This window comes from Callospermophilus lateralis, chromosome X, assembly GCF_048772815.1.
Source record: "Callospermophilus lateralis isolate mCalLat2 chromosome X, mCalLat2.hap1, whole genome shotgun sequence".
Lineage (NCBI taxonomy): Eukaryota > Metazoa > Chordata > Mammalia > Rodentia > Sciuridae > Callospermophilus > Callospermophilus lateralis.
This window is the reverse complement of record NC_135325.1, coordinates 122,792,017-122,913,912: the sequence shown is the minus strand read 5'-3', so window position 1 is coordinate 122,913,912 and position 121,896 is coordinate 122,792,017. Positions and strand designations below refer to the sequence as shown.

At 38.6% G+C, this 121,896-nt stretch overlaps 1 protein-coding gene across 4 annotated transcripts; it reads right to left on the bottom strand.

Moving 5' to 3' along the window:
• Positions 1-2,991: 2,991 nt before the first annotated feature.
• On the bottom strand, positions 2,992-101,475 carry Mtm1 (myotubularin 1). Of its 4 annotated transcripts, none has more exons than XM_077107686.1 (15): positions 101,422-101,475; positions 79,647-79,719; positions 76,720-76,792; positions 74,563-74,657; positions 60,396-60,506; positions 55,642-55,743; positions 37,351-37,434; positions 35,113-35,262; positions 30,518-30,706; positions 26,245-26,430; positions 19,587-19,793; positions 18,003-18,095; positions 17,323-17,436; positions 11,837-12,013; positions 2,992-4,750 (listed from the first exon to the last, which is right to left on the bottom strand). In XM_077107686.1, exons 2-15 carry the CDS (start codon positions 79,707-79,709, stop codon positions 4,583-4,585), a joined length of 1,812 nt encoding a protein of 603 aa, XP_076963801.1. In that variant the 5' UTR covers positions 79,710-79,719; positions 101,422-101,475; the 3' UTR covers positions 2,992-4,582. The 4 variants fall into 4 exon arrangements, with proteins under 4 accessions (XP_076963801.1, XP_076963802.1, XP_076963803.1 ...); XM_077107687.1 differs by having other exon boundaries at positions 2,992-4,747; XM_077107688.1 differs by lacking the exon at positions 55,642-55,743.
• Positions 101,476-121,896: the final 20,421 nt, after the last annotated feature.

Genomic DNA, 121,896 nt, shown 5'->3' with positions numbered 1-121,896 from the left:
AGCATGTTGTCACATGCATGATTACCATCTGTATAGATATTTTTAGTGGGGTGTCTGCTCAAAACTTTTGCATGTTTTAAAATCAGGTTGCTGGGGTTATAGCTCACTTGGTGGAGTGCTTGCCTTGCATGCACAAGGCCCTGGGTTCAATCCCCAGCACCACCAACAAATAAACAAACAAACAAAAAACAACAAGAAAACCCCTTACAATCAGGTTGCTTTCTTTTTATTGAGTTTTAAGAGTTCTTGGTATATTTTGCATAACAGGCTCTCATCAGACATGTTTTGCAAAAATTTTTCTCCCAGTCTGTGGCTCATCTCATCATTCTCTTGAAAGTGTTTCAGAGAAACTTTTCATTTTAGTATGGTCTACCCTACCAATTTTTTCTTCCAAGGATTATACTTTTGGTGTTGTGTCTGAAAATTCTTAGCCAAATCCAAGGTCATCTAGGTTTTATTCTTCAAAGATAATATTCATATTGATTTTATAACCTGTAGCCAGTGATGCTCTAGGGGAACTTTTAATTATCAGCTCTTTGAAGGGAAAAAAACCCAATCTTTGTAGTGCTTTCTGATTTCTGTGGCATAAATCTCTCTACTCTGGATCAAGGTGCCACCTTGATACCAGCAAGCACAGGATTGGGAAGGGATGCTCATAGTTGGCCCATTATTCCAGGTGTGCCATCTCCAGCAAACTGACTACCTGTGCCTGATAATTAATTTGAAGGAAGTCCTGAAGTCTTTTTTCCCCCTTGGCTGTTTTTCTGTGAGCTATTAATTTTCTTCAGAAAACGACTTGTGAGAATTTTTAGAACTCTGGGGAGAAGGTGTGATACTCCAGAAAGCATCTGGGGGCATCATAAGCCTGGTGTCAGAGGACTTTGAACTACTGAGGTAAAGTAAATTTGGACTACATGCCAGAGCTCACTCCCTGGTAAGCACCACTTCTTAGGACATTTTAATCTTCTTCCCTCTCTGTTCTGGGCCAGTGCAAATTTCCTACAGCCTCTGATGTTGGACTGTAGTGGGAGATATGTTAAGAACATTGAGGTCATCAGACCTGGGCCTGTTCACATTCTAAATCCTCCTTCCATTAGTTTCTGTGGATGCTTTAACAAATTGCTGCAAACATAGCAGCTTGGACAACACAGAAGTCAGGAGTTGGAACACAGGTCTCACTGGGCTAAAATGCAGGTATCTTCAGGGCTGCATTTCTCCAGGGGATTGTGGAGGAAAATCTGTCTCCTGTCCTTGATTGGCATCTGGAGGCTGCTGTGCCCTTTGGTCCATGGCCAGGAGAGTCAGCACATGGCAAGACTCTTGACACTGACTGTCCTTCTGCCTCCCTCTGTTATTTCTTTCTCTTCTTCCCAGTTATAAACTCCCACTGATTCTTTTTTTCAATCTACATCTCTACTTGTCTGTTTTCCAGATTCAGTCCCCCTGGTGTCATCAAATACAGTAGCCTCAAACTGGCCTTTCTGTCCCCAGCCTTGCTGCTGTATGACAGGCCCCTTCCTACCTCTAGGTCATCTTTCCCAGGCCTGGACACATTGCAATCCAAGAGTACCAACTTCCTTTGTGTTCTACACACACTGCCTCCCCTTTAATGGATAGATGCTTCTGTTCATATGTTTCTTTCTCTAGTGGTGGTTTCTTTGCTTTTCATTGTTGTTTTGCCATCCATACATCCCTAAATGAGAATGTAGCTCATTTTTGAACTTATAGGAATGCAATACTATTGAATATATTCTTTTTAAAATCTTTTTTTGTTGTTGACATTGGACCTTTATTATTTATTTTTATGTGGTGCTGAGAATTGAACCCAGTGCCTCACACATGCTAGGCAAGTACTCTACCACTGAGCCACAACCCCACCTAAATATATTATTTTGTGCCTTATTTTTTTGAATCAAATGCTTTTATCTGTGTTGTGTATAGCTGTAGTTTAATGATTTTTCCTTGTTGTGCAGTATTCTATTGTCTGAATATGCCACAATTTATCTGTTCCACTGTAGCTAGATATGTGCACTTTGTTGTTACCTATGACAAACATGGTACCATAAATATTTGTGTACATGTCTTTTAGTGCAGAGTTTCTCATTTTTCCAGGCCATCTCTATATTCAAGAGTAGAAATGCTAGATCCTAGGATAGGTATGAACTTCAGTTTTACCACATAATGTCAATTATTCTCCAAAGAACTGTATGAAGTTACTACTGGTGTACAATCTTGCCAATGCTTAGGACTGCCAGACTTTTAAAAGGATAGCATGGGTGTGGGGTCATATCTTACTGTGGGTCCAATGTATATTTCCCTAATTACAGATGTGGCTGAATTCCTATTTCTCCTCTCTATAGAATCTTTATTGTTTTGCTCTATATACTTAAGGCATACATGATATTTTTGGTACACACATAGGGAATGTTATTATACTCAAGCAAATTAGCATATTCCTCATCTCATAGTTACCTGTTTTTAATAATACCTAAAATCTATTCCTTGATCAAAAATACAGAATACAATATTATTAATTATAGTCCTCTAGACATCTCCATCCTATAACTTTTTTGCTCTAATGTAGAGGGACATAAAGCTCCAGAACATCTCTGAGTTTTCACAGTCAGGGGTTTCCTTTACTCACTTGGTTACACAACACATATACACACATGATTAGAAACTTCTTTAAATTGACTAGACTTGAATGATCCTGTCAAAGTAACAAAATGTTTTGTGTCCTGTGGTTCAAGTGTCTGTACTAGGTCAGCTGTCACCAGAGTGCTTTTTCCTGAGGGCCTCTACTTCTAAAATAAAGATATACTGGGTCTGCCAGTGGATAGGAAATTCAGCTGGCCACTTACCAGTCAAAAATTGACACAATGGTTGCTAGTAAAAAGAGTGTATGAAATAGATCAGAAAATAAGATGGGAACCATGCACATTTCAAACACATACACAGTCACATTCCTCAAAATAGAGTGTTAGGTTTTAGTTAATGTATTTATTACAGCAGGTCTTTAGTCATTTTTTTTGCCATGAAAATGTTTTCATCAAATTTCACAAAATCCTTTAAGCCATTAATATTAGCTTTCTTCTTTGAATGGAGTGACACTTTGTTAATTTATGAAATATTTACAGTGTTTACAAAAAGCAAGAGAATGTCTAATAAAAATGCTTATACTTACAAAATTCATACATTATACCACTATATTTGAGATGTCTTATTTGGTAGACCAATTAAGCTATGACATAAAATAATTTACAAAGATATATTTAATCTCTCTTAATTCACTGAAAACAAAACCATATTAGGTATAAATAGTCCTTTATAAATCATTGTAAAACTTATTGTTTTATCTTTAGCTTTAGCTTTTACAAATATACTTACTAAATGAATTAGTTCATATATCAAACAGAACTGTGCATTTAAAATTTTACTTAATATAATAAAACAAAACAAAACAAAACAAAACAAAAAACCTGAAAAAGCAAACTTCCCAGTACTTCAAGTAAAAATTTGTAGAACCAGTTTTTATGCACACTTGCGGGGAGGGAAACCCAACACCATTTAAACCAAAATACATAAACATAATACTTTGAAGAATACGCTCAACAAATGTACATCTGGGGCATTTATCTCAAAGAATGATGCTCTAGTAGTAGCTTATATATCCAAGATGGTGAACCTACATTTTGGCAGATAAGCTGCATTTACTAGAGCCACGTTTGCTGAAATATTCACCTAAAACAGCAGAATGCACCTGGCATCCTTAAATAGAGTTCTATATAGGATTTGCCACAACTTGAAAACCATTTCAGAATTTTAGGCAAGCTCATGAAAGAATTTAGAAAATAGAACTGGCAAAGTAAAGGAAAAATCAAATCATATTTAATGGGCCCCACTAGTTTTTTAAATATAAAAATACACTTCTCTTGAAAATTAGGGGAAAACCTTTAATATTTCAAAATTTCAAAATAAGGAAAAACTCATCTACATAGCTATTTCTTCTTAATTCACCATTTATGATGATACAAAAGTTGGCAATTATTTAAACACCTTACTTTTGAATAATGCGGTGGAAGCTGAGCTCAATTTGGTTTTGGCAGTATACCTATCTTTCATATTTGGATTCATTTTGGATAATCCAAAGCAACTATTCTAAGTAGTCTGAGGAAAATCCATTTCACAAATCTCTCTCTCTCTCTCTCTCTGACTGAAAATAATGTTGTCTCAATTAAGATACATATTCTATATGTATCTTATGTATCAAAAATACATATTGTATATGTAGCATTTCTATAAAGGTAAATTAAATTTAAATTTTATCTTTCAAAAACTGCTTTTTAAAGGTGTCAGCATTTTCCAGATTTTCCTCCTCTTGGCTTTCTTCTGATTTCCATGTAGACACTGTAGTTTCTTGTAATATGTATTCTAGAAGGCACATATTCAAGAATTTAAGATAATGTTAGTTTAAGTTCTACCTGGAGGCAAATATTTAAATCTACTTTGTACAGATGCCCAAAATGAAAGTCAACTAATTCCTTTATTCAGAGCTCAAAGGCAGTGCCAGCAGGGTTCCCCCTCAGAAGTGAGTCTGCACATGGGACATCATTTGTGAAGGACTGGACGGTGATGTGGGGGGATCAGAAAGCTTGGCAGAATTGGCAAGCTGCAATTCCTCAAGCCGCTTTATGTAATCATCACGCAAGGCCAAGAGCTCCATGTAACGCTGCTCCACTGGATTTGGCTGCTGGAGAGAACCACACACATTAGTTATGCATTAGGCTGGCTACAGCACAAAAACTCATCTGCCTATACATCTGCCACAGCCACTGCCTTCTGAAGAAACCCTTATCTCAAGGGTTAACATACATGTGTACTTGACTTAAATGCTGCACCATTCACACATGCCAACAAGTAAACCAGAATCCTAAAAACACCTAGCTATTCACCACTACCACCAAGAAATAACTAATATACGTATCTCCTCACACATGCATTGCCATTTAAAAAAATATCAACTTGGACAAAGCTCTGGTCTTCCATGTTGCTTGTCCCAGACCCACTGTCCTCTTTTGTTCTGAATGATAACTATTCTTCTTCTTGCATGTGGCCTGCCTTCCTGTGCTGGTTTGTGACACTTTTCCTCTAAGTAAGCATCTAGATATAAGATGCAGCAGGCATTACTTTATACTTATCAAAGGTTGCATCACTGGTATTACTGTGTATTTATCAATTAACATTCTGATCCAACATTTTTTTTTCTTCTTTTTTTTTTTTTGGTGCTGGTGTTTGAATCCAGGGGTGCTTAGCCACTAAGCCACATCCCCAACTCTTTTTTTATATTTTACATAGAGACAGGGTCTTGCTGAGTTGATTAGGGCCTCACTAAGTTGCTGAAGCTGGCTTTGAACTCTTGATCCTCCTGCCTCAGCCTCCAGGGCTGCTGAGATTTCAGGTATGTGTCACTGCACCTGGCCAACATTGGTTTTTTTTTTTTTTAATTCAAACTTTATTGAGTCCCTTGGAAGGAATAAACCAGTAGATCTATCCCACTGCTATGCTAAGGATTATCAGTGATTTAGAGGGCTCTTCAGTAGTACACATGATGCACATAAACAATTGTTTTTCTAAGGAATCTTTCTAGGTGTGGGATTGATGAAAAATAGAGTATGGTCTCCTCAACTTCACTGCCCTCAAGGTGGGGATATCACTTCTTCCTTTTGTCAGTGATGCCTGGCAGTTCCTATAGCTCAGTTTCCCCATCAGAACTTGGGAGCATAAGATTATTTTTTTGCTAACATGGGGACCAGAGCATGGTGTATCATGATAGTTGAGTGGGTTTGCCTTGCTCTGCTCTACTATCTTTCCACTTGCTTATTGCCTGTGTTAACACATGGCTGAAAGCAACAGGTCTGATGCTCCCCAGCAAAGCTGTGAATCCTGTTTGTCTCTTACCAGCTGTGTACTTTAACATTCTGTGTGCTGTCAACCTACCTATAAAATGGGGATTAAAAATAGTATGGTCTTCCAGCATTGTTGTGAGAGTGAAGTCAGTTAAATACAGTCTGTTTTGCTACATTTTCTTTAGTGAGCAAATAGGGGATCATGCTCATATAAAGGCAGAAGTCATGCTGAAGCATAATATAATTCTCCCCAGCCTGAGCATTTTTGAAACTTTTGTTCTGAGCTATAAATCACACACAACGCACAAATCTTAAAATGTTCAGCACAATGAATTTCTATACAAGTATATACCTAGGTAATCAGTATCTAGGTCAAGGTATACAACAGAAAAGCTTCCCATAAAGTTAATGTTTTCAAGCAATTGGAAGCAAGCTTTATAGAAGGCTTGAGCAACATAAGAACACATTAAGAAAAAGCCCCCAAAGTCTCTCAAGTACCTTTCTTTAGCATGTGTATTGGCTTCCAGAATTGCCCTACATTCCACTGCATTGAACTATGTGCTGAAGCTGTGAGCACCAATGAGAAATCTGTGAAAGTCATGCAGCGACAAAGAAGGCTGAGGAGAGCAGTCTCTAGGAGCAACGTGCTTGCTCCAGGCCCTGCATACAGAGAAGCAAGCTTGGGCCTTGGGGGCTTAAGACTGCTATTCGTGTCCTGTAGCTGCCCTAACAAATTGATACAAATGTGAGAGCCTTAAAACAACAGAAATTGAGTCTATCATTGTTTTACAGGGCAGAAACCAAAAAATCAAGGTGTCAGCAGGGCTATGTGCCCTCTGGAGGATCTTCGGGGAGAATCCTTCCCTGTCTAATCCAGCTTCTGATAGCTCCAGGGCTCATGAGAGCATCCCTATTGTTTCTGCCTCTGTCTTCTCGTGGCCTTCTCCCCTCTGTGTCTGTGTCTCAAATCTTCCCCTCTTTGTCTTATGAGAACACCATCACTGGATATAGCCCCCATGCTAAATCAAGGATGGATCTCATTTTGAGATTCTAAACTTAGTTATAACTGTAAGTACCCTAGCTCAAATAATTTCACATTCATAGTTTCCTGGTGGATATATCTATTTTAGGGTGAGGCGCCATTCAACTCACTACTGACTGCCAAAGAGTGGATCCACTCAGACTAGGTGCAAACGTAACTGCACCCACATTTCTATTGGGATTTTTACCTCCATTAGTGCTCTGATTACAAAGGTCCAGAGGTTTGCAGAGGTCTCCTCCTCCTAATCCTATTCTTCTCATAATCACTGCTATGTGAGGTTTTTCAGAAATGCATATATGGTCTTAGAGTAGGAATGTTTGGTGTAGCATGCAACACCCAGTAAATGCTGCTCATTAATATCCCTTGCCCACATTACTGTGTCCAATTGAGGTCCAGATGCTGCTCTAGGTACTTGGATCAGTAAACTAAGTTTGTTTCATGGCATTTATCTTCCAGCAGGGGGAGACAGACAAGCAACAAACATAACAATCCTGTGAATTATTAGAGAGAAAATGTTTGATGGTAATCAATACTAGGCATGAGGTGGTAGATAATCAATACTAGGGAAAATTAGAGCAGAATAATAGAGTGGGGAATGGATGGGCCACTAGTTACACGCTAAATTGGGTGTACAGAGTGAGTCACACTGAAGACAAAGGTGACTTTTGGGGAAAGTCTTGGAAGAGATGAAGGAGGGAGTCAAGTATATATTGGAGTGTCTGAGGAAGAGCAGGAGCCAGTGTGGCTGAAGCACAGTGTGAAAGAAAGAGATCTTGTTGAGGAGGCTAGGAGATCAGAGAGGGACATGAGGGTTACATAAGGCCCTAGTGGCCACTGTAAGGACTTTGGCCTTGACTTTAGGTGAGGTAAGCAGCTACTTGACCAGTTTTGAATAGAATAATGGTATAGCCTGAAGTCTGCTTTACAAGGACTGGTTTGGCTGCCACTTTGAGGAGAGTCAAAGGAAACAAGGGTAGCCTCAGGGAGTGCAGCTAGCTGCTAGAAGTCTACTGCCACCGTGTGGCAACACCAGGGTGTTGTTTAGACTCCCAGTGGGCTCTCCTGACAGATTGGACCTGGGGTATGAGAAAGACAAGGAGTCAAGGGTAATCCTAAGGTTTCTGGCTAGAACAACTAGGATGGATGGAGTTGCTCTCAAATGAAATGGGGAAGATAGGAGGAGGAGATCTTAGGGCAGGGCTTCAGGAGCTCTGGATTGTAGTTTTTGCAGTCCCAATACCATTTACTGAAGGAATACTCTGTCCTTTTCCCTGCACGCTATGATGCAACCTTGTTACTATACCAAGTCACGACATCCACATGGGTATGTTTCTGGGCACAATTTTATTCCATATAAATCTTGATGTTCAGTAGGACAAGTTCTTAATTTTCTCCCAAATTGTCTCAGTTATATTATTAAAGCCTCCCCTTTTCATATGAATTTAGAGTCAATTTGAGGATTAGAATTAGTTTGTGACAAGTAATTAGATAAAAAAAGAAATCAGCAGTAACGGTCATTTTTGCAGATGACATGACTGTATAATTAGAAAACCTGAGAGTAAACAGAAAAACTATTGGAAATAAAAAGATAATTCAGTCAAGTAATGGGTACAAAATGTGTGGATGCCATTAGCCTAGAGATAAACAAAAACAACTTAAAGGACATAACAATTTAAAGACAGGTGACTTTAAGTATTACACTTCAATTTTCTTTTTGGTACAAGAGATTGAACCCAGGGGCACTAGACTGATGAACCACATACATCCCCAGCCTTATTTTGTATTTTATTTAGAGACAGGGTCTTGCTGAGTTGCTTAGGGCCTTGGTAAATTCCTGAGGCTGGGGCTATAGCTCAGTGCCAGAGCACTTTGCTTAGCATGTGTGAAGCACTGGGTTCGATCCTTAGCACCACATAAATAAAAACAAATAAAGTAAAATATTCTGTCTATAAAAACAAAAAAAATTAAGGCTGGGGATGTGGCTCAGTGGTTAAGCACCCTTGGGTTATTATTATTATTATTATTATTATTCAATCCCCAGCACCAAAATAATGATAATAAAGTCATTTTAAAAAAAAGAGGGGCTGGGGCTGGGGCTGGGGATGTAGCTCAGTCAGTAGAGTGCTTGCCTCACATGCACATGGTTCTTGGTTCAATCCCCAGCACCACAAAAAAAAAAAAATTGCTGAAGCTGGCTTTGAACTTATGATCCTTCTGCCTCAGCCTCCCAAGCTACTGGGATTATAGGCATGTGCCACCACGCCTGGCTACGCCTCAACTTTTGACCTGGAAAATGAGTTATGAAGCAAAGTGTGCCAACTCAGCATGGTAAAGAAAACAGGCCATCAGCTAGTTATGGAAGTATTTTTAGGCTTCAAATTTTTTTCATTTTTGTTTTGAAGTCCATATGCCTTTTAACTTTCTAACTGAATTATTATTTTAGTATTTTCTAACTGAAAATACTATATAGGTCAGTCTATTAATATCTGACTGCTCCTGTTCTCATCCTTTAGTTACCACTACAAAATTTGAATGCGTCCAATGGAACCCCGATTAACAGCTACATAGAATGCAGTCGTTCCTAAAGTACAGTATGAGGCTCCATTGGAGCTTAAATTCCAGGTTTATGTGACAAATACAAACTTTTACTTTTGCCATGAATAATTTTCTCATATCAAAAGTATCAAATCTTCTTATTGATAGCTCATCAAATGGAAGCACTGGGCTTTCCATAAGCTCTGCTGAGTTGCATGTCACAGCAAGGGTTGGTGGATTTTGCTTTTAAAGACATAATAACCCTGTCTTTGTCAAAGTTAACAGCTAGGGAAGGGCTGTATATTATTTTGTGTCTTTTCAATGCTGATAGTACACCACTGTGCTGTGACTATTTTAGGTGTCCACTAATTATTGGTATACCTTCTGGGTCACACAATCAAATAATGATTTAATTTTCAAGTGCTTAAGTACATTCTTATACGTATATATTTTATAATTTCAAAAGTCATGTAATTTTACTTTGATCTATTTCTGTATGCAATAATGTTCTACATAAGCAGATCTTTAAGAAAATATGATGTTCTTAATTGATACCTCTATTATCAAATTCATCCTTGTGCATTATAATCATCAGCTTATGTTACTGGCTACCCCCGCTAACCTGAGGGGGTTCTTGGGGGCAGGGACCACCTCTTCCTAATCTCTGTATTACCACAGTGCCTGACACATAGGAATATTCAATACTGGGTGGATGAAAATATATATTACGTGCCTGAAGACATCAAGATGTATGTAGGATACTTCACATTCAGAAAATTACATACAGGGGACATTTTCATTTTTGAGTAAATGTCAATGGAACATAATATAAAGCAATGATTGTCTCTAAGTAAAAACCTCTACCAGAACATGAGCAATTCTAGCTGGCCCAGTTCCATTTTATTAAACCCTATGAAATAAAGGGGATGAATATATTATAGAAATTCTTCTAATGATATGCCTTCAAAATTGATCTTTCAGAAAGAGGGAAAAAATAGCACCCAAAAACCAAACTTGACTTGTCACACAATTATCATCATTACCTTTCTGTAGTGAGAAATGAATTGCTCTAAATTTCTTAAATTTCAAGAATATTTCCAAGTACAAATAGATCAAAGAAGACTCTGTACAGAAACTGCCAATACTTTGTAACTGCCAATAATTTAAAAAAAAAAAAGCCATGACAAATATAGAAAAGGCTTATTTTATAGGAAAAACACAGTGCTCATTGATTTAAAAAAGTAATAGGAAAGGAACATGTTCTCTGAACCAGCAGTTAGAACCCTGGAAAAAATTCCCATTTACCCTTTGATATTCTAAACTCCAGAGCTACTGCTAAGTAAATTCCCTCAATGTACTTCTCAAATCCCTGACCAAACAAGCCAATGTTCTCAAGCCCTGGAACCTGTCTCTTTTCAAAAGTATACACATTTCAACCATCACCAAATTGCAAAAGCCTTTCATGCAGTGGCAGAGAACTTGAAACAAGGGTGCGTCTCCCCAGTAAGAAGGGAGAGCACGGGCTGGCATGTGGCTAGTGTTTGAGTGGAATGAGCAACCTGAGAGTCGCTGGCCAGCTCCTAGCAGGGTTAAAGATTGTGCTTGTGCTAGGCTGCACTGGAGAACAGGTAGTGGAACATTCTAACCCCAAGAAAAAGTGCAGACCTTTACCAAGAGCCATCACAAACACTGAGTATTTATAATGCTTAGAACAAATCAGTAAGTGAAGGTATTTCTGAGCCTCTACAAACAGGCTTTTTTTTTCCCCCCTGTGGATTTGGGATGGAGTGGGAGAATGGAAAGCCTAAATAAATGTCTTTAATAAAATACATAGCATTTCCCTTCAAACATCCTTATTTCTATTTTATGATTGACAAATGGCCAGCTGAATTTCCTATCCACTGTCAGACCCAGTATCTTTATTTTAGAAGTAGAGGCCCTCAGGAAAAAGCACTCTGGTGACAGCTGACCTAGCACAGACACTTGAACCACAGGACACAAAACATTTTGTTACTTTGACAGGATCATTCAAGTCTAGTCAATTTAAAGAAGTTTCTAATCTTGTGTGTATGTGTGTTGTGTTAACCACTTCAAGTGAGTAAAGGAAACCCCTGGCTGTGAAAACTCAGGGATGTTCTGGAGCTTTATATTGACTTACATTAGAGCAAAAAAGTTACAACATTCACATTGGCAGAGGAATTTAATTGCAACATCCATGGTTTAGTAATTATATACAAATTAAACTGTATTTAAAAACAAGTGTTTTTTTTCCTTCATAATTATAACATTATTTAATCTCAGAAGTAAACATTTGGTTTCCAAGTCTGTCTTTTAATAGTGCTACTTCACTTACTTGTTGCTTGATTCTGGGGTTCCATCTAATGTAGTAATTTACCCAGAGTTCCAAGTGACGCATGCTGGCAACTGGATATAAAACTCGATTGATTTCTTTTGTGTAGAAGGGGTTTTTGAATTTTTCTTTATTGATGTTGATTAGTGACCATAAAGAAACTGTTCTTTCTGTAACTTTCTAGAAGAGAGAGAAAGCAGACAGCCTAAGTAAACATGCACACAATCACAGAAACCATTTTGTAGCCCATGACAATCCAGTTCAGCATCAACTTGAATCACACATTTACATTATCCCCATAATAGCTCAAAAAGCGTCAAGGGCCAGTGAGTGCTCACAGCCACTTACAGACATTTGCATACATAATGGCCTGGCTTGAGAGCCACTATTTCTGCCAGAAGACAGGGGTGCAGGATGCTGCACCATTAAATGCAATTCACTGACCTAAGAAGACTATTCCTGGCTAGGTAAAACATTTATGAACAGATGGGCAGTACACTCTTTTTAATTCAGTGAAAAGAAAAATAATCCTAAGATCCCACTGACTTTTAAAATTTTTATGTTTGTTAGAACTACAAAATCTTTTTTTATTGGTTGTTCAAAACATTACAAAGTTCTTGACATATCATCTTTCATACATTTGATTCAAGTGGGTTATGAACTCCCATTTTTACCCCAAATACAGATTGCAGAATCACATTGGTTACACATCCATATTTTTACATAATGCCATATTAGTAACTGTTGTATTCTGCTACCTTTCCTATCCTCTACAATCCCCCCTCCCCTCCCCTCCCATCTTCTCTCTCTACCCCATCTACTGTAATTCATTTCTCTCCTTGTTTATTTTCCCATTCCCCTCACAACCTCTTATATGTAATTTTGTATAACAATGAGGGTCTCCTTCCATTTCCATGCAATTTCCCTTCTCTCTCCCTGTCCCTCCCACCACTCATCTCTGTTTAATAGAACTACAAAATCTTAACCTGTGTCTACTTGACAGCAGGCATTTAGACATTAAGTCATTTTATTATAATCAATCATCCAGATGCTTAATCCACATCATATTGACATGCAGACATTTGAAAACATCTGGATAACTGACCACAATGTCTTCACTTTTTAACCTGGTATTCATTATCTTATAAAAATTTTCATATTTTCATTGTTTTTTTTATAGCTTTTTACCAAAATTTGACCATCAGTTTGGGGACACAATGAAGCTGGCAAATTAAAAATTTAAGAATTAAAATTACCAACAGTGAATTTTTAAACAGTTTTTAGTAATGACTTCAAATAAGGGAGAAGAAATAAACTAAACCTAAAAACTAAAAAGAACACACCCCTAAAATAAGTGACTAAAGGTTCCTTGGTATAGGTATTTCATTAATATGAATGATAATAATGATAGCATTATTTTGCCTTCTTCTGAATCTACTTAAAACTTCAATTGCATGTTTCTGGTACCAAAATGTATATTGCTTTGTGTTTATTTGAATTTTGTTTTTATTTTTATATATGCACATAGCTTAAAAAGCCATATATGGGCTGGAGATATAGCTCAGTTGGTAGAATGCTTACCTCCTATGCACAAGGCCCTGGGTTCAATCCCCAGCACCCCCCACACATGTAGTTTGACAGTGTTGATATAAATAAAAGTCTCACATATTTATGTAGAAGCAATTATATTTTTTCTCAGCTTTATTAAGGTATACTTGGCAAATATAAATTGTTTCTACTTAGGTTATGCAATTTATATATGATTTTTAATTTTTTAATATTTAATTTTTTGTCATAGTTGGACACAATACCTTTATTTATTTATTTTTATATGGTGGTGAGGATTGAACCCAGGACCTCGCATGTGCTAGGTGAGCACTGTACTGCTGAGCCACAACCCCAGCCCCTTGATTTTTAATTTTTTAAATTCATATTTTTGAGACAGGATCTCACTATGTTGCCCAGACTGGCCCTGAACTCCTAGACTCAAGTGATGTGCCTGAGCCTCCCAAACTACTGGGACTACAGGTATGCACCAACTTTCCCAGCCAACATAATATTTTGATTTGTGTACATTGTGAAATAATCACCACAATCAAGCTAATTACAACATATAGGTCACCTAACACAGTTACCATTTTTCTGTGGTGAGAACACTTGAGATCTACCTTATTAACCAATTTCAAGTCTATAATATGCCATTATTAACTCTAGTTACCAAGCTGCACATTAGGTCTCTAGTACTACTCATCTCTTAACTGAAGGTTTACACCTTTTGAACAATATCTCCTCTTCTCCCCTACCCACCTTGAGCCCTTGGTAATTATCCTTCCATTCTCTGTTACTATGGGTTCAACATTTGTTTAGATTCCATACAGAAAAAAGATTGTACAGTATTTTTTTTCTGTGCCTGGTTTATTTCACCCCAGCATAATGTCCTCCAGTTTCATTCATGTTATTGCAAATGGTAGGATTTCATTCTGTTTTATGGCTGAATAGTATTCCATTGTGTATATGTACCACATTTTCGTCATCCACTCATCCATTGATGGATACTGAGGTTGTTTCCATTTCTTGGCTATTAGGAATCGTGGTGCCTGAACACGGGAATACAGATGTCTTTGACATATTAATTTAATTTATTTTCAATATATACTTCATAATGGGATTTCTGGATTATACAGTAGTTCTATTTTTATTTTTTTAAAAAATTAATCTTTACATTTTAACTGACACATAAAATTGTACAAATTTATGGGGTTCCATGTGATGTCTTGATATACATGTATAATATATCACCCTTGAGATCCCCTCTGCCTTTTTCTATTTAGGCTTATTGTTATTGTGGAGTGCATACATTTCAGTGGCTTCCAGAGAAATAGTATAGTATGGGAGGCACTCTTGCAGCTGTGTGTATCCAAGAATATTTCTGTTCTACTTTCAAATTTTGTTGACAGTTTGGTAGCTATAGAAAGCTAGGTTTAAGTCACTTTCTTTTAGAATTCTAAATGCAATGCTCTACACGGTTTCTAACTTCCAATACTGCTGTTGAATAATCCAAAGTCTTCCTGATTTCTGTTTCTTTGCAAACACAGGTTGAGTATCACTTATCCAAAATGCCTGGGACTGGATTTATTTTGGATTTTGGATTTTTTCCAGATTTTTGGAATATTTGCGTATACATACTAAGGTACCTTTTAGAGATGGGATCCAAGTCTAAACATGAAATTCATTATGTTTCTTATATACCAAATACACAAAAATTAAAAGTAATTTTATACAATATTTTAATGTGCCCATGTTTTGACTATGGCCAGTTACATGAAAATAGATATGAAATTTTCCATTTGGGTCATGTAAGTGTTCCAAAACTGTTTAGATTTTGAAGCTTTCAGACTTTGGATTAGAGAAGCTCAACCCATAACTCATTCATTTTGTCTGAGAGAAAAGCTGTGGGATCTTTGTCCTTGGTGATCAGAAATGTCACTAAGATGTGCTTTAGTATAGGCCTCTTTTCATCCACCCTGTTTGGCACTTGGTGAGCCTTTAAAATGACTTATCTATTTCAATTCTTTGAAATAGTCTTAAATTATTATTTAAGTTAAACTTTCTTCTCTCTGGATTTCCTATTTTCTCTTTTTCCCCTGTTTTTTCTATTATTTGGATATTGGACCTTCAAGACTAATCTTTTTTTTTTTTCATTTCTTTTCTATTTTTCCTGATTTATTCCCTATTTTCTGAGAGTTTTGTTTTTTCAACTTCCTTTTCTACCTCTTCTTGGTTTTTCATTTCTGTTGATACCATGGCTTTTTTGTTTTGTTTTGTTTTTTTGTGGGGGTGTTAACTAGGGATTGAACCTGGGGTTGCTTAACCATGAGCCACATCCCCAACTCTTTTTATTCTTTATTTTGAGACAGGGTCTCATTAAGTTGCTCAGGGCCTTGCTAAGTTGCTGAGGTTGTTCTTGAATTTGCAGTCCTCCTGCCTCAGCTTCTCAAGTTGCTAGTGTTATAGGCATGCCTCACCATGCCTGGCTGGTATCATGTTTTTAATTTCAAAGTTCTATTCTGATCTCTAAATGTTGTTTCCAGATACTATCTCCTTATTTTCTGATGTTAATGTTTTTCTTATTCTTCTGAGGATATCAGATAGTAGTAGCTTCTTCTCTATCTCCCTTCCTCTGTTATTTTTTCCAAGTTGTTTTTCTGGGAAAACTTAGTTTTCCCAGAGATAATTTTTTAAACTGATGTAAAATTCACATACCATAAAGTAAAACATTTTAAAACTATAGAATTCAATGGCTTTTAGTTCATTCACAATGTCATGCAGCTATCACCTCTATCAATTTCCAAAACATTTTCCCATTACCACAAATGGAAAGCCCATACCCATGAAACAGGCACTCCCTATGCTCCCCTGCCTCTAGCCTCTGGCAACTAATGTGCTTTCTGTCCCTATGGGTTTATCTATTCTGGAAATTCCACACACATGGAATTGTATTTTATGTAATCTTTTGCATCAGGTTTCTTTTTCTTAGAACAATGATTTCAAGGTCCATCCTAATTGTGGTGATTATGGCTGAATATTATTATAATAATATTATCATATGGATAGACCACATTTTGTTTTATTCATTCATCTTTACAGATATTTGGGCTGTTAACATTCTATTGTAAATATATACATGTGTAGTTTTGGTTTCAACCCCTATTTTCAGTTCCTTAGAGTATATACCTAGGAGCGAAATTACTGGGTCAGATGATAATTCTGTATTTCCCTTTTTGAGGAATCACCAGTTTCTCATAACAGCTGTAGCATTTTCCATCCCAATTAGCAATTTAGGAGGGATTCATTGTCTCACCATCCTCACCAACAGAGTTGGCTCTTTGGTGCTCCCATCTGAATGATGAAGATCTGGTTCCAGAACACTGGGAGGGAGTGATGGAAGAGAGGTGGGGCTATCACAGTGCAGCACCTCTTCAAGCACCCTCTCATGGCAGGAAACCTCTGCCAGAGTCCTTAATTCCAGAGAGGAATGGAGGGAATTTGTTTAACTTATTCTAAACGGCTCTTCAAGGTATCTTTCTCCTTCACCCCAGATACTTACCTGGTAGAGTTCAACTTGGAGTTGTCCAGGGTTCATGCTATTCAAAGTGGCTTGGTTCTTGGCTTCTCTACTGTTGGTGTGAGATCTTGGTTTTCTTAAGCTAAATTATTAATCACTTATCTATGGGCTTTCCAGCTTTTAAAAGTTTGTTGCTATGTCTCTTTCTTTCCCCTATTATTACAAGGTTTATGACCTTTATAATACAATTCATTTCACCAACATTATCATGGATTTTGGGAGGGAAAACCTGCATGACTTTAAAGTCATTCCTACTTTTTGTGGGCAAAGTCAGCATCTCACAAACTCTCATATTCTTCTTGATATATGGCAGACTAGATACATCTTGGCAAACCTTTACAGAAAGATTAGCATTTTTACTCACCTGTCTTTCTCGAGCAGATTCACAATTGAATAGGAAAGTACCGAATCGGCAACTGTATAGATGATCCAAAATTGTAATCAAAAACTGTTCATTGAATTCAAAAGCTGTAGGAAACTAGACAAAAACAAATAAGCAAGCAAGGCATGAATGGCTGAGACTAATATTTTATAGAACCAAAAAGACCTATGGTAGGAAGGACCAAATGCTGCCACACTGTAGGGTTCTGAGAAGGACAGCAGGGCCTGCACTTTACACAGAACTGAGAAATTTCAATATGCATCAAGTAAAGGGAGAAGATGAAAAGATGTCAAGAGTTTCATTTTCTGGATTTTACTTGAATTCTTTAAGGCATTACACGTTAGCAGACATGCCTACATCTAAATGCCCATATAGAATGAATATAAAAGACAGTTACATTGATCTTCCACTAGTAGAGATAATGCAGATAAAATTTAAACTTGAAAACTTTATTATGGGGGATTCCAGACATATGAATAGTAGTCACAATAATAAAATGAACCCCTGCATAGGCATCACTTGGATTCAACAATTATTCACACATGGCTAATTTTATTTCATCTTTATCTTGTCCTACATATTTTGGGGGTAAAACCCAGATATTATATAACACAATATTCAATTTAAACATTGACTGTGTTTTAATCTCATATATTCCTTACCTGTTTTGACATCTGCCATACACAATCAATAAACTGAAGAAAAATAGGAGATCGGTCAGCATCAGCATGGTTTTTATCACCATGACCTATTCTCTGAAACGAATTGGTGAAGATGACTTGTTTAATTCATGGGTATAAAACTGAGAAAGCATATAAGCCACAAAATCTGACTATACAATTCAGCAATCTTCCTTCTAAATGCCAAGTTTGTCATAGTTAATAGTATATATTTCTGTGAAAATACAGATAAATAATAGAAGGTTTTGTAATAATGGAAATTAGATATATAAACTATAAAATACCACTAAAATTGGTGAAACATCATAATCCTATGTTATTACTACAATTATTCTATATAACTACAGTTTTGTAGGAGTTGTAGACAGCTATAGATAGAACACAGGACTGGATTATCCTGAGCAGTGTGGTACAAGACATTTAACATAGTTATTTCTGTCATAAAGGGATTAAGTTCAAAGTTTCAAGGCTTGAAATCATATCCCAAAACTGTGATCATTAGAATTAAAACTTCTTTTGCTCTTAAAGATGAAACCAGCAACTTCACAATGCATTCACTTGTTAAATCACAGTGTTTTCTACTTGAAGATGTTATTCATACATTCATACTACTGATAAAATGTGGCTGAAGGTTAGGCATGGTGGCGCATGTCTGAAATCCCAGTGGCTCAGGAGGCTGAGGCAGGGGGATCACGAGTTCAAAGCCAGCCTCAGCAATGGTGAGGCCCTAAGCAACTCAGTGAGACCCTGTCTCTAAATAAAATACAAAATAGGGCTGGGATGCAGCTCAGTGGTCAAGTGCCCCTGAGTTCAATCCACAAGTATCAGGGGGAAAAAAATGGTGATGTCTGGGTTCCCTTCCTGTGAATCAGTGGGAAGCTGGTTAAAACACTTATTCAAAGGACATCTTGAAGCAAGACCTGAGAATATGGATTTTAAGAGATTCTCTTGATGATTTTTAAATGTATATCAGAGAAGAATAATAAAAAGCCTAAACTAAAATCTGGCATTTCTATAAAACATATTTGGTCTTATTAGCTATAATATTAGTTCAGAGTAAACTGTTATCTATCTTCTCTTTTTTTGTGAAATTTCAATTTAAACATTTCTATGCAGACTCTATTACTTTCAAGTGAAACTATAAAGAGTGCAGATGGATAAACATGTCTCCTAAAACAACTTTTATCAACCTATGGCATCACACATTTTGAAACCCATAAAATGTTTCTTTATTTACATTTCTCAGATTTTCATTTTGGAACTGAACACGTGGCTTAGCAACTAGTGTTTCAATCCCAAATGGCAGTGATTTGATTATTTTAAAATATTAGTTTTATTGGCCAGGCATGGTATTGCTTGCCTGTAATTCCAGCAGCTTGGGAGGCTGAGGCAGGAGGGTTGCAAGTTCAAAGACTGTCTCAGCAACTTAGCAAGGCCTTAAGCAAGTTAGTGAGACTCTGTCTCAAAATAAAAAATAAAATGGGCTGGGGATGTGGCTCAGTGATTAAGTGTCCGTGGATTCAATCCCCAGTACCCCTCCCCAAATTAGTTTCATTGTTAACTTACAGATGCAAATTTATGTCCAAAACTTATCCACTCTTTTTGTACCAGTATTTCAAAGCCTTCGATGCTCCTGTAGTAGCTATCCAACATCAGCATGGCCAGGGACGTCAGTTGAGCGGTCCTGTCCCATCCGTCGCTGCAGTGCACGAGCACTGAACTCTTCCCTGAAGAAACTTTGTCTGCAACTTGAATGGCTCCTGTCAGAACAAGCTGTCAGAGAAAAATGTGTGATTCAGAAGGCAATGCTAAGATACTGCTTAAATTTAAAATATGATGTTCTAACTATATACAAAGTCCTGCTTTAAAATATCCATCAGTGTTTAGAAGAGAGTGAAGAAGATGGAACACTGGGAACCAGTGGATCTGTTGATCTTCATATGTCTACAGAGACTGCATTTGGGTGTGTCTAGATGTTAAAAAACAGAGCCATACTGCATTGTGACAGTATTTCCATGAATGTGATTGTTATGTTTATCAAGGCTGCCATTATAGAGTATTAAAACTGGGTGGCTTAAACAATAGAAATTGGTTGTCTTACAGTTATGGAGGCTGGAAGTCTGAGATCAAGGTGTAAACAGGGCCATGTTGCCCTATGCAGGAGCTTGTTGCGTGCCACTCTCCTAGCATCTGTAAGTTCCTGGGCTTGTGGCAGCATAACACAAATCTTCACCTGGCATTATTCCTGTGTGCATGCCTCCATGTCCAAATCATCCCTTTTTATGAGGACACCAATCATGTTGAAGTGGGGACTTACTCCTTAAGTCTCATCTTTTAAATCATCACAAGACTTTATCTCAAATAAGGTTGTCCTTTGAGGTACTGGGGCTCAGGACTAACATACAAATTTCATGGGCACCATTCAACCTATAATAATTATGGGATTAAATTTAATCATTGGCTAAACAGGTCTATTCTAGACTTTAAAGGCCTGATACAATGGAAATAACCTTTTGGCCTTTGAATTGACAAAATATGGACTCTTACTTGGCTCCTAAGCTGCAGAAAGAATACTAGTTCAAAAAATAAATATTTAATTTAAAGGTATGTGTTTTAAAGATAAAAATTGAGACTTAAAAGAACCACTAAATTTTATGAATAATTGCTATGATGTCATTTTTTGATGATGCAGGTATTTAGAGACAGTATGACAAGATTCAGTAAATTAATACAATTGTGCTATCACCACCACAATCCAACTATTGTACTTCATCACCCCAAAAGTTTCCTTGTACCATGTGAGATCAATCCATGCTCCTGTCCTCAGCCCTAGACACCCACTTATTTGCTTCTTGACTCTACAGTTTTGCTTTAATAGAAATTTCATATAAATGGAATCATACACTATGCAGTCTTTGTTGTCAAGGCTCATCCATGTTGTAGCATGGATCAATGCTTCATTCCTTTTTATGGCATCTAATATTCCATGATATGAAGAAACCACATATTACTTTTCCTTCATCAGCTCAGAGACATTTGGTTATTTCTAGTATTTATTTATTACAAATAATGATGCTGTGAACTTTTGCAAACATGTCTATGAAAGGACATAGCATTTTCATTTTTCTTAGGAAAATAGCTAAGAGTGTGATGATTGGAATCTATGGTAGAATATATGTGTCATTATCAAAGAAATTGACAAAGTATTTCTAAAAATAGTTGTACCATCTCACATTCTCATCAGTGTTTGAATGTTTCATCTTTTTATGTGCTTATCAGCCATTTGTATATATTTTGTCATTTTGACTTTTTTTTTCTTCGTTTGTTTGTTTGGTATTTTGTGGTAATGGAGACTGCAGTAGTGGGTATACCAGAGACTATTTCCTGTTAGACAAGCACTCTACCACTGAAGTACATACCTAGCCCTTTTTAAATTTTATTTTGACACAGGGTCTAAGTTGTCCTTGCTGGTCTTGAACTTCTGATTTTCCTGCTTCAGCCTCCTGAATAGCTGGGATTATAGGTGTATACTACCATGACTGGATGAAGTTGAGTTTTTAAGATTTTATGCCACAGAGCTCTCGAAATTCTAACAGCCATGCTTAGATATATATTGCTGTCATTTTAACTAATTTAAGGAAACTGAACTACTAATTTATTTAAACTAATTCAAGGAAAAGTCAGACCATGTAAAAGATCTGACATGCAGAGAATTTTAAAACAAATGTAACTTTATTATTTTTACATAAACAGTAATGAGAGATAAGTAGACAAAGTAGTGCTGAGAAGGAAAGGTTAGAGGACCTAAGTATGAGAAGCCATCAATTACTTGTATAAAACTCATTGCTTATAAAACAACTGGTGCAGTCCATTTGTTTAGGTATATTGTATTCTCCATGCAATCCTATTTACAATTTTAATTTGAGGTAATTCTGAAAAAAGGGCTGTTGAGAAGCATTTTCACAGAGGGCAACTCTCACCCCACATACTTCTCTCACAATAAAAGGGATTCAATCTCAGTTATATATATTATACACATGCCAGAGAAACTGCATTGGATGTTGTTATGCATGTCCAGCTGGACTCCAGAGAATCCTCAGATTTCCTCTTATTTCATCAGAGGACGGTGACAGTTTTTAAATTTTTTTAACCTCCTCACTGTGGAAAAAACTATAAAACCTGACAAAGATCTTTTTTCATTTTCCATATTTCTGAAGTCTTAACTTCCCACCTTTATCTTTTGCAGATGGCCTTCTATCTAATTTCCTCAGGCATCTGTGCTGTTCAATGGTCCCTACTTTGAACCAGTGTAGAGCTTACCCACCTTTCTAATAACTCCTATACCTGGACTTTCTCTTTTTAAAAAGTCTTTCTACAGGGCAGGGTTGTGGCTCAGTGGTAGAGAACTTGCCTAGCATGTGTGAGGAACTGGATTCAATCTGCAGCACCACATAAAAATAAATAAATAAAATAAATGTACTGTGTCCATCTACAACTAAAAAATATTTTTTAAAAAGTCTTTCTACCTTCTTTACTAAAGTGATACGTAATCATGAAAAATGGAGCAAACAAAAGGACAAAGAAAATAAAAACAAACACAATCTTTTAGTCTGAAAAAATACATTTTTATATGTTGGTAGATACCTTTCTAAATTTCTCTATATACAAACATATCCCCTTGCCCCATTTTTGGCATCAGGGATTGAACCCATGGGCACTTAACCACAGAGCCACATTGCCAGCCCGTTTTATTTTTGAGACAGGGTCTAGGGCCTCACTAAATTGCTGAGGCTGGCCTCAAACTTGGGTTCCTCCTGCCTCAGCCTCCCAACCCACTGGGATTACAGGTGTGTAACAACAGGTCCAGCCCTATCTTTGCTTTATTTGGGGTTTATGAAGCATTTTTCACTTTTATATACTGAGCATTTCCTCATGTACTATATACTAGATTATATAATTTTAATGGTTATACAGTATTTAATTATATAGATAGATGTTTTCCTGCTTATTTAAGTACATTTATTTTATTTATTTATTTTTATTCCTATAAACATCCTGGTATAACCATCTTTTCAGATCTGTGTGATTATTTCCTTAAAAAAAAGCCTAAAGTGAATCTTTTCTTTTGTCTACAAAACAGGCTGAAGCTTCCCAAGATTTGAAAAGTCCTTCCTCTAATCACATGATCCTCAACCCCCAACTATCTAGCTTTTTGAAAGAATAGTCTATGTTCACTATCACTATTTTTCAATTCTTGCCCCGCCCCACTGCTGGACACCTGTGCAGGTCTACTTCCAAAGTCATCAAGGATCTCCCTAACAAACTTTGAAGTATCACTGTTTCTTCTTGGGTCCTTTCTTGACATTCCAATATGCTCTCTTCATTCCCTAGTATCTCTCTTTTGCCTCCTACACTGAGATCTACTTCTCACCTCCTGTTCTGAATACAAATGTGATCAAGGCCCTGTTACAAGGATTCTAATCTTCTCATTCATCTTCTTCCTCAGCCTCCATACTAAAGGGCTTGACATGAGTACATTGCCTCACAGCTGATTCCCAAACCAATATGTCAGCCTTAACCTTGGAGTTCCACTTTGCATGAAAACTTGCCTATTAGTTATCACCAGGGGATAACTGCCACTACCCCAAATGCACATATGCCGACCAAGGTCCTGATGAGGACTATCCTTCATCTGCAAATGGTGGCATCATTCTCTCAGCTAGGCTCACACTTTTGACATTGTTCTGCATTTCTTTAGGAGAATCACAAGTCCTTCCTTGGTGTTATGGTTTAGATAACAGGTGTCCCTCAAAAGCTCATGTGTGAGACAGTCCAAGAAAGTTGAAAGGTGAAATGACTGGGTTATGAGAGCTAAACCTAATCAGTGACTTAATCCCCTGATAGGGTTTAACTTGGTGGTAACTGTGGGCAAGTAGGGTATGGCTCAAGGAGGTGGGTCCTTGCAGGCATGCCTTTGGGGTGTGTGTGTGTGTGTGTGTGTGTGTGTGTGTATAGTACTGGCTAAGCAGAACTGTCTCTCTTTCTCTGCCTCCTGGTACCATGTTCTGACCTGCCTTCCTTTGCTACATTCTTCCGCCATGGTGCCCTGCCTTACTTCAGGTCCCAAGGAATAGAATCTGCAATGGACTGAAACTTCTGGAACTGTAAGCTCCCAAATATATCTTTCCTCCTCCAATTGTTCTTTTCAGGTCTTTTTGGTCCCAGTGGGGGAGGGGTAAACTGACTAAAACACTTGGCAACATCTTGTGTCTATCCCTTTTCTAGTCCCCTCATCCCTGCACTGGTCATCATTACCCCTTATCTTTACACTATTTGAGATGGTTCTGTTTTCTCTGTCTTCATGTTCTTCCCTTTCCTGTCTATTCTATAAGTAGCTACCAGAACATTTTCTTAAAGTACACTGCTATTCTCAAACCTCATGAGTCTCCCCACAGTCTATGGTGACAGTCAAGGCCCATGACCAGGTCGCTGCATCCATAAAAATCCTCAATCTTGCTAACTTGAACTCAGCCATTTCTATTTCTGGATTTGGCTGTCTACTTTTTCTAGAATGCAGTCCCCTATTCCTCTTCAAGGACCACATCCAGTCCCACTGAATTCCAAAGGGCCTGTTTCTTCCATTGACTTTGATGTCAAGGCCCATTTGGTGTGGAACACATGGTATACTAGAATAGTAGAATATTATGCTCCTCAACCACACATGAAACTCCCTGGAAGCAAGAAATATATCTTCTCCTTGTACCCATTAACAGGGTCTGAAACAATAAGCACATGATCCCCACCTTCATGTTTTTTTTTTTTTTTTTTGGTACCAGGGATTGAACCCAGGGGCACTCAACCACTGAGCCACATCCCTAGACCCTTTTCATTTTTTAAATTCAGACAGGTCATATCAAGTCACTGAGGGCCTTGCTAAATTACTGAGGCTGGCCTTGAATTGTGACCCTCCTCTCAGTCTCTTGAGTTCCTGGAATTACACATGTGCAACACTGCATCTGGCCATATGAACCCTTTTATAAAATAAACATTTTAATTTTAGAATAGTTTTAGGGCCTGGTGATGTAGCGCAGTGATAGAGACCTTGCCTAGCAGGGTCCTGAGTTTGACCCCTAGTATCTCAAAAAAAAAAAAAAAAAGTAGAATAAATAAATAAATAGTTTTAAATGTATAGAAAACCTAGAAAGTACCATAGAAAGATAGTTTCCATATAGTCAACCCAATTTCCAGTCTTATTGACATAGTACAGTTGTTACAACTACAGTGTATCATATAATATCATATGTTTGTCACAACAACTGAACCAATATCGATACACTATTAACTTATTATTAATAAGTTTATTATTAACTTATTATTTTAAAGGTTCATATTTTATTCAGATCCTCTTAGTTTTGAACCTAATGTCCTTTTTTGTTCCAGAATCCCATCAGTACACCACATTATATTTAGTTGTTACAATTAATTTTTGTGCAATTCATTTTTTAGGAAAAAATTTAAAAAATGAAAATATAAGAGGTAAAATTTTAAAATTTTCTATTAAGTAGGAAAATATAATTTCACTAGAGAACAATTCATCTTAATAATTCACCTCTTTAAAGTAAGCTTTTTTTTAATAAAATTAAATGGCTTCAAGTGTTAGTTCCCTTAGATAGCTTCAAGTACTTTTTAGGAATAGAGAATTTTTAGGGCTGGGGGAGTAGCTTAGTGCTAGAGCACTTGCCTACCATATGTAAGGCCTCAGGTTCAATCCTGGCAATGAAAAAAAAAGAGAAAAGGATCTTTGATGCTGTATCATGATGAAGAATTGGACTTTATAGAAGTATAAAACTAATTCTTTAAAATTATTCAATTTGAGATCATTTTTTTAAAAAAAATTACTTCTTTGAAGGTCCATGGGGGCCATACCCAATAATGGCTAGATAATAAACTGGTTATTCCTAAATAAGCCTGCATGACAGACTGAACTATTTACTATTGACAAGACTGAAAGACACATCTTTCCAAACTCTAAAAATAAGCTAGAGTGATGTTATAAAATCTTTAATTTAGGTAAGCAAACTATAAAGAAACATAAAACTATCAAATGTAAAGTCCTGTACTATGAATAGTTTCACTGTTCAGTTTTTAAATATATAAGGAATGTATCCTGTTCCACTAAACAAATGTTTTATTTTACATATACAAATTTTTAAAATATACTTGCCTTGATATGTTCCAACCAATGAGTAGACTCCAAACTGGACAACCAATGAGATTCTTCTACATTAGGATAAACAATGTCTTTCACTTTTTTTAAAGATTCCCGCATAACATGAATATTATGAATGTCTAAGAAGGAAAGTTCTATGTTATGATATGCATCATCACTTTCATATCCTCCACCTGTTGCCTAAGAAACAAGACATACAAAACAATAAGTTAGGTTTTATATTCTATCAGTAAGTTGCACAACTATTTCAAGAGTTTTTTTCTTTCAAATCTCAACACAAACCCCTCCAATTTAAATAAATAATCGATGTGACTTGACTTCCTAACCAATAGTAAGCCTAAACATTAGTCATACTTTGAGTTAGAAAAAAAAAAGACAGAAGGCAAGAAATTTTCTGGGGATTCATGAGTCAAAATTCTTCAAAGTACACTGTAATTACTGGCTGTTCTTCTAGATCTGGAAAGAAGTTTTGAAAGATCCATCCCCTCTCTTACCCGCTTTGTAGCTATAATATTACTTACTCATCTAAGGAGGTGGAGGCAGTGAAATTGAGGTAGCAGCAGGCACCCCTGGCTGTGTCACAGTACTCACATAGGACAAGATAAGTTAGAGGAAGATGACAGGCTTTGAAGTCAAACAGACCCAGGCCAATAATGAGAAAACAAACTGAGAGATGCTATTTAAAGGTAGTGGAATTTAAGTCTAATGTACCTTCAAAGCTGCATCTTTTCTATTACATCATGACTACCTCTCTGCTATGCAAACATGAAGGACAGAGCACCGCATGTAGTGTGATCTCAATTACTACCTAACATAGCACCTGCAAGTATTAACTTGTCAGGGGAGGCTTTGGTTCACTTCCAAAGCTTGGTGAAGAGTGTCTGTTTTCCACATTGACAGAAAGAACAGTAGTGGTTTTGTTTAGGAACCTGGCTGTACTCTGCTTAAATGTTTTTAAATGCCATAGGACACATGGCCTCAGGCCCTTTAAGAAAAAGTTCTGAGACTTGAAAAGAAAGCAACATTATGCTAAGTTCTGACTGCTTCTAGGAGGAGAGCAGGAAAACACCTGCCTAGGGCCAAAGAGGAAAGAGGAAGTCCCCAGACAAATGTACCTTCACTACAACATGGCTTTTCTTTTTCTTTATGACAATGGAAGGAATATAAGCTTGTATCCAGGTTGGGAAGGGACAAAGTAACCTACAGTTTTGTTTTGGAGTTTGGGTAGTTACAGAGAAGGCTTCCTGCAGTAGAAGGAAGGTTCCCACTTGAACTTCCAACCTGGAGACCTATGTAGCCAGCCAGAGGCCTTTGATCTTTAGACTCTAGGTGAGGAAATATATTCAGGCAAAAATATCTCCTTAGCACTTGCTCTAAGCAGCATCAGTAGTAAGTAGACAATGAACCTTTGCCTTGCTGTTTTTAAAGAGCTATTAGCTAATAAATAAGAAGACAAATGGACCAACTTCCTGGCCTCTTGGTCATCCAGGCCTCAGGGAAGAGTGTCGGGAGAGGCACTCCTGTCCTCCTGGCAGTCACTTTTGTAAAATGCAGGCAGAGAGTGTGGAGGAAGGGGCCGGCCTATGTTTTGATAGCTTTGAAAATGTGAAATGCAATGACACATGTCAGCCTCCCAGCAGAGGACTTGCTTCTTCTGCACGTGTGCCTTTTAAATAATTATGATGGTTTTCAAAGAGATCCTTGACACTAGTGTTCCTTTCATAAATAACTGAAAATGTTATGTAAAAAAAGAAAGAAAGAAAAATACACTTTTTACTCATTGCCAAAGCTTCTGACAAAAGAGACAGTAATATGCTTCCACTTTAATTCATCATGATGTATTGTCACAAAATAGAAGTGGCTTAGTGCTACATCTTAGCAACACCTGAGTTTTGTTTGTTTGATTTAAAATGATGTGATGTTGGGGGCTACATCTTGGATTGTAATTTCTATATATCCATGAGGGAAGAGCAATTAGGGTCAAAGAGAACAGAAGTCAGAAAGGGTAAAAATCAATTAGTCAAGCAGAGACTGAGTTACCCAAAGTTCAAATTCTCCAACTCTGGTTACTTTTGAAACCTTCTCTTTGGTTTTCTTTTCTTTGACAGAAAGAAACAACCTAAATTAACTAGTACAATGGTATGAAGGTTCAAGGGCCTGTTACTATAGATGTACATAATAAGGGGATACATATGGCTTGTGGAGGAGGGGAACCCAAGTGTGGGTTTCTGAAAGAATGATCCAGAGCTCTTTAAGGCTTAGTTTTTTTCCCCCTTAATATTTTGCTTCCATTCATTCCTAGGAGGACTAGAAACAGAGGCTCATTTCCCAAATGTTAAAAGGGCACTCAAGAATTCTGTTGTCATAGAGTTAATATAATGAAAGCATGCATTTCACACATTTTACTATCTTAAAATATTCTTTCTAAATACTCATTTTAATGCTACATAATATGTTTCAGGCCAAATACATGGAAATATTGCATTTATACATGTATTCAGACCTGATTATATATGAAAGTTAATAGAAGCGTAATATATAAAATTAAGGATAATCCAAGAAGGCACTTATATTTAACTTCCTAAATATTTTGTAATTTTATTATAATTTATATTATATTATATTTTATTATAATTCCTAATTGACTTATTTAAACTTCCTGATTGCTTTACATATAAGTTCAAAATAATTTCTAAACAAAAAGCAACTGTGGTAACACTTATCTAAAAGTACATATGGGGTGAAGGGTCTCCCCAGGACTAAATGTATAGGATAGATGATCCATGTGCAAATAATGCAGAGCTAAGCCCCACACTCACCCACAGTCTGGCACACCCTAGTGGAGAAAGATGTCACAGATTCCATTTAGGAATCTATCTGGGCTGAACAAAAACTTGCTTTGCTTTCAAGTTCTTGATGTGTTTTCTGAACAATTGAAGATGCCATATAAATGACCTTGGAATAAGCAAAGTATTAAAGATGATGAAATTTAAGCCTACAGCTGTTGAGAAACAATAAATCTGAAAGACAGAATGAGAGTGGGTAACTCAGGGCAGGCCTACTGTGAGCATTTGTGAGTGACAGCTGGCAATGATAGGAGGAAAAAAACAAAAAGGAGAAATCAAAGGTAAAAGGGCCATTTAGTACAGAAGCAAACAGCCTTCCACCATGCAGCAGCTTCTGAGGCAATAACAGGCAGTTACTGATGTTCAATGATGACCCTAATCAATTTCAAGTACATTTGGCATATTCCACTTAAGCAGGAAAAAAAAAAAAAAAGATTGACAGATTTGTTTGAAAATGTTAAACTTCTATGTATGTGTGACAGGAAAATTCATATGTGTGGATCTATTCATTACTTGAATTATATTAATAAGAATGTACATTTGAGTGTGTGAGTGTATGTGTATGTACAGTTTGGACAAAGCTACAAATTTATGATTTTAATAATTGCAGCTTTCCACAATTTCTTACAGATGCCCCACTAGTACAATGAGAGTGATAGAACACAGCCAAAGAGCTCCAAGGACATTCTAACTTGGCTGAGATTCAAGACAAAACTCAAGTTCATTATAGTTTATAGTTCTAGACATGCCTATTTACCTAAAGTTTATTTTCCTTTGATTACACACACACACACACACACACACACACACACACACACACACACACGGTTGTAGATGGACACAATACCTTTATTTAATTTATTTGTTTTTATGTGGTGCTGAGGATTGAACCCAGTGCCTCACACATGCTAGACAAATGCACTATCACTGAGCTACAACCCCAGCACTTTCATTTGATTTTAATCTAACTTTTAATTAATATTATTTTCTATTTAAGAATACTAGTTTTCTTAACTACTAATTTAAACTCATGTGCTTATAGTCCCAGCTAATTGGTGGCTGAGGCAGCAGGATCATTTGGGCCCAGGAGTCGAAGGCCAGACTGGACAACATAGGAAGACTCCATCTCAAAAAATAAATTAATTAAAAGTAACAGGGCTGGGGATGTGGCTCAAGCAGTAGTGCGCTCGCCTGGCACGCATGCAGCCCGGGTTCAATCCTCAGCACCACATACCAACAAAGATGTAGTGTCCGCCGAGAACTAAAAAATAAATATTAAAAAAATCCTCTCTCTCTCTCTCTCTCTTTAAAAAGAAAAGTAACAATAAACTCATGCGTTGACATACCATTGCAAAACCATTCAAAGAAGACACTGCATTCTATGTGAGCTAAGTTTCCATCATATCATCAAATACACTCACCTTGTTGGCCACTGCATTAACACTGGGTCTTGCATCATAGATTGTGAGTTTAGAAATCTGTCTATTAGTTTCCCTGATCACATCGAGATATTTCTCATCATCTTTATTTCGTTTACCGCTCATACCAACAAGAGGCTGACTGCAACGCACAATGACCGTCTTGTTTTCTGGATGAATCCATGACAGCACCTATGGTTATTTCAAAAAGTTTAAACTATCAAGAAACCGACTCTCAGGAAAATAATTAAAAATGAAAAAAAATAAAATACTAACCATTATGAAGAAGTGAATCTGTTTGCAATTTCACTGTGTAAGTGCCCAGAAACACATGTTGAACACTGAGGACTACTCAGAATCAGACAAACCAATTATCTGACTAGTCCCTTATTAATTAGCACCAAGAAGTTACATGTTTATCTCAAGAAAGTTTTATCACTTAAAGGTAACAGAAAGCTTCTGATATTATTTTAATTCCACAGCTTGCACTAGATTTGTTATCATATGGGAACAACTTCAGCAATAAGTGACAGAGGAAATAGTCTCTGTTATAATATGTTGCTCATGATATTAATGCACATCTACAGGTCATTTCCCCAACAGTTGCAATTGCAGGAAGAAGAAAACTTAAGGAAGCAAAGATCTGGGACTGCCAATAGAGCTGCCAGTCTTTACAATGCAGTTTGGAAGATTTCTCTAACCCTTTTGATGCCCAGCTTCCTAGCTTACAGCACATGAGAAATGAAACACGTGAAAAGAGTTAATAACATAACATCCTGAAAACTACTGAGCTGTACAACTAAGCTTGGGAATGCTCAGAGGGAAATAGATCTCTTGAAAGTGGAAAGGCCTATTTCTAATGTTCTCTAGGACCACAGGATAAATAAAATGGACAATAGTAAAATATTTCAAAATAGCTACTAGAGAAGATATCAAATGTTTCCAGAACAAAGAAATGATAAATTTCTGAGATGCCAGGCCAATTAGCCTGATCTCATCACATTCTACACACATATTGAAATGTCACACTGTATCCTCTAAATATGTACAATTACTATGTGTCAATTAAAAAGGAATTATATGTATAGATATAAATGGATGTGTGTATATACATATTTGTATCTATACATATATACACACATGCATGTGTGTATATATGTATAGATACAAATATGTATTTATATATATGTATATTTATGTATGTATATGTATATATAAAAACAGAGAACTGCAGAAGTATGGCATAGTATAATATTTGGGCTTTGTGGGCTTTGGGGTCATGTGCCAGCTCTAAACTCAGGCACTTAACTCACATCCTCTCTGGTTTCCTTCTCCTCTTTGGTCAAATGGGAAGAAAATCAGTGAACACAGAGGGCTACAGGGAACACTGGAGGAATACCCTTAAGTTATGCAATGTTTAAACACAGACTCAACATTAGCTTCCAGAGGCGGGGCCAGCAGCTAACAATGTCATGTCCAAAAATGAAATGCAGACACAAGAATAAAAGAAGCATAATCATTTGGGCATGCTTAATATAAAATCAAATACCAAGACATTTCTGAAGTTGCCTCCCTATGATGGCAAGTGGCAAACATAAATGTTCATAAAAATTGATGTTTTATTATGACAATGGGCTTCTGAGGAGAGATTATATGATAATAATATTCATTCATTCTCAGAAACAAATAGCTAAGTCCTTCTACGATGCTAGAGGCCATTTACACACCACTGCATCCCCTGCCTAGAAGTGTGCAGAGGCTCAGGACCAGGGATCTTCAAGAAAGGCACTGACCTGCCCTGAACCTTCCCCTCCTAACCTACAGTGTGAACATGAGCCCTGCCCTGCCTACCTCCTATAGCCCATGTAACAAGAGATGTAAAAGACATAAGACCCCCTTTTAAAAAGCAAATTACTACATATTTGAGAGATTTACTATTTGAGAAAATCTCTCACCAAGTTTGAATTTAACTCGGTCAAAGGCAATGGCACTGTCCTATGCCAATGCCTGCTCTTCCCCCCATCACACTTGTCTCTGTGGTGCAATGTTAGGAAATTCCACTCCCCAGAGTTGTTTTGCCTCACAAATTCTTTTGGGGGCATTCTGATTAGATTTTTTTAAAGAACACTTATTATAGAGTTGAATGGGTACAAATAATGCTCATTCCACAGTATCACCTACTATGAGTCATGTTAAAGTGTATGATACTATATTATTCTTATTAAAATTAATATTTTGAATTCACAGATAACTAAGAATGTACACAAAAATTTAGTGACTAAAAGATGTTTACCACAGCATTATGTTTTTTTAAAATTTTAGTTGTAGATAGACACAATACCTTTATTTTCTTTCTTTATTTTTATGTGGTGCTGAGGATTGAACCCAGTGCCTCACACATGCCAGGCAAATGCTCTACAACTGAGCCACAACCCAAGCACGTACCACAGCATTGTTTAAGAAGCAAAAAGTTAAAAAGAATCTAGGTATCTCACAATTGAAAACCAACTAAATAATACATCTACATACTAGAATATGAGCAGATCATATTTATCACTATGTAAAGGTCATTAAGAGATATTGCTGGGAAGAACAAATAGATTGAGATATGAAGCATAGGACAATTCCATTTTTTTGGATAAATAAATAAATGCATGGAAGGAAGCCTGGAAGTATATATAACCAAAATATCATTGCTCTCACTAGGTGGCAGACTCCCTTTTGCTTATCAGTATCCTCTAAAATGTCTGAAATGAACATGTACTACCTATAAAGACTTCCACAAAATCAAGACAAACGTGTTTGAGAACAAAGGAATATGTATTCCTAATGGAAAAACTAATGCATTTCTACAATTTCATTACCCACTGATATTTTATTATACTTTATATCTTATTTATATGCAAAAGAACAAGCTATTTTTCAACCACTTTATATTTTTATATGGGCTTTTAAAAAGAGCTATCAGGGCTGGGGCTATAGCTCAGTGGCAGAGGGCTTGACTAGCATGTGCGAGGGTTTGATCTTTAAAACCTTATAAAAATAAAAAATTAATTAAATAATTATATTAAAAAAGAACTACCAAAAACTAGTGATTTCACACTAAAGACACATAGGTTTTGAGTGAAAGCTCTGAGACTTACATTCAAGAGTCAGATAGTTAGCAAGAATATTGGAAAGGGCATATTACCAGGTAAAATAATACTTAATAGTAGAGCATTATAAATATGTAAAGGTGAGGGGAGCATTGCCTTAATATTTGTTTTTAGGAAAAATAAATGGGTAGCCACTATCCACAAAGTAAGAATAATTAATAAAATGGCTATATAAAAAAGGAGATTTTATTTGTTCTGCAGTGGAGTCCTATTCATTCATTATGATGGGGACCATTGATTGGATCAAGATCACAGAACAGGCACAGTGGCTTGGGCACAGTTGTCTCATTTCCTCTCCTGCCCCATCTCCATGAAATGCACATAGATACATACACACAAATATTTGATATAGTAGATGTGCAATAAATACTGAATGAATAAGTGACAAAACCAATCCACATTACCCTTGCCTGATTGTCCCTATGGGTAAAGCATGTACCAGCAAGACAACAGGCTAGAGCTAGGATGTGGTCTATGGTTCTGGCACAGAAAAACATTTCCAAGCAGAGCATAAGCCTACTGAACCTGTAACCTTAGCTTAATGAGCACTGATTTCTAACAAAATGAACTGAAGAACATACTTTGAAGTATAATATATAACACAAAGATATGAATCGTCAGAGAATCGAGAGAATTTTAAAAGTTACAACTCATTTTAGGTTGACAATATACCAAAGTTTCTCACAAATAATCCTTTTAAGGACAAGAATGTCAAAAATTAATAGTTTAAGGCAAGATGACATTAAATCTTAATTTCTTCAACCTTTGTTTCTAAAAATCTACTATTTTGAAACAAAACCCAATGTATTTATTATGACAGATCCTTACAAATAACTGAGGTAAAAAATCTCTAATTTTTTAGTGAACAAAATGTATGTACAATGGAGTCTGACATATCCATAAATATTTAAGGACTAAAAGGAAACTTTGTGAACAAGGTTCAATAATGTGTTACACAAATAATCTGTACTTGACTGTACCTTTAATAAGGGTACCAAGGCAGCCTGCAAATGTGATAAGTACAAGCTCATCTTAGTAACCACGTAAGAGGTTGAACTTATATACTCTACAACATAAGATAGTGTGTTCTTTCCATCATGATTCATCTGACTTTTATAAAGAGCCTATGACAGGTCAGGTATCGTGCTACAAAGAAGACACCACAAAGAGCCTTTGTGTACATCCTTCCCTCCTTCCACACAGCACTTGGTTCATGTGCCCTCTCCCACATAGAGCTCTTTACCTCAGTTCCTTTTTAACCCTTGATTTACAGGTGTTGTCTTGTATCTTTTTCCTGTTTGACAAGGTGTTTTGCATTCAGAAGGCACTTGATAATTATTAAATGAAATGAAATTTCAAAAAAGTGTTTCTCTGAATTACCTGATTACTGTTCTTACAGAATAAAAGGCATTCATTGAGAGAAATGTTAATCAAAGTACTCACTGGAATTCGATTTCGGGATCTAAAAGTTGCAACCCTCCTGAGGTCTTCATCTGAGGCACGATAGGGAACCACCAAAAGAGCAGGGTAAGTATCACAGAGCTCATAACATTTATTAATAAAAGTTATCCTCCACTGGTGATTGGGCAAGCCCTGGAGGAAAAAAAAAAGCCTCAATCAGCACAGCATGACTTCATCTCTGGATTTGACTTTGTTTCTCCTTTCTAGCATTAGGTGCACATGCCTCTTTGATCACAAGGTGATGATGACCTACCTATTATTGTAACAAGGGTGTCAAATTAATAATCTAGACAATGTAAGAACACAAGACAAAACACTGGTGATTTCCATGATTCTAAACTATCTTTTGTAAATACAGATTGTTTTGAATTTGAGGTCTTCCTTTATTTCATGACAACATATTCATTATTACTTAGAGAACACAGATAAACCCAAGTTCATCCCCCACCCTGCATCCCTGCCCCAAAGAAAATGTCATATGCAATATTAATCTCTGTCTAATTGATGATAGAAAAGAGATCAGGCAACTTCCTCTCCCTGCTCAAAACAGACAGAATGCTTCAGTCTGCTCCCAAGAGAAAAGAGGCTGGGCTCATGAAGAAAATCACAGAGGGGAAGTAAAGGAAAACCCCTCTGGGGAGGCTTATTTCGCCACCTCCAATGAGTTTCTTAAATCAAGTTGTTTGGGATTGATGATTTGCTCTCTTTATATATATAGGTTGTGTGAGAAGCAGAGTCATCTGCATTTTAAGCACACTGCTAATGTGATAGGGAGACTCAGAAGTCACCTCCCATCTATCATCTCCCAACAAAATTGTGTCTACTATGGACAAGATGCAGAGGTGGTGGAATATTCTCTCCCCATACTCACAAATGCACAAATACACACATGAAAGTGAGCTAGGTGGGTGTTTGCTTTGGGGACAGACATTGTACCTTTTCTTTAGGTCTGGCCCTATGTACCACGGACCAAACAGATGTTGAGTCTGATGTTGAGTCCAATTAGAGAGTTTTAAGTCCCATCAGAAAGTTATAAGAAAAAAAGATCGAATATAATGGCAGTCTAGAACAAAATATCTTCAACAGTTCATATATGCATGCAATCTTAAAAACCGGAACTGTTTTTTTCCAAGCTAGAAGATTTGAACTAAAGAAAAGTCTTAATATTGTCAATAATTCTCCAGAAATAAGGTAAATTATTTTAATACTTAATGTTAAAGAGGTCTCCAAAACATGCAAAATGTTTTAATGGTCTTCCTTCTACCTCAGTAGCTGGTCCAGAACAGAGATCATTAAATAAGAGGTATACACAGCTTTCACAAACTCAACAGTCTCAAACTGATCTATGGAAAGAATAGGGCATACTACCTCACCTGAATAAATAAAAAAAATGGAAATCAACCCAGGTTCATGGTGGGATAAGTAGTGGTTAAAGGATCTTCTCAAGCCTATGGCTTTGCAGTTTTGTTTTACATTCACTGCCTTTCAAACAAACCATGGGGGCTTGATCTGATTCTTGAAGTTCATTCAACAAAATTTTCCAATTATGTGAAGAGCTTTGTAGAAGAACTATGAAAAAAATTAATTCATTGTGAAACTCCTAGCTACAGATTTGGTTATACCAGAGGTCAAATTGTTGCTCTTGTTACATAATATATCCCTGATCTTCACAAAAATGCTATGAGAGATCTTTGTCCCTGAACAGCAGCAATGTAATATCATGCCTCTTTATTACAGAAAATAAACATGCATATAGGTGAGGTTTACATAGGAGAGCAGTATGATAATTACAATATCTACTCATCAGTGTTCTCGTGGAAGTTAGCCTTATAGGAAGATAGTACGACTTCATTTGAATCTTTAGTTCAGAATGAATGTGATTTAAATCTAATGGCCAGTAATAGTTAATCTCCCCAAATTAGAAATATGTAGCAACATGAATCCAAGTAAGGTATAGAAGTTTGATTTTTTTACACTCAAAACATACAATTCATTTCATAAACAACACAAAACTGATGTTCTTCATTTAGGGAAGGTAACAGTTGGAATGTGGCAGTGGAACAAGCTTATAAGTTACACAGTGATAGAACGAGCTACATGCCATTAAAAAGATATTTAGCAAGGATGTTATTGGTTCTCAGAAGGCATGACTGATGACATTGTGTCACTATGCATGTTTGAGATGCAAGACATACCAGATAACAGAATCTATCAACTTACCTGCCTTCTGTATTCTTCCACTGGATTATAAACAGTCCACCCATCCACATTAAACTTCTCTTCATTTAAAAATGCAAATAATGGCTAGAAAAGGCAGAAAGCAACAACAATAAAAAGAATTTAATGTTCAGTGTGAAGGAGCAGTGTATTAATAGTACATCCTTTGATTTTTTCACAAAATAAATTTCACCAGATTTGCTGACCATGAAATTACAACCAAAACCGAGATATATAACAAACAACCATGAAAAATTCAGACCAGGCTTACACTATTTCTATCTTGAGTAACAATTACTTTTGAAACCTCAATTTTCTATGGCTGCAAATAGCTCTTTTGTTTTTTAATGCCACTCCAAAAAAAAAAAAAAAAAAAGATTTCCAGACCAAAATGTCCATATTGATTTTAAAGAGTATTAGCAATTGATCAGCAAAAGAAGAAAATGAAATTCAAAGTGAATTTTAAGAATTTTAAACAGTGCAACTGTCTCCAGAGTACACTGACACAGTTAGCTATTTAAAGAGAGATAGGACATTAGGAAAACTCTTAATTAACTGCTGACTGAAATTTGAATCAATGTGCTGGTCTCTGTGAAATGACAGGACACAGACCTCTCATCACTTCTCTCACTATGATCACTCTCAAGGTGCTATTGATGGATTTCCTAGTTTCAAATACCATCTGTACCCTAGTAAACACTGTCTATTGCTCTCCAGCATCCCCTCTGAACTTTGGACATGGCTATCCAAGTGCCAACTTCACAACCTTCCAGACTGCCCTCAGAGGCATCTGGGGAATTCTGAAGCTAACACACCCAAAGCCAAATTCTTGACTCTACCTTACCAATCCTGCTCTTCCCAGTTTCCCCCATTTCAGTCAATGATAGCTCCATCCTTCTAGTTGACTGAGCCAAAAACTGTCGAGTCATCCTTGTTCCTACTCAGCTACCAACCTGGTCTAATCCTAAACCATCTCTCACTCGGGTTATTACAATAATCTCTAACTGTGCCTATCTTTATGCCTCTAAGGTCAGAGTAACAGTGTCATAAGTCAGATCAAGTCATTCCTCTGCCAAAATCCTCCTGTGGCTTTCCATCTGGCTTAGAGTAAAAGTGGAAGTCCTTCCAATGGCTGACGTGGCTGTGTGCCATCTGGCCACCAACCCCCGCAAAGACATGGTTTGTCTTTGCTCATGACCCTATTTACTCACTCAGCTCCAGCCACACTGACTTCCTGTGCCACGCACCAGTCTCAGGGCCTTGGCACCCACTGTTCCATCTGCCTGGAATCCTTTTCCCTCATGGCTTACTCTCTTAATTCTTTCACATGTCTGATCAAGAGTGACCATAATCAATGACCTTCCCTGACATCTTATAGAAAACCAACACACTACCCTTACAAGATCACCCCCTATTATCCTTCCCCTGTTTTACTTTCCCCTATCACTTATGCCATTTGACTTATTATCTAAGTACTTATTTACTATTGGACCCCACTGTCCCCTTATGTGGAACATGGGCTCCACATAAGCAAACACTTGCTTTGTTCATCTCCTCTATGTCCAATAATGAGAACAGTATCTGGTCCCTGGTAGGCAGCACACATATGAATGAATGACAAAATGAAGCCCTTTCTCTAGACATGCCAGGTCTGGGTACTTTTCCTCTAGGTATCTCCTTCCCTTTCCCCTGCTAGCCTATTGTTTTGCCTACCAGTATCCTCTCCCTTACATCACAGGGATTTTCTGGAAAACCATTACCTAGCAGCAAAAGTTTTCTATATTTGAATGACAAGTTTATGGTAAAAACTGATCAAGAACATGCTGGAACCTATTCTCTTCTCAAACACTCCCAAGCATGCAGCATCCTGAGCAGGTCTCAACTTGGGCAGTGCTAGGCCTGAGTGCTGTATGCTCCACTGAGGCCCTCGCCTGATACCAAGTCCACAGCAATGCTCAACTACCCAGTAGCACTGGGGAAAATAAAAGATTCCTGTTAACTGAAGTTTAACTCAGGGACTCTTGGTGAAAACAGCGCTAAAACATTAGGTGTGCTTCTTTATTCATAAACAGAATCTATGGAGCACACCTAATCATTCTCTTGCTGACATATCTTTGCTTTGAACATTTGATAATCTACTGGTAAGTACCTAGAACAGGTAAATGCTCAGAACTGCTGAATGCTATGCTGTTGACATAGTTGTAGATGGCGGATGGTTTGAGATATAAGGATATACAGTCACTCACTTTAGAATACTTCAACATAAATTTTTTGTTCCTATGCTTTTAGTTATTTGCATCTTTGGCATGGAACTCAAGAGAATATTGCAACCTTTTTAAAAAATTCCTGTTCCTAAATCAACAGCCTAGATAAAGGTTTTCTCCAGAAAAATCATCAAATATAGTAATGGTATCACTATTCTTTAACTTGCCAGCTGTATTTTCAAGGTAAAGTACTATTTCTCAATTGCGCATAATAAAATGCTTTTGTATCCTGTAAGACACTTACCAATAAGTTTACAAAACTGTTATCAGAAGATGAAGGCTATATGACCCAAATCAAAATTATCTCCATAATGTCCTTAAAATGCTTAAGAGAACTTAAGCACAAGCAACATTAAATTGTTTTGTCATTAGCATGAGAATGAGACAGTATCCCTATGGTATCTATGTATCAGATGGCCTTTCTCAGGAGATTACTTTTACAATGACACTTCATACTGTGAATGAGGTGGCAATGAACTGGCATCCTTTACCTCTGGAACATGCCTATTACAACTTGCTGACAGAAACAGCTCCCAGTTGACTCTTCATGCTAAGAGCCAGGCTTGAACCTTAATTATTTCGGGAAAATTTATGAGTCACATATCAAATATTTCTCATTATGAAATAATATGACAATACATCTAACATTGCATCATAGCTCAGGATGGAAAAGACCAGATGCATAAACCAATATTTCCACCATCCAAATAAATTCACTTCTAATTACAGAAAACCATTTTAAAAAAGCATTACTGGTTAGGGTTTACATGGTGGTTTTTCCTTTAAAAACTAGGCTTTCCATAAAGTACTTGGCTCAAATGAAGCAAGCATTAACAAAGAAGTAATGCTGAGATTTTCTAAAGTAAAATGTACTAGATATTTTAATTTTCCCTCTTTTTCTTAAAGACTCAGAAAAGAGAACAAAGCAAGAATCTTCAAATACAAGCTGTCAGTGGAGTAACATAAAGGTGGATTATTACAAAAAACAAAACAAACATTAAACGTTAAAGCAAGGCTAACAATATCCATTCATCTGAACCTCATTATTAAACAGTGCAAAGCTCCCTGCAAGTGGTGACTCGTGACAAGCCTAATTAAAGCTCCTGTCTGAAAACTATTCAAACCTTAAATTAATGAGTTATATGTCTTGAGGTTTTTAGCTGTCATTTATTTTCTTTCCAGACAAGACATTTTTAAGGCTTTCGGTTGTTTTTAGTACTTTATGAATGGGTTGACATTCCAACAATTGTTCCTAGATGTAGCCTTGGGTGGGTCTGTTTTGACCCTCAGTTCATGTGGACAGAGCTGGTTCTAGAGCATTTTCCATTCTAGCCACCAAGCAGGAAGTCTTATTTACCAAGTGGGTAATGGTGGGTAATGGTAAAGTCCACCCATGAACCCTCCAAGCACTGATTTCATTTCTCTGCCTACAGAAAACTCAGGAATGATTCATCCCCAACCTAGTAAAATCTTAGAACAGCGAGGGTGTTGGGTTGAGTGTTGGTGATCAGTAGATGGTCAGTGTCCCCTTTGCAACTTCCTTCTAGGGCCTACTCCTTGCCCACGGCTCTGCCTCAGAATTGGACTGGGGTACGCCTGGGCCCTCTTTCAAGATGCCATAGGATGCCTGTGCCTTGCCTCACTCATACTGAATCAGAATCTCTAGGAGGTGACCTACCCATGCCTTGGACCTTGGATACACCAGAACCATTAGGAATCTGTAGTGGAGCTATTAGGGGGTGCTGTTTTACTTATATTTAGAATGATTTTGAAGTAATCATAGATTTGCAGGAAGTTGCAAAAAAAATGTATGAGGAGAACACACACACCCTTCAGCCAGCCTCTCCCAATGTAAACATCTTTTATAACTAGAACACAGTATCAAAACTAGGAAACTGGCATCAGAAAACACATTCTCAAATGCTTAGCCCTTGGCTTCCTTGAGTGAGCAGGTCTTTCTTTATTTTGCTATTAATGTTGGGGTATGTCAACAATTATGATACTGGCTAGTGTAGAGATACCATGCATAGAGATTTTAAAAAAGCAATCATGTGCATTTTTCCCTGATTAAAAATAGCACAATGTAACATTTGAAAAATGTTAAAGGACAAAGTTGAGATGAAAATCTCTGATTTCACACTAGGGATAAAAACAGCTCTGACATAGGGAATATAGCTTGTCATTTCTATTTAGCTACATTTAGCATTGTTGTATCTTATAGGGGAAAAAACTCTGAAATGACAACAGATTTTAGTTTTCACTTAATTAGCTATTATTTTTAAATAGCACCTTTATAAAGATGCACTGATTTGCTTAAACATCTATAGTGGAGTTTTTTTTTTTTTTTGAATTTAGCAGAATCTTTAAATCTCAAACAATTCCTGAGTTGCCTTTGAACAAGGAGAGCTATCTATCAGGATTATCCTGTCAGCTCAGGATTCCTCCATCTCACACAGCTCCTTCCTCAAAGACATGCAGTATGGGGTACAGAACTGGAGGTTTGAGAATTAGATTGGTAAAAAATCAATATAATTTCAAATGGGAGACAGTTCAGAAGAAAATCATTTTTATAGTATTCAGAGGAATAAACTGATCAGCTATGTACATTTAAAAGTATTTTCTTTCAAAGGGATGTTACCACCACATAGTAGCTACTCATCAATGGGCATGATTTTCAAGAGGAATATTACCCATTTTTCATGAACAAACAAACTTGTCTCTAAATACCTAACCTCAAATTTTCAGGGAAATACTCACTACTTCTTTTCTAATCGATCTTTGTTATATCTGAGCAAGAATTTAAGTGAGTTTTTTTCTAACTTAATTTCTCAAATTGGAGACATTCACCTTTTGAAAAGCTTCCATCTACAATTTAAAGGTGCAGCAATGTATAATTACCTCATTTTCATCTTTTAGATTATGCTTAAGAAACAAGAACATTTAATCTAAGAAAAAAATTACTTTCATTGAAGTTGAGGTAGCTAAAATTTTTAAGAACTTGAGGAGATATTGAAATTTGACAAAGTATAATTCTAAGATCTTAATGTAAGCTAATGCCTTCAGTATAAGTATTTCACATGACTTGACATAGCAAGGTCATTTACATTAGTGTGATACACTTATTCCAAAAATCTGACAAAAGTTTCATAGGTCAAAAGAAGCTAGCACATAAATTATCATTTATACTTCCATTTGCATAAATAATTCTCCTGATCCTATTTCTACCACTGACAAAATCTATAATCCTGGGCAAAGTGGTTTAATATTCCTGGTCAGTTACTTTAAAATATGTGTGTGTGTGTGTGTGTGTGTGTGCGTGTGTGCGTGTGCGCATATGTATATATGAAAGGACCACAATCACAAAAGTACATTTGAAATGTCACTTGAAAACATCTACAATCGTAATCATTTAAGGCTGACATTTATCAGGGTCTGCACATTGCACCTCTTCTCACTGTAATTTTCTCTCTTAGTAATTTTGGCTACATTTATGAAAATGCCAATGATTACATCCAATCCTTCCAAGTAATCCTCTCCCCATTCCAGAACCCAAGGTCTATGGAGTCACCTACCTCCTAGATCTGTACACCTGGTTGTCCCATAGATACTTGTGGCTCAGCAAATGTGAAGGGGATATTTCCCATCTTGGTCCCTGGCCCCACCATCAGCTTGGTTATCCAGGCTGGACTCCATCACTCCATTCCCTTTCATAACTATATTCAATTATCAAATTCTACTGATCTTACAATCTAGATCTTTCTGAAATCCAGTCTCTCCTGTTTCTTTTATTGTTCCATTTCATCACAGAGCAAGATGACTAACAAAGATCCCCAGAAATGGTCTCTTTCCTGCCTCCATTCTTGTCCTTTAATAGACTACCCCTGCACACAGCAGCCCATGTAATCTTTTTGAAATAGAAACCTAATCATGTCATATTCTAGCTTAAAATCCTTAAATAGCTAGGAGTGGTCTGTAATAGTAGTAATTCAGGAGGGTGAGGTGAAGGATCTCAAGTTTAAAGTTGCTTCAGCAACTTAGCAAGGCCCTAAGGAACTTAGTGAGACTTAGTCTCTCAATTAATAGGGCTGGGGATGTGGAATGTGGGTTCAACCCCTGGTACTAAAAAGAAATCAACCAATCAAAAAACCCTTAAATGGTTCCCTTCACCTTAAGATAAAAAAGCAACACTTCTTGATAAGGCAGGTTGAGCTCTGAAAACTCTGACAAGATTTCCTAGTTGGCAACATCTCAAACATGTTGTCACAACTTGCTCCTAGAAGAATTAAGTACATCTTGAATGACTCCACTGAAAGGGAATTCTGGAAGCTTAATCCTGATTTCTCCTTGACTTTGCCACATGTACTTTTTACCTTTGCTGGTTTTGTTCTATCATCTTTTGATGTAATAAACCATACCTGTGAGTTCAACTGTATGTTGAATCCTGTGAGTCTTCCCAGTGATTCAATGCACCTAGCGGTGGTCTTTGGGACCCTCAACACTAACAGAATAAATTCTACCAAATAAATATTTCAAAGATTCTTCATAGCAAAACCACCACTGAGTATGGTCAAAAGGCATATGGAAAAATATTTGCAACACACAAGTCAATGTAGCTATTATCATAAAGAATATCTTTAAAACAAGAAAAATTAACCCCCCAAAATACCAAAAACCCTGAAGAAAAACAGGCAGAAGATAGAGAACATAGAAATAGAAATACAAATGGTTTATACCAAAAGATATTCAATTCTATTAAAATAAGATAAAAACAAAATAAAACTATGAATCTACATTTTCACCTATTAGACTGGCAAAGATGAACAAAATTAGAAAACAGCCAGATATGGGGTACATGCCTATATTCTCAGTGATTTGAGAGGCTGATGCAGGGGGGTTGCAATTTTGAGGCCATAAGAAACTTGGTGAGACCCTGGCTCAAAATAAAAAAAAAAAAAATTAAAAGGGCTAGGGATGTGGCTCAGTGACAGAGCACCCCTGGGTTAAATCTCAGTACCAAAAAAGCAAAAGCAAAAACAAAACAAAACAAAACAACAACAACAACAACAACAAACAAACAAACAAAAAACATTAAGTCGATATAGTAGGCAGAATAACAGCCTCCCAAAGATGTCCAGGTCCTAATCCCTGGAACCTGTTATGTTACTTCACATAGCAAAGAAGAATTGAAGTTCCAAGTGGAATTAAGATTGCTATCAGTTTACATTGAAATGAAGAGAGTACCCTGGATTAGCTGGGTGTGCCTCATGTAATCATAAGGTCCTGAAAGTGGAAGACAGAGACAGAAAAGTCATTGTTAGAAAAGAAGTGATGATGGAAGCAAAGAGTGATTCAGTTGAGAAGGCTTAGACCCACTACTGCTGGCTCTGAGGATGGGGCAAGGAACACAAGTGGCCTCTGGAAGCTGGAAAAGGCAAAGGAGAAGATTCTCCCTTGGAGCCTCTGGAATGAATGCAGCCCTGTTGACAACACCTTCATTTTAAACTAGTGAGACCCATTTTGGCTTTCTGACCTACAGAACTGAAAAATGAGACTAAACCACTAAGTCTGTGGTGAGTTGTTAGAGCAGAAATAGGAAATGAATACCTTGGCAAGGCTGTCTGGGAACAGGCACTCTAACTACAACTGCAAACTATGAACAAAATATTAAGTGGAGAAAAAGAAAAGTAAAACATGGCTACCCTCTTTAAGGAGTTAGAAATGCTTCCAAGGAAAGAGACAAAGAGGACAAAACTATGGATCATGTTGAAAGGAAGGCAGTTAAGTGTCACAAGTGAGAGAGGAAAAGCATGTTGGGACTGTGCCAAGGTTTACTTCCTGACAAACAGGCCTAGGGAGACATTGATGACATTTGAGCTACTCTGAAGGATGTCATTAAAAGTAACTAAACAACAAATAAGAGTAGTTTGGGGGGAATAAGAGAGAGTCATTTTAAACAAGCATTTGGTGTCACTTAAAGTTACATAGCAGCTATGGAAAAATATGAAGCTATAGATTTGGAAACCATGTTCAGAAAAGCAATGCTTATAGACATGAGAGTGAGAAGGACTACCGAGGAGATAAGATGGGGCAAGTGGAAGCACGGATTTTTCTAAAAAAAAAAAATCACAATTTGAAGGAAGCAGGGGAACCAAAAAAGAAGTGAGAGGTAGAAGGAACATGAGATTAAGGTCTCAGAGACTATAGGGAAAGATAAGTTTAAAAAAAAAAAGAGGAAGAAGCATCTGGAAATATGATAGTCTAAATGGTATCTGAAGACTTCTGCTGAACACATTCAGAAGTGCTAGATACAACAGAAGTTTTTTTTTTCTTTTTTTAATGCACTAATGGGTCTGTGATGGAGGAATGTAGAGAGCAAGAGAACATACTGGCTTTCCCCTTCAGGGTACTCACAGAACTGGTTTTCATGGCCTCTTGGGGTACTAGACATAGGACATGAAGTCTTGGGCCCCCCAAATATGGAGTCAAATTAGAAGCCTGGCCTCCTAAGTGCTACTACTCAGGAAAGGGATGAAGGGGAAATAACCACCTTGAGGCTCCAAGAGAACTTACCTGTCTAAAATTTTGGGGGTTAAGGGAGGAAACAAATCTCTACCACTGTCTGCCACCAGGAATTTATAGCCACAAATCAGCCTTTAAGTACTTTATAGCCCAAGTCATAAAACCTGGATGAACCCCAAAACATCAAGTGGAGAGTTAATTTATAACCGTCCCAAGTTGGTGGTGCCCCAAGATGTCTGGCAGAGAAAAACACCAATCTTCTTTCAGTAAAACTGCCTTCAATTTCAGCCTGTAAGTATTCTGTAGATAAAGTTCCAAGGAACAGGAGTTTCCAGGTGATAATCAAAAAACACACCAGGAAACTAAGCACCACTTTTTTGTAGGAAAAGGCCATAAAGATATTGGGTATTATATTGATCAGATGCCTACCATAAGCTCTGTTTAATATGCTTGAAGAAATAAAAGGGTCAAGATTAAGAGTTTATAAATAATGGACATACAGATCTAAGAGAATCAAAAACAACTTTTATAACATAAAAACATAATAGGGATTGTCATGTATGTAAGAAATAAAAATAAATAAATAAATAAATAAATAAAAACATAATAGTGGAATGAACAACTCAATAGATATCAGTTAGAGTTGTAGCAGAGGATAAAACCAGAAGAAATTACCTGGCATGCATCACAGGGGTCAAAGGATGTTCCTTTAATCAGAATTCTTCATATTTTACATGTTTTGTAAATGTTTTTTGATGTCTACTCAACATTAATATGATATAACTTTGAGAGGAAGGAGTGGTAAGAGTCAAATAACTGCATGGTTGAAGAGGATAAAACAAAGGGACTAAAAGTTTTATAACTTTCAAGGTATGAATTGACATTCAGAATAGTTCCCCTGGAGCAGGAGCACTAGAGATCTGGTTCCAATGTGTTATGGAGTGGATTCTGTGGGGGTGAAGGTGGGCAGGGACCTGATGCTTCTGTGGACAAATGAGACAAGAGCTCCATGAGACAGGCAGTGAGGAGAAAAACCAATCATGTTCAAAGGCTTAGAGGGACATGGCAGAGGTCAGAGATCAGATAATGGAGGGCCCAGCCTTGAAGGAGGCAGAAGGGAAGACATTCAAAAGCATGATTAGTTCTTCAATTAGCCAAGTTCACTGCTTATTCATGAAAAAAAGTCCTGACCCAAAAGAAAGCAGACAACTAAGACATGCTTTAGTCTTAAGGCCTCATCTGGGTGGAAAGAAGGAAATGTGTGCAGGTACTTCTCATTTCAATCCCCATGTGAAAATGAGTTATTCTCCGTTTACCTATTAATTTGGTAATAAGCCCCAAAAGTAATGGTCCACTCAATTTCAACCTCATTTATTTTTTAAAGATTTTTTCCAGTATTTTATTTACTTATTTATATGTGGTGCTGAGGATCAAACCCAGTGCCTCACATGCTAGGCAAATGCTATACCACTGAGCCACAACTCCAGCCCTTCAGCCTCATTTAATATGCCAGTGCAATCTTTTCTCAGCAAAGCAACCATTTCTCAGCAAAGCAACAAAGACACCGGAGGTGTGGAAGACTTCCCTCCCATCCTTTGGATGTGGGACACAGTGCAAAACCATCAGTCCCTGGAGGGCTACTTGGCACAGCAAAGGCCTTGAAACCCAGTTGCTTCTCTCCTCAAATTCAAGTCAGCAAGAATAAGGTCCCTCATGTAAAGGTTAAATGTACCACCCTCCAAAACAAAACCAAAAACACCACCTTCATCACTATAATCACCTCGTAGAAGATAATGAGCAGGAAATTCTACAACACTAAGGAACTCAATCCAGAATGTCACAGAAAAAGGCAAAGTGCATAAACACAAACTTGACCAAATCATGTTCCCCTGAAAGCACTAAGCCTGAATAGTCAAATATGGAAGGAGAAAAGGGAAAATTATTTGTGAAGAATTTTGTCCATTATATAGCTCTGCTTCCTACATTTCCCATTTCTAATTCAGTTGCTTTCTGGACTTAATACTGTGAAATTGAAGAATTTCAACCAATACTTTCTCAAAGTACAACCTGTGGTTTATTTATAATACTACTAATCTTTATGTAGCATCTTTCCTTTGAAGGGCTTAAAGTGTTCCACATATTATCACAATTACTATATTAATAGTCTTGGGGGAAAGTGTATTGAGGTAATCATCCTTATTCCTTATACCTGCTGGGAAAATGGTGTGCTAATAACAGAACAGCTGACATTTATTGAGCACTTATCACATAGCAGGTAGTGTCATAAGCACTTTACATTTAATCCTTACAAAAACCCTATGGAATAGGGACTGTTATTATCCCCATTACAGATGAGAACACTGAAGTACCTAAATATTATGGGACTTCCAAGGTTGCAAGCAGGGATGTGAATGAATTGGATTCACACATGGGCCATTGGACTCTGTGGTCCGCATTAGTAACCACAAACTGGAAGGGCTCCCAAACAAGTCCCTTCAGGAGTCTCCCAGGCAGTGGCTGCTATAAAACTGGAACTGGGTCTTGGGCTTCATTCTTCTAGCTCTAGACTTCCTGTATGTGAGTGTGCATCCCATGTGTTTATTCACAAACACAATCTTCACTTCAAATTCAAGAAAATCCATGTATGCCTAGAGCTGTGAAGATAGATTTGAGCTTATTAATGCTGATGTTAACTTAAAATTAATGTTATTCTACCATTATCTGAAATAGTGTTTTTCAAACTTTCTTCATTAACAGTAAGCAACGCTCTTTAACACTATGAATATACACACACACACACACACACACACACACACCGCACACACACACATACATATACGTACATACATATACACACACACACACACCTGAAAGAAATGTTTCATGAAACCATACTTACCCATATTAGGTTATGCTCTTTATAGTTTCTATTATATTCATTTTAAAAGTTCTGGTTGCAATCTAGGACACTGATTTTTTTTTCTTTTTTTTTTTTTTTTTTTTTGATGCTGGCAGTTGAACCCATAGGTGCTTTACCACTGAGCCACATCCCCAGCTCTATTCATTTTTTTTTTTATTTTGAGACAGGGTCTCACTAAGTTTCTTATGGCTTCATTAAGCTGCTGAGGCTGGCCTTGAACTTGTAATTCTCCTGTCTCAGCCTCCTGAGTCACTAGTATTATAGGCAGGCATCGCTGGGATTACAGGTGTATTCTGCCACACCTGGCTCTAGGACACTGATTTGATGGGTCACTAATAGGATGGTTTAACAAACTCTCATCTAGAATTTATACTATCTCTGTCCCATCTGAGTACAAAATGAGCAAACTACAATAAATGAAAGCAGTGAAAGAACTTTGCTCCTGAATACATCACCCCAATAAACTCTTTTTTTTTTTTTTTTTTGCAGTGCCATAAGGTCCTGCTCCTGTGTGCACAATTTTGGTTTCTACCTTTATAAAATGCCACAAATCAGGACTTCAAAATTTCTTTTACCTAAAACTCATATTGAGTTACATGTAATCTATGAAAATTCAGTAAAATTTCTAGTGATTGAAAAGCAAAGCAAAGATAATTCGAGAAAAGAAATGCTTTGGTTGAAATAGAAAATGTTATCAAAAAATATGCAACAATCAATTTAATGGTTTGGGGTGGATTCTGTGTTGCTAAACAGCTCAAGTTCAATTTGGAGTTTAAGTTCTGACTCAAACACACTGAGTGGTGAAAATACTAATGGGGAAGGAGGCAGAGAGAGCCAAAGGGGTGGTCTGAAGTAAGAAAGCCCACTCACAATCCATTCATCCAACGGCTGGGTTTGGAGCCCAGCTCTCTTGGCCTCCAGACACCATTTCATGGATACAACAGCAAATTTACTTCTGCCTTCAAATGGCACTGAAAATCACTGCAATAATCTGCAGCTGGTATAACAGTTGCAATAATATTCATGTAGTGATATTTTTCATGCAGGGACTTTTGTATTGTTCACTGCAATCGGGCTTAGAGCATGCTTCCAGGAAATCCCTTTTTGGCACACTCTCACATTCCCCACTGTGGCAGTTTGGAAACTTTTCTTCCCCTCCTGTCTCAGAGGAATAATTGTCCCTTCTCCTTTCCAAAACTGCCCTACAAATGGGGTTTAATCCCATCCCCCTCTGCCTTCTCCAGGATCTTGTTTGAGAAAGGGTCCCTTCTCTCTTGCCTTGAAAAGTGGCAAGATTTCTTTTCCCCTTTCCACAAATACAGTCATTCACTGTTCTCAGATGCTAAAGGAGAAAAACTTCTTCCTTGGCTATGGCTGCTACCCCCACTTTTTATTTCAACCACCTACTCTCCCTTTAAGCCCCTGCAAACCGTTTGGCTTCTGTCCCCTCTCTGAGATCCTTTCCTGGAGTCCTAAAAGTTCAACAAACTTAAAGCAGGCCATGGCCGAGGCACTGGGGATACAAAGATAATGAAAGAACATTTCTCCTCCCTTCCATATGTTTTCCCAATGAAATCCTTTTCTGAACTCCCTACAGTCAACAGCCTCTCATCCTTCCTACCACTCAAGCCCCAAACACAAGCCCCAAGGCAAATTCATCCCTCTTCTCCGACCTCTCTGATGAAACTGCTGCCCAAGTCTGTGAAATCCTTGTCCTACACCTTTCCACCTGCACACTGGTTCAGGCCCTTCAGCCCTCTCATTTGGATCTCTCAGGCATCTCCCCAGCTTCCTTGGCTCTCCCTTCCCACGGGTTCTACATAATGTTGTTTTCAACAGTATCACTATTTCTGAACCTTCAGTAAGTCTCCATTACTTCCTGAGACACAAGCTCCCCACCCTCACATAGCCTTCCATCAGGTGACTCCAAACCTCCCACTGCAGCCAAAAGCCATGTGTTTACCTTCTTAAACCCCTTGCAATGCTGTGAGCTTTCCCTCCACTGTGTGGAGAATCAGCTCTTGTCTCTATTGGAAATTCCACTTCCTCCACCTCCCCTGCCCGCTGGAAATTATATCCATCCTTCAAGGCCCCACATTAACAACTATCAGTTCCAGGCAGGTTTTTCCAGTCTCCTTCCTGTGAGCCCCCAATGAACTTCCTCTGCATTTCTCCCACACAACTGCATGCAGAGTATCCTACATTAGGCCATGCGTATTTGTCATATCACTTTCCCTATACCTCACATCCCCAAATGGAACTAGGTATCATTTGTCCTGTACTACTTTCTCAAATGCCCTCACTGCTTCCTGACACAGCTCAACACAGAATTCCAAAATGGAAATCCATTTCTGAAACAGTTGCACCTGTTGGCTCACTTATCAGGGACTGGCATTCCCAAAACAGTGTCAATACCAATCTGTTTAGATCTGCATCTTGTATTGTTTTGGTGACTGACTGAAACGTTTTTTAAGCATGAATTTTAGTGGTTAAAACTTAAGAGAATGCAATTTCCAAAACTCTGTATGAGCAAATTGGGTCACTCCTTTTCTTTAGTTCATTACTTTATTGACATCTTAAAGGAAGAGACAGGGATTTTCAGCATAGATATGAAAAATATAGCCAAGTGCCATAGCCTGAAGAAAGCAAGCCCTCTGTGGAGGACTGCAGTAACAGCAACAAAGAATCCCAAGCTCTGGTACTAGATCCACAATACTCAGAAACTGTCATCATCCTATTGGTTTCCATATGAAGATTTTCCATCATATTCTACTCAACATGAGTAATTAAAAAGCCATCATTATAAAATTCCCATGCAGTGGCTAGGTGTGACTCAGTGATATATCACCTGCTTAGAGGGTCTGAAGCCCTGGGATTCTATCCTCAGCACTGCAAACCAAAACACCAAAAACAATAGCAAACATTCTTCTCATACAGAAGTCATTATGATAAGGGTGGAAAGACAGATAAAAGGTGATCCCGGACTTGATAAGCTCACAGTATAGTGGCTGTTAGTGACAGCAATTACAACATAATTATTACATAAAGCAAACTGAGGTAAGTGTTCCAACAGAAGGATCTGCAAACTCCAAAATGTGAGAGGTTAAGATGAACCCACCCAGAGGGTACACGCATGGCAAGGGAAAGGCCCCTGGACTGAGCAACATATTGAAAAACTAGTGTGTGGAGGATGGGCATTTAAGAGACAAGGGGGATACAGGTAAAGGTAATAGCAAAATCCAAACTTGGAAAGCACTGTGTGTGCCCGAGGACCACAGGGCAGTCCTGCATGGCTGTAGTGTAGGATACAAGGTATGAAGAGATCACTGAGTTTTTGGAGGTAGTGGGCTGGGGAAGTAGGGACACAGAGACATGATTGTTTAAATTCAAAACAAAACAAACAGAAAAAAAGGGAAACCAGGTGGACAGCATTGCTAGATTAGGAAGCCCAAGGAGAAACGGGAAGAAACAGTTGAATTATTAATGAGCAGAATCTATAGGAGTTGGAATTGATGTGCCTATGGGACATGATGCAGAGCAAGAATTAAAATAAGTGACTTCAGATTATGGAACTTGAGCAATTAAGGATTCTTGAACTTGCAGGACTTAAGAGGACAAAGAGCAGGCTTCCTGAACTGCAAAGAGGTTAGGGCACCAAGGAGCTTACAATTCATATGGACTTCCTAAGAAATATTTTTTAAATTTTTTTAAATTTATTTTTTTATGTGGTACTTAGGATCAAACTCTGTGTCTCACATGTGCTAGGCAAGTGCTCCATCACTGAGCCACAACCCCAGCCCTTTTTATTTTGGGTGGGTGGGGCTACGGAGGCCACTCAACCACTGAGACACATCCCCAGCCCAATTTTGTATTTTATTTAGAGACAGGGTCTCACTGAGTTGCTTAGCCATTGCTAAGGCTAGCTTTGAACTCATGATCCTCCTGCCTCAGCCTCCGGAGCAGCTGGGATTACAGGCTTGCACCACTGCACCTGGCTCTAAGGAAGATGTTTGAAGGTTACACTAGTTACACTCACTCAAGGACTCTAACAGGGCAAGATTTAGAAGTCATCTACACAGCAGTGACAGCTTAAATCATAGGAGTAAATGAAGTCTTTGAGGTGGAAATGGGTAACTCAAGAAGAGGGCTGAGAGTGGAACACTGACAAGATGTTTACATTTAAGGAGAAGGCACAGGCAGTAGACTCTATGAAAAATATTCAAGATGGTGTGGGAACACAGAAGCCAAGATGTTCAGGAGAGTATTCAAATTTGTTGAATGCTAAGGAGAGATGGCAGACAATTAGGATGGAAATGAGCCACTAGATTTGGCCAGTAAGAGGTTTTGAGCTTTAAGAAGGTATCAGCAATACAGATGGATACTGGTGATGAGGACAGGCTAGAATATTCTTCTCAGAATTTTGTCACTAAAGTGAGAGATAGTAGTTTAAAGAAAAAGCTAGCCTAATAGTTGACTTTTTTAGGGGAAAAGATAGAGAACATGCCAGAGAAAGGGAACTGCTGATGATGCATGATTTCATGGAAGGTGGAATAAGATCTCAGTGCCAAACCTGCTATGTGAGCCAGTCCTGCAATTTCTGATAATGTAGGGCCAGGTATACATAAACCAAGACAGAACCTATTTCCTAACTGAACTTTCATAAATCTCATTCTCACTTTCAAAATAATTTAGAAGATTTGTTCACATAAACCATTATATCCTAGTAAAGTTAGAAATGTTTCATATAGAAATATTTTAAATCATGTTAAATCAGAAACTTAGAGAAGGCTGAAAATGGATTCAGTGATAATGCTATCAGTGAATTTGTTTTCAAGCATTACATTTTCATCTACAATCAACATGAGACTCATGGTGAGTACTTCATATCCTTCTAAACTCTACAGCCTCCGTGAATGGTTCCTCCTCTCCACCACACATGAACTTCCTGTGACTGGAACAACTGCAGGTGAAAGTCAGGGAAAAAGAAACCTTATCTCATTAGATTTGATAAACCTCTGACATTTATTGCAAGAAATACAATAATAAAAACTTAAAACAAAAATTCCCAAACATATTAAAAGACAGCTAAAGAGCTACAGGAAGAAAAGCTAGAACACAAAACAGCTCTTCTACATGATCTCTCTCATCACCTTCAGTTTAGTCTGCAGTGTAATTATCCTCTACTTAAAATATAGGTGTATTACATCCTCTACTTAAAATATTTTTTGAAGAATTATATCCTTGCCCTCTACTTAGCAGGCATTCACCTCCAAGTGTGCTTAGCATCAACCAGAGGAGGAGGGGGATAAGAAATGCAAGCAAGGCATGACAGAAAAAAGGAAGCCAAGACTGAGACACAATATAATGAAGAACTGAGGGCAAGACTCATGGAAAGGTTTAGCTCAGTCACATGGTCAACACAAGTGTTCCTGGATTGTTTGGTAAAGAAGTAGGAAATGTTTTAGGTAGACATAACACTGGATTTCTGTTAAAAATTGCATCTAGAATGACCTCCAAAGGCTCAGGTATTGAAGACCTGGTCCCCAGCACAACCATGTTCAGAGGTGGGACTTTTAGAAAGTGACTGGATCATGAGGCCTCTGACTTCATCAGTGGAAGGATAATTTGATGGAAAGTGGTAGAAGCTGTAGGAGGTGGGACCTAGCTGAAAAAGTGGGGCCTTGGGGGAATGTTCTAGGGAACTATATCTTGTCCCTGGTCCCTTCCTCTCTGCTTCCTGGCTGTCATTAGCTGAGAAGCTTTCCTTTACCACACTCTTCCACCACAATGTTCAGTTTTAATCAAGGTTCAGAGCACAGAAGCTAGCCAACCATGGACTAGAACCACTAAAACATGAACTAAAATAAATCTTTCTTTAAGTTGTTCATGTCAGGCATTTTGGTCACAGTGATGAAAAGCTGACTAACACACTATATTTCCTTTTGGACTAAGTCGTAGATAATAACTAATTAAATGTGTAATAAATCCATCCTGCAAATATATACTAAATGTTATGAAATGACATTTGAAATGTCATTATTTTACAAAATAAACCTGCCTGCTTATTCAGGTGCTGGATGTAGTACCTATATAACACATACGTATTTTGAAAGTACATTTGTCTAAATGGCATTTGGGATCAGAGGATATGTTCCCATTTATAAGAGGAGCCACAAAAGCCTGACAAGCATTCTCCATTAGCCCCAAAGTGAGGAACAATGAACTCCAAGAGCAGACCTCATAGTGATACACAGAGCCACCCCATCCTCTATTCCCTACATTTAAAAGGGCATAGTCAGGGCTGGAGAGCACAAGGCATCCTGGGTAAAGCTCCTGTGCTCAGGCAGGACTCCCATTGGCCTCCTGGCACTGAGGTTCAGTCACCTGGGTCAATCCATCTTGCAGACTAGCAGGAGAGAGACTTACTCCACCTGGAAGTGATTAAATCATATTTAATAAAACACCCCCACATACAAATCACACCAGGAAACACAAGGCAGTGAGTGAGTAAAAGAGAATCCCAGCCCGCAGGCAGTTTACACAGAGAAAGCCTGAGAACCTTCTGATGCTTAGGAGAGCCCTAGAATTTACCAGACTGTGGGCCAGAGGAAAAGCGAATCTTGTGAGGATCTCAAACATATCTCTTCTGCTGTGGCCTTCCTGTTTCAAAGCAAACCTCAGGTTTCTCATATCCTAGGGGGGCAAAGGAGAAATTTGACATTTCAGTCTACCAATAAAGTCACATGAATTAGCAAAAAATCTTTCATTCAATTAAGGGATTAGAAGATTCACTTACCTAAAATGACAATGAATCTATACTAGTAAAAAATTACTTTATGTGGTATTTTGAAATAACTTGTTTAAGAACACCTGAAAATATTCTATTATAGACATGAAAGTAAAGACAAGACAAAGGAACAAGCAGTAACAAGAAGACAGAGCTAAGCATCATTTGATTAAAAGAAGGAAAACAACCCCTGCAGATCTTCTACCATGTCTACATTTACTGGTTTCTAAGAGATTTTTAAATTATCAAACGACATTCTATTCATACAAATTTTCAAAAGAGTACCTGCTATCAAAGATAATCTTAACATTGTTAAACATGTCATTAAAATACAGAAGCTCTCTCCCTAAATGATTGGCATTTTAAGCTCTCATATAAGTAATGGAGTAATATAATTTTACTATCCAATACTGTTTTCATACAGTTTCTATATAACCACACTAAAGTATCCCATATTAGTAATAACTTTACTTTCAGGAATTAATGATGATAACCAGATTTTAAAGGTAGCTTCCCACTATCATGTATAATTATAATGCACCAATGAAAATAATTAAAATATCTTCTAATACACATCTTTTTAACAGGCAGGAAAACTTTTTCTGAATCCAAGTGAAATGAGCTACTTTAAATTTCAATTTGTATTATGTATAAAAATATAATACTCTTATTGTCAAGGCTGAATTGTTTTGAGGTTGTCTCTTTAAAACAATCAATCATGGTGCTGGGGATAAAGCTCAGTGGTAGAGCGCTTACCTAGATACATAAGGCCCTGGGTTTAATCCCTAGTACTAAGAAAAACAAACAAGAAAAAAAAGCTTGACAAGCAGTCATGGTGCTGTGACTGAGTGGTAGCTAAGCACTGAAAACATTATACTTTGCAATAAACTCTGAACTGTTATTTCAGAAAAATAAGCACTGTGCTACGCCCTGCAGCTACCTCAGGAGTGAGTCAGCCCCAATCCCTGCCCTATTGGGCATCACAAACTTTATACTGTTCAGAGTGATTTTTTGTTAGTTATCCCCAGGTACTCTTAAAGATTCATAAGTCGTCAGTCTGAAGGACCAGAAAAGGCTTCATCATCTAGAAGACATCCCAAACGGTAAAGGAAGTATGAATGAGACTCTCAGATCTCTAATGAATACCCTGAGATCCATCACTCTCTATACAATAACATCTACTGGGCCTTACCAGCTCCAGGATTCTGTGCTTTTTTTTCTCCTTTCTATCATTTTTGGGATGGAACCTACGGCCTTGCACATGCAAGGCAAGTGGTCTACCACTGAGCCATATCCCAGCCTTTACTTTCATTTTTAACAGCATGTAACTGAATAAAATCCAACAACCAATTTAAATCACGTCCCCAATACACTGGGATGTTATTGTCAGTTCATGACGCAAAGCAATAATCATCTGAAGAGAAAAACCATTTCAATGGGATGAGATATGCTAAAAGGTACAGCAATGGAGACTTGGAAACTCTGGGCTCAAGGACTTGTGAGGAACTTTCTTCCTAATAGCCATGGGTCAATGATAACTCTGCAGCATCATCCTTTTAACTGTTTGGTCAAGAATTAGACTATCTCTAACTTAAATATTTTTTCTGCTCTCTCAGGGATTTAAACAAGTACTTTTCATGTGCCAAAGCACAACTGATTCAAGCAACTTCTTTTTGCCATCTGATTCAGATGCAATTAAAGACACTTTCTTGCCAACAAGAAAATTGAAGTGGAAAAGGCAAATGACTCACAGGCAGTAGATCACCAAATCTGTAACAGAAATAGGAGCATACACTAACTGCTAAGTTCTACCTGGCCTCCTCAGAGTTTGATTCATCAGGGCAACTGGTAAAGATCTCCCAGTCAGACCTTCAATCTATTTAATAACTGGGTCTTATGTTGATATGATTAATTTAATGAGGTGCCAATTTCTAGAAAGTATTTCCAAAGAAACAACACATATCACTACTGTCTTTGAGTCAAGTAGATGAGAATGAGGAAGAGAAAGACAGAGAATGCTCTGTAATAGTATGGTTTTGCTCTATGTTTTTAAAAAAGATTCCAAATATTCCAAGGGGCTGCTATGAGTCTTGCAGGGCAAAAATTCGTATATGCAGAGCTACCTTCTCCCCTGGTACTGGACAAGGTCCCCTAGGACTTATGTTCACCATGTGAACATTGCTATTGGCAAGTATAAACCCTTACATGCATAGTTGGGATAGCTAAAGGTGTAGGGGTTGTTAGACTTGCTTTGGAAGACAAATGCAGTTGTACTATGGTTATTGAGTGCAAGTGCAAGAGAACCTATGAGTGAGTCTTGATACCACTGCAGCAGATTTCTCTGTAACAACATAAGGTCTGTTACTGACAATATGAGGTATAACTCTTGCAACTTTGGTGCATCTGGGAGATAATTTAGCTAAAAACCTATGCTACAACATTGTATACATATGTGTGTATGTTTGTGTGTGTATATGTGTGTATACATATATATTTGTATAAGTAAATGTAAAAATAAATTTTTTATATTTTATAAAAATATACATATATTTTTCTGTACATATGTAAGATTTGAGAATTATGCCTAATGAGTGTTACTAAGCCTTTTGTTCTTATAATAAACAAGGGGTAAGAATGTGCCTTTGTTTTATTAATTTGGGGAAATTCATATTTAAGTAAATTTTCCTATTGATAAGGCAGCAAATAGAATTTTTAAAAATTCCTCCTAAAATTAGTCACTCCAAAGTCTTCAAAATATCAACCATGGACTGGGGCTATGGCTCAGTAGTAGAGCACTTGCCTGGTATGTATGAGGCCCTGGGTTTGATCCTCAGCACCATATAAAAATAAACAAAGTAAAAAATCCATTGGCAACTAAAAAATATTTTTAAAATATTTTAACCACATTTTTCCTTGAGTGCTTTAATGCATCACTCTACTTCCCAAAAATCCTTTTATGCAAAACTCAAAAAAAAGTCCTTCAAAGTAAATCTCCATACTTCTAGATTCCAAAGGGTAGACAGAAACCAGGATAATAGATGAGGCACAAAGGTAGTTCAGATAAAAACAAAAACCAGATAAGGTGGGGGAGTAGTGGAGAATTTCAGTTCAAGCTTGTTTCTGGTAGAGTATACTAGTTTTGATCATTTATAAATAGAAAAATACTGTACTGGATTCAGAGTCCAAACCTAAGGAGAAGAGGCTGGTCTTTAGAAATCACAATGCACAAAGCTTTGGAATAGGAGACTTGGGTTTTCATTCTGGCTCTTCCATTGGCTCCTTGGACAACCCCAGGCAAGTCATGTTTTATCAAAGGCCTCATTCCCCAATTCATGGAATAAAGAACTTAGATTGGTCAGGGGCCAGCAAACTTCAGCCCAGGTCACTTTTTGTATGGGTTCCAAGCTAAGAATGTTATTTTATATTTTAAAAGTGTTGGAAACAAAAGCAAATTTTAAAAATTAAAAAATAAAAGCGTTGGAAACAGAGAACACAAAAAAGAATAGGTGAAAAGAAATCCTATGTTGCCCACAAAGCCAAAAATATTTGCTATCTGGCGGCCATTTAAAGATAAGGCTTGCTGACCTCTGTGCTAGAATGATGGGATGATTCACCTGACACAGTTGGAAGCATTACAACCTTCCAGGTCCCAGCCTTCAGAGATTATCTTAAAGTAGGATCTGGGGTAGAACTCAAAGACCTACATTTTTTTAAAGTTCCCTAGATTGTCCTGATGCATATCTAGGTTTGAGAACTACTGGGACAAATGACTTCCAAATCCCTTCCAACTCTTTCTAGAATTTGACATAGTAGTCTTCTGATACCCAATAGCTGGAAAATGGGTTTCTTTGCCAGAAAATTTGGCCTGCTGTTTACAAAATGATTGATTACCTTACTGTCTTTGGAGTCCAGGTTTGGCATTTTGGGGGAAATTTTAGTAGTCACCAAACTCTTTGAGCCTTGGGTTTGCCATCTGCAATCTACCCACCTCTATGTGCTATGCTGAGGACTGAATGCAAATAACCTTGCCTGTTTTTGGATGGACATAGTTGCTCAATAAACAGTTACTATTTTATCTAAATTTCTCCCACTTACCACCCTAAAACACATTAGACCACTACCTCTGAAAACTAAGGAAAATTAACAAAGTTCATTGGAGGTAAGGGCACATCCCATTTAAAATCTCTTGTATTCCTTTTTCCTTTCATGGTACAAAGATGTCTAAGCTAGTAACACATGACATGAAGGATCATTCAGAACAGACTAGAGCAAAAATCAAAAATGTTTAGATTTCATCTATAAAGTTTTCTTCCTACTCAGTCATGCTAACAAACTGTCCAGTTCTTCCAGTCCTCATGCACGGTGACCACAGAGGGTCTCATATATGAGAATGCACACTCAAGGCATTTCTGGAAATCTCAAATCATAAGGGGAGAACCATTTCTAGAACCTTACATGAACAAGAGATTTTGAAGTTTTAAGCCCACATTAAATTTCTACTATCATTCAACATTTATGTGTCTCTTTCTTTGTTTAAGAAAAGTACTGAATCTCTTACTTTACAAGTAATATCTAGACCATAGGAATTTTCTCCTCTACTTGTTGCGCCTCCCATTTTTTCAATTCTTGAGATCACACCCAGAGGAACGTCAAGTATTAGAGCAGAATCCTGTAATGGACAAAAATACAAAAGTCAGTATTTCTGTTGGTATAATTTAAATATCAAAAACATGTAAAAATAACCATAAGATTTCAAGGTGGGCTTCTTTTTTTTTTTTTTAGAAGCCAGGCCCCTTTTACCACTTTCTGAACAAAAATATGATATAGATCACACAAGAAAGAGCAAGCATTAAGATGGCCATATATACAATCAAAATGCATCCCTAAACATTCTCCATTGCACATTGCCTACTGGACAGAAACTAAACTCCTAGGTACATAATTCCAGGCCATGACATTACTCACAGTCTGTTTCTGTAGCTTCTCTCCCACAACATTCTGCCTCCAGCAAACTGAGCCCCTCACCCATTATTCAGACACTCCATCTATCATCAAAACATATATATGCTTTGCTTAAGGCATTTCTTTTGTCTAGAATGATTTGTCTTCCCCAGCTACCAAAATTCTCCCTATGGGTACAACCCTGGCTTAGCAAGAATCATCTCTAATGAAACCTTGCTTCTCATTTAGATCAGGCACAATTAACTACTTCCTCCTTCAAAGTTTCCACAGCACTTGAGACAGACTCCCATCACATCACTTGCTTCGCTCTGTCTTGTTACCATGACTTTATGTCTTTATTTCCCCATTAGAACCTAGAAACAGCACTTGTCTCAAGCATGATTGCACTTCCCAAAGCAGAAGGGCCCAAATACACAGCAATGCTTCTCTAGCATTTGCTAACCAATGCTGCGTGCAACTGGTCCATAAAACTGCGGGCATGATGGAATCGGGTTAGTGAAGTAATACCACAATCATAACAAGAGCAGCAGCTGCCACAGATGAAAACCTCATCTTGCCAAGTACTGCCATAGGGACTGTTGTATGCATTTTCTCATTTTCTCCTTACAACCATCCCAGGTTGAAGATGGAGGAACCATATTTCTGGCTGTTGCAACCAAAGTTTTAAGAACCCTCAGTAACTTGCTTAGTGAATATGGGGTAGGGTTGAGATTCATCAAAAGAGCCATAACAACAGCGTTACACTTTGACCCAATCGTTTCACTCCTAAGAACTATAGCTATCCTTCAACAGGAGGAGAAAAAGATACATGCATGAAGATGCTCTTTGGAGCCAGAGGTAGCTATCAGGGTAGAAAACGATAATCAACTCAATGGAATGAGTTGTGGTACATGATCAAACAAGTCCAAGTGGAAAAAAGCAGCATATCAGTATATAAAATTCACTATAACAATAACAATATAAAATCTATATTCATATGGTGAAAACATAAAGGCTACATAGTTTTATTTTCAAATCTTCATATGCTACATAGTTTTTAATCCAAAAATTTATTTGATGTTGTGTTAAGATGACTTTGACAAAAAAGAAAAAAAAATTAAAGTTTTAAAATTTTTGTTCCTTAAAAATATTCTTTTGTGGGATATAAAAAGGTATTTCTTTTATTTTAGATGCTTCTCCTTAAAAGATCATATAAACACTAAGTTTCTTCATAAAATATAAATATAGCTCTAGATAATCTGGATTATCTAGAAATTCAAAAAGTATAATAGAAGACTGTGTTGCATCCATACTATGGAATGATACTCAGCAACAAAAATAATTGAATTAGCCAGGTACAATGGTGTACACCTGTAATCCCAGGAACATGTGAGGATGAAACAGTAGGATCACAAATTTGAGGCCACCCTGGGCAACTCAAATTTGCCTGTCTCAAAATGAAAAAAAAAAAAAAGTGAAAAGGGCTGAGGATGTTGCTCCATGGCAAAGCAGCCCTGGGTTCCATCCCTGGTATTGGAAAAAAAAAAAAAAAAAAAGAAGCAGCAGCAGTAATAGTAGAAGAAGAACCAAAGATATATGCTTCTTGGATGAACTTTGGGGGCATCATGCTGAGTTATTAAAGTCAACCTCAAAAGATTACATACATAAAGTGAATACATAAAAAATTAGTAAAATTCAAGTATGGTCAGAGTCTAGTTAACTATATCATGATAAACAACTTCTTGGTTTTGATAAAGCAATATAATTACTGGGGGAGCTGGGTAATAGGTACAGGTAATCTCTCTATACTCTTTTTGCAAGTTCTTGTGAGTTCATAATTATTTAAAAATAAAAAAGTCAAAGAAGTGTAAGTATAGTTATCATGTAGAGAAAAGAGCACAAGTTCTTAACATGGACAAAATTGGAGTTTTGACATTTATTAACTGCACAATTATGGCAAATTACTACTATCTCTAGGCCACATTTACCTGTAAAGTAGGGATGATTAGAGATAATGGATTTAAACTGGCACAGTGCCTGTCAATGATAGCTAGAAAACAGTGGAAGTCATTATTATTATCATCATTATCAATGATGACAAAGAACATCTTAGTATTTGGAAGATGTAACTGTGCTCTGCAAATATAGCAGATTGGTATGCTCTAGCAAGCAACTGACAGACCTCTCTGTAGTTATAAGGAGGCATTTTAGCTATTGTCATGGGGTCAGACACTTCACCACATATCTTAAATCGAAATGCTCAAAAGGAAAAACACTACTTAGTAACAGTGTGCATACACAGCTGCATATGATGCTGTATTTACTTCTCACTACAGTCTAGTTAATAAAAACATTTTGTTATGCTTAGATTATATTAAGATTTATGAGTGTGAACTGTATCTAAGTGTCAAATTTACACACTAAATATATAGACTAGTTGCTAAATAAAAGTTTGATCCTTTAATATCAACATGGAAACAAGAATGTTCAAAAGTGAAAGGAAACCTTGCTCTTCTCTGTCCTTTTGTAGAGAAAATTATATAGCTCAGACTGCTCTGGCCCTATACAAAAGGAGAAAACAAGACCATGAGGAGAACCAGCCAGGTCCTAACCAAAGGCACCTACAGTCTAATGAGGCTACTTGCCACATTTTCCCTGAATGACACATTCAAGATCTGATAACTCAGCAGGCCAAACAGGAAAGTCCAGGAATAGGAAAATTAGCCTGTCTGGAAACCTGAGTCATCACTATCTAAATATCATTCAATATTAAAGAAGACTCAAAGGTCTGCTCTAACTTAAAATTCTGTGCCTCTATAATTCTATCTAAAATAGTTTAGAAACAAGTATAATAAGCAAGCTAAAACAGTACATTGGTTTCCTCCCTCCCTTTCTCATGTACAGTAAGTAACAGGAATTGGGTAATGGGGTTCATGAGGATAAGCTGCACAATGTTATGGTTTGGAAATGTAGTGTTCACCAAAAGCTCATTTATGAGACAATATAAGAATGTTCAGAGGTGACACGATTAAGTTATGAAAGGTATAAACTAATGAGTGGATTAATCCACTGATATGGATTAACTGGGTGGTTAACTGTAGATAGTCAGGGTGTAGCTAGAGGAAGTAGGTCACTGGGAACAAGTCTCTAGGGTTTATATTTTGTCCCTAGTAAGCAGAGCTCTCTGCTTCTTGGTTACCATGTCCTGAGCTAATTCCCTTTGCCACATCCTTCCATCATGATGTTCTGCCTTACTTTGGGCACCAAGCCATGGAGTGTGTCAACCATGGAACCTCTAAAACCGTGAGCCAAAATAAACTTTTCCTCGTCTACATTGTTCTGGTCAGGTCTTTTGGTCACAGAGATGGAAAGGTAACTAAAACACAGAATTGATCTCAAGGAATTCAGGCCCAACCTCTACTTGTCATTTCAACAATGTTACATAAATGGAATCAAACAGCTTGTGACCTTTTGAGATTGGCTGAGCATGATGCCCCTAAAGTTCTATCAGGGAGAGAAGACATGTGTATCCAAATACACGTGATACAGTTTGTATCCACACAAATTCCCTGGGGAGTATGGCAGGGTTAGGCTCACAGTGAGAACAAGGAATGCTTTTTACACCTTTTTTTCCTGGTAGTGTGGATGAACCCAGAGCCTCACATATTGAAAGCATATGTTCTTGCACCAAGCTGTATCCCAGCCCTTACAGAAAGCTTTTTGAAAAGAGGAATGCCAAGATCAAATGGTGTATTATGAAGATAAGATTTATCTTGCAGCACCAAGCATTCTGGACTAGTAGAGAGAAGATGATGCCCACTCCTTGATATCATAGAGGCTCATGCTTTAGTACAAGTGAGAGACTGAGGATCTAAGAGTGGAGGGAAACTGAGGTAGAAAGCAGAGAAGGAGATTAGCCTGGGAAAGAATCAAAATGACTGGAATTAGGCCCAGATCTCTGGGATGGATGAAGATGGTTCCACAAAAGATATGAAGAACATAGGAGAGGGTTTGGCAGAAAGATTGAGATGATCAGATGTAGACACAGAGTTTGAGATTGTGATGAATTAACCAAATACAGATGATTAGAAGGTAGCTGAAACTATAGAACTGGAAGAGATCCCACGGACACCTCATACTCAAAATGTCCAAAACCAAACATACGATTTTCCTTTTTTCAAACAAGGTTTGGAGAAATCTTCTCCAATGTATTCTACCTCGGTAGCTGGCACTACATCCCTTAACCCCACAACCACTGTTTCAAAAGCTACAAACCAGGGAGTCATCCTTGACATTCCTTTCTCCACTAGCTTTGACCTAATCACTATGTTTACCTTGAATCAATCTCCATTCTGTCAAACTCTCTCCAACTCTGCAAGCAACTTCTCTGGACCACTGCAATAACCACAATTGTTCCTGAATCCACCATGGTTCCTATGATTATCTGCCCTGACATAGCAGCCAGGGTGATCTTCTGGAGAAGCACATCTGATGCTATCATTACTCTGTTCATCCCCTTTAAAGCTTCTCATTGCTGAATTCTAAAAACCTAAACCCCAGGATTGGGGGGCTCTTGGTCCAAGGACTCAAAAATTCAATTAGGTAGGAGGAATCAGTTCAAGAAATCTAATGTACAACATAGTGACAACAGTTAATAACATATTGAATTCCTAAAAAAATACTGAGAGAATAGTTTTATGTGTTTTCACCACACAAAAAAAATAAGTGTGTGAGGTAATGTATATGTTAATTAGATTGATTCAGCTGTTTCACAATATATGTTCCAAAACCTATTGTCCATGATAAAGGCAATTTTATCAATTTAAAAATTAATTGAAATAAGGGTTTCTGTTTTAGTTTTTATTTATTTTTAAGATGCTTGGTAAGACCTAGGTCATCTGGCCACCATCTACCTCTCCCATCTCATGCCTCTCGATTCTCCTTCCAGTGCAGCTACAATGTCATATTTCCATTCTTCCTTTGGTCTCAGGTCCTCCCACATGCTGCTCTCTCAGCTTCTTTTCACCTTCCCAGACCCTGCCTTGAATCTAGGTAACTCGCATTCAGTCTTCAGACCACAAGTACAGTACTATTTTCTGCAGAAAATTTCCCAGGCTCCTCAAACTCATGTGTTCCTATATTACTTTCACATGACATGCTCACAGCTAGTTATTAGGCATTGCTGTGATTATATAACACCTATCAATCCCATTGGGACCATAAGCTCTGTGAGGGAGAAGCCACATCTGCTATGCTCCCCACTAGATCCTAGTGCCTGGCACAGTGCTCAACATGCAGCAGGCTCTCAAACTTTCCATGAATAAAAAATAAAAGATTAGGACTGGAGCTACAGGATAGGAAAGCAACTAACAATTGAGGAAAAAGAGGAAAAGGACAGAACTTGGGGGAACCTATAAGTTTAGGAGGTCAGAAGGAAAAAAAAGAAGCTGTATAGAAGGCAGAAGTGGGAGAAGAACCAAGAATGCTTGGAGAAAAGAACAAGAAAAGAGAAGTGAACCCTATGGATCACTGCAGAGAAGTTAAAAAGTCAAGTACTAAACCAAGGCCTTTGGAGCTGAACAGTGAACAAGTAGTTTCAATAGGGAACAGAGAAGCCAGACCAAAAGAAATTCAGGAGTCAACAGTCCCGAAGTGGAAGTGGCATGTGAGGATTATTTTTTTACATTTGGCAAAGAAATGGAAGAAAGAGGATGATCATATCAGGAGTAGCATGGATATAAGAAGTTGATATAAAAAAAAAGACTTGAGTAGACCTGCAGAGTTGGAGGCAGATCAAAAATGATGAAAACAAAAAAATGTAAAACACAGAATAACCACTGGTTACTACAGCTCCAGAGGAGCTAAAAAGAGAAAGGTGGGCTGGAGATACAGCTCAGTAGAGACTGCTTGCCTAGCATGTACAAGGCTCTAGGTTCAATCTCTAGCACTGTGGGGGTTTTGGGGGGAGATTCAAAGAAAGGGATTTACTATGGAAAAGAAGATATCTAGTTCATCCCTCTCAAATTGGAGGGAAGAAAATGTGGGTGCAAACAGACATCATTAGGTGGTGATGAAGGAATTTATGGGAGCTCAGAGACTGATTTGTTCAGTAGTACAAAAGACGCGGTCAGCTACAGAGCAAGGAATATTTGTCACTGAAGTGATGCAGATGGTAGCCCATAAACTCTCCATTGAGCATAGGATAGGAACAAGGGCTAAAGGAATCCAGGGTATTGACAGGAAGTTTTTTAAAAACTTGTTTTAAAACATCATGACAGATTTCAAAGTATTTCAGATATTAGATTTTAGGAATGTTCAATCTGTAACAAGGATCCTATTTTCTCAGAGAAGTGCCCATTTATGGACACATTAGGATGTCTTATTATTATAGTCTATCTAGCATTATTTTACTTCCTTTAAAATGAAAAGAGGTACCAAATCCACTAGACTAAAGAACCTAAAAAAAGAAAATTTTAAAAAAGTTTTCAATGTATTTTCTGAATGAAAATTACTACAGGAATCCTTTTAGTTTATGATGAATGGGCTGGCCTTCTTCTGAGAAAAAATGTAGGTCTGGCTTTTAAATTCCCGCAATGGAAGGTAAACTTTGCCTCCCCTCTTGGTCTTGGTGGTACCCAAGGCTTACAGCTCCAATGGCAGCCACTGAAGGCTATAAAGGAAATGAAGCTCTGCTGTACTTATTTGATATTCTTAAGTAGCATGATACCGAGCACTTGTCTGAAGGCTATTTCGAAACCAGGTATTTTAGAGACAGAGTTTCACATATATACAAGCTGCCCATCTTGATCCTGTAAGTTCTGTCTCTACACTGAAACCCAAGAGAAAAGCAAAATAGTATGCATTGGCCTAGTCCTTCACTGAAGCAACTATAACAAGTAAAAAAAATAATGTTGTAAGCTCTGTTTTTATTGAGGGTATGGTATCACCTTTTCATCACCGTGACACAAATACCTGATGCAAACATCTTGGAGGAGGAAAGGTTTATGTGGGCTCACGGTTTTAGAGGTTTCAGTCCACAGTTGTCTGGCTTTATTGCTCTGGGCCAGATATGAGTTGGAACATCATGGGAGGACAGGGCAGAGTAAAGCTTCTCAGCTCATGACAACTGGGAAACAGAGAGAGGGAGGGGGGAGGACCAGGGACAAGATGTAGTGCTCAATGGCATGCTCCCAGTGACATAGTTCCTCCAACCAGGCCCCACCTGCCCACAGTAGTCCATTTGAATTATTTATCCATCAAACAGATGAATCCACTGATGAGGTTAGAGACCTCATGATCTAGTAATTTCTCCAGTGAACACTCATTAAAGACTTGTCCCCTAATGTGAAATGGGGACCAATAACATGAGTGTTTTGGTGACATTCCAGATTCAAACTGTAACATAGGGTTAATAAAAGAACCACATAATTGAACATGATTTGAAACTCTTTTGGTAATACTCTACCTAAAGAATTGACTCAATGTTATCGTCCTTTAAAGAAAAGTTAAACAACAAATTTCTCCTTGAATTTAGTCCAGGAAGAAAATGCTATTTATGACATTGTCAGAAAATGAAAGCTGTCTACCAAACATGGTTCTTATCTTGCCAGCAATCTTAAACCTAAAGCCAAATTCTAGTGCCCAAGAGTAATAATCTGCTCATCTGGAAGGCCCCCAGTCCTTTCGTTTCCTACACATCTCCTACATTCCATTCTAGCTTCAAGAGATATGTGAAATAAATCCAGAGTGAGAAACACCAACTTTAGGAAGGTGATTACTTCAGGAATAAAGGGGAAGAAGAGGATGGCAGTTCTTCAGCTGCATACTGGATCTTTATAAGGAATGCCATGTAGGTGGGGCAACAGCACCAGAAAGGATGGGGCAAATACAAAGAAGACTGCAAAGAAATAAGGACCAGGAGTCAGATTTAACTCCAGGGTAACAGGATAAAAAGTAACACCATTAAGACAAATAAGAACACCTACTGAAGGAACTATGGGAGGGAGAAAGAGTTGAATAGTTTCCACTTGACCCTGAGTGTGAGATGCCAGGAAGAAAGTCAAGAGAACTCTAGCAGGTGGTAAGAAGTGAGAAATTTGGGTACAAAAGGTTAGCACCAGGAGAAAAAGGAAGCCACAGGAATGAGCCCAGGTAGGACCTGCTTTGCCTGCCAGTTGTCAGGCTCAAATGAAAAAGTGCACAGAAAAGGGCTTGGTAAGCCCTAAGGAGCTTTGTCAACACACAATTTTATATTCAGAGAAGTGACTGAAGCCAAGGGGAGAGATGAAGGGACAAGAATCAATGTAGAGGAACTTGCTGAGGCCTGGAAGCTGCACAAGCTTTACAGCAAGGACAAGGTAGAAAGGAGATCAAGAGAAACCAATTGGACTCCCCTCTGCAGGATCTTTTCCCAGTGGGGCTCCTCAGGGACACCCCCCTTGACCTATTCTCATTCTTTACCTTACTGACCCCTGATCCATTTCTGCTTCCTTCTTTCCTGAGATGCTAATCTCTTCCTGATTTCTACCACAGCCTGTTCTTGGGAGCTTTTCTGTGGCTGTCATGGCTCCTGCTTTGTTTTCTCCATGTGCTCTTCTTTCTTTCCTCACCATGGAAAAAGGTTTCTTTAGGCCAGGGTTTTCAGCTCACCCACGTCCCTTTTCATGCTACATACTCTTACAAAGTGATCTCACAGACTTAGGTCATTTTCTTCATTCCCGATATACTATTAACTTCTGAAGCTTCAGAGTCATGTTTCCAACTGTGACTGAGACATATTCACCTATAGCTATATAGCTGTAAGCCCACATCTTCACAACTATTTCACCACTGGGCTAATATACAACAAACTCCTTTCTCCTGTAATGTCTTTTTTGATAAATGATAGCATGTCAAATCATTCAAGTGAAAAACCAAGGGAGTCATTCTTGATTGGACTCTTTCCTTCAACTTCTACCTTCAAATGGTCACCCACATTTCCCATGGCTATTTCCTCTTTTATATCTCTACTACAACTGCATTAGGCCCTTCTCACTTACTTGGAAAACCAAAACAAATTCCTAGTGGGTCTTCCTGCTTTCAGTCATCCCTGCCACTATTCCGTTATCTATGCTTCAACCAGAATTCTCCTTCTGAAATGTGTATCTGGTATATCATTCTCCATACAAGATATATACTGCTTAACTATGACTTATGCCAGGCATGGTGGTGCACACCTATGATCCCAACACCTTAGGAGGCTGAGACAGGAGGCTTGCAAGTTCAAGGCCAGTTTCTGCAACTTAGCAAGACCCTCAGCAACTTAGTGAGACCCTGTCTCAAATTTTTTAAAAAATGGACTGGAGATGGTGCTCAGTGGCAGAGTGCCCATGAGTATAATCCCCAGTCCCAATGAAAAAAATTGTGACTTATGAGACTCCTGAAGTTGCCTCTTTTTCTAGCCTCATCTCCTGTTGTCCCCCGCTACTCTCTCCTGAGTTTTCAGCTCCCACAGAGCACTCAACCATCCCCATAGTATAGATATCTGTATATCAACATGGAAAAAGCACAACGTGGATACAGAAACCCTCTATCTGCTATGCTCATCCTGTTCAGTTGTTACCATTTTTCCACATCTCAAATTTCACCCCCTCTAAAAACATTCCATGACTCATCACACTGGAGTGACCATACTCTTCCTTGTTTCCTCACAGCATTATGTGTACCACTGTGGGTGGGCTGTGTTATATGTCATGTGTCATCTCTATGTCCCATAAGGCTGTGTGGGCCTGAAGGCATAGCATTATTCACCTGGCACAGTATATGATTCATCATGGTGCTCAGTGAATGCTACTGGTTGAAGACATGAATATGTGAATGAGTACAGGGTTTTCTTTCTCATCCACTGCAGGACCTAAACCCAATGTGTTCCTGTGTAGGAAATCTAGAAGCAATTTTTTCATGCCAGTCTTCCAGATGGGTATTGTGTCCATAGTAGTCCCTTTTAGGGTCACAATATTAACCCAAAGTCAAGTTCCTTGGCATCTTCAAGGTCAAAAAATAGCTATGGGATTTCTGAACTCCAGAGGCAATGTTGGTATGCAAGATGCCACAATTTGGTAGGGTCCACACTGTGGTCAACCCAGTGACTAGTCCTTCACAAATGTTTCAGGAACACCAACAACTAGAGCCTGTTCCCTTTTGGGTTCACTTGAATAAACATTTATTAAGCAACTGCTGTCTACTGAATGCTACACTAGCTAGGCCTGGAGGACCAAAAGGACTAAGCATTTGGTAAGGCCACAGACAGATCAGCAAGCAAATAGAATTCATTTGCTCAACACATACTGACTGAGCACATATGCCAGGCTCTATCCTAAGAGCAGAGAGAACACAGTAAACAAACAGATAAGCATCTTTGTCCTCAGACAGAAAAACAACAAAAAGGAGGAACCAGAGATATAAAATAGGAGGAAGTAACAAGTGCTCAGGAGAAAAAAAACAAAGATGAAAGAGGGTATTAAAAATGTAGCTAAGGTGGCCAGGGAAGGTTTTATAGCAATAAGTATTAACAGAGGCTGCAGGGATGTAAAAAGGAAGTGAGTCCTTCAAGGAAAGCTGGAGAAGGCTCTAGAGAAGACAGGACTTTTGAGGTGGGTTCTCAAGGACAAATAACAGCTTTTGAAAGGGACAGAGAAAGGGACATCTGGGTTTGGTTAGAACAACACATGCATGATGGGGAAAACGAAGGGGCTTTGTAGGGTGGGAGAATAGTGTGTTTGGGGAGGAGGGACATGAGTCAGAGCTACAGAAATGAGGATTTTATACCATATTAAGAGAAGTGATTTTATTCTATAGACAACAGGAAGCCAATGACAGTTTCAGAACTAAGAAACCTGGTTAGCCTGGCATAAAGGAGGATCACTGTGGAGGCAGTGTTCAGGGCAGACTATACAAGGAGAGCCAGGTAGAAAGCAGCCACTGTGGCAATAAAGGATGTACCACCATTCCTTGACTTCCCAGGGAAAAGGGAGGCAGGGAATCTGTCCGTTACGCCTTACAAAATAGGAAAGCTGACATTGAAATCAGACTGCACACATCTGCACTCATCTCTCCCACTATGGTGTTTACATACCTGCAACAAACAGGTGTCCACTTCAAAATGCCAGTGAGATGACAGCTTTTTGTCAAACACACACACACAAAATTTTCACATTTTACAGCAGAATCCACAATTAACGTTCTTGTTTAGGACTTTAAATGAAGAAACACTATGTTGACTCTTTTTAGGCATCGAAATAGCACTCATTATATGATGATTTTCTGCTATTAGCTGCTTTCTTTTGTACTTGCATTAAATGTTACGGCCAATTGCTTATAATGCTCATGTCAAACTTAGTGGAAGAAGAAATATGTTAGCAAACACTGTCACACAGGCATTTGATTTACCCACTAAATGCTAATCCTTATCCTGAAGTGTGCCATATGAAAACAAAATAAACAAAATTTGCTAAGTGATTTCCCAGCTAAAAAAGTGATACATACTCATTCTAGGTATTTTGAAAAATATTGACAAGTAAAAGGAAGAAAACAAATCATGTGCAATTCTACTCTGGATATCCCAAGTGCAGAAACTTTTGGGTTATTTCCTTTTAGATTCTTCTAGACATTACTTTATTTGTTTTATGTAGTTGAGATCACACTATAGTTACGATCCTGTCATAGCACCACAGTTTAAATTAATTTTCTCAGTTTGTCACCAGTGGCAGTATAAAATGGAACTAGATACTGCTCATTTCTCTGTCCCTTCGTTAACCTGGTTCTATTTGTCTGAACTCTATCTAGTAAAGCAATGTCCCTCCTAAAATGTGCCACCTGGACTTGAACCCATCACTTCAGATAGGGTTACCATCTCATTTTGTGCAGGCATTATAATATACTTCTGTTAATTCACCCTCCAGATATATTAACTTTTAATCATTCATATCCCATAACTATTTCAAAATCACTTAGACCCATGTCAAGAAAGAACTTCTTCATCCTTTAATGACACAAATGATTTTTACTAAGTAAATGTTATCTATGCTGATTTTATATTATAAATTTTATATAGTTTTGCTCTAATATGCCAGCTGATTAAGATCAATTCAAATCCCAACTCTGTCATCTACCACCTTGACTAATTTGCTGCTTCTGACATGTTGGCCATGCATTGCATTAGGGGCACTGCAGAGGAAAGGCCTTGCACAGCAAGATGTTAGTGACCATCCTTCTTGGCTGGCATTAAGCCTTTAATACACAGTCTATAACCCCATGTAAAATGCACTGCCACCACTTGGCCCAGGTCTAATAGGGGTTGTTGTATGCCTTGATAATATGTTCATACCACTCCCATTGGTTTCTTTTTCTTCTAGGTACTTAAGTCATCTATTTAAAATGATGAACTGTAGGATTTTTACCAGCTGTTGGCAAAGGTTCACATCTATCTCATTGCTGTGAATTTCCAGAATCTTCTTTCCCATTCTGGAAAACTAAAATATTCACTTATCTCTGGAGTCTTACCTAGAAGTCTGACCCAATTCACAGAAATAAAATGCTCAGTCCTAGGACCCTGTGGCTTGCTCCATGTACCCATCCCTATGACTACCTTGCTCATAGGAGATACAAGAAGACTTTACAAGTAGACTCCCATAGCTAAGGTAATATGGGTAAGAAATAGCACTTTTCAGAATAGAGACATAATAATGAGCATAATAAAAGAATTAAAAGTTACAAACTAATCTAGATATGAATTATCTGAAAGAAAAAGTGGGCTAAGAATAATAAAAACAAAAGCTAGATTTTCTCCACTGATGGACTACTCTCTCAAGTATCCTGAACCTATGTGCCCCAAGTCCATCCCATGGAAGTGTACCTACCCCTTCAGGCTGACATGAGCAATGACAACCTGCCTCATCTGATACCCGTTCTGTGACAGCCACAACAGCTATTCATTATCTCTTCTCCTTCTAGGGCATCTCTGTTCCCCATCATTATTCCATCAGTGGAACATTCCTTGAAGTTTTGTGGCCACAAATTGAAAAGGTGCCAATGGCAGTAAGCCATACCAAAATCACCCTAGTTCTACACTGCTGCCTAGTTGCTTTGTAACTCAACACTTGGAAATCTCCACAGTGGTGGGCCTTCACCAAGGATTCATATTCAGCATACTCCTCTGGGATGTTTTAGAAAATACTACTGTTCCTGGACCATAGGTTTCAACGTTCTGAGGCAGTAAATCTGGGGTATCTTTACTACTTGTAAGCTGCACAAGTGGTTCTCATCTATGCTCCTGGTAAAAATCACTGTTCTACACCAAACTAACTTCTCCAAACTACAAAAGGGTTATAGTTGCCAACCTCTCCCCATTACTATAAGGGAGAAAAAGTTAATTTTTTAGAGACAGAAAAATTTTTGAACACCTAGTATGTGTTGGACATACGTTTAACATTTCTGCATAAATTTTCCTATTTAATCCTCACAGTTACTCAATGAGGTAGGTACTATCTACATGTTAAAGAAGAGGGAATTGAGGCACAGAAGTTAAAAACCTGCCCATAAAATGTATTTTAATATTTATTCTATTCCCTACATAAAAAGATGTTAGTGTGAAATGAGTTTTGCATAAGCAAAAAATTAAGAGTTGAGAAGCAAATCTATCCCCCATGTTAATCTGATCCACAGTCAATCTTGCAAGGTAGAAGAAACACAGTTTAGTATTATCTTTAACAGTTAGGGTCATCTTTATGGTCTTATAGTTTACTTACCATTTCCAAACTTCTTAAATAAAGACGATAATTTGTGATGTAAACTCTTCCCTTAATGGGGCCATTGAAAGGACATATGTAAATAACTTCTTTGTCTAGTAAGATAAAAAAAGTACCCTAAAATAATGGAAATATATACCAAGATACACAATAAATGGTACTAATTTAATATAAACTATTTGGCTAAGAATAACTACAATAAAAATTACTGAAAAGGTTGAAAGCAAGCACTGGCAATGTTTCCACATTACCACGCTAGGTTGTATCAGGGCAATTGGGGAACTAGTGGGGCCACTTCATTTCCAGACACTAGCAGTGCTTCCCTGAGTTTTCCCATAATGCTGTCACTATCTGGGGCAAGGGGACAACAGCTAGTGAAGCAGAAGTAAATCAGGGTATCACTACTGCAACCCTCAAATGATTGTAAAATAATCATGCACACTAATTCAATCAGAGGATGGCAATTTATATAGGATAATCTCATGGAACTACCTCTGACCACATAAATATCATATTTTTAATAAATGAATGCTAATCATAGAAATCTATCTATAGTCTATTTTTATTTTTTAATAGTCCAGAGAAGAGCTTAGCTATATTCTTTTCAAACATTTAAGTCATATAAAACAGATGGACAAAGGAATAGCACATCTTCAGAAGAATCAAACAAGGACAAACTTAATCAAAAGAGTTAATTAATGATAAAGAAATATATCATTCTCTTATACTTCAAGGATGTCCTTGAATGTGTTAATGATCTTTAATTTTTTAATGGGTTTAAAATCCCTTTTCCCTCATGTGCTAAATGAACAATACCCAGTAAGGCTACTTCACACCAATTCAATTGATTACAACCTTGATTTAGGTTTGGGCACTGATATTTAGCACCAAAACTTTATATGGAGACCACTGAAAGTGAAAATATCTTCTTTTCTCTAATCCAAAAATTGAAATGGAGACATCCTGTTGGTTTCTATTTCAAGACTAGAATTATATGTGCAATTCTGTAAACACAGAATAGTTTCTCATGGTGCATGGCTAATTCACAAAAGAATATTTTTTGTCTAGGACCTTCATCTAATTAGTGCCATATTTTAACCATTTAAGTTAAAAACCTTGATCTTAATAAACTGAAATGTTCCTTGAAACAATGGTAACCTATGGGCTCTAAGTACACTGAAATGTGAGAGGCGGATATCAACCCTAACATACATTAGCACTTGGCTCAGAAGATGAGGATGCTTGTGCATTCTTATGTCAGAATGATCTGGCCCTTCCAAAGTAGATTCCCTCCTCTTGATATAAATTTATCTTTAAAATACCCACATACATCAAAATGTTACCTCGATATTACTAACTTCTATTTTCTGACAAATTTAAATGTGTGTAAGAGTGTGTGTGTGTGTGTGTGTTTTGTACCAGAGATTGAACCCAGAGGTGCTTAACCACTGAGATACATCACAACCCCCCCTTTTTTTTTTGAGACAGGATCTTGCTAAGTTGCTAAGGCTGGCTTTGAACTTGCAATCCTCCTGCCTCAGCCTCCCAAGTCACTGGGATTACTGGCATGCACCCCCACACCCAGCTACAAATGAATATTTTTTTAAAAAACTCTTTTTTAAAAAAGATTTTGATGGACCTTTATTTTATTCATTTATCTATATGTGATGCTGAGCATTGAACCCAGTGCCTTGCCCATGCTAGGCAAGCACTCTGCCACTGAGCCACAGCCCAGCCCCTACAATTTAAAACAAAAAGATCTATTATCTCACACAGGAGAATCCATAAGCCTTTAAGTTCATCATTTTGAAGCATATTATCACAGACTATAAACCTTAATAGTATTTTGTTCTTATAAGTTTAAACCATGAGCATGTATAGCTCGGGTAAAAACATTCAAGAAATAATCCATATTTTTTTGACCTAAATCATTCTCAGTCTTTGGTACAGACAGAAGAATATCACTATCTCTGTGAGCACAAAACTTCTGAAAGAACTCTGTTCAAGAAAGGAATGTGGAGCATTCTCTGTGTTAAGGCTTTTAAACAAAGCTAGCCTATTTGTCTCTGACTTGTACAGAGTAAACAGGACTGAAGCCACCTGATCCTGCCGCACTGCTCATCCAGTTATGTAACCCTAGCATCCAAGGGTTCTTACCAGTAATTAGCATTTCTCCTGGGAGTCTAGGAACAGTCTCACTGAGATCCCGATTCACTCCATCTTGAGATGCCTGGAAGGGAAGGAGAGGAATCAGAAATAATAACATGACGTGCACAGGGTCTTAAAACAGCCAGGAATACAGCAACTAAAAATATACTTTTCAAAGAAAAAATTAAGAGATTTAGCATGTGAGAAAATTAGCAGAGAAAATTCAAACTGAAAATTCATACTACAGTCTTGGCTGGGGATATAGCTTATTGGTGGAGCACTAACTGAGCAAGTATGAGGCCCTGGTTTCTATCCCCAGCACTGCCACCAAATAAAACCAATCTGGCATGAACATTTATTAGATGTGCTAACTCTCAGCATATATTTAAATAAAGTTTACATGATTTTGAATAATACTATTTTTCAATTTTTAAAGTCAACATTTTTCAGAAAAATGATAAAATATAAATATGATGTATTAGTTATACATTATATACCATAGCAGCTTTCTTTTTTCATATAAAATATTCAGTCATCTTGGTTATGGGCTTACTCAGTTGGTAGAGACTCATACAATCAGTTATCTTTTGTGAAGGGTAGGAATGAAAATTTTAATTCCAGGGACTTTAACTGAACCACAGGACAGTGATTGGCCAGCATCTTATTACATTGCCAGAAAATAAGTACCATGATCTTTTTGGTTTCTTGTTTTACTAAGACCCTTTCTTACTTTTACTTCCTCACCTTTATTAAAAGCCTTGTCCTAGACAAGAGGAAGAATGTTCTGTCAGAGGATTTTTGTTTATTTGTTTTTGTTTTTTTTTTTTTTTTTTTTTTTTGTGGTGCTGGGATTGAACTCAGAGCCTTGTGTATGCAAGGTAAGCACTCTACCAACTGAGCTATATCCCCAGCCACAGAGAACTTTTGAGCTGATAAGGGCCTTAAGAACCATTTTAATTTTTCAGTGACTTTCCTATTCCTCTAGGCCTCCCATTTTCGAGGTATTCCCTTCCAGGCATGGCCTCATCCACTTCAGAAGCTCTGCCAGGCAGGGAAAGTATTAACCACTAAAATTCACAGGCAACTTCTAGGAGTCTAGTTTACCAAAGATATCGACTGTGACCCGCTTGCCCAGTAAAGGCATCTTTCAAGGAATTCATGCCATCTAGTATAATGATCCAATGATGTGTGGCATGCATTAGTTTTATGATGTATGAGGCACATTGATAACATCTGTTTGGGCAAAAGGCTTTTTCACTACTATTTTTCATTCATTTTTTTCTAGTTGTTCTCTGAAACCAAATGACATTTCATGGGTAAAGTTAGCTGTGCTGCCCTCAGAAGTGTTTTTTGTTTGTTTTTGGCAAATATTAACTGAAACAAAACATAGTAGTGCACATTTATGAACTATTAGGGGTTATGCAAATGGAAAGATTTATTATGAAATAGGAGAAATGTGCATTGTATATTTAGATATAAGCTGTCAAAGTGAGGCATTTGCTGGATTTTTAACGGTTCTATCTTTTCTATTCAGACATAAAATTAAAATTGCTAGCCATTTCTAAACATTTTTACTACTTGTAAGTGTCTTAATTGGAGGGGGGCAGGATAAATTGTTCCCAGCAAGGAATTCCTTCAATGAAAAACAAAACTACACACCTTACATAAATGAGAAAACTGGAAAGAAATTATTATCCTTTAATACTGCCTCTAACTAAAAACAAATTCAAGGGGAAATGTTCTATTCGGTATGCTTTTTAAATACCACAGTTCAGGATCAATAGGAGAAAGCATAATCCAAGCCCAAAATGAGAAAGTGAATGTTTGATTAACACAGAATAACATGGGATTAATACTTTATATTAGAGCAGTATTACCTAAGGACTTATAATTATATTCTTGAAGGTAGTCTTATATTTAGAACTGATTCTTGTATCAAATACCAAAATAAAATATGATAAAAATCTATAATAATCTGGGAGATGAAGAAGGTCCTTATAGATAACAAAATAAAAAAGATAAAGATTGACAGGTGTGATTATATAAAACTTTGAACCCCTATATTTCAAAATCAAAACAAAATACCATAAATTAAAAGGCTAACAATAAATGAGAAAATATGTGTATATTATAAAGAGAGAAATATCATAATATAAATAACACTTATAAATCAATAAAAAAAAATCCTCTCAAAACACCCCAAAGCAAACAGGCAAAAGACACAGTCATGTCATAAAAGAAATGGATGATAAACACAGTTTTCACCCAAAAGATCCATATTGTTAGTAATGAAGGAATACAAATTACAAGACAGCCTTTGGCTCCCTCTGATTGCTTGAGCAGCCTTATACACTGATGGATGGGAGTAGAAATTAACCTTTCTGGTGGATAATCTTAAAGGCTGACAGGGCCATGAATAAAGATGACTTTAAATTTACTCCCTTCTTTTCAATATATGTTCCCAAATCTCCCACTAATTGTACAATTTTCCCCTGGCTATTCTGAACCATTTTTCTGTTAAAGTTGTATTTGTTTTGATTATGCAACTCTTTCTTCATCATAATTAGAAAATAATGCCAATATTTAGGAAGGCTAGGTAGCCTGCTCAGTCGGCCTTGGCCTTCCATTACCTGCTTCAGAAAGCTTTCTGGGACAGAGGATTGCCTGGTACCTGAAATGTAATGTCTGACAGAAATTCATGAAACAGAGGTTCCCAAAATAAAGGTACAACTTATGAACTTAAAAACATAAAAATCACTTAACACATAGAAGGTGTTCTATCTAAAATCTGTCCTTAAATAAGGTGGGACAATAAATAAGACCATATTTACACTATGTGAATGAAGAATGAAATTCATAATTCAATAAACCCCAAATGATTACCTAATATCATGCAGAGAGAGAAAGATACAGGTAAATCTGGAAACTCAACTTACCCTCTTAATGGATTCATTCTCCAAGGAGTGTGAATTATACTTAGAAGTTGATGCAGAGGCCATAATGGAAACTCTACCAAGAAAGACAATGTTCTATATTAATTGAATTTGTATTATAATTTCAAACACAAGTGTCATTAAAGATTTAAATATTTCAACTAAGACCAGTACTACTTTACAGGCTCTATTTCCATACTAGGCCCCAGTAGAACTAACCAGAGCACAGGTAGTATGGGAAAGAGCTCTAATGAGGGTTCAGGAAACTTAGAAGAACAAGAAAAGTGGAACTAAATACCAAAGGGTGAATTCTATGGAAGACATCACATATACTCCAGGAATTTTTGTTCATAGTGTTCACGTAGTTACAAAAAAAAATGATTTTTGGTTTCTTAGTACTAGAACCTAGGGTCTTGCACATGCTCTACCACTGAGCCACAACCCCAGCCTGATCTGATGTTTATCAATGGACAACAGGCCTTAGGTTTCCATACTTCTTAATTTTGAAAGATAATCTAGAGTCAGCCAAGGAGAATGATAAAATGGTGGGCAATTTAACTCATACTATTTTCCCCTTCAAGAATTCTGTCTCCCCAAATTAAAGCAATTTAATGTGGCATGGACTTGATCAAAACCAAATTTACAAGATTTGATTTAATCAGTATTTTCTAGGGAAAGTACATACTTCATTTAAATAATGAATATTTATAACAATTCAGACATAAATGAAAGCATCAAATTCAGAACATACACAAAAGCATTTTAACACAAGTATTTAATTTAGACTTGAAGATTATAGTGACAACAGGAAACTAAATAATGTTTTGGTTATTTATCAAAAAAAGGTTTGTTTGGGCTGGGATTGTAGCTCAGTCATAGAGCACTTGCCTCATATGTGTGAGGCACTGGATTCAATTCTCAGCACCACATATAAATAAGAATAAAATAAAGTTCCATCAACAACTAAAAAAAATATTTTTAAAAAAGGTTTGTTTGTTTTTTGGTACCGGGGGCTGAACCCAGAGGCACCCTACCACTAAGCTACACTCTCAGTTCTTTATATTATTTTGAGACAGGCTCTTACTAAGTTGCTGAGGCTGACCTTGAACTTGAGATCCTCCTGTCTCAGCCTCTGAGATGACAGGCCTGTGCTATCACATTCGGCTTTATTTATCAAAATTAATGGCACATAGATAGATATGAAGTGACTGGGAGGTAATCCATATCCAATTCTAAAAGGTAATTGTGAATATCCTAGGGCTAACTGCATTAAAATGACATCACTCCATAAAAAATAAGTATGGAAAATATCAAAACATTTTGGCACAAATCCTAGTAATCTGATAGCTTTACAGTCCTCAACACTGTCCTTAAGAATGGCCTGCAAGAGGTGACCAAGATGCAGTAAGGAAACCACGAGGATGTGGACTAGTAGCCACCTGACAGCAATCTTATTATTATTAGGACTGTCAGGCTTCCCCCACAATAGAACAACAATACAAATAGAAGACTTTTGTCCATTTAGTTCATGGCCGTACCCTGGCACACAATGGTGCTCATAATTAGTGAATGAATGGGTATGTGGAAAATATACAATATCATGAAACATTATCATAGGGCTGATTTCAATACTGGTTTACCCCATCACAGAAAACTGGACCTAGAGAACTATTATTAAGGCTTAAAATGAACAATTAGCAGGGCACAGCGGCACTTTCCTGTAGACCCAGCTTCTCAGGAGGCTGAGGCAGGAGGATCAATTGAGCCCAGGAATTCAGGGACTGCTTGAGAAACATAGTGAGACCCTGTCTCAAAAAAGGGGGGGAGGGAATGAACAATTGAGGACATACTCAAATTAAAGAACTTGAAATTGCTCAGAGTAGGACAACTTAAAATTAAAATAACTTTAAGAAGAACTGTGAAAAAATCCAAATGAATTAAATTCAGACAAAATAGTGTATGATATTTTGAAAACCCCCTCTAACCTTAATTTCCATGTCCAAGTAAAATAATCCATTCTTCTCAGAGACAGCAGAAATGGATGAGATTAACTAGATAGAGGTTAGATATATATGCCCTGAAATTATTGTATGGAATAAACAAGACTATATGCTAGGTGGGATTCTTCAGTAATGGATATGAAATTAGTTTTTTAGCAAAAAATATACACTAATATCCAATACGTGAATGTTTTAAAACCAAAGTAATCCATCAGGTCAATAGAGAATTTTTAAAATGTCCAGTTATATGGCCCACTCAGTCTTCACCTTCCTTTTCCTATTTGTTCATAAATCATAAAAGAATGATGACTCCTCTTGTTTTCTTCAATTCTCATGAAATAATTCAATTGAAAATGAATATAAAGGAAGAAAGCCCTCATTTCCCTTTCATTTAAAACTGTTTTATTGACATATAACTTACATACCATCTAATTCACCTTTTTAAAATGTACAATTTATAGGATTCCATTTATCCAGAATTGTGCAACTATAACCCAAATCAATTTTATACAATATTTATCACCTCATAGAGACACTGCATACCCATTAATTGTCACTCATCATTCCCTAATGTCCCAGATCCCCAGCAAGCATGGATTTACTTTCTCTCTCTCTCTCTCTCTCTCTCTCTCTCTCTCACACACACACACACACACACACACACACACACACACTTGCCCATTCTGGGCATTTTATATAAATAAAATCATACAATGGGAGGCCTTTCATACTTCTGGAGTCACACCAGACACTCCTACTGTTAAAAGGATGATGATTAAGTATGAGCCTAAGAAATTGAGGGTCCAGGTTACATGTGCCAGTTCCATGATGAGCCATGCTTTCAAATCTCATCAATAAGCCTTTCTGTTGAATGATTTCAACTAATTGCTGAAGTCTGCAGAAGCAGAACTTCCTGATGTGGAGAACTAGACACCAGATCTGGCTCCATTCAAATCTCAACTGCAATGCATGAACCATATGACCCTGGGCAGGTTATTTAACTTCTCTGACTTCTGTTGTTATTATCCCCTATTTTACTTCATCATTGTTTGGCAAAATGAATGAGTTAATACATGTGAAGAGCTTAGAGCCACTCCAACTATCTGTTAACAAAGTATCAGCATTTTTAAATTTAGAAAGGATAATTATTGAATACCTACACCATAACCAATTCTTCTGCAAATTATTCTTGACCTTAGAAATACTAGGGAGAAAGTCCACTATTACAGGGATTTTGCACAGCTGATTGTGACTGCATTATAAAGCTTTTTTAAAAGTAATATAATGGCTGAAATAGGACAAGAGGCAGCAGAGTGGCACTGTGGAAAATGTGCTAGTCAGCTGACTACAGGCCCTGAGATGCTGTAACTTACCAAGCAAGGGAAGTTCATTATTAGTATCTTCATCTATAAAACAACTATGTTGAGCTAAGTGCAGTTTGATAATAATCAGAAACTATAGTGAAGTTTACAAAACACACACACACACACACACACACACACACACACACACACAAAACAGCTTCCCTTTTGGTTTACAGAGCATTTTGTCCCAAACCCCTATTAAGTTTTAATCCATTTTATTTAAAAAAAACATTGATTTTTCGCTATCCTGGCTTTAAAGCAAAAATTGAAACTTAATTCCCTATATATATGCTAATTACAGGAGCCTAAGCAAAGGTAGACTTCTATTATTTTTGATCCTCCCTCAAAAAAACCTTTGTGATGATTTAAGCACAATTCTCTCCTGTGACACAGAAGACAAGGCCCTGATACAAGTTATTGGAAGGGCCAGCTCAGGACCAGGTCTCCTAATGCTGCGGCAACCTTTCCTTCTAGAAAAGTCTTCCAAACATCCTTTTAAAGAAACCAGGTGCAGGTCTGACTGGTCTCAATCCCAGCAGAGGAGTTTTCAACAAAGAAACACGAATAAGAGAATTCAAGTCAACCAGCCAAAAGCAATCTTTGGGGCCTCTTAGCCCCTTCAAATAAGGCTACATAATAAAGCTATAGCAAATAAACCAAATTTTTGAAAAAGACTGAATGTGGGAGCCCCTCTAAACCTGCGCAGTGTCTCCTGCTGAGAGTAAAGGCTGAGGGGCAGCTACCTGACCCTCCAGCAGACTGTTGTCTATCACAGACTAAACAAATCTGCATATGTATGTCCTGCCTTTTGTTTCACTTTGTCACCTGACTCCTCTGAAAGCTTTGCTTTCCCTTCTACCTTCCTTCAAAGGTGGCTTGGAATGAAACCTATTTTCCTAACAATTTCACTGTGAATATTTCTGGAACAGTGAAATCCCTCCTCTCCCACTTGCAGGAATTAGTGCCACCCAACAGCATTTTTAAGTCACAGCATGGCCTTCATTTTCTTTGTTTAAATTCAAGACCATCTCAACCTTGGTGGGCCTTCCCTCCCTCCTTCTAGCACTTAGCACCTTTCAGATAATAACTTGAGTCAGGAATTCAGGCAAGTATATATATATATATATATATATATATATATATGTATATGTATATGTATATGTATATGTATATGTATATGTATATGTATGTATGTATGTATGTACAAGTCCTTGGCTAATCAGGATGTTGTTGTGGATATGGGCTCTGGGTAGCTGAACTGCAACATTCATTTATATCACTTTTAAAACATTTGCGCCAAAAAGAACTAGAACAATACTAGCTTCCACTATAAACTTTTCCCAGGAAGCAGACATTTCAAATGAAGGTACAAGAACACCTTCCCACACACACAAAAACCTGTTTTCCCCTTTCTGTCCTATAAGAAACACAGATTACAAAAAACACCTAGAGTGGACATAATTAGAAACACTTTAAAACAAATGTGGGCCTATTTAGCCTTATTTAAAAAAATCTAAAAGCAGAATTAGAAAGTCATTTTGACCTCTGCCTCACAGGGCCTTTGCTAGCAAACTCTGAACACTCAGGGTAGTTCTATTTTCTACAGTCACCTGATTTGAGATCAATGGGCCTTGCTGAGTGGTTTTGCTGAACTTTCTTGTGTACAGACAAAACAGTAACAAGAGGTATGCAGGCTTTCTCTTTTGATCCTCCTTAATGTGGTTTATTAATTTAAGTCAATTTGAGCATGCTCTTTCTTCTGAGGCTTCCCTGGTGGCTGTGGAAAACTAACCAGTCTTAAAGTCTGACTTCTACAGGCTGCTGGAGAACAAAAAGGTATGAACAAACTGCCTCAAACAAACTGCCTCTGAGTTCAAAGTTATGGTCTTTCACAGATTGTTATCCTTACTCGGAAGTCTATTTTGAAAAAAAAATATGCAAAATACTTAGGGCAGTGATGCTTAATACAATCAGACCTGATACTCCCTTTGTTATAAAATAAATTTCTGTAAAACCTCTTTTGCTATATTGAAATGAGAGTCACAGATACTATCAATCTAAATACAATTTATTTTAAAATCAACATACTGCTTTAATTCCAGTACAAAGGAGAAATAAAATAGTGATTTTTAAAAAATGTATTTTTCAATTCATTACACTAAAACCCAACACCCTTCCATTTCTGATTTGGCCTCTAGGGGGAGCATTATCCCCAATGAGGACCACTCTCAAAGAGTTTCTCTGCTCTGTTCTTAATGTGAACAGAGCAGAGTGCCACTAAATGCAGGATTTACTGGATTCAGCGTATTCTGACTTTGTGCATTAAGGCACTGTTGACTGTAGCCCATATAGGAGGCAAGAAAATGAAAACACAGTGTGCAATGTACACAATCAAACCACTCTCTGGACAAAAAGAGAAATTTCAACATCCCAGCCATGTTGAGATCATGAACACCATCAATTTAGTGTCTACATTTGCATAGTTGAGTGGAGGGGTGCTCAGCCCACATGAAAGTAAAGTATGATTTGCAAAAGTAGGAGTGTATTTCATTTTTTGAAATCCAGTTTTCTCTGAAGCAGGGGTTGGCAAACTTTTACTGTGAAGGGTCAGATGGTAAACACTGTAGGCTTTGTGGGCCCTAGGTCTCTGCTGCAACTACTTAAGTCTGCAAGGTAGCAATGAATCAGGGACAGAGAGTTGAATGAATGTGCTGGAGTCCAATAAAATCATATTTACAAAACAGGCTGTTACCCCCTGCTTTAAAGTATTAAAATAAATTATTTCCAAATGAACTTTCTTCAGCCAAAGCAAATAATAATCATGCTCTCTTAACTTCAAAATAAACAATTAACTTCACCATTCATCGTTTGTCCGGATGCCACTATGCCCAGCTGTAAAATAGTGTGATCAGATCAATTTGAGATTCCAATCCCAATTCTGTCACTTAATAAGAAAGGTCACGCAACTCTGGACCAAGTGCAGTTCCCTGTCTTTGAAATGCACATGACACCATCCAACCTCATACAGTGTTGAGGGAGAACATGAGAAATGATAATACAGCAAAAAGTGTTCAAATACTAGTTCCTCTCCTCATACAATTAAGTGTTTTTGATGTTTTCTGAAGTTACTTGTCAAACTAGTGCTAATGTACAAGGCTGGATGCCCAGAAATGGCAGTCTCTCCAACTGCCCAGTCATTCTGCAGACATGTTTTCTATGATCAATCTAATCTTGATAAGGCCCTGAGCAGCCAGAAAGCACTTTATCTTTAAAGTATGTCTATTTCCACTAACACACACACACACACACACACACACACACACACACACAAACTCCCATCCCACAGAAACTTTCCATGGGATCCCCATCACAGAGATCTCATCTCATTACCTTTTTTCTGGCTCCGGTCATCTAGAAATAGACTTACTTTAAAAATGTCTAGATGGGCGCAGTGGTGCAGGCCTATAATCCAGGTGACTCAGGAGGCTGAGGCAGGAAGATTTTGAGTTCAAAGCCAGCCTCAGCAACAGCGAGGAGCTAAGTAACTGAGTGAGACCCTGTCTCTAAATAAAATACAAACAAGGACTGGGGATGTGGCTCAGTGCTTGAGTGCCCAAGAGTTCCATACCTAGTACCAAAAAAAGAAAAAAACTTCCAGTCTAACTCCTTCAATTCAGTGGTTTACAAATAGACATATATAACCCATATGTATTAGAGTTTCTCTGTTTGTCTTGGACACTTCAAATCTCAAGGTTGAAGGTATTTGGTTTGATGTTTCTTTGGAAATTACAAAATTTTAAATAGTATTTCATTTAGAAACTCATATTTCATATCAACTTGATATTTGTAATTTGTCTCAAAGATACATTGACTTTTACTTCTTTAAATACTGCAAAGACCTGTGACTAAAACCAATATAATCCAGACCCAGTGGAGAATGCATTTTGAATTAGTGATAGTTTGGGATGATCCATTCACCCTATTTCTTGGTCCCCTCATGATAAATGGCACATCTTCAAGACAGCTGATTGGCTTTAGGGCATAAGCTGTGGCCATGGAAAAGGGTAACTTTAGAAATCCTTCATAAATTAAAATTGCTATAGCGAACATATTATTTAAAAAGTCAACTACCATCGGGTATATTATTTAATGTAAAAAGCTACCTAGAGGAATAGCAGACATTTAAACAAATCATTAAATTCACCAATGGATTTTGTAACAGTCAAATACCTGCCAGTAAACAATTTTAAAATAGGAACAAGATCAAATTCCCATCCACCTGTCAATTCCCAAACCCACAAATTCAGCTGATATGCTCCATGACAAAAAGTCTTGTTGATTTTCCCCAGTGAGAAGTATTGCCAAAAGGGGCATCTAAATTTTTAAGAGGTGCCTTCTTAAGCAAAAGTTAAAATGATAATTGTTGAGGAGTAAAAATGTAAAGTTCTAATTATTACAATAATGAATATGGCAGTTCAAAATATCTCCTTATATTCTAAGAGCATTCATCAGCTCTGGACTATGGGCCCCAAAGAAAAACCCAGGGATTGGGCAGTAATGACAAATAACCTTCTGGATTTAGTGGTGGTGGGGGAAGAGATGAGAGAGGAACCCTCAAGTAGATGTGCAGAGTTTTCTAGAAAAATGGGGAAGGGCGAAGTTGCAGAAGGTAACCTACCATTTGAACCACTTCCTCTAGGGTTTAATTCAAAGGTAGAAGCAGGCACTCAAGAATCTTTTTCAGCCTACTCATGCATTCACACACATACACACACACACAGAGTCATAATTCATTTCTCTGGATGCTGCTCACATTTGCAATAGTTCACGTCTCATGCTGTATGATATCTACCCATTGACACTGTATGTGTTGTCTGTCAGAATTCTAGAGCTTCCTAAGGGAGGTAGTTATGTTTTCTGTTATGACATCAGCACTGAGCAGAGTTTGAGCAAGCAGTGCTTCATGAAGAAATGAATCTAGCATTACACCTCATAAACTTCTATGACTGTAGAGAAGTTCATCTTCACCGCATTACAGGTATTCCAACCTACCTCCCTAGGGTGGATTTTTGTGTAACTCCCTTGAATATTTTTATCATTTTCTACATATGTATGTCACTAAATAGTATGATGATTTTACTTGTTTCTTAGCTTTTATGTAAATAGAATCATTCAACATTCTTCTGCCCCTTGCTTTTCTCCAATTGCTGGGTCATAAAAGTCGATGCATATTGTTGAGCTCCTCTTATTTCCACTGCTGCATACTAGTTCATGGCTCCATACTTCTCTTTCTTCTCTTTGTGGTTACCTGAACTGCTTCCAGGTTTTGCTATTATAAATAATGCTGCAATAAGCATTGTTGGAAATGTCTCCATTCCTAGCACATAGGTGTAAGAACTGAAATGGTATTTTAGGGTCAGATTTCCCTATATCTTTGCCTGGTCTAGCAGCAAATATATTTTGAAAATCAGAGTATATGGAGAAGATTGATAATAAAAATGTAGACAAATCCAGGGCTGGGGTTGTGGCTCAATGGTGGAGCGCTTGCCCAGCATGTGTAAGGCACTGGGTTCAATCCTCAGCACCACATATAAATAAATAAATAAATGTCCTTTGACAACTAAAAAAACTTTAAAAAAAAATGTAGACAACTCCACCACTTGAAATAAAAAGAAATCACAGGCTTGTCAACACTCTAATCCAAGTAGTTGGGTAGTGTATTAGTTTCCTAGGACTGCTATAACCAAGTACCACAGTCTGGATGGCTTAGAACAACAATCACAGATTTTCTCATGAATGTGGAGTCCAGAAATCTAAAAGCAAGGTGTCAGCCAGGCCAAGCACCCTCTGGAGTCTCTAGGGGAAGAAACTTTCTAACTCTTCCAAGTCTTGGTGGTTGGCACTCCTTGGCTTGTTGTTGTGTCACTCCAGTTTCTGTCAGTGCTGTCACATGGACTTCTCCTTATGTCTCTGTTTGCTCCTTCTATCTTCTTCGGACAACACCTGTCATGTTAGATTAAAGAACCCACCTTCTCCACCATGACCTCAGCTTACTAACTACATTGTAATAACATTATTTTCAAATAACATCACATTGTGCAATACTGGGGGTTAGAACTTCAATAGAGCTCTTTGGGGAACACAATTCACCCTCTAACAGGGCAGAAGGTTAGCTACAGAAATAAACAAACTACAAATAATCATATCAATATATGATTACATTCAGAACAATTCAGTTTGTCTATCTATAAGCATTCAGTGAACACATTAAATTTAAATAGTACCAAAATATTAATATGGCTTCTTAGAATAATGAAATTACACCAGGACAATAATTTCTTAATTAAGCATATGTAATTATTTAATCCTGTTTCCAAAACAGTTCAAAAATCAGCCAATAGACGTATCCTAGAAAACCACTCTGGACCACAATGGCAGATTCCCAAAAAGTTGAGAGAGGTTTTCAAAGAGCCAACAACAGTGTTGGGGAGATAATGAACAAATACAAGTTAGATGGCAATAAAGATAACTCATAGGCATAAAAAAATAGGAACAAAGATGATAACAGAGGTGATATAATATGATTGAAGCAAAACTAAGCTGGGTGCAGTGGCACATGCCTGTAATCCCAGCGGCTTGGGAGGCTGAGGCAGGAGGATCGTGAGTTCAAAGCCAGCCTCAGCAAAAAGCAAGACATTAAGCAACTCAGTGAGACCCTGTCTCTAAGTAAAATACATAATAGTCTTGGGTATGTGGCTCAGTGGTCAAGTGCCCCTGAGTTCAATTCCCAGTAACCCCCCTCCAAAAAAATAGCATTTGATTATGGATCCTGATCATAGTTTCCATTTGCTGAATATCTGGGGAGTGGTGGTATAGATATGGATGTGGTAATATAATATAATACAATCAACTGGGCTATTAATACCATCTTCCTGAAGACTGCATCTGAGACATAATTTCTATAAACATAATTCAACATCCAATCATGACAACAAAAAAAGCTTCTAGAAAATTAGAAATAACAATATGAAAACTTATAGCTGACATCACACTTAATGGTAAAAATGAAATGTCTTCTCACTGAGATGTAAATAAGGCAAGGATGGTCACTTTTACACTTGTATTTAACATTTTAGACAACCTAGCAAGTTCAATAAGTCAAGAAAAAAGAAATTAAAAGCATAATATACTGTAAGGAAGGAATAAAACTTTTTATAAACAACATGAGTATGCATATGATAAATCATAACAATACTACAGGAAAGCTACTAAAATAAGTAAATTTAATAAGGTCACATGCTACACAAGATCAAAAGAATTATACACTTACTGTCAACAGTGAACAAACAGACATGAAAATATTAAAATGCCACTTGTGATAACGGAAAAAATTAGGTATTTGGGGATATAGTTAACAAAATATAATCAAAAAATCATACACTTAAAATTATACAATACTGCTGAGAGAAATCAAACAAGACCTAAATACATGGAGAGATATGCCATGCTCAAAGATCAGAAGATTCACCATTGTCATATCAATATTGATCTACAAAGTCAATGCAGTCCCTGTCAAAATCCCAGTGGATTTTGATTGTAGGAACTGATAAAATGATTCTAAAATTTGTTTGGAATGACAAAGGAATAAGAATAGTTAAAAACAATCTTGGGGGGCTGGGGATATGCCTCAAGTGGTAGCGCGCTCGCCTGGCATGCGTGCGGCCCAGGTTAGATCCTCAGCACCACATACAAACAAAGATGTTGTGTCTGCCAAGAACTTAAATAAATAAATAAATAAATAAATAAATAACAATCTTGGGGGGAAAAGGAGGACAAAGTTGGAGAGTACTTCCAATATCTGATTTCCAGAGTTATATAATACCTTAATAACCAAGACAATATAGTATGGGTATGAGAATAAATCAATGAAACGGAACAAGACCATAATTAAGCACACTTTTTGGAGGTCCTAGCAATGATCACTTAGCTTTCAACAAAAGTACCAAGGTGATTGATTGAGTAGGGAAAATGATAGTGTTTTCTATAAATGATGTGGGGACAATTTAATGTCCATTTGGAAGAATAAATGAACTTTGATCTTACTTCACATAATACAAAAAAATTAAGCTGAAATGGAACACAGGTATATTAGTTGAAGGTTGCTGCATGACAAACTTAGTAACCGTAAACACACATTTATTATCTTACAGTTTCCATGGGTCAGGAGTTGGGGCCCAACTTAGCTGGGCTCCCTGTTCAGGGTCTCATAAGACTGCAGCTGAGGTGGTGGTAAGGCTTCATTCTCATAAGGAGGCTAAAGTGGAGAAAAGTCTGTTTCTAAGCTCATTCATATGGTTGGCAGAACTCATTTCTCCGAGGCTGTGTGGTTGAGGGCCTTGGCATTTTGCTAATTGGAGGCTGCTGGCAGTTCTTAGACACCATAGCCAGGTCACTTTCTCAACACGGCTGCTCATATCAACAAGCCTTTGAGGAGAATCTTTCATGTCAGAGAGAACCAATTCACTCAAACCCAACTGCTTCTTAATTACAGCTGTAGAATCCTTTCCATGTTCTATTGGTAGAAACAAGCCCTAGGACCCACCCATATCAAGGCAAAAAGATGGAAATCAGGGGGACCACCGTAGGATCAGTCTGTCACAGTAGATCCAAACATAAGACCTAAAACTAAAAAAAAAAAAAAAAAAAAAAAGTTCTGGAGGGGAATACAGGGGAAAATTTTTTTGTGAATTTAGGTTAGATGAAGATTCCCAGAAGACAAAAAGCACACAAACTATAATATCACAGAGAATAAATAGGCCTTCATCAAAAGTAAAAATCTTTGGCACAGTTAAGAAAATAAAACAGCAAACCATAGTTGGAGGGGAAAAGTATTTACAAATCACATATATGATAAAAAAAAAACTCGTGAACTCTCACAACTTAATAAAACAGACAATTCAATTTAACCAGAAACAGGCAAACGAACCTGATAGACACTTCACCAAATAAGATAAGCATAATGGCCAATAAGCAAATGAAGATATGGTCCCTATAATTAATCATTAGGAATATGCAAATTAAATCACAAGGAGATACCATTTCCACAACTACCCAAATGGCTAAAACTTAAAAAAGACAATGCACAGGGTATGACAGTGGTAGAGCAGTTGCCTAGCATGCATAAGGCTCTGGATGCCATTCCCAGTACTGAAAAAAAAAATCAGACCTTCAAAAACAAGCCACAACACAACAACAGGTATTTATTAGGATGTTCCAGAGGAACCCTCTTACTTTACCAGTGAGAATGCAAAATGGCACAATGGTGGGACCACTCTGGAGAAGAGTTTGATGATGTCCAGTAAAGTTAAACATACACTACACATATGACCCAACAATGTTTTGCCTAAGTACAGTATTTACACAAGGTAAATGAAAAACCTGAGTCTATACAAAGATGTAAATGAATGTTCATATTAGCTTTACTCTTTTTTTCCTTTTTTTAATTGGTTGTTCAAAACATTACAAAGCTCTTGACATATCATATTTCATACATTTGATTCAAGTGGGTTATGAACTCCCATTTTTACCCCAAATACAGATTGCAGAATCACATCAGTTACACATCCACATTTTTACATAATGCCATATTAGTAACTGTTGTATTCTGCTACCTTTCCTATCCTCTACTATCCCCCGTCCCCTCCCCTCCCATCTTCTCTCTCTACCCCATCTGTTGTAATTCATTTCTCTCCTTGTTTTTTTTCCCATTCCCCTCACAACCTCTTATATGTAATTTTGTATAACAATGAGGGTCTCCTTCCATTTCCATGTAATTTCCCTTTTCTCTCCCTTTCCCTCCCACCTCATGTCTCTGTTTAATGTTAATCTTTTCCTCCTGCTCTTCCTCCCTGCTCTGTTCTTAGTTGCTCTCATTATATCAAAGAAGACATTTGGCATTTGTTTTTTAGGGATTGGCTAGCTTCACTTAGCATAATCTGCTCTAATGCCATCCATTTCCCTGCAAATTCCATGATTTTGTCATTTTTTAGTGCAGAGTAATACTCCATTGTGTATAAATGCCACATTTTTTTTATCCATTCATCTATTGAAGGGCATCTGGGTTGGTTCCACAGTCTAGGTATTATGAATTGTGCTGCTGAGTTCATAGTAGCTTTACTCTTAATGGCTCAAAACTGAATCAACTCAAACGTTCATCAACTAGTGAACATTATCACCATACTAGACTACTATTCAGCAATAGAAGGTAAAGAACAATTGATATCGGCTGGGGTTGTGGCTTAGCAGTAGAGCATTCGTCTTGCATGCGCGGGACCCTGGGTTTGATCCTCAGCACCACGTAAAAAAAAATGGGTTAAATAAAGACATTGTGTCGAACTATAAAACAAATATTTAAAAAAGAACAATTGATACATGCAACAATATAAAAAAGAATACAAAAAAATTATGCTCAATGAAAGAAGCCAGCCATGAAACACCACAGAAACCTATCGGTGACAAATTTGAAAGAATGGCTATAACTGACCCTATATTCTCTGGCCATGATGAAGTTAAGTGAGGAATCAGTTTTGAAAATTCATAGAAAATATACTTGCAAATTGAAAGTATACTTCTAACAGCTCACAGTTGAATGAATTAATTACAATGGGGATTAGAATATAGTTGATAATAAAAATAAAAATGAAAATATTATGTTTTGAGACATCCAAACAGTGGAATAAGTCCAAAGAGACAAGAAGCAAATGAAGAAAAGTGATTTCTGGGAGATATATATATATAAAATATTTATTTTTTATTTATTTGTAGTTGGACACAATACCTTTACTTTATTTATTTTTAAGTGGTGCTGAGGATCAAACCCAGGGCCTCACACATGCTAGGTGAGTGCTCTATTGCTGAGCCACAACCCCAACTCCATCTGGGAAATATTTTAAGTGAAAAAAATCAAGAATCTGAATAGTATGTGAAATTCAATTTTCTGTATATAAGAAAAGGGGGGAATGCAAATACATGTGTTTTTATGCCTGCTCAAATTTGCAAAAGAACCCACAGAAGAATGAACTAATAAACTGATTATGCCAGCGAATAGTATGTCTGGCTAGATAAGGAAGCAAGACTTTTCTGAATATATCTTACTCTAAATTTGACTTTAAAATCATATGAAGTTTAAGCTCATTAAATTTTTACTTAAAAACTGTAAAATACATGGAAACAAATGAACAATCATTATCAAGTTGATCCCATAATCACAAATGATAAACTTCTGGTAAGAGTAATTAAAAAGAACAAATGAAAAAAAGAAAAAGAAAAAGGCACAAATAAACCATAGTAAGATGCAGGAATTAAGACATCACTACAGATATGGCAGACATCAACTAGTAGTTTTAACTCTTCCAGGCCCAGATGGATCTATGAGCAAGTTGTATTAACATTCAAATAACAGATAACTCCAATCCTACAAAAACTTTTGGAGAGCACTTACTTTATAAGGGTAGCATAATCATGATACTCAACTAGACAGTGACAATACAAGAGATTTAAGGCCGAATCTCACTATCAAATATAGATATGAAAACCCTGAAGAAAACTGTATGAATCAAATCCGGCAGTTAAGAAAGATCATGGCCACAGTGGGTTCATTATAGTGATACAAATTTAGTTAAAGCTACAAAGTTGTATTCAAAATTCCTTAAAATGGCCCACATCAACCATCTCCTGCATCAGAAACTTGAGGCATGATGCCAGGGAACTTGTAGTGCTGCAGAAGCACCTCATGTGGTTCTGATATGGCTTGCCACTCAAAGTGGCACTCAGAGCAGCCACCTGGGCATCATCTGGGAGCCTGCTGGAACTCAGACAAGAGCACTCTCCTACCTCATCCCAGACCCACTGTCAAGCTGGTTCATACTTAACACAGAGAAGTGCTCTTAGAGCAGCTGCTCTCAACCTTGAGTTGCAGGCCATCATCACCAGGAAGCCTTTTTAAAAAAAATTCCCATGTCAGTGTCATCCCAGATTAATTAAACACAAATGTCTGTTGGTGGGGCTCAGGTGGCAGGTATTTTAAAAGTCCCCAGGTGGTTCCAATGAGCAGAAAGCATGGCAAACCACGGCTCTGTAGTATTCCCAAGAAGAGGAAACTTCTATTCAGAGACTCTGCACCCTCTCTGAAGAGCCAAGAAAGACAGATACACTCCTCAAGCCCTATGGCTTTACCCCCAGAAGAAAGCACGTGTTTGTCACACATGCCATGCCAACAGGGCTGTCTTCATGCAGCTTACAAAACTGACACAGAAAGAGAACTTGTAGTTCTGAACTCTGCAGAAGCTGTAGCCCAGACTATGAACCCAGAAGTCAGACTCACCTGGGTTTCCATCCTCTCGCAGCTGCTTCAAAGTGCATCACCTAGACCTAACTTCTCTGGAAGAAATTCCATAGTGATGTTAATACTTTCTACCTCAAAGCAGTGTTTAAGGACATTCTGTAGAAGCAGAGGGCTAAGGGCTTGGCAAAGATTACGTCTAATGTTAATGTACATTACTACTGAGGCAGCTGGTCACGTATTGGCAGCAACTCTAAATGAAATCATCAACAAATCCAGGCCAAAAGATAACTCTCCACACCATGCTAACATGATAGCAACTAGTCTGTGCAACTCCTGAACACATGTGATATGACTACTCTAGATGAAGATGTGAGGCAATAATAAAATACATTCAGGATTTGGACAACCTATTACAAAATGGGGTCATCTTATTAATTATGTTCACTACTGTTAAAATGACAGTATTTTGCACCAATTAAAACTGACTTCACCTGTTCACTTTTTTTTTATTGTGGCTAAAAAAAACTTTCAAACTTCACATGACTTACATTACCTTTCTTTTGGCTAGTACTGTCTCAAAGGCTTAGGAAGCCAGGGTGTGAACTAGTACTCTCAGATTAGATTGGCGTTTTATAACTTTAATTTACATATGGCCACCTGGTGGGGGTCTCATTAAAATGCAGATTCTGATGGAATATTCTGCAGTGGTTCTAACTGAATGTGGGACCAGGCCTGAGATTCTACATTTGTCACAAGCCCCCAAGAGTGGCTACTGAGGAGTGAGGGCACCCGGACAGTATCAACAACAAAAAAATATTTTATGACAGAAGTGATGGGGGCCTCTGGGGAAAATTAGAGCTGATAACAGGAAGAAAGTAAATGTGCTGTAGGATCAGACTGAGCCTCTCACAGTGAGGAATACAAAGAAGTGGGGGCCCATCTTGAACAGGTTGCCCTTAGAAGCCGGCAGCAGAGAAGGGGAGATGCATGCTTTCCTCTCCCAGATCAACCCAAAATGGAACACTGGCTGGGGTTACATCCAATGTCACACAACCAGTGTCAATGGCAGCGCCCTTCTAAGATCTTACTGAAATCAAGAGCAAACTTTCCTTCTTGCTGATACCCACCAATAGTAGTGACCACCTCTGCACCGTAGCCTGGGTCACTGCCATACAGGTATATTTATTATCTCAGTTAAACAGCTAGGGCCAATTCCAGGCCTGCTAAAAGTAAGGGCAGTCCCCATTCTCCTGCATCCTCACCCGAGTAATCTCAGAGCCATAAAGGAATTTGAAGCACCACCACCCGATGCTAAGAATGTCCTTTAAAACCTACCTCTGCCTCAGTAGCTCCCATGGAGGGGAAAGGATGACACTGACCTGATGTTGCAGCCTATTCCATGTTAACAGGCTCAGCAAAATGGATTGATTTCTTCTCACAGAAAGTCCAAGGACGTGATATCAAAATATAACAATTACCACATGCTACAGAAAAGGCACCACTGTGTATTGTCAAGATTTGTACAGCTGAAGAGCTGAATGTGTTACAAAAAAGTTCATTTTGTTCTTCCTTTCAATTCTTAATCTTTGACTTCCTCCTCTACCCCCCCCCATCCCAAACATAACAGCAAGCAAAGCAAAAACCTATACTCAAAGCGTTCATGATGACACAGTGCAAAGATTAAGAAGCTGGGAGGAAAGGGGTGTTAAGCCAATGTGAGAGATCTGTCCCATCACTGGATTCTAAGAACTTTCTTATCCATTTTTTATTTGCCCATGGAGAGAAAGGCTAAGTACAAGCTCCATTTCATCTCACAGACAAGGAGCACAATCTTCAGAAGGATTAAAGTGAACATGTCTAAACAATGCTGTGCCCCCCCTCCATCCAGTGCAAGTCAATGAATGTTTACTGTTTACTGTGTGCACTGGGCCATGTTCGGTTTCACACACCCAGAAAAAATGTCTCTGACCTCAGACCTCTTTATTACAAGTTTGGAAGATGAAAAAAATTAATACTGAAATATGTAGGAGTTGCCTATAAAGAAAAAGAATCAAGGACCGATCATATAAAACTAGTGTAAGTATGTGGAATTGCAAAGTTAGGAGTCCTTTCAAGATACTGAGAAATGAATTCAAGGGCATTCAGGCCCAGGCCTGAGGTACTGATCTAATGAGCAATCAAGTCTCTGGATCTCTTCTCCAGAGCCCGGATCACTTTTCATCCTAACCTAGGAGCACAAGCATCCAGTCTATTATGGACTGAGGAATGCACAGGGCCTGAAGCTGACTGAAGAGCCAAGGCTGGGTCTTGATCAGAAAAAGGTAAATCGACTTCCATTCTGAGACACTTGGGAAAGGGGCAGGTAAAATTCCCTAATGCAGGAATCACCTCACTATCACCCTGTAATTGTTGGTTATACAGTACTAACTTTTAGGAAAAAAATAAAATGAAAACTCATAAGGTAAACAAATGGCTTCAGGCCATTTTCACTAGGCACTAAAATATTTGCATATTTTAATGCTGACAGCTGTGAGAGACTGAGGCAGAGAGGCCACACCTACGGTTAAGGAGAAGATGAGCCAAGAACAGGAATGATGGTTGCCCTTACAACCAGTTCTCCAAACAACTATGACTTGTATAACACTATAGTGCAATCATGATAATGGTGTACAAATTACAGAAAGCTCTGATGCACATCTGATTCTCTGAAGAACTCTGAAAGCTTGGGTGTTATTAGCTCTGTCTAACAAATGTAAAAGCCACCAACAGTGAGCTAAAATGACTTGTCCAGTGTCACAGAGTTAAAGCAGAGAAATGAGACTTGAAACCAGCTTCTGGAATCCAAATGCAGGAAGTTTCCTATCACATCACATGGACAACATGTTCGTTTACCACTTGTTCCTCTGTTAGAAATAGGAAGAAAGCACTTGTACATGATGCCAATTTTCTAAAGAGATGCTTCAAATTCATAAAAAGAATAATTGTCAAGGTACTGGCTATGAAAAAACACACAGCAAACATTTCCAATGAAAGCTCGTCCTCCAGCTACAAGAGAAGGATCACAAGGAGGCATTCTTTCTCTATGGCTGTTGTTTGTGGTAACGAAGAAAACAAAACAACAACAACAAAAAAATTTGGCCGCAAGTAAGCAAGTAATTTTTAAATCCAAGTAGTAAAGGAAATTAAGCTATGCAATAACAGAGGACACTGCTAAGAATGTCATCTGAAATTAAAATCTCACACCAACAATGAAATGCAAAAGAAATGTCTAGAATATCCAGCTTACTGGATTTCTAAAATTTTATTAGGACATGGCTAGGAACATTTTTTTTTCTTGAAAATAAGAGGTCCAAATAGTTCAATTTAATAACAGCTAAATTTTCTTCAGTGCCTCTATGTACAAAACTGTCCTAAACATTACACACACACACACACACACACACACACACACACACAATATCTACTCAGTCCTCCCAACATCCCTTTGAGAAGGTACTATCATTATTTTCATTTTACATATAAGGAACCCCAGGGACAGAGGCAAGTCCCTTGCCCAGGGTCACATAAGTAATAATAAAGCCAGGATTCAAATGCATGGAGACCACCCAATCCAGAGCAATAATGCCCCTCCATCTGCCAAAAAAAGGAATAAATGAACTGAGAAACTAGAAAATAAAGAAAGCAGAACTCTGAAGAGGTCAGAAAGAGGGAAGGGAAATTACTAAATGATGAAAACAACCTATTATTCTGTTATAAAATTGAATAAAGTTTAGAACTAAATAGAAACTCAAATCTTTGTAATCCTCTGGCCACTGGTTAAGAATGTCACCTACTGAGCTTTGCAGAGTCTCTGCTTTTCTCTTTATTTTGGAACCTTCAATAAGACCAAGAGCTGTGTGTTTTCAGTGGTTTCTAAAGTAAGTACATTTTGTTAATTCTTTTCTCATTTTGGAGGAAGACTACTGGAGTATTTTTTGTAACTTTATTCATTTTTAGAATATGTAAATTTAAAAAATTTGCTTTGAAGACACTGAACATACAGAATTTGGGAGGACTGAGTGGTACCAAACAGATGAATTTTTACAGTGAGTTCTCACTAATGCAATTTTATTAGTGAGTGCTCTTGTTACTAAGAACTTGAGTGCTTCTTTTACTCTGGAGTTAGTTCAAAATGAACTGTTTTGTCTTTACAAATCACACAATACAAAGACTGACAATTATTTCAGATAACAGGTTCACAGTACAAACCAGCATGCAGGAAGAGGAACTATGGTATAAGGTGGCCTGAGAATCCAGCAGAGCCTTCTATCTACAGAAATGGGGATTTGAAAACCACCTTCCCAGGTGTATGGAAACACTGTTGCATGTAAAGAGGAAAAAAGCAAGGTTGTGATAAAGTTATCTAAGAGGCACTCATGGGAAAAATGATGACTCCACAGAATCTGTTGGATTCAGACAGATTTGCTTTTGGATTTGTTTGCTTTAATAGTGCAGCAGCTGACAATCTAAAACTAGCAGTTCAAAGTGATGTCCAAGTCACTCTCGATCATGCCTGTTTGTTTTACTGTCATTGTAGAGATTTAGAGTTCATTTTTTCAACATTCAGCTCTGCTGGAAAATATCATTGCTTATTTTTTTTAATTGTCTGAATCCCCACACATAAATTCCAGAAGGCCTCCTCAGTAGTGCGCTCTCCTTAGGACACTGTGGGAATTGTATTTAATGAATGAAACCACTAACAATTTAATAAATATAAGTTAGAAGTTTAAGGTAAGGAGACAAGTCATTTAATAACCATAGTAGCTTCTATAAGTCCGAATGAAGCTATTCACCTTCAAGCACATCAGGAGCACCACCACTTTGAATTATTCTCCATGGTGTGGAATCTCTTTAGAGTTTGATTTTATTAAATAGTCAGAAGTCATTCAGTCAAACGTGATGAATACCTGATTTGCCCAATAGATACCCTGGATGAAAGCAAAAGGTGTCTAAAGTAACAAGCCCGATCATCTCAGCTAGCTAATAAACTGGTTTTGAAGGAAATCCAAAATGGTCTGAACCACAGTAAAACTTCTGGCTGAGTCTCACGACTATAAGATAGAGACTTCTATCTTAATAACACGGAGATGTAGTACAAAGAACCCAGATTAGACATATAATATACTCCCCAATACCTAGCTTGTGATACTAGGTTTGCTATATTAGTTAGCCTCTCTGGGACTCAGTTCTCCCATCCAGGAAACAAATTATGTGAACTTCGAGGTCTCCGTCAATTGTAAAATGCTACAATTCCGCTCTTGCAAAGATCTGTCTTAAAAACTAGTCACAACCCACTTCGTCTGATATGTTGTATCCATCCATAAAGTTCATAATATAATTCTGTGCAACAGATTCACTTTATAATACTAATTTTTTCACTTCCTGAGCGCAGCAAAAGGCACCCCGACCGAGGGCGCTTGCTCCTGCCTGTGCATACTTCCGACTGCGTATCAGGGAACTAACCGTTCCTTCTCAGACCTTCCCTCAACTGTTGCAAAAGCAGATAAACCTCCCGTGCATACACAGAAACACTGGACCAGAGCGACGATTATGGTTTCTCATCCAGTGCCAGGCTGAGTCCACTCCGCAGAGCCCACGGGGGATGCGGCGGGTGCCCACCCCACGCAGAAGGCTAGGGCGAGAACCAGCCGCAGCGCGTCGCCGAGGAGGCAGGGCAGCCGCCCGGCCCGCTCGCCTCCCCGGGACAGGGAAGCAAAGTACAGACAGCACCTACGACATCTGCTCCCCGCCTACCGGCGTTGCAGCCCCAATTCCCGTCCCGACCTTCGCCCGCCGTGAGCCGAAGAACCGGGGGAAAACAGAAGCACCTGTCTTCTGCTCCCCGGCCTCAGCCCTGCCCCGCGGGGACAGCGAAGAAGCTCGGGTGAACCCCACCCCCACCCCAGCGGGTGCGCTGACGCCCCGCGCGACGCGGCGGCCCGTGGAGTCCCAACTTCCCGCTGCCAGTCTCCCCATCACAGGTCCCCGCAGCGGCCGGCTCACAGCCAGGCCAGCCGTGAGCGCGCACCCACCTTGGGCTCCCGGCGCCACCGCCGTTGCCAGGCTGCTCAGCTCCAGGGCCCTGCTCCGCCCCCTCCGGCACCCGCCCCGCCCCCGTGGCCTCCCCGCCCCCGGCCACCGCCTGCCGCCCTCCTCCGCGCACGGGTTGGCGGGTATGAATCACGTGACAGAGGCGGAGGCGGAAGGAAGGCTCCGCGCAGACCTGAGGAGCCGCTCTGAGGGGCGGAGCTCTTCACCCCGAGGCTGCTGGGAAGCCTTCTATGAAGGGTCCAGCCTGTAAAGGCAGCTGGGAGTCGTAGTTCGCGACTTTGTGCCGGGAATGGGCAGGGCCAAGATGCCAGGGGACACCCTAGTAAGGGAAGTTGGAGTCAGCGCCCAGCGGAGGCAGCTGGGAAGCGTAGTCACAGGACTCTTGGCTGGGTCTCACTGTTTTCCTAAAATAAGAGGGAAAGCTTCTCTAGAAAAAACTTTTGCAGATGTCACCAAGGTAAGTCATTACCCAGTACATCGGATTGGCTGAATGAAGTTAAGACACCATAAGGGAAAAAGGAAATTTTCACTGCTGCAAGATCTGCAGTTCACAAACTCAGCTAATATAAATATTTCAGGTAAAATTTTCTTCTAATTTTTGAGATTTTGGACAGTAAATGGAGACAGAAAAAAGTTAAGGGAGACAGAATTCAAGAAGAAAATTCAGAGTGTAATCAAATAAAACAGTCTTGTCACATAGAATAATGGATATAATGTTCCTTGTGTGGTATAATAAAAAGAATACATATGAGCACTTCGATTAAATTAAATTACTATATTTTGATCTTTTCCTCTTATATTTGTTAGTTCTCCAGTGTGTAAAAACAGCCTGTTTTGCCCTGTACCAATCTGAGACACACATAAATACTCACATATCCTAATACAGCAGTCCCACCCTTATCCTCAGTTTCACTTCCTGTAGTTTTTAGTTATCCATGTTCAATATGGTAAAAATATTAAATAGAAGTTTCCAGAAATACACAATTCATGTTTTAAATTTCACAGCATTTTGAGTTAATGAAATTTCTCAATGTCCAGCTCTTCTATTCCACCTGAGACATGAATCATCCCTTTGTCCAACATCTCCACACTGTGTAAACTTCCTGCCTGTTAATCACTTAGTAGCTGTCTCTCTTTTGTCCAGTGCTGGGGATTGAACCCAGGGATGCTACGTCTCCAGCCCTTTTAATTTTTTTATTTTGAGACAGAGTCTCACTAAGTTGCCAAGCCTGGCTGTCAACTTGTGATCTTCCTACCTAAGCTAAGTTGTAGGGATTACAGGTGTGTGCCACTGCGGATGGCTAGTAGCTATCTTGATATCAGATCAACTGAAATGGTATTGCAGTACTGTGTACAAGAAACCCTTGTATTACTTAATGTCCTCAAAGCCCAAGATTAGCGATACTTTTCATTATAATTGTCCTATTTTATTTTTCACTATTACTGTTAATATTTTACTGTGCCTAATTTATTAAGCAAACTTGATCATAGCTATGTAAGTATAGGGAAAAAACCTATTATGTGTAAGGTTTGGTACCATCCAGAGTTTCAGGCATTCATTGGGAATGTTAGACTGTGTCCCCCAATGATAAGGGGGTCTTTTGGATATATACATATATACTCTACTAAGGATCTCAGACTTCTAAGGAACAAAAACGCCCTTATGAATCCAACCAAACCCATGCATCTCCCAGTACACCTCTTCTCTTTCTTCACCCCAAGTTCTGGTCTAGTCACAAGGAACTTCTTTCTATTCTCTGGATATTCCTGGTCCTTTCTACTTGTTATTTTCCCCCAGAATAACAGTACTCCTGAAAAGACAGCAGAATAGCACTTGCTCCTGGGCCTTAGTTTTAGAAGCTCCTCCCAGAGCCCTTCTCATTGTACTAATGTTATCATTTGCTTGCATGTCTGCCCTGCCAGCTCCCCTCCCCAGACTATGCACTTATTTGAATAACATTCACAATTGTGCTGGATTTCAAAGCATTCTCATTAAATCTGCATGTCAGAGAACCTCCCTGGTGGGCTGCTGAATAAATGGATTCCCAATATCTGTGAATTTGGGGGCAGAGGAATAGAGAAAAATGTGGATGGGTACAGGAAAGATAGCAGCTGGATGGGAGACATTCTATACAGTAGGCATGAGTTAAGTGTTCAAGGATGAAGCTGAAGCCCTTTGCTTGGGTTGAGCATTAGGGACTGGGGGAGGTACAGAGTAGAGAAGGTTCTTTTCCTAAGAAAATATGTGTTAGTCAGTTTTTCATCACTGTGACAAAATACCTGAGAAAAATGGCTGAGAGGAAAGTTTTATTTTGGTTCATGATTTCAGAGGCATCTATCCATTGTCACTTGTCTCATCACTTAGGACATTTGGCAAAGCATAACATCATGGCAGTGAGTACGTGGTGAAGCAAAACTGCTTACCTTGTGTAGCCAGGAAGCAGAAAGAGAAAGGGGCCAGTAAAAACTATAGTCCCTAAGTACCCACTCCCTCCAACTAGACCTCACCTCATAGGTTTCCATCACTACCCAATAGTCCATTAAATTATGAATCCATTGATAAAACCCTCTTGATCCAATTACCTCCCCAGAGGCCCTACCTTTGAACCCTGTTACCTTGGGACCAAGCCTAAAATGTGGGAAAAATTTAAAATCTAAACCATAACAAGGTAGTTGCTAGAGAAGATTTCTGCAGGGTCCACCTGGTTCCAGCCCCCACCCAGCTCCATATGTGGAAGAATGGAATCTAAGAAAGGGGCAGTAGAGAAGACTGGCTTCTCGTCTGTGGTAGTGACCCCACCTGTGCCTTACAGTATAGGTGGGGAGATCAAATGACCTGAAGAGGTGTGGAAACTCTTTAAAAATTATAAGGGTTATGTTTTCTAGAGGAATAACCCCCGTGCCCTTTGCAAAATCACTGTACCAAATCCTACCCTCCTTCAGGTTAGGACTGCATCTTAGAGTTCATTGTGTGTGTGTGTGTGTGTGTGTGTGTGTGTGTGTGTGTGTGTTTTTTGAGGGGTTCTTTAGGCTTCCCTGCACTTTACATACAGTCCTCAAGATGCAGGCACCTGTGGGGAGATAGTTGGCCTCCTAACTTGGAGCTTATGGACAATAGGGTGAGGTAGTAATGGATGTGACATGAGGCTGATTCTTCAACAACCTTTCTGGGCTGCACATCTTACACCTAGTGCCCCCCTCCATAAGTTTTTCTGCTTCTGCTAAGACACATTGAAAGAAACTCTTGCCCTCCTTAGCTTTATTCTTTTCTCTGAAAATGGAGGAGTAGAGATCAGGAGGAGCCTGCACAATAATTATGGCCAGGCATACCCTTCCTTCAAGAAGCTGACCGGAGAGAGATAATGCCAGCTTCCTGTTCCCTGCCTTATCATGCCTAACACCTCAGCTCCTGAGCTCTAGGGCTTTCATCTCTCAGTTCCCACACTATGCCTTGGAAGGGATCCAGGGGTAGGGGAAAGTAGAGGAAAGGGAATAGTATCTTTATGCCGGAAGGAGAAGACTGAAGAAACAAGTATTTGGGAATAAAGACAAGAATGTAGCTGCAAAGCACCATTCTGTAGAAGGCTGCACTTGGATTTGGGAAACCCAATTCAGGTCCCAGAAATTCTACTGACAAGCTGCTGGACATGGGAAAACCACTTCACTTCTCTGATCATTAGCTGCTTCCTTATGCCATTTCTCAGGGGTGTTATGTCTTTGTATAGTGAAGATAAATGTGTCAAGTTGGCAACATTTCAATGCTACCATAATGATCACTGGGCAGAGAGTGGGAGAATACAGGGGATAAGTTTCTGGGCACTGGCATGAAAGCCCCAGAATTCATATCCTAGCTCTTCTATTTGCAAGGTGAGTGACTCTAGGAAATTCTGTTTCCCCAAGTCCTCAATTTTTTTCAACTACGAAATAAAGATATTAGTATCTACTTCATAAGTTTTCGATAAAGAATGAAGAACAGTGAATTCCAGGAGTAGCTTTTGCCTTAAGGAGAACAGTAAGAGGTCTCACGCTTCCTCATTTCAAAACTTACAACAAAGATATGGTAATAAAAATTTTATGCCAGAGGCTGTAGCTGTGGCTCAGTGGTAGAGCACTTGCCTAGCATGTGCGAGGCACTGGGTTCGATCCTTAGTACTCACATATAAATAAATAAAATAAAAGTATGGGTCCATCTACAACTAAAAAATATTTAAAGAAAGAAAAACTTTATGCCAGACCAGTAAAATGGAATAAACCCTCAAATTATATAATGCAATGATTTTAGACAAGGGTACTAAGACCATTCAATGGGGAAAGGAGACATCATTTCAACAAATGGTGATGTGGAAACTAGATAGCCACATGCAAAAGAAGGAAATTGAACTCTTATACCATATATGAAAATTAATTCAGTATTAGAGTGCTTACCTAGAACGTACCTAGTCCTGTGTTTGATCCCCAGCAACAACAACACACACACACACACACACACACACACACACACACAAACTCAAAATGGATAAAAGATCCAATACAGGAGAAAATCTTACTTTCTTTTCTTTTTGTAGTACTGGGGATTCAACCCAGGGTGCCCTACCAATATTCTGAGCCCTTTTATTTAATTATTTATTTTTAAATTTTGACAGAGGGTCTCAAAAAGTAAATAGATCAAATTTCCATCACGAGGGAATGGCTAAACAACGGTGGTATATGCATAAAATGGATTATTACATATCAATATAAAGGAAGAATTACAGATTTTTGCTACAGCATGAGTAAATCTCAAAAAAAATCTAAAAAGTATAAAACTGTTGCTATAAACTAAAAATAAACTATACATAAAATATTACAGACTATATGATTCCACTAATGTTATATTTTGTTTTTGCAATGCTGGGAATTAAACCCAGGGCCTCAACATGCTAGGCAGGTATTCTACAACTGAAGTACACCCCAGTCGCTTATTACATTTTGAAAAAGACAAAATGATCATGGTCAAGAAAGCAGATTTGTGCTTGAGTTGGGTCAGAAACCAAGATAGAGGTGTGGGAGAGAATTGTCCCCAAAGGGGCAAGAACAATGTTTTGGGAGTGATGGAAATATTCTATATTTTGATTGTGATGGTAGTTATGCAACTGTATACAATTGCCCAAGCTCATTAACCATAAACATGATGTGAGTGAAGTTTATTATAAATAAGCTTTACTTCAATAAAGTTGAGGTTAAAGTGTGTTTTGAGAGGACCTCAGTTAAGGTTCTGAAGCTACCCAGAGAGTGCCAGTTTCTTTTTGTTTGTTTTCTAAGAGTCTTGGGACCTTGAAGAAGAAAGGATGGTGAAGCTTGCCCCATACATTTCCAAGGATGTGCTACACCAAGAGTTTGAATGGGGCTAGGGAAAAGCACCCACCAGGAGAAGAGGAAGCCCAGCCACATAGCAGTGGCACAGAGAGTGCCTACCTGAATGAAGGAGACCAGGGGGCTGTGTCTGGACAGAGGAAGCATCACCCTATTGGGCTCCAAGAACTAGAAATTTCCCCTACCTTTTCTCTGGGCTCCTGAATGCCATGGCAGCCAACCAGGACTCTTTACAGAAAATATGGGAGCACTACTGCTTCTCCTGGTATTTCACTTGTGTTTTCTCATAGAACTGATGCTGGGTTGGGGCCTCCTTGGGGAGGCCCGTCAGGTCAGCAAGTTCTATTTTCCCAGGTGCTAGGTGGAAGTTCAAGCCAAGTAATAAGCTATGAAAGCTTTCACACCCAGAGAAAAACCCAGGTTCTTTGTACGAGGCATTCTTGAACATGGGGACAAGGCTTGCTGGGCTTATTGTTGTGACATCACAATGTTTCCAAAGATCCACCCTATTTACTTCCTTCATCACTAGGCAAATCTAGGGTGACCATGGAGAACTTTGAGGTCTAGTCTACAAGAAGAATGGGGAGAAAATTGCCCCAAAGTTCAGTCAAAAATCAAAGCCACTGAGAAGAAATGCCAGCTCTCAAGATTCCCTCTTTGTGCCTCCAATTGTGAGATTGTGGTTCTTAAATCTCAGTTTCTTACACTATTTTTTATAACTTTATTTGATTGATTGATGTATATGCAGTGCTGAAGGTTGAACCCAGTGCCTCACACATGCTAGGCAAGTGCTCTACCATTGAGCCACAACTCCAGCCCCACAATATCTTTATTTTATTTATTTATTTTTATGTGGTGCTGAGAATTGAACCCAGTACTTCACATGTGCTAGGCAAGTGCTCTGCCACTGAGGCACAACCCAGCCCTTACAGTATTTTTTTTTGAGGAAGTAAGCCCTATAAGTAAATGTAAAAACCAGATTTGTATAAAGGCTTTATACTTTTATTTTACCTATTTCATAACGATGTGGGTGTAGGATGCTGCTTCCCAAACACAGAATAATTTGGATATTCAAGATTAAAATCACAAGAGAATGATAAAAAAGGTTAAAAATAAATATGAAAAACCCAAATGTCAGCAAGTAGTCACTGTACCTGAGTGAAACTGTTTAAGATTAATCAAAAAGTAAACTAGGTATAAACTTAATTGAGGAAAAAGACTTGTATACTAAAAGCTATTGATGTTTAAAGAAGTTTTAAAAGACACAAATAAATGGAAAGGCAGCCCAGTTCATGGATTGGAAAGCCTAATATTGGTAGGATATCACTAATCCCTAAAGTAATTTACAAATCAATGCAATCCCTATCAAAATACCACTATTTTTAACAGAAATAGAAAAAAAAACTATCATAGAATTCACATGGAAATCAAGGGACCCAGAAGAGTCAGTCTCAAAAAAAAAAAAAAAGTGAAATAAGCTAATCAGAAAAGCTCAAATACTTAGGATGTTTATATGAAGGACATAGAGTACTCAAATTCATAGAGGCAGTAGAAACTTGGTTGTGGGGCTTGAGGAAGGGGAAAGGGGGTTGTTTTTTAGTGGGTATAGTTTCGCTTTTAGAGGAGAAAAGAGTTCTAGAGTTTGATTGCACAATAATGTGAATGTACTTAACACTGTTGAGCCATACACTTAAAATTGTAAAAATGCCATTTTTAAATGTTATGCATGTTTTACCACAATTGAAATAAAAAAGGATTAAGCCTTTCCAAGAAGCTGGAGCTGAGGAGACCAAAACCTCAGACTCATTGACAATGTTCTCTGTGTTTTGTCTCAAGTGGGATTGTACCTTTCAAGGTCAGCCTCTACCCAGGACGAGAGGTCTTATGTCCTGCTTCAGAAACAAAGCCTCCCACAGGGAGCCAAAGTAACTAGGACCCCAAGACCCAGGCAACCAGAAGCATGAGGGAACCAAGAACATGTGTCCTTTCCAAAACAAATACTACCCACTCTTTGTTTCACTGCCAGAAACTCCTGAGAGTTGTGAAGGGGGGATCCTTTTCCAGAATATCTTCCCAGACCCTCCTCTCTTCTCAGGAGAACAAACACGGGAGAAAAGGCCAGCAGCATGTGCTGGTGGGGGTGGAAAGCAATGGAATGGCCCTAGAAATGGCCTGCTAATGACCTCACCTACCTTCAGGAAGCGGGCATTGAGTGCTCCTCAGACAGGGTCTGATGAATGTACTCCTTTTCCCATTAGAGCCTCCAGGGATCATTTCAAAAAGGTCACTTACCAGTAGGGTACATGAGCACCCTTCAAAAGAAGCGCATAGACCCTATGAGTGTTCATGTCGGGGCTTTCAGGGGTAGCTTTTTTGGGGGAGGGATACTGTAGGTTAAACCCAGGAGTATTCTACTGCTGAGCTACATCCCCAGTCCTCTTTTGTATTTTGGGGCAGGGTTGCTCCAAGTTGCCTAGACTGACCTTGAACTTGTGATCTTCTTGTGTCAGCCCCCTGAGTTGCTGGGATTACAAGTGTGGGTCCCTGTGCCAAGCAGGGTGACTATTTTTAATAGAATGGGGTCTCAGCAGCCTCCTGAAGCCCTTACCCTGCTCTATTGGGGCCCTAGGGAGTTAAAAGTGTGTGTTTAGTGGCAGTGTTTCTACTGACAGTTGTAACACCACCCACTAACCCTTGCTTGAACTGTGGGGGCTCATGGGAACAAAGCTGAAGTGCTGGGGAGTGGGAGTAGTAGCAGCTTTTCAGACTGCTGATAGTTTTCCAGCAGAGCCTGGGGATCCAGGAATGCACCTGGAAACACACCTAGGCCCAGCTCCCAAAGCTGCCACACTTTCCTTCTCCCCTGCCCCTGACACAGATCATTGTTTTGAGCCCCCTTTTTTTAACAGCCTTATTGAGATATCATTTACACAATATGAAATTCACTCATGTAAAGTGTACAACTAAATGGTTCTAAGTATATTTGCAGAACTGTACAACCATTGCGTCTATGTATGTCTAAAATGCTTCATCATCTTTCAAAGAAACCCTGTATGCATTAGTAGCTGCTCTCCATTTCTCCCTCTCAACTACCCCAGCAACCACTTTCTCTCTGGATTTGCCTATTTTGGACATTTCATATAAATGTAGTCATACAATATACAGAGTTCCATGCCTGGCTTCTTTCACCTAGCATCATATTTTTGAGGTCCATCCATATTTTAACACAAAGCAATGCTTCATTCATTGTTATGTCTGAATAATATTCCATCATATATACATACGAACAATTGTTTTTTTTTTTTTTTTTTTAAACTGGGGATTGAATCCAGAGGCACTTAACCACTGAGCCACATCCCCAGCTGTTTTATTTTGAGACAGGATCTCACTGAGTTACTTAGGACCTAGCTAAAATTCTGAGGCTGGCCTAGAACTAGTGATCCTCCTACCTCAGCCTCCCAAGCTGCTGGGATTACAGGCATGTGCTGCTGTGCCTGGCACTGACAATCTTTGGTTTATCCATTTATCAGTTGATAGAAATTTGGGTTATTTCTGTCAATTATTATGAATATGAGTATTTATGTATAAGTTTTTTGTGTGGACACAGGTTTTCATTTCTGCTGGGTATATAGCAAGGAGCAGGGGTTACTAGGTTATCTGATAGTTCCTTGTTTAACTTTTGAAGGAGCTACCAGACATTTCCATAGTGGCTGCCACACTTTGCATTTTCACCAGCAATGTATGGGGGGTTCCAAATTTTCCACATTTTTATCAATATTTATAATTATTCATCTTTTTATTATAGAAACTTTAATGGATGGGAAATGGCACCTTATTTTGGTTTTAATTTGCATATCCTGGTAAGTAATGAAGGTGAGCAAATTTTCATTTGCTTAATGGTCATTTGTGTGTCACCTTTGGAAAAAAATCATATAAAATATTTGCCTGCTTTGTTAAACTGTGGAATTCACCCTTTATTATTGAGTTGTAAGTGTTTTTTATATATTTTGGATACAAGTGCATTATCAGATACTTGCAAAAATTTCCTCCTATTTTGTTGTTTTGTTGGTTTCATTTTCCTTTCTGGATGGTTTTTATTGAAACACAAATGTGTTCATTTTTATGAAGTCCAAATTATCTATTTTCTTATTTCATTTTCTGTGCTTTGGGTACCATACTTAAGAAATCATTGTCAAATCCACACTCATGAAGATTTATTACTATGTTTTTTTCCAAGAGTTTTATAATCTTATATAGCTTTTATATGTTGGTCTATAATCTACTTGGAATTAATTTTTGTGTCTGATGTGAGGAAAGGGTCTAACTTCACATTTTGCATGCAGATATGCAGTGTGTCAATCTCATATGTTGAATGTTCCTGTATTGAATTGAATTGGCATCTTTGTCAAAATTTGACTGACTATAAATGTGAGGATTTTTTCCCAGATTCTCAATTCTATTCCTTTGATCTATGTATCTATCATACTGTCAGTACTACACTTCTTTTTTTCTCTGAGTTTACTGGGAAGGCCACTTTGGATGTTTCAAGAATATTCAGTGTTTTCAAATTCCCAAAGCACTTTCAACCCCTCCTATCTGACTCACACAGTAGCCTTACAAGACAAGTAGAGTAATCATCCCTCTTCTACAGATGAGGAAACCAAGTCTCACAAAGGCTGTGAGTAGCTCAAGGTAGTTGTGCAATAGATGGTGGCACTGGGAGCATAGCCCATTTTTTTTTTACCATAAACCCAAGCTCCCTCCTAGAAAGCACACTTTTTAAAGTATAAGGTATGATTTAGACATGCATGAGACCCTGGGTTGGATCCCTATCACCAAAAAAAATATGACTTTGTGTATACACAATGGAATATAATTCAGTCATTTGTACAAACATGTATGGAAGTAAGCAGATGCAAATACTGCATGATCACATTCATATGTGGAATCTAAAAAAGTTGAACCCAGGGAAGTAAAGAGTAGAAGTAGAGAGTAGAATGGTGGTTATCAGGGAAACAGTGATGGCCCACACTGCCACTGGCCAGAAGCAAGTGATGAATTGCCATAATGGATACAAAGTCCTCCAAAAGCTCTTTGCAGTCCAGGTTATAGTTCTTGAAGGCAGGAGAGTCCAGAGCTCAATGAGAGCAGTGAACAGAGCCCTAGGCTAGTGGGGAATCTAGAGAACCTCTCCAAAGAAAGTCCATTTGAGTTGATGTCATAAGTGCTGTAGGTTACAAGTGTATAAATTGCTGTGGAATTCAGAGGATGAACTGATGAATTCTTAGGTGAGGTATGGTATATTTCACAGCAACATTGATGTTTGGAATGGGCTTTGACGAAGGAGTAGCAGGTAGAAAAGGAGGGGATGGTCACTCCAAGCTGGAGTTAGCACAGACAAAAAATTAAAGTGAGTGCTGGGGTTGTGGCTCATTGGTAGAGCACTTATCTAGCACATGTGAGGCACTGGGTTCCATTCTCAGCACCATTAAAAAACTAAATAAAATAAGTTCATAAAAAATTATAGTGACCATGGAATATATAGTCTAAAGCAGGGCATTTTGCTGGGAAGACAGGCATCAACTTAGGTGGCCCTGATCAGTACGGTAAGTGGTCACCCTAGCAAATACACACAATGGAGAGTGCTGGAAGCATTTAGGGAACAGAGCAACAGGTGGGAGGAGGGGTTGGGATGAAAGCTGAGTGCATTTGTTTGCTGGGCATCTTCAACAAAGCACCCCATATCTCTATGGCAGCTTAAGTAACAGGAATTGATCTTCTCACAGCTCTAGAGGCTTGAAGTCAGAGATCAAGGTGTTGGTAGGGGCAGGCTCCTCTGAAAGCTACTCTCTCAGCTTCAGGTAGTTCCTTGTTTTATGATTACACAACTTCTGTCTTCTCTAGATGGTCTCCCTATGCCTGTCTCTGTGTTCAAATTTCACTTTTTAAAAATTTTTTATCTTTTATATTTTGAGGAATCTCTATATTTCTCAGGTTGGCCTTGAACTCAAAATTTCCCTGTCCAGTCCTCCCATGTAGCTGGGATTGTAGAACTGTACCACCACAACTGGCTTGAATTTCCTGTTTTTATGAGGACACCAAACACATTGCATTAGACCTCATCTTAACTTGAACATCCCCAAAGAGCCCATTTTCAAACAAGATCACACTCTCAAGTACTGAGATTAGGACTTCAGTATCATTTTGGGGAGACACAATTCAACCCTTAATAGTGAGGCAGAAGATAGTTACAGCTATGAAAGAAGGATACACTGAAGAGTCTAGACTATGCTGGAGGTCACAGGCAGTTGATACCAGTTGGTAAACTTGATTGCAGCAAGACTTGTTTTGAAACAGTCACCCTAGTAGCCCAGCCCTTCCATTTGGTCCAATTAGAGATAGACAAGGCTGCTTTCCCCTCTCCTTTTGTTTGCTCCTCATAATAACAAAATTACCCTTTTTAATATTATGCTTCCATTTTGGAAATCAAAGAAAGAGTCATTTGCAGCACCCTCGCCTATAGGATGACAATGGCTTTCTCCATTATTGTACACAGTGTAGACTGATTCCCAGCAAGTGCTCCTGCTGTTTCTGCACCCTCCCTGGCACACCCCAACAGCACAGCTGCAGGAGCACAGCAATTTGCTGCTTTCTTGCTGCCTTGTCCTCTTTTTCACCAGCTCAGCATGGTCTGACCATAAGCCTGAGAATGCCATTGGGAGAAGTCTAGACAAGAAGGGGCAAGTCTGACCATTTCTGCTTCTCCACCTTCTTTCTCAAGACCAAGATGTCTCTCAGTGGTTACACAGTGATTACAGCAGCAGCTCAGGCCCTTCTTACCCTGACCAGGCTGGGCAACACAATTTTTGTGGACAAACATTAACCAAAGCAGCCCCTGCTCCATGCCTTCTTCTTTACATCCACTCTGCACACTCTCTTGTACATTCTCTGATAGGCCAACAGGAACTTGCGGGTGGTCAAGCTCATGCAGATGAGTCTTGGTTGCTTCAACTGGAGGTTCCATTGTTTGGAAGCCCCTTTTGATAAATCCATGTCAGTGAAGCAAGAATAGTAGTCATTGTGTGAATGAAATGCCTCAACCTGACTCACACCCTTGACAGTCTCAGGGCCATTTATTTGCTCCAATTGCCCCAAGAGTGCCCATTTCCTGGGCACCAAACATACCATATCTTCCTATATCTAATCTTGTTGATTTCCCACAGCTGCCCTGCAAGGCAAGTCCAATTTGAAGATGAGGAAACAGAAGTTCAGAGATGTTTATGGACCTTCCAAGCACCACATGGCTCTTAAGTGGCACAGCAGTTTGAACTCAGGACTGATGGGCTACAGAGCCTTCATGTTCGCTCCATGACCTGCAATGCCTCTTGTTTGCAGATAGAGAATGAGCTTCAGCAACAACCACATCAACCCAACCCATAGGCAGCAGCTTTCCTTCTCCTTTTCCTTTGTCTTCCTATTTTTGTTTGTTTGTTTGTTTTGTTTTGTTTTTGTACCAGGGATTGAACCCAATGGTTTTTAACCACTGAGCCACATCCCCAGCCCTTTGAAAAAATATTTTGAGACAGGGTCTCACTAAGTTGCTCAAGGCTTAGGCAAAGTTGCTGACACTGGCTTTGAACTTATTATCCTCCTGCCTCAGCCTCCCGAAACAGTGGGATTACAGCAGGCATGCACCACCACATCCATCTTTTGCATTCATTTCTGTTTCTAAGACCAATGGGCTGCCTCTCAAGCCCTCTAATTCTTACAGGAAATATATGGACACTGAGAAAATGGCATTCACTCAACCCTCCTTGGGGCTGCCTGTTTCAGAGAGCTTAGTAACTTAAAAATAAATTTCCTTAAATGCCTCTAACTTATGTAAAAGCACAGAATCATTGCTAGTTTGGAATTTACTTCTTATTTACAGCAGTGAGCATGTTCATTTTAGGCCAAATTAAGTTCTACTTTTATGTGGACTGTGTACACTTTGTGTGTCTGGGGCCCTTCATAATCCATGTCCACAGTTAATTAGTGCTCACTGATGAACCCTGGTTCCCCCTCCTCCCTATTTTTGGTGATTCTGGGATGTGGTGGTTGTAGCTATGGTTTGCAGATGTTAGAACCTCAATTGAGAAGCCCCAATGTGGGAAAAGTTCAGGCAGCTCTTTCACAGACTGGCCTTCCCAGTTTGCACTGCTGCTCCTTCAGATAAGTGCTCATAGGGAAAGCCTGGCAGGTTTTTTCCAGATACCCTCAAAGAAACAGATAATGAGACACAAGCACCGACCATACTGCCAGATGGAACTCAGCCTCATGTAGAAGTTCTTGGGGGCCATGCCTACTCCTCAGGATCCCTGAGATGCTGTCTGGACTGAACCAGTTTAGGTTCCCCTCCTCAGCTGAACCCAGTCACGCTCTAGCTGAACCTTTCCTGCCTCTCTTTTCTTTGTCCTCAGGGTCTTCACAGGTCACTCCCATGGAGAGGCAGACAGGTAACCACTGCCTTGCCAGGCTGGGGAAAATGATGATTCCACACCTGAGAGAGTTCTCAGGGCACTGTTTCTGTGTGTAAGCCCTGAATGCCATTTAGAATGCCTGGAATCATCTGGCCACCAGCCTTTTTCCTTGGGTGAGGGACAATCTTTCTTCCTCTATTCCCCCTCTCCTGCTGGAGTCTTCCCTCCTTTGTCACACAGGTTCACTCTCGCAGGAGGATTGAACAAAGAATAAGTTGGCCACCAATTGCCTGCCCTGGATACCAAGACACATTTTCATTGGAGGGGCCAGGACTGGGAGAATCTAATCAACAGGGCCCTTGCTCTTACCAGACAAGTTCACCTCAGCCCATTCTCCTTACCCCACAAAGTTGCCCAAATTGGAAAATAAAAACACAGGGTACCCAGTTAAATTTGCATTTCAAGTAAACAATTAGTTTTTTAGAATAAATATGGTCCATGCAAAGTTTGGGCTATACTTATACCAAAATGATTTTCTGTTTGTAATTCAAATGTAACTGGGCATCCTCTGTTTAATCTGGCAGCCTCCTCCCATGCCCAGTCCAGCAATTTACTGTTCTCTGGTGTTTGCACAGGACAGCAAGTCAGACTCCCAGCCCAGGTTGGAGACCAATGCAACCAGCTGTCACGTCAACAAACATATTTGAGCTTTCCTGCCCTTCTCCACTCTTGCTCTCCACAGAATGCCTGGCCCATCTCAGACTGCGTACTCCACTGTGCCCACAGAGTCATGCCTGTGGCACAACCCTTACTGCCTTCCAGTATAATTATTACTTTTCATGTCTCATTCTCCACTGGGATTTGAGGTTTTTTGTTTTTTAGTTTTTGCAGTACTGGAGATTGAACTCAAGGGTGTTCTCTCACTGGGATACATACCCAGCCCTTTTGATTTTGTTATTTTGAGATAGGGCCTTGTTAAATTACCCAGGCTTGCCATCCTCCTGCCACAGCTTCCTGAGTTGCTGGGATTACAGACATGTCCACTGCACCAGGCTGCCTTTGAGCTTCTTGAGGGCTGGGAGTGGAACTGACTAATCTTTCTTCCCCTCCTTTTGGTGTCCAGCAACATTCAGGACCCAGGATGGAAAGAGGTCAAAAATAGCTGGATGAGTGAACACATGTATAAATAAATGAGCAAATACTTCTGGTTGCATTTAATACAAAGGGGCTGACTTGTGAAAGGAAAGGCCTGATACGTCTTGCTTTATCCACTAGAACTGTAGGTTTCTAAGGGCAAGGTTTTGCTCCCTGATCTATCCCCAGCACTACTCAGGGTGCTGGCACCCAGCAGGTGCTCAGCCTACACTCATTGCATGAATCAGTTGTTTTGTTAGTAGATGGCTGGCCCTAGAGTGTGTCCTACAGTGGGACTCTTTTCCCACCACCATTAACATTTCTGAGGTGCCTGAACCTCATCTCCCACAGAGCCAATGAGTTGAGTGGACAGTGAATGAGGGGCAGAGAAGTCCAAAGGACAGGGAAGAGAGCAGGAGGGAGTTGTACTGTTTCTATTGGGGGAGACTACAGGAGTGACTGGGGAAAAGGAGAAAGAGGCTCACTTAGAAAGGAAGCAAGCAGTGACTCAGGCCAGCAGCCAAGTGGAGCCAGGGCATGGGTGCCAGGGAAGCAGCTGAAGTCCAGCTCTCCCAGGTCAGCTTTCCCCTGAGGTGGGAAAGGGATGGCACACAGTTCATACCCAAGCAGATGGCAAGGATGCCAGGATCCTGGGCAAAGTGGTGGCTCTGTCATTAGCTGGAACTGCAACTGAGCATGTGACCCACCTGGTCAATGGGGCAGGGTAGCTTGGAACCTCATCTGCTGCTGGAATAGGCTGAGGTCTTATGGGATCCTTGCCACTCCTCAGGTCCTAGGGAAGAGGTGTAGGTGCCCTGTTCCACCTCTGTAACCTACTTGGGTTAAGTCCTAACCCAGGAGGGTCAGAACTTTTCACTGGTTGCTGTGTTGGTGGGAACAAGCAAGGTGGTGACTGCCAGGAACCCAGCTGAGATTCCCCCTAGAACCTAGTCCAGAGGGCCAAGGACACTCCCTCAGGCCTGCCCAGGGGAATTCTGGGATGGGTACATGTTACCCTCAGACTGCCACTTTCCAAGGCTCTGCATTGCCTCTCTTTCTAGGAGCTTTAAAGGCCCACCTCAGGTTATGGCAGGAACCAGCTTCTGAGCACCCCTCCTTCCCTGTTGCAGCCTGAAGGGCAGTTGGAGAGATACCCAAGCCCTGGAGGATGGTTATGAGAGGCCCTCATGCCATCTGCTATGAGCGCTGGGTTATTTCTTCATCCCTACACTCACTCCTAGCCTACCACACTACCTCACAGCTAGTAAACACTTAGAAGTGTTTGCCACTGAAGAAACAAGTGGATGAAGGTATGGTACCTGGCAGCTGTTGCTGAGGGTGAGGTCTGGTCCTTTGTGGGGGCACCTCCTAACTGTAGGTGTCTCCATCTGGGTGACTGTGACAATTCTCCAGTGCAGGGCCATGGGAGAGGAAAGTTGTCCTCTACTAACAAAGTGGGCCTCAAGCCAAATAACTACAGTGCCCACTTTGGGAAGTGTCACAAGTTTGAACAATGTGGTAAAAGAAATCTTCTTGTCCCAAGTCCACTACTACTAGTGCCTTTGTCCTTTAGCAGAGCTTCATTGATTTCCATTCTGGGAGCACTCCATGGGCCCCTACTCCCATACCTCACACCTCATTGCCTTAAAGGTCCTTTAGTTCCACCAAGGCAACTGCCTGTACCTCTTTCTGCAGAAAGCCACCCACCTCCTTGCACCAAAGACAGCAGTTCCTTCCCTCCCCAGAGTATTGTGTTGTGTGTGGTTCCACCCTCTGAGCACTTCCCATTTCCTGGAGTCTGAGAGATATGGATTGGAATACAACCCCACTTCCTAGCTTATATTTTTGAGCCTTTTATCTGCACCTGTAAAATGGGACGATCCAAATAGCACTAGGATTACTATGACATCTGAGCACAATGACTTGTATAAAGTGTCTGATGTAGAAGTGGTTCTTGAAGAATGGCAGACTTACAGCTCCAGGAGAATAGGTGCTATATCTTGTTTACCTCCGTATCACTTTCTGGTGCCCAGTAGACAGCCTGGTGTGTGGTAGGCATTCTAGAAAAATGTATTGAGTGAACTACTGCTATGTTGTCTTGCTTGGCCAGGAGTGGTTCCCAAACTGGGCAGGGCTGAGCTTGCAGGCTACTGATGGTGCTGGGGAGGGAGCAGGGGCTGAGAATCCAGAGATGTAGTTAACAAAGTACCTTTCACTGAGACCAATTATTTTAAAAATTGGGTGTAGAGAGGGATCAGCTCCCTTTGGCTGACTTCATGGCCCAGCACTGAGAGTTCTTACTGTGCCTGGCTGCCTCCCTATTCAGTGCTGTTCACAAGATGTCTGCTTCTGGAGGTCTGGGCAGAGCTGGGCTGAGCTTAGGGAGGCTTTTTCCCCCTGCAATTTGCCTAGTAACCCAGATTTGTAGCCAGACACTGGTCTAACTCCTGCCTGGTCTGGCTGGTGCTAGGGTTTCCAATTTTAGCGAATAAAGATACTGGATGCCTGGTTAGATCTGAATGTCAGCTAAACAATGAATAGTTTTGTAGTATAAGTATGTTCCATGCGATGTTTGGAACATACTTATGCTATGAGATTATCTGTTGTTTATCTGAAAAACAAATATAACTGAACTCCCTGCATTTTCTCTGGCAAGCCTAGCTGGAGTTCATCCAATCGCTGGGGATTGTAAGGGAACCAACCTTGGGGGAGTGGAGTGGGAGGGAACTGCTCCCACCAGAAGCACTTTGAATTGATGTCAGAACAATGGCATGGGTTGTTTTGTTTTTCTTTGCACAGAAACAGAGCATTCCATGTCACTCAAAAGAAAACACAACCAGAACGGTGAATTTCTGCTCTCTGCCTTACTCCATTGATGTTGACCCAGAACATGCCTAGGTTCTGAAAGAGATACTGACTGTTAGACAAGTGACTCTTTCATTTTTCTCTGCAATGCTCCTTCTAATGCTTGGTGTCCACTACCCTGTGTCCTGTTTGCAATATGCTCGGGATGAGATGTGTAGTGGCCATTTGCCTCTCCCGAGGGTACTGTTCTACTTTGATATTCAGGTGTTCCAGATACCAAGACCACTTAGTCCAGTGACTTGATGTGTGAACTAGGGAACAGATAGATATTATAGCTAGTCAGTTAATTTTCCAGATTTCAGTTTCCATATTTCACAACCTCTAATACTCATAATGACTCTGACTGGCCATATTATTCTTCTGAGGACCAGGGAGGGACATGTCTTGTGCATCATCATACAGCAACTAAGTGGTGACATGACATTTCAAACTCTGTTCTCTTTGAATCCAGTGCCTAAATGTTCCTCCATTGTTATTCTCTGTGACTCTTGCACCAGGTGGCTTGCTCCCTAGTTTTCCCATTTGTTAATTGAGGGGGACAGACAAAGTGACCTCTGAGATCTCTGAGCATTCATGGCTTCCCCCTTCCTTTTTTTCCTTGAACTAACTCCAGTCCATTCTTTAAATCCCTGCTCAGGGATCCTTCTCTGTCCCCACTGGCTCATGCATATGAAGTTCAGCACCTGCCAATGGTTTCCCAGGTGGTCTGTGCCTATCCCTCTGAGATTGGTTATTTTGCAGTCTCTCAGCACATCTGTCTTCCACACTGAGCTGTGACAATTTCATCCAAGGCTTTTGCATCTTGTCAATCTGGAGTGCCCTTTTTCCTGCTCTTTGCATGACTAGCTCATTACTTCCCAGTCTCAGCTTAAATGTCACCTCCCTGTCTAGCCCTTTATTGAATTCCTTGCCTAAAACCAGCCCCCACCTCACCCTGATTATTCTCTTCCAATGTCTATATAGCCATGATCACTGTGAAAAATCAAGTGATGTATTTGCATTTTTTTGAAATGAAATTCATAGAACATAAATTTAACTACTTAAAAATGTGCAATCAGTGGCAATTATTACATTTCCAAAGCTATATAATCATTATCTCTATCTATTTCCAAAACATTTTCATAACCTCTAAAGGAGACCCTTACTCATTAAGCATCACTCCTCATTCCTCCTTACCTCAGTCCTTGGCAACCACTAATCAGCCTTCTGTCTCTATGGATTTGCCTTTTTTGGATAATCCAACATAAATGAAATCATCTAATATATTTTCTTTTGAGACTGGCCTTTTTCACTTAGTGTAGTGTTTTCAAGGTTCATTTGAGATATATTATGTGTAACTACATACTTATTATTCCATTGTATGGTTAGATCACATTTTGTCTGTCCATTTACCAGTTGACAGATGTTTGGATTTTTTTTTTTTTTTTGCCTTTTGCTTACTTTATCATGAATGCTGCTTCTAAGAACCTGGGTGCACAAGTTGTGATGTGAACATATGTTTTCAGTTATTTGGGATATATACATAGGAGCAGAATGGCTGGGTCAAATGATGACTCAATATTTAACTTTTTGAACAACCACCAAACTGGTTTCCATAGTGTCCAACACAGTCTTTTGCATTCCCACTAGAAAAGCACAAAGGTTCCAATTTCTCCACCTCTGTGCCAACATTTGTTATATTATTTATTATTTTGATTACAGACACCCCAGAGGGTGTGAATGGATATCTTGTTGGGGCATTTGCTTTTATTTCTTTCTTGTTTTTCCCTCCTGAATATGGGCTCCATGAAGTCAGGGGTCATGTTCAGCCTATTTGGGACTGTCTCTCTACTATCTCTCTTGGTACATGGTAGATTTTTCATACATAGAAGTTGAGCTGATGCCTAGAATAATGCATTCTCACTGAAACCTTGGCTTCCAGTCCAATGCCTTCTGCAGAGAAAGCCTTTTGTGACTGTGTTGTGTGTCTCAATGCAGTGGTCCTGTTGAGAGCCACAGCCGAAGGGGCCCCAGCAAACTTTCAGACTGCCAGCTAATGATTGGCTCACAGCAGCCCCAGCAACATCTAGCTGATTGGCTCCTCTGTGGTGATGCTCATTGGGCTGTTTTCCTGCCCTTTCAGGCCACGGAGCTGCTCATTGGGGGACTTTTTTGGATCCGCCCATGCGACCCAGCCAATTGGCCTCAAGAGCAGGAGGATTGTGGGAGGTGGAGAGGCTGGTGGGTATGGGAGAGGCTTGTGGGAAGCCGGTGGTGGCAGTTGGTCTCTGAAGGTTTTCCTGAGGAGCTGTTTTGTTTGGTGTGTGTGGTTCTAAAAATAAAGTTTGTTTATTTTGACAAGTGGCTCCTGAATTGTGCCCAGCCAGACTGCGGCATTGGTGGCCCGTACGGGGAGCGACTGAGGGTAAGTAAACTGCTCGCCCCTGAGGGCAGGGCGAGAGGATGGGTAGCCATTTTAAGATTCTTCTTTTGTTTTGCTTCACTTTTGTTTTAAGATGCCTGTCCCTGGAGATGTGTAAGATGGAAGAAAAACCGCTCACATCTGAGGAACAGATAGGAAGAAAGGATGGATGGACATTTCAGGAGGATAGAAAGGCTATAATGATTTTCTGTTGTTCCACTTTTGTTTCATTCTGGTTCAGTTTT

Excerpts from the sequence above, each read along its gene's own strand:
- Mtm1 (XM_077107686.1), bottom strand. The coding sequence starts at position 79,709 with ATGGCCTCTGCATCAACTTCTAAGTATAATTCACACTCCTTGGAGAAT. Across the intron at positions 74,658-76,719 it reads AGGAGAAATGCTAATTACTG|ACAAAGAAGTTATTTACATA; the intron begins GTAAGAACCCTT and ends TTATCTTACTAG. Across the intron at positions 17,437-18,002 it reads TATGGCAGATGTCAAAACAG|TTTCCTACAGCTTTTGAATT; the intron begins GTAAGGAATATA and ends GTTTTTGTCTAG.